The sequence below is a fragment of the Artemia sp. Qi Xiang Cuo genome, chromosome 9 (genome assembly GCF_049724085.1).
Source record: "Artemia sp. Qi Xiang Cuo chromosome 9, ASM4972408v1, whole genome shotgun sequence".
Lineage (NCBI taxonomy): Eukaryota > Metazoa > Arthropoda > Branchiopoda > Anostraca > Artemiidae > Artemia > Artemia sp. Qi Xiang Cuo.
The window spans coordinates 1-144,179 of NC_142802.1; the positions used below are offsets into that span (position 1 = coordinate 1).

At 35.0% G+C, this 144,179-nt stretch overlaps 1 protein-coding gene across 1 annotated transcript; it reads right to left on the minus strand.

Annotated features, from left to right (window-relative positions):
- Positions 1 to 8,093: 8,093 nt before the first annotated feature.
- On the minus strand, positions 8,094 to 80,101 carry LOC148948192 (3-hydroxyanthranilate 3,4-dioxygenase-like). Its single transcript, XM_089094552.1, has 5 exons — positions 79,868 to 80,101; positions 78,553 to 78,730; positions 31,210 to 31,335; positions 29,944 to 30,173; positions 8,094 to 8,344 (listed from the first exon to the last, which is right to left on the minus strand). The coding sequence occupies exons 1-5, from the start codon at positions 80,099 to 80,101 to the stop codon at positions 8,192 to 8,194; spliced, it is 921 nt and encodes a 306-aa protein (XP_088950678.1). The 3' UTR covers positions 8,094 to 8,191.
- Between the last annotated feature and the right edge of the window lie 64,078 nt (positions 80,102 to 144,179).

The following is a 144,179-nucleotide window of genomic DNA, read 5'->3' on the forward strand; positions in this document are numbered from 1 at the left end:
TTTAAAAATTGCGATTTAGTTAAAGGATATTCGTTATTTGAAGTTTTAATGCCGTTAACTAGGTTTCTTTTTGAATTTTCCCATTTATTTAAATCATTTTCCGTTAAAACCTGGATTTGGACTAAACAGGTCCCCTTTTTAATTGTAATTGTATGATTTTCATGGTTATTGGTTACCCAAATAAAACCTTCCCCTTTGTTATAAGATATAATCTGGTCCTCGCATGACAGATTTTCGGGAATTTCAGACGGTGTCGCACACCATATTTCTGATTTGCTAATTGTTGGCTCGATCAGTTATGATATTTGAATTTTTTGCATCGTTTTGGGAGGGACTTTTGTTTTACTTATCGCAAATCCGTAATATTTCTCTTCATTTTTATTGTTTATTAGATTCATGCTGGCGCTATGCTGCGCTGCTGCGGCATCTTGTGGCGTCACGTTGGGTTTTATTATGTTTTTCCACAATTCAACTATTTTCTTAATTTCATTTTATCTGTACTGTCGCTTATCTCCTATTTTCATTTTCGCAGATTCAATACTGTTATTATTTAAATTTACTTCATTTCTGCGATATCTCTCAGGATAATTGAACAAATTTCCAATTATGCCATGTCTTTGCGAGACATGGGGTTCAAAATACTTCGACATTATACCATTAGTAATTTTGTTTACTGTTCTGTTATCTTCGTAACATCTGTAACGATTTCTTATGGTGGAAATTTTTTACCCCACATTAGCTGGTTGGACAATCCTCTCGGGGTCTACGTATAAGAGTATTTTAATATAACTTAGAAAATTTTAACCGCTACGAGCGTCATCGTGGAGATTATTGCATATGATAACAAATGTCTTTACGTGTCTAGTTTATCTGTTTACTTTTAGGAACATTGACCCTTTCGCATTTAATTTATTTCCGGTAACACTTGTTAAATTTTGATTATTAGGGTTCTATTGTCTCCTAATGTGCAGAGGCAACGTGTTAAATACTCAAGAGTTTATGATATTTACTGTAGCTCCACTGTCAACTAAGGCCGTAAAGTAAACGTTTTCTACACAAAAATCATTAAATATAGGTAACTTGTTAATAATATCACTACAAGAAGGCACTAGTATTGTTTTGGACCTATTAAATATCCCTGGCACCCTCGGGGTCCAACTTATGTTTCTGAGGGGCCTGAAGCGTTTCCCTGAGAATTTATTTCATTTCTCGGTGCCTGTAATAGATATTTAGACGTATTAGGCTCCGTAGGCATATTTAAATGATTTATGTCTGCCTGTCTTTGCCATGTATTATTATGGTAAAGTGGATGTCTCGTGTCAGTGCGGTTTGCTGGTGCTGTTTGCCAGTGCTGTTTGCTTGTACGATTTTCATGTCTGTTCGAGAAATTTTCATGATTTTTATAGTGAATTCTCGCATTATATTGGCCTTGGCGAATATTTTGGTTTTCAAACTGGTAATTAATTTGCCTTTTCGGGAAAGGGCTGTATAGATTGGGTTGGTGTGCAGTATAAGGTATTGATTGGCGCGATTCCCCCTTACTCTAGTTTATTGCACGAACGGTGCTAATATTTGTTCTTCTGAACACATGGTTAACGTAATTTTGCATGTTATTGACAGCATTTCTTGGTATGGGATTGGTGACGTAGAGGCACTTTCTTGCTATGTGGCCGACACGATTGCAGTTATAGCACCTTATTATTGTAGGGTTGATGGGCTGAAAACGTACTGTTTTCTGCCTAGCGGGTTCTGGCGTTTTGTTTCTTTGTGCTACTGGGGAGTCATCCCTTGAAAAGAAATTGGGGGATGTCTGATCGCCCTTGAAGATTAGGTTCGCGTGTGAGTCGCCTAGGCTGTTTATTTTTGCATTACTATGATTTGCAACCATTTTATCAACTTCAATTAGTAGTTCTACTTCTTGGACTGCAAGATCCAACGTCTGAAGATTCTTGGATATTACTACTCTATATAGTTTTGGGGGTAGCCCTTGCAGAAAGGTATTTAGCATGACTTTTTTATACAGTTGCCCAGAACCACTTCCGTATTTTGCTTCTACAGAAATGCGTATATTATCCAGATATTCCCTTATATTTTGTGAAAAATCAAAGTTCACTACTCCATGTTTTAATTTATTTCTTGAACTGGTTTCTATAAATCTCTCTTTGAATGCTTTTAACAAGTCATCAACCTTATTTATTGGCAAGTTGGCGTTATTTCCTACGGTATGCTCGACCTGTTTTAGAAAGGTTAAGGCTTGGCCTCTTAATCGTAGAAGCAGCATGTCTTTTAATGCTTCAACGTCTGTTTTTGTTAATTGTACAAACTGGGTCAATTGGATATTAAATTCTTCAATATCTGATTTACATTTTTTGTCGGGTTTTTTTTTCGATTATTATTTTTTTGGGTGGAAACGATTTGGACATTATTTATTAAATTGATTTTCGTTAATATTTTCGTTTTTTTTTTTTTTTGGGCGGTCTTATCAATTTATATTATAATTTTATTTAAATCAATTTTGGTAGGCAATTATATACTTTTTTATATATACGTTGGTTAATAACATATCCTCTTGGGTCTATGCAAAATCAATTTTATTTTATGTAGGTATCTTTCCAAAAATTAAATTTGAATTACAAAGTTAAAACATCCTAACTAGTTCGTAGTTTTCCTCCGATTTCCGACCGCACCATTTGTTATGTAAAGTTTTTAGTAGTAATTAAGGATTATTGAACTATAAGTTTTGACGTCTCAGATCTTTGTTTCCGCGGCGCAATTAGATCTTACTTCAAGAGATACGAATTCTTATAGGCTGGCAGGGGTTAGAAACTCTTTCTAAGCTGTGGCGATGACAACTTTTGATGCTTGTAGGAATGAAAAAGCGTGGCCTCTTCTTCTCGGGCTATCTGGAGATCAGATTCCTTTGGGAGCATTTACCTTGGAGACTGGCGAACTAGTTACCTATTATCGGACTAGACTCAGACATATAAGAGAAACAAACACATATAAGAAGACAATAGATTTATTGAACTTACATGCCTAGTTGTACAGCAACAGGTCACTTCTATGACAATAACGGTGACCAAAATAATTTCGTACTAATCGTATCAAGTCCAATTTCACATTAAAATCAAAAAACACATTTACACCACTCCCAAACACAGTTCTTTCGTCCTGCACTGTAAGGACTGCCTGCCATTGGACCAAGTGACCCGAGGACGCAAATCTTTGTCCAATAATCTCTTTGAGATTTTTCAGATGATTCAGTCGTTCACACAGTTTTTTGCCATTTAAACTTCCTTAGAAATGTTATGCATTGCATTTTTTTTTGCTACGATTTTCTTAGCGAAATTCGAACGACTAGCGCCGTTGTCTGACTGAAGCTAGAAATGCAATTTCTCTCTTTGCTGATTAAGGACTTTTCATTTTTTGCGACTAGATTTAGCTTAATTGTAAGAAATCGGAATTATCTTTAGAAAGGAACTTTATTTTGGTATTTCAAATACATCACATCTTACTCATGGTACAGTAGTAAAAGGTTCTGGAAATTAGGTCTTTGAGGTTGACACCCCCCCCCCACAGCCATCAGAGTAAGGGATGTAAGTTATGCCCTGGGGCATTTAAGGTTCTTATAGAAAGCGTTGTCGTAGAAATTTCAAAAAGGGCTCATTTGATTGGAAATTTTGTTCAACATAGTTGATTAATTATTTTGTTCAACGTAGTAAAAGGTTCTGGAAATGAGGTCTTTGAGGATGACAACTCCCCCCCCCCCTTTACAGCCCTAAGGGCAAGGGTTGTTAGTTATACCCTGGGGAATTTAAGGTTCTTATAGAAAGCGTTGTCGTAGAAACGTCAAAAGAGGGACATTTGATTGGAAATTGAAAGGGCTACTGCCCTTTTTAATAGTTGAAAGTTGCTGGAGGGCAACTAACCCCCTTCTCACTCCCACCATTTCCCCAAACACACCCAATCACTATTTTGAGATAGACATTTTCTTCAACGTAGTTGTAAGTTCTGTAAATTAGGTATTTGAGTATGATAAACTCCCCCCCCCTCAAAAACCCTCAGGGCAAGGGCTGTAAGCTATGCCTGGGGGTATATAAGGGTTTTATAGTAAGTGTTATAGGCACTTGAAAATTTGATTGGAAATTGAAAGGGATATGGAACTTTTAGGTCTTTGAGGATGATCCCCCCCCCCCACAACCCTCAGGGCATGGGTTGTAAGTTATGCCCTGGGGGCATCTAAGATTTTCGTAGAAAGTGTTGTCGTAGAAAATTCAAAAAGGGCTCATTCGATTGGAAATTGAAAAGGACTAGCGCCTTTTTAAACATTCGAAAGTGATGGGTGGGAAACTAAACCCCTTCTCACGCCCACCAATTCCCCGAACACATTCAAGCAAAATTTTTAAAATTTTGTCAAAAGCGATCGGAGGGCGAATGCCCCCCCCCCGCCCACCATTTCCCAAAACACTTGCGATCTACATTTTAATATAGCCATTTTGTTGAATGTAGTTTAAGGGTCTGGAAATTATGTCTTTGAGTATGGAAAACCCCCCAGAGTCCTCAGGGCTAAAGTTTGAAGTGATACCCTGGGGTATATAAGGTTTTTACAGAAAATGTTGTAGTAAAAACTTTCCGCTTGGAAATTGAGTCCCTTTTTAATTGTCGAAAGTAATAAGAGGGAGAATCACCCCTTCCCACATGCCCATAATTTCCCCAAATATTTAGATCAACATTTTGAAATGATCATTTTGTTCAACGTAGTTGAAAGGTCTGGAAATTATGTCCTTGAGCATTACAACCCTCCCCCCATAGCACTCGGGACAAGGGTCGTAAGCTATACCCTTAATGCATATAAGGTTCTTATAGAACGTTTTGTCATAGAAGCTTCAAAAAGGGCTCATTCAATTGGAAATTGAGAGGACTAGTGCCTTTTTTATTAGTCTAAAGTGATCACAGGGCCCTGCCTACCCCCCCCCCCCCATACCCATCATTTCCAAAAACACTTCCAATCAAAATTTGATATAGCCATTTTGTTCAACGTATTTGAAAGGTCTGGATATTACGCCTTTGAGAATAACAAATCTCCTCACTCCTCAGGGCAAGGGTTTCAATTTATGCCCTAAGGGCATATAAGGTTTTTATAGAAAGCATGGTTATATAAACTTCGGAGGGGGCTCATCGCATTTTTAATCAGACGCTCTAGTGATCTTTTTGAGAGTCCAAGTGATCGGAGGGAAGCTATCCCCCCCTCCACACACACACGTCGTATTGTCCCGAAATGCATCTAATAGAAATTTTGAGATAGCCATTCTATTCAAAATAGTATAAATATCATATAGCATTGCCTTTGGGGTTGATAAAATCCCGATATTAGGGGAAAGGGTTGTAAGTTATGCCCAGGGGATATTTAATGTTCTTATGGAAGGGATGGCTGTTTAACTTTAGAAGAGGCTCTGTCTTTTTCTGAAAAAGACTATTTCAATATAAAACGAACAGAAATTAATTTAAAAAACCTTTTCCACAAAATAAGTTTTTTTTTAAAAGTAAAGAACTCCATTAAACCAAAAATTAACAAAAATAGAATCAAATAATCTACCAAGCATACAGCTACCAGAAATAAGTATCACTAAATAAATGAAACCCAAAACAAACAGAAATTAAAACAAATAACAGAGTCAAAATCAAAACGAGCAGAAATTAATATGACTAGGGTTCTAAACCCCTATGCTTTCTAAAAGCCAGAATATAATTTGTACTTTACTGAAAAAAATTTCTTTCAATCGTTTTTATATTTGTAACTTTAAGAAATAAAAAATTAATTAAGGTTTTAAGGAATAAATATCAGCATATGTAAATTAATCTGACAATGCACATTTTTTCAGTAATTAATTTGATTTTTTTCAATTTTTTTCAAGATTCTTCCACACAACATTTTACGGTAAAGCGTATCAACGGCTAACGGTAAAGCTTATTACGGTAAAACTTATCAAAATGTTAAGCGAAGGATGGCTCAAAAACTAACAGTTATTAGCTTTTAGGCATCGACTCAGTTCTCTCTTGCAGCCATCTAAAACCAATGGAACGTTTCAAGCGTTTGTGCCGCTGCATAAATACTCTCTAAAACAGCTCAAAACTTTTGGAGTCTGCATAATTTTATGATGAATGCGTCCTTGTGTAGCGTATGCCCTCCGCAGGTATATCAAAATTTGTCGAAAGCTGTACATCGGAAGGTTTTAGAAAGTTTTAAATTGCCTAACTCAAAAATTTATCCTTGGTTACATATTGGTCCTGTTTGGGTCAACCTTTTGGCTAGCCACACAAGATGGCACAAATCGAAAACTCTTGTGAAAGGATATTTTTGTCATTCAAAAAGTTAATATAATGCTTAGTTCCCCTTAGAATGAACCCCTTTCGACATTGAACGACCACTAGTTCGTTATAGTATTCTCTGGCGGAAAAAACAAACAAGCACATCTTGGAAAAAGTGCGACGTTTCCTGATTTTGCACATCCAAACTTGAAACCTCCGGTATAGGTCTCTTGGATGCGCTGAAATAGACAGCACAATTCTTATCAAAGTCGCGTCTTGTTTTTGTACGCTTTTTAAAAATTATGAAAATACTTTTAAAGGTTATTTTGAAACTAACTGAATGTTGGATTTTTGTGACGCTGTAAAACCAGATTTGTTTTAATTTATGAATGTATGTTAACTTTCCTTACTTAGAATTTTGGTTACTATAAGCCGATGACACTCCTTCGACGGGATTGGTGAAGAAGAATTATTTGATGTATTTAAAATTAAAGGAATATTAGCACAAAATATGTCTTCATGTACAATGTATGTCAACTCTATCAACTATTATTAAATTGTAAAAAAAGAAAGACTAAATTAGGAATAAAAGAATCAAACATGTACATAGCTGGAATATTTTGTTTAAGTTGTAGAAGTTTTACTTTACCGAACAAATTCAAATTGTACTTGCATCAGATCGATATGAGCCAAACACATTGGGAGAAATAGATTTCAAATATGTTCTACAACTTCCGAAAAAGTTGAAACACAGCAAATGCTGGGCTTGGAATATGAAGCAATTCAAGGTACAGTTGAAGGAATCTCATGGATTTAAACCTACGGATATAATTTGACCTCACTGTACGAAACTAATTAGGGTCTATAGGCTTCTTGTTAGTATAGGTAACCACCCTATTAGGCCATCTGAAGCAAAAACTCATCCTTCATCTTACCCTATCTACAGCTTCTGTATTGTCCGTCTTGCGGGAAATCCCAAAGAAAGAAATCCCGATATATATTTACACCTTAGGTATATAGTAAAATTTCAGACATTGTTTCATAGACTTTGTATATTGACCACTCCTCCCAGTATTCATTTGAATTCCTTTTTGTTCAATTTTTAATAATTTTAAATCTGTGGATTCTCTTTTTTCTTAATGATTCTCTCTTCTAAGCTTTGTTACATTTCGATATCTGTTCCTTTTTTCTCTATGATCGTTCACGCCTTTCTCTTTCGTTTTTTTTTTTTAAGTTGAAAGGTTTTTTTTGGTCCCACATAAGGTTGTGTCTGAACTGATAAATCCTCCTTGAGTTGTTTATTTTGCTCCGTACTTTGTTTAGTGCAAAAAATTGATTTATCGATTGAATTACTTTCTATCTGTTCTAGGAGTTTAGTAAACTATGCAACGTTTAAGATAACATAATATTGATTTGACGTTTAAGGTGACGGATTAAACTTGTAAAAACAGCCATCTGCCATGCTCATACACCAGTGTTTAAATGTAGCATACTAAACGCTAAACTTCAAAGGTTGTATATGCTGAGATTGTTTTGGATATTTCCTCTCGCTGGAAACTCTAATATTTTAACTTATTAAGAAGCCATATATTATTAGTAAAACATTTTAATAAGTAGAACTCACCGTTCTAGCTTTGTCAGTTCGATGTTTGCAACCCTTTGTGCTTCTAAGATTGGATTTTAGTTTTTCTAAAATATTTGCACAGGTCCAACGATCTCATATTTATCATATGGTTTTGAGTGTTCCACCCAAAAAAGCTAATTTTTTTCAATACACAAAAAAATTCAAACCATTAGTTTATTTTTCAAGGTTAACTACAATACAAGCACCATAAAACAGTTACAGAAAAAAAGACAATGTTGCATGTCTGCAGTATGTAATTCAGTTTCGCTCATAAGGCATATTTATCTGTAAGACCCTGGCGCCATCTCCTCTGGTGATTTTGTATCGATGACCTTTGCGAATGTACGCTGTATCGTCAGCTTCTAGAACACGAGTCGCTTCTCCAGCAACGTCAAGGATGGATAACCCACACTAGAAATTTCAGAAATATCAGAATTAGAGATTTTACTTCATTCTTATATATTCTCATGCCTAATATTTAATCTAGTTTTAAAAATCTCTATTCCCTGTAAAAAAGGGAAGGAAAGCCTTTCAGGCGTATGCTTTATATATTTAAAAAATGTAAATATTCATATATTTAACTACTAATTCCAAAATTATCACTGGAATAAAATTCTGGCAAAATACCACTAGCGAGCCCCTCCTCTCCCTCCCTCTGTTCCCCCTCCAAAATAACATATGGAAAGAAAACTTTTTAGATGCATATGATATATTATAAATATAAATTTGTATAAATCAAGTACAATTTCTAATATTGTGATTTCAATAAGACTCTAATAAAACATTCTTCCATTTTTGTCTTTACTAAAAAGAAGTCTTCGGTAACCGGGCTGGTGCTCCTTGGGATTTAAAATAACCTCTACCTAAGAGTTAAAGAGTTTTCTAAGAGTTTATAAGAGTCTTTTTTTAAGTTTTTTTAAGAGTTTTTAAAGGGTTATAAGAGTTTGCTAACTCTGGCACACAAAAATACCTATTAACACTTATGAACTATTAACAGTTTCAGGTGATAAACTATAGCAATTTAATTGAATAAGCGAACTTAAATAATTGTTCCAAGTACATGTAATCTTTGAAACCGAAAAAGTCACCCCCATATGTCCACTAAATGCTGATGCATAAACGTAAAAATAGTGCGCAATGCCAAAGTACATTTTAATGAACTGTGAACGACGTAACACATATATTTTACTGGCAAGGGATGGAGGCCGAACTATGGCAGAAGAAAAAAAGAAAATATAAAAGTTTAAGACATATATCACACGTAATAAGTTAAGTATATATTTTACTGAAAAAAGTTGAAATTTCACAAATAGTTTTATTTTGGCATAAATTTGCAACTTCAATTTTTTGCATAACTTTTTACAAATTTACAAAGTGACGGAAATTGCCCAAAAGTTTGGAAAGGGTCATTTCGGAAACCATTTTTTTGGCTAGAGTAAAACGGGTTTCAAACAGTTCGTGGTAACGAACTGTAAGTAAGGAGTGACCCGGCTCAATGGTAACCGAAACTCTAGAAAACGGGTTTTTGATACCAATAGATACATCAAAAGAATCAGATTTGAATGCTGATTTCAAATATATAACTTTCATCAAGTTTAGTGCTACCCATCAAATGTTAAGCGCCTGAGAAAATTTGGCTGATTTTCAAAAATAGGGGGAAAGACCCCCTAAAAGTTATAGAACCTTAATGAAAATCGCACCATTATATTCAGCGTATCAGAAAACCCTACTATAGAGGTTTCAAGCTCCTATCTACAAAAACGTGGAATTTTGCATTTTTTGCCAGAAGAAAGATCACGGATGCGTGTTTATTTGTTTTTTTGTTTTTTTGTTTGTTTGTTTTTTTTTCCTAGGGGTGATCGAATCGACCCAGTGGTCCTAGAATATCGTGGGAGGGCTCATAGGAACGGAAATTTAAAGTTATAGTGTTCATTTAAAGTGACCAAAAAAATGGACGGCAATTAGGCCCCCTCTCACGCTCTTTTTTCCCCAAAGTCATCAGGTCATAATTTTGTGATAGCCATTTTGTTCAACATGGTCGAAAATATGATAACTATATCTTTTAGGATGACTTAATCTCCCAAAGTTCCTGGGGGGAGGGCTAAAAGTTATGAACTTTACTCAATGTCAAAATATAGTATTGGTTATTGGGAAGTATACATACATTTTAAGGAGGTGTTTTTTATTGTAGTGAGGGGGGGGGGGTGGGTTGGGGGTTTGTGTGGTGTTTATTCACCTGAAAGGATTTTTCATGGGGGAAGGGAAATTTCCAGGAAGGGGGCGACGGACTTGCCAGCTTTATTTATTGGTTATTGTGAAGTATACAGCCATTTTCAGGAAGGATTCTTTTGTCTGGAGGATGGGATTGGAGAAGGGGTTACTTGGGAGTCTATCCATGGAGGCATTTCTTTGGCAGAAGGGAAATTTTTATTAAGGAGTTACCGGATTTCCAAGCATTATTTAAAAAATGATAAGAAATTAAATAAAAAAAAAACAAGTTTTTTTTTTCAACTGAAAATAAGAAGCAACATTAGAACTTAAAATGAACAGAAATTAAAACGTATATGAGGGGGTTCTCCCCCAAGTCAATACCTCGCTCTTTACTCTACAGTCTTTTTTTTAGTGCTTTCAAAAGAGCTATCTATTCTAACTAAACGGCCGTTGTGATTCAGGGGTTTGTGAATTAAATTTGTTTTTAACTTTTAACTTAAAGAGCGAGGTATTGACTAAGGGGAGAACCCCCTTATATACTTAATAACATTTACGTAATTAAAAAAAAAACACTAAAAAAAACAAGTGATACGGCTCAATAGTGATCGAAACTTTTAAAAAAGGAATTTTGATGTCAATAAATGTATCAAAAGAATAAGTTTATAATACTGATTCTAAATATATAAATTTTATTAAGTTTACTACTACTAACAACTCATCGCAGCACCAAGCCGCCTGAGGCCAACACAGCTACGCACGCTCCTCCTCCACCCCAATCTATTCAAAGCCTCCCTTTTTACACCCGCCCACGAAGTTCCCATTTCCTTTACATCTTTCTTTATGACGTCCTCCCACCAAAGACGGGGACGACGTGCTTTCCTTTAAGCCCTAGATGGTTGGCCGAAAAGAAAAATCTTCGGAAATCTGTCATCCTTCATCTGCACAACATGCCCTAACCACCTCAACCTTTCTTTCATTATAGACCTAGAAAGCAGTATTGAACCACATTTTTCGTATATCCTATTGTTTGAAATACAGTCAGTCAGCCGGGTACCCAGAACAATCCTTAAGCAATTTCTCTGGAAAACATCTAGCAAATCTTCATCCGCTTTTCGGGGCGTCCATGCTTCAGAGCCATATTTGACCATTGTCATCACTTTAGCTTCTAATGTTCTAACCTTGATTTGTACACATATTTTTCTATTCTTTCAGACTTTTTTTTAGCTGTGAAAAAACACATTGAGTCGTGTATATTATACATTTATTAACTTACATAATCTACCAATGACTACCAATAATATACCAAAGTCAAGCGACGATGCCAACCATATTACTCTGTTCATCACATAGAATAACATATTAATCTTAACTTATTCAAATCCTTACTGACTTGTTCTTCTTAAAATTAATTTTCAAACATATTCTAGCACCCTGAATTCGCAAAACCTCTAAAACTTCATTCATTTTGCTCACACTTTCATCTAGGATGCTTAAATCATCAGCATATCCAAGTCCAGGAGATTTTTTCCTCCCCATTTGATTCCCTGGTATCCCATTGCCTTTCCTGTGCTCCTTAAAACAAAGTCCATCAAATTAATCCATATAAATGGGGATAGAACACAATCCTGCTTAACTCCTTATTTAATACAAAACGAGCTGATAATCTCATTTCCTACCTTAACCGCAGCAGTGTTATTCTCGTACATAGCACTAATCACTTTAATGTATTTGTCTTGCATACCATACAAGGATAAAACCTTTACTAAAGCTCCTCTATCAACAGAATCGAACGCTTGCTCATAATCTAAAAACTGAGGACCAAAGGTGTTTGAAAACTTAGGCACTTCTCAATTATTAACCTAAGAGTGAAAATTTGGTCAACACATCCTCTACCTTTTCTAAAACCACACTGCTCTTCTCTTAAAACTTTGTCTACGGTATCTCTCAGTCTAAAAAGTATCATATTACTAAGCAATTTGCTACCTACAGAGACCAAACTAATGCCTCGATAATTACCACACTCACTTTTGTCACCTTCCTTATAAAGTGGCTTAATTAAGGTTTTCCTAAAATCGTTAGGTACTTCCCCTTTTTCAAAAATCATATTCATAATCTTCAATAACTTATTTCTAACCTCAGAGCCACCATATTTAAGAAACTCATTTACTACCCTATCAGCACCTTATTAAGTTTAGTATTACTCATCAAAGGCTACGAGCCTGAGAAATTTACCCGATTTTTTAAAGAGAGGGGAAACATCCCTTACAAGTGAAAGAATTCTAATGAAAATCACACCGTCAGATTCAGCGTATCAGAAAACCCTATTACATAGGTTTCAAGCTCATATCTGCAAAAATCTGCAACTTTGTATTTTTTGCCAGAAGAAAAATATACGAATATAGAAGTTAGTTACGTAAGTTAATTTGTAAATTACGTCATGACAAAATTTAGAGACATCCATTTAGCAAAATAAAAGTAACATTTTTATTCAGATTTTTTTTACTTATTCAATGACGTTGAGCCAAAATAAAAGCTGCATTAACTAAAAAACGATCAGAAATTAAATAAAAAAAAAAGTTTTTTAAACTGAAAGTAAGGAGCGACATTAAAACTTAAAACGAACAGAAATTATTCCGTATATGAAAGGGCTGTCCCTCCTCAACGCCTCGCTCTTTACGCTAAATTTTGACTTTGTCTCACAACTTTGTTTTTTAAAACAAAAAAAAACTTTAGCGAAAAGAGCGAAGCGTTGAGGAGGGGACACCCCCTTTCATATACGGAATAATTTCTGTTCGTTTTAAGTTTTAATATCGCTCCTTACTTTCAGTTTAAAAAACTTGTTTTTTTTTATTTAATCATAATAAAGACAGAGCCCCAAAGCCTTACTTTTGCCTACGAAGCAGAAGCGTAAAAAAGATGAAGTTTAAAATCAATTTAAGGGTAAAATATTAACTTATTCGTAATTTCCTAGTTTAATAATAATTTGGTTTTTAGGGGCATGGACTAATTGCCAGGAAAATTCTTAAGACAATAACTAGATAGAATCAAACCAGAAGAGACAATGTAAGACTTTCTACAGACAAATGCCTCCAAAAGTATTCGCTTCCCGGCTCTATAGCTGGGTAAACGCTTCAACTTTATCCCCTACAAAAACATTTAATAATGTGTTTTGTAGTAGTTTTTTTTGTATTGTAAATGTCTCCGAGTCCCGAGCTCGAGCCTTCCTTTTCTCTAATAAATCTTCATGAACGGGGAAGTGTTATTTACTTTTTCTTTTTTTGGATTCTTCCTTGCGTACTGAAAATTCGTAACTTAAAATTTTGAAAATTTCTTTGCATGGATTAATTGCAGCTGTAACAGATTGGTTAAAAGCTAAAACTAAATGGCAAAATGGGAGCTGGGTGATCCGTTTGAATTTTGAACAAAAGTTATTTGAAACGTTTGGGGCCATTTAAATTGAAAGACTCCCTTACAATAAATTTTATGTGCTGTAATTTATTTACTGTGAGTAGAAGGGGGGGTACCAGCGCGACGAGTACAATACCCCTTCGAATCCCGATCCGGACACTTTTTTTTAAAACTCCCACGAGTACACCAAATATGGGCATAGCCCCCCTAGGGAGAAAACATGGTTAATGGGGTCAATGACCTCTTTTTTCCAAGGTCTCTTTCTCCAGGTGTGTTTTTGGCACGCTCTCAGCGAATGTTATGATCCAGAAATAGTATTTGTTGTTGTTGCTCGATCCAAATGCTATGAGTTTCCCGGAAACAGTTAGATCACGTGTTTCCTTCTCAGCCAGTCAGCGAGTCGGTTAAATCCCCCTTCTCAGCCAATCAGAGGGCTTTTTACATATGGTTTTCCCCGTTACATAACAATTCGCCCTTGAGATTTCGTATATAACGGACATGTAATGTGATTAAATTATCAGAAACTATTGTGACACAGTGCAAACATCTACAATAGATAGAACAATTAACATACTTGATGAGCTTGAGGCCTTGGCAGCCGCAATTAGCAATGTAAGTGCATTTTTATTTTCAAACGAATTTTCCTTGGACATCCTCCAGTATATTCAGCTAAAACGTAAATATATTCCTTTATCCCCAAACCCCCCCCCCCCAAACCATACAAACATCATTATAATCAATGGAAAACATAAAATATATTCTTTTTACCCTAACCCCCTCCCACACTGTTTTACAATCCCAAATTCTCGCAAAAGAAATATCCTTTCGATAAATTCCTTCCCTCTATATTTCCAGCTAAATCCCCCCCCCAAACCATTGTTTTACAATCAAATTCTCCCAAAAAGAAATACCATTTCGATAAATTCCTTCCCTCTATATTTCCAGCTAAATCCCCCCCCCCCACCATTGTTTTACAATCAAATTCTCTCAAAAAGAAATATACCATTTCGTTAAATTACTTCCTTATATATTTACAGCTAAAGCGATCACTGACTTATGTCAATTTTTAATGAAAATCCCGCTCTGTTTTGACACAAGACTCCAGCACGAGGCCTATAATTAGCTCTGACGCTTTTTAAAGCATTTCCTGCTCGTTAGCAGTTTAGTTTCCCAAGGTTTCATAGATTCAAAAGGACGCGAATAAAAACATGTTTTTATTTATTGGATAACTTAAAAACAACCATAGCTCAGATCACTGCTTCGATGTTTGACTAAATATTCACATTTTCAACATTTAGTATTAGGGGGGATTTTCTTCAAACAAACTCGGCCGGCTTTTGAACGGCTCAGTGAGCCGTAATTCTCAGATTCAAACGGATGCGATATCTTTTGGTGGGGGGAGGGGATATTTTTCCATGTCTTTTCTCAGGGATATTTTCCGTGGGGATTTTTTTCCTCGGGCTGTTTTTTCTGGGGCTGGGGTAAATACCAGCTATCGAAAAAGGATAAGGAAAGATAAAAAAACCGCTAATACTTTAAATGCATCAAACAAGGCATGCTCAATGCAGATTAAAACCAGAAAAGAACAGAAACACCTAAAAATAAGAAATTAGGCCGACTTATATAGGCTGAATTTGAACGGCTCAGTGAGCCGTAATTCTTCTTTCTCAGATTCAAAAGGATGCGACTAGTATATTTCAAGAAATTTTTTACGTTGTGCTTTCTTTGCGATAAATACTTTTCTAAACAAAATTATAGTTAATAATTTTCATTCTTTAAAAAGGGAGAAATTATTTTCCATACTAACTTTTTTCTCTTCTTTAAGGCAAATTATGAAGAATTTGCGGACCCTACATTTATGAGATCTATGACTGGCGCAAATAGCGAAGAATGCTCCTCGCCGCCACCCGCTAAGAAAGCAAGGGCCAATAATGCGCCCCCTGCCATGCAATATGGTCGCTGGCCAAAACCCTCTAGCTCCACGCTGCCTGCCCAAGTGCAGCCTCTCAGAAAACCAAAGAGAGAGTGGGCGAATAGCTTCAATGCCGAAGCCCCACCTACGCAAGCTTTTTCAAGGGCCTCAGAAGCTGCCCCGGTTGCACAGCCATATGATATTGCTGGCCCGGTTGCGAAAGATCATGAGGTTACCCTCCAACATGCACTACCTGGTCCTTCGGGCACCCAAGCCCAGACGGATTATGCAAATGTAAGCATTTTTACCTCTAGTTATAGAAATAAATATCAATTTCTTCCATTGTTTTTTTAGTCTTTTCTTTTTCACTATTTTTCAACACTGTAAAAGTTTGTCTCAGAGATATTCAAAAAAAAATGTTATTTTCTCTATAATCCTACACCCATTGTTTTAAATTTCTCTGCTTCCCCCTCCCTCGGAGATATCTAAATATAATGTAGTTTTATTGCAAAGAAACCGCTCTTTTTCTAATCTTTCCAATTTTCCATTGTAGACATCTTCGCTTTCTCATAATAATATTTTTAGCTAATTTTCTAGTTTACTGTTAGAGAACCTTTTTATCACAAAATGCTATTTTTCCTAGAATATTATAGTTTTAAGTGGCCTAGAAGTAAACCTTTTATTTCATCACAGTAAAATTATGTCAGAGATATTAAAGGACATTGTTCCCCCTTTTAAGTCAGGTCACTGTTATCGCATACATTCAGCAGTCTGCTGAATCGGCTCGTAGTGAAGCCGAAGAGGGATACTATATCCCGGACATAATTTCCTCATAGAAAACTGCCTTTGCGTTATAAACTGCCGTTTTATTTAAACACAATTTTCTATGAGGAGGCTATCAAGTAAAGACCACGGTTTTTTCAAAAGCTGATTAGTTTCTACCCATTTCTTCCATCTTTTCGCTTTTCGCTTTTTTTTCAACACTGTAAAATTAAAATTTCATAGATTTTAAAAGATGTTTTTCCCCCACTCAATTTGTGTTGGACAGAGATTATAGCATTGCAATCTCTTACACATAGGCGTAATTCTAATTTGCGTAACGATTGTCTAGATCAACTTGCCAATATTTTGCATGGAGAGACATTCCTGAATAAGAATTAACGGTTCTCGAATTTAATTGTACTGTTTCCCAGAGAATATGCTTGGAAACAAAACAGACACGAGATTAAAAATAATCTAGGCTCATTTGGAGTCCTAGACAACCTGTACGGGAAGTAGGCGAAACGACTTATGCCGCCTAACAATGCGGTTGTTTGAGACATTATGTAAATGGCCGGGAGCCGCGGAGCCCGGAATGCACCGGTGGGTCCGGGAAGTGCTGTGGGGTAAGGTTAGGGAAGCGCCGGGGGAAGCGCTGATGGCCCGAGAATCGCTGACAGAAGCGCTGTGGGAAAGCGCCGCAAAAAAAAAAAATAAATAAATAAAATTAGTAGGGATGATTTGAACACTTTGAAAATAAGCTATTTTTTTTTTTGAACAAAATCAAACTACAGCATTCCATGTAAAGCGGCATTTTAGATTTTATTTATCTTATATTACATTGGATTTTCTTTCAGTTGAATTAACCAAATGCGACTATGCTCATACTGCTACTACTACTACTACTAAACGCTGACTTTAGATAATAATTCAAATTTTAACAGCAGTAGGGGAGATTTGAACACTTTGAAAATAAGCTCTTTTTCATTTATAGATCGGACGAGCATTGGTCCCCTACTCTCCGTCCAGTGAAGAAGGGGAGGAACCACCAGCAGAGTTTCAGGACAACGAAATCATTAACTCTATTGAAGTACCTTTCGATATTGATGAGTTTTAAGCTGATTTTTTTAATGTAGATCCTAGCACAGTTGAGCAGGTAGACTTGAGCCCAAATACAATACAGGCTTTAAATGATTTCACAGGGAACCCTCCTCCTCCAGCCTCCGATACCCTAACTAATCCACTTCAACCACCTGAAGTTGAGATTACTCCAGTTTCTTTTGAACAAGCTGGGGGTGTGTGTAATATCCAAGAGGGGGAGGGGGGTACAACTTTTCCTGATTTTCAATTGACCAACAGAACTTTAAATGCACTAGTTGTTTTCACTGCAACCTTTGGGGACCCCTTTAATTCACTAATGGGGGGAAATTTTGTTTTTGATCCCGTAGAAATTGTGCATGTCTATGTAGATAAAATTCGTGCACTACTGGAGAATCAAATTCAATTGTGGGGGAGGGAATCAATTAAGGTCTCTATTGTTTTAAAAGTGTTCTATTTAAATGAGGGGAAAAGTGAAGTTTATTATCATTATGTACATTCCAAGATGCGTTTGGTTTATTCGAATTTAGAAAATTTTGGAGGAGCTTTCATGGATTGGGTGGATGAAATTATAACGCATCTTGAGAACTTTAACGAAACCAGGAGTGGATCTTTAGTTCTTTTTGTTGAAAATTTAATCGTAAATATTTGTAAATTTAAGAAAGATTTTATTTTAAGAGGGGGGGCAGGTGGGCCAAGAGCAGTAGTTTTAAAATATAATCCAGATCTGGAAGGTTGTCAAGGTGTCCAGCGGATTTGTTTTGAAACAGGTCAAATATGTTTCAGATATGCTTTCCTCATATCAGCCTTTCAGCCTCTAGCAGATGACGCTACCAAGAAGAATTTAGATCATTGGCCTATACAGGGGAAGGATGGGGCCAATTTCCCAGTTGTAGATTTTTCTTACTTAGAGGGGAAATTCCCAGTAACAGTAAGATCCATTGACATTTTTGAAAGGGCTAATGCCCACTTAAATATCGGCGTTACTGTGGTACAATATGAAACTGAATTTGAAGATGGGGTTCGCTCAAAAAAGAAGGGGGTGGTCTTCCCTATAAGGAGCCCGTCAGTTGATTTTGTTAGACATTGGGTTTGGTTGCTATACACGCCGCCTAGTGAACCAAATGCAATCGGTCATTTTAACCCTATCACTGAAATTAGTAGAGTTCTGGGGGGTGGTAGAGATCTAGGGGTACGTTTCTACTGTCCAACATGCTTGTCACAATTCCGTAGTGATATAAAACTACGGAATCATATGAAGCATTGTAGAAGGCATGGCTATCAGACAGTGGAAACGGTTTCAGGCGATAAGGCTATTCTACGATTCAAAAATTTCCAAAACACACTCCTCCAGTGTAACAAATTATCTATGGACTGTGAAACTAAGCTGATGGGGGTGAGCAACTCCTGATTTCCAAACCAAGTCAAAGAAAATCAGGCTATTGCAGTGTCCTATGCACACGCGTAAAAAGATAGTTCTAACCCCAGGCGGTTGTTAGAAATAGTAGAAACATTGGATGAGGGGCCCGAGTGCATGTTTAAGGCACTGACTAAACTGAGTGGTACGGCTAATGGTGCTATTTCTCATTTAAGAAATACCCATTATCCAATTGTGCTGTCTGCAGAAGATCGTCTCGCAATTAAAAATCAAAAAATATGTTGGGTTTGTAAGGGAGAGTTTGTAGAGGAGGGGGATAAGGGGACTAAAGGGAAAAGAGGGGGAGGGGGAAATTCCGAGATCATAATCATTTGTGGCAGGAAATATCATCTGGGGGTAGTACCTTTAGAGGGGTTGCGCATCAATCGTGTAATTTAAATGTTAGCCAACAGTTTTTTATCCCAGTTTTTATTCACAACTCTAATTATGATTTAAAATTTATTTTACCGGCACTGGCACGTATGCATAGGGAGGGAGGGGGAGTAGATAGTCCATGGGTAAATAATTCATTTACCTATAACATCATTCCCAAATCGGCCGAGAAGTTATTGCTTCTCGAACTGAAATGGCAGGCAGTGGATAATGGGCATACGTGTTGTAATAAAATCAGGTTTTTAGATTCCTTTAGTTTTTTCCCCAAATCCTTAAGTCAACTAATTCAAGTGCAGAAAAGCGACAAGTTTGATAGCTTTCCCTTACTGAAACAGCACTTTCCAGACAGTGAAATGTATGACCTGTTGACCTGCAAAGGTGTATATGCAAATGATTATTACTGTTCTGGCGCACGCTTAAGCGAGGAGAAACTACCTCCAATTGAAGCTTTTCACAATTCACTGACCAACAGTGAATGCACAGCCGAGGAGTATGAGTTTGCCAAGAAGGTGTGGTCCAAGGGGGATTGTAAAAATGGGTGTGATTATTGTAGACTGTACTTGGCCAGTGACGTTCTAACTCTGTTGGATATATTCTGTAAGAACACAGACCAGATCTATTCAGAGTTCGGGATAGATATAGGCTATTATTTTTCCACACCCCATTTAGTGATGGATTTAATTTTAAAAATTAGCAGGGAGGAAATAGGCCTAATCACCGATGTAGATAAACACCTTTTTGTAGAGCGTTCAATGAGGGGAGGGTATGTTTTTCATAGGGACCGCGTCTTATCAACCGATCCGAGCGGACAAAGCGCGGGTGCAAAGTCAAAAGCAGTGTTCTTGGACATGAGCTCGTTATATCCCTGGGCAAGATCCAACTGCTCTTTGCCGTGTGGGAAATATCAATGGTTTGATAATTCTTGTGTGTTCCCCAACATTAATATCGTCGAAGACACCGGGCTACAAGGATGGTTCTTTGATGTTGACAGTCATATTCCGCTGGTCCTTCACGACTCAGTCAAAGATTTTGTCTTTCCCTGTATCAATCGGCCCGTGAGCAGGGACTCGTTGAGCCCCTACAATCGTTCATTGGTTGAGGATATGGGGATGCACTGGACTCCCTCCAAACAGAAACTGATAGCTGATTTGGACCCTAAGGAGAATATCGTTGTTCACCATGTGCTTTTGCACTGGATGGTGAACAATGGCTTCAAAATCACCAAAATAAACAGGGTCCTGCAGTTCAAACAGCGACCGTATTTGAAAACTTTATCGACACCTTTGTCGATAAACGCTCTAGGGCAAATTCAAAGGTGGAGAAGGAAATGTACAAGCTCATTCTAAATTCATCGTTTGGCAAAATGTGTGAAAGCGCTCGTAACAGATGTCGCTGCGACGTCGTGACTGACCCTCTAGAGTCCGCACAAATTATTGCCAACCCCAATTTTACATCATTCACGAGCATAGAGACTGGCATGGTTCTTCTACACAGGCGAAAGCGAAATGTGGTACTGAACAAGAATATTGCAGGCGGCAGTTAAGTACTGGAAATTTCAAAAAAGCTCATGTTGTCGTTTTTTTACAATGTGTGCAAGGTGCAATGGCCCCGGGAGGGGGAGGCTCAAGTTTACTATGGTGATACAGATTCTCTGCTGTTAAAGGTAAATGGGACTGAAGATTTATTGGGTGATTTAGAAAAGGGGGAACACATCAGCTCGCGGATGGATTTCACCAACTGGAATCCATCTCTCTACCCCGAGTTGGTGAAACGCCAAGCCCCCAACCAACTATTAATGTTAAAAACAGAGACGGGGAGTGATTTGATATCCCGGGGGTGTTCCCGGGTCCCAAAGTCTATTGCGTTGAAACTCATAGTGGGGAAGAAAAGAAGGCGTGTAAAGGGGTGCCTACACATTTTGTAAAGAGCAATTTCAACATGAGCGTGTACAGAGACTGTGTAGAAAGTAGCCTAGTGCCGAGAGCACAAGTGCTTGCATTTCACTCTCTACAGTATAGAAATTATACTGTGAGAGTGAAAAGGAATGCAATGTCATGTATATCCGACAAAGTCTATGTGCTCGAAAATGGTGTGAGTGTCCTACCTCATGGTCACTATGGTATTTCAGACCGAGTTGAATGCGTAGACTATCGCAATCAACTTGGTCTGGATAAATTAACCTAACCAACTAACCACCACCACACAACCTGTTCATAAATTAACTAACCCAATCTAACTACCTTAACCACCACCACCACTAACCCATCCACTAACCTGCAGTAGCAGTGACGACAACTATTCTTTTTCCATCGCGGTTCCCGGGGTTTGGGGGACCCTTCCCGTGGCTGCCCAGGGTGGGGGGGGGGGTCCCGCCCGCGGCCGGCCGGCCTTCGGCCCCGCGGTCCCTGGGGGGGGATCTCCCACCTTTAAATTCACTGTAATGTTCAACTGTGCTGCTATTGTTCCAAGTGTTTTTTATGTTGTACAAAAAGTGTTGTACAGAAAAGTGTTGTACAAAGGTGTTGTATAGAAAAGTGTTGTACTGAAAAGTGTTAATGTACAAAAGTGTTGTACAGAAAATTGTTTAAAGACAATAAGTGTTATCATTGTTCATGTTGAACAAATATAGTTTTCATGTTGACCAAGTGTCACGTTGAACAAGTGTTATCATATTGCTGTAATAAATGTTGCCATGAAATATTGTTTTTGTTGTTCTTGAATAGATTCATTGGGAAAACTACTACTTATTCATTGAGCACATATGATTTACAGTTAGTCATAGTCCGACTGTTGTCAACACCAGCATGTATCAATTTAAAACACCCTTCAGATCATTTCTGTGTGGTCCCTCAATGTCGGGGAAAACAACGCTTTTAGCTAGAATAATTCAAAATTGCGATAAAATGTTTTTGGAAAAACCGAAAAAAATATACTATTGCTATAGTATTTGGCAAGAGTCCTATGATAAAATAAAAGCTATTGCCACAACCATAAAAACACAATTCATAAGAGGACTTGATGTTTTCAATAGTATTGAATTGAACTCGTGGCTGATTATTGATGATTTGGCTGAATCCATTGAACAGTTCTCACAGGAAATGCTATAATTGTTCACTGTTCGCTCCCACCATGAACAAATTTCCATAACCCTGGTTCTACACAATCTGTTTCATCAGAGCAAATGTATGCGAACCCTTGCTTTGAATTGCACCGTTTATATTATCTATCGAGTCGTTCGTGATTGTATCTCACTCAAAACACTCAAAAAGCATATATAACCTCGCGCCCCTAAATTTTTATTTTCAGCGTAAAAACAGGCGACAAGCAAGCCCAATGGTTACATTTTGCTGGATCTTTATCAGAGCACGCCCGAGGATCTACGAGTAGTCACCGACATTTTCAACAATGAAATTACAGTATATCTTCCGGTGAACAGTAGAAAAGGCTATTAGTCGCCATTATGACACTGAAGAAACTACACGAACAACGGCATTTATTTTCCGTTTTAAGCACTTTAAAACCTCTGCTTAGGAAGGCTATACTCAAACATGGTGTTGACAGTGATTTCATTAATCTAATATCTGAACTTTGTTTAAATTTAACTGAGGGAAATGTTCAACTGCAAGATGGTTTTAGACAACAGACAAAGCAACATCGTTCCAGTTTCGGCGTCTTTTCTTTAAAAAAAAGGGGAAACAATATTTAAGGAACGCGACTCGTGCAAGCAGGCGGTAGCTTTTTTAAACTTTTACTGACAATTATCTCAGGACTTGTAAAGAGTTTTCTCTAGAGAATGGCAAAGCCACATAAGTTGCCACCAATTGAACTTGTCCTCTCACCCGTGGAGCATTTTGAAGACAATCTAAGCAAATTCATTAGCGATGAGAATATTGCCAATGATAAAAAACTGCTTTTACTTCAAGATGCATTGCGACGTGTGGACAAACATAAACCTTATCGTGAGAGACCCGTCGCCGATCCCTCTAAACAGGAAACATCACCTTAAGATTCTGCAGCAGCGTCAAAGGTGAAGGAATTGAATTCCATTGTATTGAAAATTGGAAACCTATTGCCACTCACCTATCGAGAACAGAGTAAAAGAGTATTATCTTATCTCGTGTTGGAATCTGACGATCAAGTTCAAGTCGAGAGCACAGGGAAACGAATTATCATTCAGAGAAAAAGTTATAATCTAGTTGATTTAATTTGTGATATGGTGTCGAATCGTAAAGGACTCTTATCCTTTGACGATAATCTATACACCTTTCTCTATGTACCAAACTTTCCCAAGAGTCTTATTGGAAATAAGCAAATTCTGAAGAAACTTAGAGAATATAGTCCACCAACACAGAAATTTAAAAAAGAAGAAGCTTCAGTATTGGAAAATACTATCAGCACCGGAGATGATACAACACCTGCGGCTGCTAGTCAAAAGAGAAGACAAATTTATTCACCCTCCAGTTTGCACAAGAGGAGTGGACATTACACTACGTGTTTACATTCAAAATGGATGAAGTTCTGAAAGGTGTCTATGAAAATATTGGTGAAGCGGGAAGTTTAAGTTCCCCCAAAACGCTTTCCAAAGCTGTCTCCGGCACCACATTAAAAAATGCAAAAGATTATCTAGAAAATGAACCGAGTTACACACTACATCGGAATCACATGCTTCGCAGTAAACAATATCGACAAACTAAAGCCTTTTTCCCTCTGCATATAATGCAAACGGATCTTTTAACTTTAGATGCACTTCAACGGCTCACAATGCACCCTACAAATATATTCTAGTGTCAATCAGTGTCTTTAGTCGCTATGCTTATGCCATTCCACTACGATCAAAGAGAGGTGTTGAAGTTGATCGGGCCATTGAAAGTATTCTAGAACAGGATTCGTATAGAAATATTCAATCGGATCGTGGCAGTGAATTTGTTAATCCCCATGTGAAAAAGGTTCTTTTGAAATATAATACAATACTTTATCATAGTCACAGTCCTATTAAGGCTGCGTTAGCCGAACGACTGATAATTACGATTCTGCTTTCAATTTCAGGATATTGTACTCTGAAAATACACTGGCTTTTATTCACGATTTAGATAAAATCAGGTTGATTTATAATAAGCAACCACATTGATATCTGTCCAATTCTATACAAACAGATGCTCATTATAGTGAGAATAAATTTGAGGCTTTTCTAAAGCAATACTCCGATGACACTGAGAAGATAAAGAAGAAGAAATTTAATGTTGGTGATACTGATCGAATTAAAACAAACACCTATATTTTTGTAAAGGGGAATTATTTATGGAGCACCGAACTTTTTAAAGTGTCCAAAATCCTAGACACCATACCCATAACTTATCGACTACGAAACACCAAAGATGATGAGATTCTCGGCGGTTTTTATGAATATGAACTGCAAAAAGTTAGAAACACTAGTGAAAGTTATCAAATTGAAAAGATATTAAAGAGTCGTACTCGTAGGGGCAAGAAACAGTTGCTTGTTCGCTGGCTAGGATACAATTCAGATTTTGATTCTTGGGTCAGTTCTTAAGATATTAACTATGCCCAATGATTTCTATGTGACTTTCATGTCCAATGTTTCTGATCCTCTCTACAATGATCTGAATAGAACAAGTGATTTTTGGACAAAACTCTCCCCCACCATCAAATTCGACGGAAAGTATGAAGTGGCTCTTGTCGATTGTATTCTCAAAAATACTTATGACATCCTGAGAAAAGATCGTAAATATGAAATAAAAATCAGACCATATGATTGGCTGCCACCACCAGGTGATCAAGAACAAATTCAAAAAATCAATTGGTTGGATTATAAATATATTGAATTACCCTACGAGGAACTCACCTGCATGAATGATTTATGTCGTTCTATAAATAAAAGAGTGGCCGACAGTAAAAAGGCGGTATTTCGTTGCAAATCTTCACAGGAGGAAGTTAAGGTCTACAATATTGCACCTAATGTAGATAAATACATTATCCTCACCGATATCCTGAAGGATCTACTTGGTTTTATACTCACTATCATAAGCGGCAGATATGTCGAACGCACTAATTTCATTTTTGCTGACTACCCGCCTGCCTTCTCCACAGACACATGTATATTTCTCTATGCTTCATTTGTGGAAACATCTCGGGTTGGTAATTCAAATGTTCCCCTCCTACGAGTTCTTGAACGAAAAACCAATCAAGAACATATTCATCACTATAATATAAAGCATCTTCAGTATATCCCCGTAAACACTTCCTATTTGGAAATCTGTCAGTTAACACTAAGAACTAAATTGGGTGATCCAATAGCAATTTCAAAGAGTTTGGCTGTGATTACATGCCATTTTCAACACATCGTTCAAATACAAGATGTCTAATAGAAAAGTGGTATTCACTGGTCCTGATATTGACTGCTATGTTAACACTGTTGGCCCCAGACAACAGGGCAATGGAATGGACTATTACAAGGGGCGTACTACTTCTTGTACCGGCTGCGACAGATTTTGCATCCTCTACACTATACGATTGGGGCTCTGGCAAGGATTTTAAAAAAAGTGCTTCGGAAAATCTTAGGTCCAGTGCGCGAACCCTTGGCGAGAAATTAAAACAGAATGGTAAAGGTTTAAAAAGTTCAAGAAACAACGCATCACTCATCAGTCTCTACTCAGGACGGAAACATAAGACGTCCCTCTTGTCAAAGAAAAGAAGGAAAAAGCCGACACGTAGTGTAACCAGAAGCCCCACGAAGAAAATTGCTAGAACGAAACTAGATTTCTTCTCCTAAAATGTCCTACCTACCGCACAAGGATTCTCAACCTTCAATCACCGCCTCATTGAATCTATTCAATGCCGAAAATGTTGATGTGAGTGTCAAGCATGGATACTATGAACAATTTTATCCACTACAACCCCTCTCCGACAATATCCACTTTCAAATTTATTCCAATGAAGACTACTTCATAGATTTATCGTCCACATTTATAGATTTGCAAATGAAAGTCCGGAAATCTGATAATACAATGCCAATTCGGGCCGATGGGATATCCTATGAAAATTGTATACTGCATAATTTATTTCGTCAAATTAGTGTCTTCATCAATGGCACGCTGGTGAGCACAAGCAACAATCTCTTCAACTATGCAAGCTATATGCAATTCATGCTGATGACACCTAAGTCATACAAGGAATTGAGAGGTGCCTCCAATGGATATAAATATATTACTAATGCCGATAGTTCAGATGCACTTAAAAATGCTACAGCTAGGGAGTTATATCAAGTTGGAAAAACATACCATGCCATATTTAATATATCCCAATGGTTGCCACCCAATGTTAAAGTGGATATAAAATTGACGCTTGCACCCTCCAATTTCATATTGAGAAAAGAACTTGCTGGCAATCCCGATGTGAGTCTCTCCCTCACCTCAGCAATACTTCATGTACGCAAACAACAAGTTATGAGTTCTGTCGCTTTGGCCGTGGAAAAACTGAGAGCCAATGGCAACAATATTAAACTACTTGTTCCTCATACAATCACCAATCAACGTCATATTGCAATGGGCTCACGCACCTTCACCGATTCATCCTTTATCAATGGCGAAATCCCCTCGAAATTGGCGTTTGTAAAAAGCGCCAGTGCATTTGGATCATGGACTGAATGTCCACATAAATTCGAGATGTTTGGACTTTCATCTCTTGTGTGCAAAGTAAACAGCATCCCACTCTAGAATCTATCTTTTGATAAATCCTATAGAACATTGTATGAGTTGACCATGCAAACCCTAGATCATGATTTGCAACTATTTGAAAATGGTATAACCAAAGATATGTTTGCTAAAACACATGGTATCATTGTATTGGATTTGTCTGGCACACAGGATATGAGTATAGTACGTACGGGGGGTGTGCGTTTAGAGTGTATATTCACCAATCCATTGGCTAAGAGCATTGCGCTAATCTCTCAAAATAAATATGAAACCTATTAGGAAATCACTCCCGAAGGCAGTGTTCTACTAGACTTGGCGCCATGAACACCAGTCAAATAATCAGTGTATTTAATATGGACCCCTACATGTCCCAGTACAAATCCTATTGTCTACCCTCAGACTATCTAGGAAAAATTCAAAGCGCGAACAATACCTTGATTATTGTTAATAGAAGCCCATCGACTGTGCTGACGGGTCATTGGCTGTGCATCTATCAAACAATGAAGACGATTGAATTTTTTGATCCTCTTGGTCTACCCTATACATTCTACACACCTCACATCAGCAACTATATTGAGAGCAGTGGGAAAACTATTATTCAAAATCGAAAGAGGGTGCAGGATCTAACGACTAAAAGCTGCGGCTTCCATGCACTACTATATTTTGTGTTCCGATGTCGCGGCTATACTTACAAGCAGTTTCTCCACATTTATGTTGACAATCCACGTCTGAATGACTTTCTAGTGGAAAATATCCTCTCAAACCTATATAGTATTGATTTCAGTGCCCTAAGAGTAAAGTGCTTAAAAAATGTTTGTGAATGTGTTTCTTAATAAAATGCACATATATATACAACAATATCTTTAAATTTTCATTTTAGATTTGTTCTTCCTTAGTGTATAGGCAACTATCATGAACAACTAATGTCGGTAAATCATTTGGATTCACTGTATATTGATCTTCATTGACTGCAAAGTCAGGGTCGCATTTTCTACAGTACAATGTAACTTCACTCCTGTCATATCTATTTGTATAGTCAATGATACTATTTACATTCATATTTTGAAATTCACGAGTTTCAATCTGTCTATTTGAAGCAATATCACATACAGTGTTTTCAAATGGTGAATCACAATCGGTAACTGCCAAATAAAAATCACTTGGTTTATAGTCATAGTTGGTGGTGTCGTCACAGCGATGACGTAGAAACCAGATTGTCTTGTTACCCCAACAGTTGAATCGTAGACCAGATTCCTCTTCCCAGAATAATTTAAGTCCACGACGATACCAATCTCGTAGAAATAAACTAAAATCACGTTTAGGATTCTTTCCAATCATAGCGGGGTTAGTATTCTCCCACTGATCACATTTATCATAGTGACAATTGGAGCACAGGTGCCCCCTAGGGTGAGAGTCACACACCTCCTCAAGACATGAATTAAATCCTTTAATTTGCGATGCATAGTCTCTATGTAATTTACATGGATTATATAATTTACACTTTTTACTATAGTCATCAATAATTGTACAATTCTCACACTGAGTCCAACTGCCAAGAGCGTACAAGCACAATGGGCATATATAGAACATTTTTCGGTTTCCGATGTTAACTCACTCACAGCTAAAACGAAACTGATCATCCTTGCTCTATAAATTTAATGAGAGGGAAATGGGGGAGAGGAGTAGCTCTGTGATGTTACCTCTTTCGAATGACGGAGGAGCCATCTACATTGAATCCATTGGCAATGTTTTCAAAAGTATATCTACAATATGATTCTGCTTTGTTCCAATTAATATATCAATAAAATGAGTATAAGCATTTGAATCACATTTTAAAAGTTTCATACAATAGTCCAATGGCGGAAAATCAGTTTTCATTATATTGTCAAGTGTTTCCTGAGAGAATATCCTGCGTTGAAGAGATAACTCGAGAAAATCATCATCCAAAATCAAATGTTTTTCCATAAACAAAAGATTAGATCTAATTCTCTCTTTCTCAAATTTATTCACTTTTCAGTCATTTTACTCTGACTTCTGACTCTAGACTGAGCCTTATTCGTTAACCCTAACCAGAAAAGAAAGGGAAGATTTTCGATTTCGAAACAATTTTATTGAATAATTACAACAACATCAATAATACTATGCATGTACAATTAGCGACACTGTTTATTGTCTTCAATATGTTTCACTAATGCACTTAAAGCACATTGAAGTCTATTCACATGTGCTATATCAACTTTTGCGGCGAAACATAATTGATCTTCTATTTTAAATTTGCTCAAGGATATCACATATCTTGCATATACTGGATCCCATTCCAGACAAAGCCGTGATCCTTTCGTAATTTCAACCGCAATGTTTGGTGCTCTTGTATTATTACCATCAACTCCACTATCAACTTCTAATAGTGTAAACATTCCACTCATTATTACAAATATATATCCAAATGAGTAAAGTCAAAACTGTTCTTCTCACTCCTTTGAATTCTGTTCACAGACTAATAAAACTATAGCAAAAATCCTTTCCTTATATTCCCTCCGCCGCTAATATGTAACAAGCCCTCTGATTGGTTGAGAAGGGAGATGTAACCGACTCGCTGATTGGCTGAGAAGGAAACACGTGATCTAACTATTTCCGGGAAACTCATAGCATATGGCTAGAGCAACAATAACAAATACTATTGCTGGATCATAACATTCGCTGAGAGCGTGCCAAAAACACACCTGGAGAAAGAGACCTTGGAAAAAAAGAGGTCATTGACCCCATTAACCACGTGTTCTCCCTAGGGGGGCTATGCCCATATTTGGTGTACTCGTGGGAGTTTTAAAAAAAAGTGTCCGGATCGGGATTCGAAGGGGTATTGTCCTCGTCGCGCTGGTACCCCCCCTTTTACTACTGTGATTACGAAAAACGTTTTGTTTTAATACTTCATCTATTAATATTGAGAAAAGACCCCAAAATGGACCTAATTGAGACCCCAATGGACGAGATGACTGTTTGTAACTTGTAGTATTTGATGTGTTTTGTAGAGTTTTTTGTTTCCCTTTTTTCGATGGGTTTCTCTCTATATAAAAAAGGATAATAAAACAAAATTAGAACTTACAAGACTCCATATAAAAGTATCTGCGTCTTCGTTGACAACTTCATCCTCACCAGTTCCATATACAATTATATCACTATGGCATTTTCCATTGAACAAATCAAGCTTTCCATTTCTAAGCTTTTGACTGTTGCGCCCTAGCCACTGCTCAAGTGAAAACGGCTCGCCAATACTTACTTTCTCGTCAAGTTTAAAAGGAGCAGCCACTAGCTTAGAGTTAGAAGAAGGAGTGCCTGAAGTAGTAAGAGCTCACATTAATGAATAGTAAGAGTTTTACAATGGTATATACAATAGCACTAATTTGCCTACGAAGATTTAATATGGGGACCTTCTCAAGCTGGAAGGTAACCTTGTTTGAATACAACCACAAATTTGTCAATTTTTTTAATTAAAATCCAACATTTTAATACTTAAGCAGCATAATTTTAAAATTAGGACGCTACCTATCAATTTAAAATTGTTGGGCCTAGACATAGTTTGAAAAACTAACAGAAATTAAATTTAAAAAAAGCTTTGTTTCAACTATAAGTAAGGAGTAGCATTCAAGCTTTAAACAAACAGAAATTACTCAATATAAAAGGGGTCTGCCCCTCCCCAGACTCACACTCGTTACACTAAAAGGCTTTTAGTGCCTTAAAAAGCTTCTTATTCCAGTTCAACGGTGCCTGTGTTTAAGCAGTTCTCTTAAGGGACTGGGACAAAAAGTTAAACTTCAGTGTAAAAAGCATATACGGAACGACCCCCCTCCATATATGGAACAATATCTGTTCATTTTCGTCCTAAGACACGATGTGGGCTACCGGACCCATAGAAAACCGAATTTTTGCTGCTAGATTTTTTATATCAATAATTGTAAATTGTTTGGTAGCGTCCCGCTTTTTCAGTTGTTCTGCTTAAGTATTGAAATGTTGGATTGTAAAAATAAAATACGGAGGAAATTTGAATATTTAGGTAACAATTTTCGATTAGCAGTAGTTTTGTTGAACAAGTTCTTAATAACATTTTTATTAAAATTTTGATAAAATAATAAACTTCCATAGATTTTTTTACGATTATAGCTGTATCATGATGTAATTAATTAGTCCTTCCAAATTTGGCTAAGAGCATTTAAATTTCAAATATGCTGATAATGCCTTTGTAGCCTGTATCTTAATATTAATAGTAAAAGGACCATGGAGCAGGACCACGGTGTTCTTTTTCTGATTTTTTTTTTTTTTTAAGAAGCTCTGTTGCAGATATTTTATTTCAAATGAAAATAAAAGAAAGTACCTGTTTTTGATTCCTCAGCATTATAAAAGTCGTCAATAACCAATTGAATATGCTTTGGTTCTGTATATTTGAACCATCTCTCAAAAAGAACGCCAGAGTTGTCATTTGTATAAAATCTAAAAGATTCTTAAATGTTCTTAGGTTATTGAACATGCTTATGTTATAGACATTGTATTCGTAAATGTTTAAATTTGAAAAAAAAAATATTCACTCAAATGTACTTCTGAATGCATACAGAAAGAAAGAAGACAGAGAAATAGAGGTTGAGGGAGGGGTAGAAATTGGAGGAATGAGGGGGGGGGGGGGTAGAGAGAGAGAGTTGTTTTCAATCAGAGCACTTCAGGGAAAGGTTAAATAGATATCTAGTCTCCATGGCAAAATTTCATGAATTAGAATATGAATTGCTCTCGTATCTTATGTACTTCTTATGTTTAGCCCCGAGAGATTATTTGTTACAAATGATTTAGAAACACATTGGAAGAAAACATTGCTCTGGCTATAATGTCCTTGAAAACCAATTGCCAATTTTGAAACGTTAAATATTTTAAGAATATGTATATGTTTATATTTGTATTTCTTAGAAGAGTTCTTAGCCAATTTTAGATTTAGATTTTCTATAAAAACACACAAGAAATTGGAAACTTTTTTGAACCTACTGCATCAAGCCAAAATTAAGGTAAATTAAAACCAAATTAAATAGTAGGGTAAAAAAAAGAATTTTCATCTTTAAGTCAAGAATATAGAGAGCCACCTTCCTAGACACAACTCCCCATGTTTGCGATAAAGGGATAAAACAAAAGCCTAAAAACAATGAGCATAAACATAAATGAGCCTAATGAGAACTGATCCTAATGATCTTAAGAACTTAGCCTATGAGCCTATTCCACAAATGAGACTAAGAACGTTGTCAACGTTCATTTTATTAAAGTAATGAGATAATTTAAAAAAAGCTATAGTTTTGACGTATTTTTCGCAAAGTCATAAAAAAAATGATTAAATAAGTTGGAAAACTTATATTAAACAAACAAGCTATCAAATGATTTTTAACATATCTGGATATACACTTTTTTGAGAAACGGAGACTTTTTCCCTTTTCGAACTTGATCAGTTAATGAATTATACAGAAATGCAAAACGATTTATTAGCTAGTTATTTTAGTCCTCTCATAACATGTTTTAGTACTTAATATGTTTTTAATATGTTTTAGTACTTAATAGCATACAAAACATGATATGTTTTGTTTCATTATTTGTTTTAGTACTCATTAAATTATTGCATCTTTAATTACAATGTTTTTGCTTTTATTATTTTATTTTAATCTGAATGTTATTTAAGTTGTATTTTTTCTAATGGTCATTATATTATTATATGAAGGGATCCAGCTAACATTAGTACTTTATAAAATAAGAATGGTAAGGTTGTTAATTTTGAAAAAAACTGAAACTTATTCGAAAAAGTTATTTTGAAGTAAAATAAAAAAAAATATAATAAAAAGTTATGCAAAACAAGTAATGAAATGTATAAACAAAAGAAAAAAATAGGAAAAATTAAATAAATTAATGAATATATAATCATATGTTACACGAAACTAATATCTACTTAGTAAGTCACTTATTAATAATCGCTATATAAATAAATTACTATATACATAATATTTCATAAGTTAATATCTTTTTTTAATCTAAAAATATATTATCAAAAAATGGATGAATGAAAAAAGGATGAATATATTTATCTTATAAAGATAATTTTACTACGTTTTATATATTAACAATATTTAATTGTTTCTGTCCGTTCGCTTTTGATGCTTGTGTTGTCTCATCAGAGTCTGAATCTTAATTAAACGTCATTTTTGAATATCAAATCTCGGTTTCTTCATGTTGTCTCTTGAACGAGCAATACATATCCACTCCCGTTTTTGGAAAGCTGGAAAATTTGGCCCTAAAATTGTTTGGGGCTAAAAATTGCCTTGTTTAAGATGCAAGCCCTCTTCCACATGAAATCTAGTGAACGTCATCTAATAGTTGCCTCACGCTTATGCAATACTGCATATCTGTTGGTATTTCTTAGCAAACGGTCTACGATTACTGTTAATTATACTTGTTGCATAGTTATTTCTTGTTCCTTATTAAGCCAAAATCTTTCCGCTCTTAGACAAAAATTTTTATCTTGTCTAATTATAACGAAAATTTCATCCAAAATCGTATTTTTGCTTACCAGCAAAAAATATTTGCTTAGAAATGGTGCAACAAGTAGCCAATCTTTGTAATAGTAACCAAAATTCTACAACAAAGAGTTTTGATGACAATATATTCATCAAAACAATCAACTTTTTAAACCCTCAAAACCCCTATGCCTTCCAAAGCCAGAACATAATTTGCACTTTACTGAAAAAAATATAAATGTTTTTACTTTTATAACTTTAATAAATCAAATAATATTAAGATTTTGATTACTAAATATCAGTATATGTAGATTATACTGACAATGCACATTCATTTGTATTTTTTTTCAGTAAAGTGCAAATTATGTTCTGGCTTTGGGAAGGGATAGAGGTTTTGCACCTAACTTGTGCTAAATTCTCCTCGCTTTGAGTTTTAATCGAATGTTTATTATAATTCTTGTATGATTTGGGTTTAGTTTATTTATAAATCCTGATGTTTCGGAGTTTCCCGCTATGGTGAATGAATGATTTTAGTTTTGCTAACATTGGGTTTATAGAGATACATAATTTTTTATAGAAGCTTATTTTGAGGAAGAAGTTTTTTTAAGTAATTTCTGTTCGGTTTATTCTGGCACAGTCTTTTCAGGGGCAAATAAAGTACTAGCTTAAATCTTTTCGTTTTATTTTAAATTTACATTTATGCCTGCTATTTGTATGCTGGAGAAAAATTTTCAACAATTTTTAAGAACATACACCCTCTGAAAAATCTGGACACAAATAGAAGTGTTTAATTTAGATTCATACCTCGTCTATTTGACCTGAAATGGAAAACTTGATACCATTCGCAAAAAAATCTGTATACTTTCTTTGATAGCTTGGATACACCTACGCTATTTTAATTTTGTCGAATCTTAAGAATAAAAACGGCCTAGAATACTTGAACATAAAACCCTGAATTACTTTTGGGGTATTGCTATGGATTTTTGTCGAGGGTAAGCATCGACGCTGAATATTTTGATTCGATTGTATGGCAACATTGAGCTTTTACACAAAAAGCAAAATGAGCGTTTGGGCGTAAGAGGGGGATTAGTTTTCCTTCAATCACTTTCGACTATTAAAAAGGGCATCAGCCCTTTCTATATTCAATCGAATGAGCCCTTTTCGAAGTTCCTACGACAACTCCTTTGATACAAAGTGCCCTGGTCTAAACAAAAACAACAACAAAAAAATAATACATTATACCCACATCGATCTTTACTATAAAAATGTCAAGCCGTCCAATCACTTTTGACTATTAAAAAGGGCACTAGGACTTTCGATTTCCAATCAAATGAGCCCTTTTTGAGTTTCTACGACAACACTTCCTATATACACCTTATATGCCCCCAGGGCATAAATTACAACTCTTACTCTAAGGACTGTGAGGGTGGTTGTCATCCTCTAAGACCTAATTTCCAGAACTTTCAACTACGTTAAAAAAAATGACTATCTCAAAATTTTGATTGGATGTGTCTGGGAAAATGGTGGGCGTTAGTCTTTCTCCAATCACTTTCAACTATTAAAAAAGGCAATAGCCATTTCAATTTCCAATCAAATGAGCCCTTTTGAAGTTTCTACGACAACGCTTTCAATAAAAACCTTATATCCCCCCAGGGGATAACACAACCCTCGCTGTGAGGGCTGGTGGGACGGGGGGGGGGGTTGTCATCCTAACAGACCTAATTTCCAGAATTTTCTACTACGTTGAACAAAATGGCTATCTGAAAATTTTGATTGGATGTGTTTGGGGAAATGGTGGGCGTGAGAGAGGGGTTAGTTACCGTCCAATTACTTTCAACCATTAAAAAGGGCACTAACCCTCTCAATTTTCAATTGAATGAGCCCCTTTTGAAGTTTTTATCATAGAGTTTCTATCATTAAAAACCTTATTTGCCCCCAGGGCATAACTTACAACCTTCGCCCTGGGCATTCTGGGGGGTTTTTCATCCTTCAACACACAATTTCCAGAACTTTCAAATACGTTCAACAAAATGGCTATCTCTAAAATTTGATTGAATGTGTTTGCAGAAACGGAGGGCGTAAGAGGGGGGGGGGGGTTATTACTCTTCACTCACTTTCGACTATTAAAAAGGGCAATTTCAATTTCCAATCAAATGAGCCCCTTTTGACATTTCTACAACAAATTTCTATATAAACCTTATGTGCCCCCAGGGCATAACTTATAACACTTGCAGTGAAAGCTCTGAAAGGGTTATCATCCTAAAAGACCTAATTTCCAGAACTTTCGAATACGTTGAACAAAATGGATATCACAAAATTTGATTGGATGTGTTTGGGGAAATGGTGGGCGTGAGAGGGCGGTTAGTTGCCCTTCAATCACTTTCGACTATTAAAAGGGCAATATCCCTTTCAATTTTCAATTGAATGAGCCCTTTTGGATGTTTTTACAACATCAATTTCAATAAAAACCTTACATGTTCCCAGGACATAACTTAAAACTCTTCCCCTGAGGGTTGTGGGGGGGGATGGGTTTTCATCATTAAAGACCTAATTTACAAAACTTTCAACTGCGTCGAATAAAATGGATATCAAAATATTTTGACTGGATGCGTATGAGGAAAAGGTGGGCATGAGAAGGGGTCTAGTTGCCCTCAAATCACTTTTGCCTATTAAAAAAGGTACTAGCCCTTTGAATTTTCAATTGGATGAGCCCTTATTCAAGTATCCACGACAAAAATTTCAATAAAAACGTTACATGCCCCCAAGGAATTACTTATAACACTTGCCCTGAAGTCTATTATGGGAGTTTCCTGTTCAAAGATATAATTTCCACGGTTACAAACTTCGCGGAACAAAATGGCTATCTCCAGGTATTTATTGGGCATGTTTGGGGACATGGTCGGCATGGAATGTGGGTTTGACACCCTCCAGTCATTTTCTACTATTAAAAATGGCACTAGCTATTTCAATTTTCAATCGAATGAGCCCTTTTTGAAGCTTCTACAACGACGCGTTCAGTTAAAACCTTATATGCCCCCAGGGCATAACTTACAACTGTACCGGGAGTAAAACACGATATATTTGAAATACCAAAATAAAGTTCCTTCTTTAATTCGGACTCCCATAATTAAGCTAAATCTAGTTTCAAAAATGAAAAAGTCCTTAATCAGCAAAGACAAGAAACTGCAGTTTTTGGATTTCGCTAAGACAGTGAGCAATAAGAAAAGTGCTACGCACAATATTTTTAAGGACGTTTAAACGATAAGAACCGTGTGAACGCCTAAATCATCAAAAATATTTAAGACGTATTATTGGACGAGGGTTCGCGTCCTTGGGGCCCGTGAGCCAATGGCAGGCAGTCCCTAGAGCGCAGGACGAAAGAACTGCGTTTGGGAGTGGGGAAAATGTGTTCTTTAATTTGAATGTTAAGTTGGATCTAAAAGAGTTCGTACCGCAAATAATCTCGGTCACCATTTATTGTCTTTGAAGTGACTCACTGCTGTACAACTAAGCATGTAAGTTTAATAAATCTATTGTCTTTTTATAAGTGTTCTTTTCTCTTGTATGTCTGAGTCTATTCCGATAATAGGTAACTAGTTCGCCAGTCTCCAAGGTAAATGCTCCCAAAGGAATCTGATCTCCAAGTGGCGCTATAGGAGAAGTCCCTATCGCCACGAGAAAACCTTTTCCATTACTACAAACAATCCTTCAATGGTACAAATGGTGCGGTCGGTAGGATTGGAGGAAAACTGCGAACTATCTAGTCTATCTAAACTTTGTAATTCAAGTTTAAATTCTGGAAAGATACCGAAATAAAAGAGAATTGATTATGCCTATAACCGCTAGGCTACTATAGTAAACCCATTTTATATAATTGTATATAATTGCATACCCAAAAATTTTTTAATTAAATTTTATTTAAAATTGATATAAACGCAAAAAAAAAAAAAAGAAAATATTGAGCAAAAAAATTAATTAATAAAAGTGCAAAATTTAGTGGCAAAAAAAATATAAAATTCAAAATATAACCCGGAATAAAATTGTCAATCGGATATTGACGAATTTAATATCCAATTGACCCAGTTTGTACAATTAACAAAAACAGACGTTGGAGCGTTAAAAGACATGCTACTACTACGATTAAGAGGCCAGGCCTTAACCTTTCTAAAACAGGTCGAGCATACCATAGGAAGTAACGCCATCTTGCCAATAAATAAGGTTGATGACTTATTAAAAGCATTCAAAGAGAGATTTATAGAAACCAGTTCAATAAATAAATTAAAACATGGAGTAGTGAACTTTGATTTTTCACAAAATATAATGGAATATCTGTATAATATACTCATTTATGTAGAAGCAAAATAAGGAAGTGGTTCTGGGCAACTGTATGAAAAAGTCATACTAAATACCTATTTGCAAGGGATACCCCCAAAACTATATAGATTAGTAATATCCAAGAATATTCAGACGTTGGATCTTGCAGTCCAAGAGGTAGAACGACTAATCGAAGTTGATAAAATGGTTGCAAATCATAGTAATGCAAAAATAAGCAGCATAGGTGACTCAAACGCGAACCTAATCTTCAAGGGCGATCAGAAATCCCCCAATTTCTTTTCAAGGTATAACTCCCCAGGAGCACAAAGAAACAACACGCCAGAACCCGCTAGGCAGAAAACAGTACGTTTTCAGCCCATTAACCCTACAATAATAAGGTGTTATAACTGCAATCGTGTTGGCCACATAGCAAGAGAGTGCCACTACGTCACCAAGACGATACCAAGAAATACTGTCGGTAATACTCAAAATTACGGTAACCATTTGTTCAGAAGAACAAATTTTAGCACCGGTCATGCAATAGACTATAGCCAGGGGGATTGCGCCAATCAGTACCTTATAATGCGTACCAACCAAATTTGTATAGCCCTTTCCCCAACAGGCAAATTAATTACCGGTTTGAAAACCCAAATACTCGCCAAGGCCAATATAATGCGAGAATGCAATATAAACATCATGATAATTTGCCGATGAGAAATGAAAATTTTACAAGCCAACGGCACTGGCAAAAAGCGCCAGCAAATGGCACTGACACGAGACATCCACGCTACCATAATAATACATGGCAAAGACAGGCAGACGTAAATCATTTAAATATGCCTACGGAACCTAATACGTCTGAATATCTATTACAGGCACCGAGAAATGGAATAAAGTCTCAGTTAAACGAGTCAGGCCACTAATACACATCCGTCGGACAACGAGTGTGACAGGTATATATAAGAGGTCAAGAACACTTCGCTGGAAGTCTGAGATTGATATTACTATCAATTGAAACATTTTTAATGACTTCTGTTTATAACTAATTTAATTTACGGCATAAGTTTACAGTGGAGCTACTGTAAATATCATAAACTCTTGCGTATTTTATACGTTGCCTCTGCACGTTAGGCGACAAAAGAACCCTAATAATCCCAATTTAACAAGTGTTACAGGCCATAAATTAAATGCAAAAGGGTCAATTTGCCTAAACTTAAAAAGAGACAATAGAACATTCATGACAAATTTCATCATATGCGATAATCTCCCATATGAAGCTATTATAGGGGCAAATTTTCTAAGGTCTAATAAAATACTATTAGACGTAGCCAACGAGAAGTTGGTATACCCAGCTAAGGTGGGGGAAAATATTTCTACCTTAAGAAATCGTAACAGAGGTTACGAAGATAACATAACAGTAAACAAAATTTCTAATGGTATAATGTCGAAGTATTTTGAACCTCATGTCTTTCAAAGACAGAGCATAATTGTAAATTTACTCAATTATCCTGAAAGATATCGCAGAAATGAAGTAAATTTAAATAATGACAATATTGAATCTGCGAAAATAGAAGTAGGAGATATGCGACAGTACAGATCAAATGAAATTAAGAAAATAGTGGAATTGTGGAAAAACATAGTAAAACCCAACGTGACGCCACAAGATGCCGCAATGGCGCAGCATAGCGCCAGCATGAACCTAATAAACAAGAAAAATGAAGAAAAATACGACGGATTTGCGATAAGGAAAACAAAAGTCCCTCCCAAAACAATGCAAAAAATCCAAATATCACAAATGATCGAGCCAGTAATTAGCAAATCAGAAATATGGTTTGCTACACCGTCTGAAATACCAAAAAATCTGTTATGCGAGGAACAGAGTATATATTATGACAAAGGAGAAGGTTTTATTTGGGTAACCACTAACCATGAAAATGATACAATTACAATTAAAAAGGGGACTTGTTTAGTCCAAATCGAAGTTTTAACAGAAAATGATTTAAATAAATGGGAAAATTCTAAAAGAAACCTAGTTAACGGCATTAAAACTTCAAATAACGAATATCCCTTGACTAAATCGCAATTTTTAAACAAATTTAAAATGGATCATATTACGTATATGTAAATTAATAAAAAATTATGATAATTATTATGTAATTTTAAGTATTTTTTTTCTGAATCTTAAAATTACATGGGTAGTATCCATTTTTACCAGAAGTAAATTTTAACGACTGGTAATCCTGTAGCAAAACAGCCATATCGCGTGCCATATAAGCACAAAGAGTGGTTAAAAAATAAAATACATGAATTAGAAAGGAACGAGATTATACGCCCAAGTATAAGTCCGTATAGTGCACCAATAATCTTAGTGCCAAAAAAGAATGGAGATTTCAGACTCGTTGTAGATTATAGGGCTCTCAACAAACAAGTAGTTAGAGATAAATTTCCTTTACCAAGAATAAACGAAATTCTTGAATCAATTTCAAGCAAAACTAAATTTTTACTTCATTGTACATTAAACAAGGCTACCACCAAGTGAAAATAGCTGAAAGGGATGTCCATAAAACTGCATTTTCAGCATCCGAATATGTATCTTATGAATACTTGAGAGTACCATTTGGGCTTAAAACAAGTTCAAGCGCGTTATGTAGACCCCTATTGCACCTGTTAAGAGGATTAAAAAATATAATCCATTTTGTTGATGATATTATATGCGTGGGGGAAAACACTGAGCAGCAATTAGCAACTTTAGCTAAGGTGTTCGAGAAGTTCGGACAAGGCAATTTAAAATGCCGGCCCGAGAAAGTAAATTTTTTTCAATCCAAAATAAAATTTTTAGGAGTAGTAGTTAACCATGGAAAGATATCCCCAGACCCTGATAAATTAAAATGTGTTGAAAACCTCAAGCCCCCCAAAACTATTAAAGAATTAAGTGGAATTTTAGGACTTACTGGCTACTTTAGAAAATTCGTACGCAATTATTCCCAAATTGCAAAACCCCTCACGGAATTAACAAAAGGAAACTCCCACAGTGTTACCTGGTCCCAGGAGGCTCAAACGTCCCTAGACCAACTCAACCAGGCGCTATTTTCTGAACAACTTTTGTCACTCCCTGATTTAAAAAACGGAAAATTTATCGTTACCACTGATAATAGCTCAAAGGGGCTTAGCGCTATCCTTTCGAAAATCCTACCAGTAGAAAACCATCACCGTCGACAGTGACAACCTCCACACAGAGAAAAAGTTATATTCTATTCAATTAAAAACTTATCATAAGGATAAGGCATTTAGTCCGAAATAAACTGAGACTTACTATATATTATCTAACACCGGTAAATATATAAACATTATATAATTTGGCTAAAAATTATGCTACGATCAGACATTAAACTCTATAAGTAAATACGCACATATAAAAACCCCACTGGCATTCTAGCTAGATAGATCATGAAGATCAAAGATCTAGATTATGAATTTGAACACTTAAAGGGAAAACAAAATGCAGCTTGCGACTTTTTGAGTAGATATCCAGAAAATAATCCGTCGGAAACTGAAAAAAATGAAGTTAATGCTATCAATGCTAAAAGCAAACATGGATATAAGAAAAACAAAGTCAAAGACGCAGTAAAAGCAAATAAGATTAACTATTGTCCCTTGTCTTTGGAAAATATAAAAAGAAAACAAAAAAAAGACGAAATGTGCGTAGCAATAATTGATTATTTTGTGAACGATGAGGCGTTACCGTATAAATTCAAAACTCTTAGAAAAGAGATAGACAATTTCTACTACGACCTTGATGAAGAAATACTGTGTAGGATTGTGACTGCTGAGAAAAATATAAACCAAACCTCGATAATCCCTGTATTACCACAAAGCTTGATAGGGCCTGCATTTGAATATTTTCATTCGGACACAGGTGGAAATTCAGGAATTATGAAAACGTTCCATAAGTTAAAACAATACTTTTATTTACAATCGGCACTAACAAAACTTAAAGAATTTATAAGTACATGCGAAGCATGTAATATGAGAAAAACCCCCCCAGCTTATCCAAATCCCCCAATGGGAAGGGTCCCGGTAGCAAATTACCACGTCGATATCATCTCATTCGACCTATACGGGACAAATGGAGGCTTACCTGTTTCTAGCAGAGGCCATACGTGTATTCTTTCGGTTGTAGATCATTTTTCCGGATTTACTTTTGCAAAAGCATTAAAAAATCAAGGTGCTTATGCCACAAGTAAGGCATTAGCAAAATTATTTTTACAATTTGGCATTCCTAATGAAATTTTGAGCGACAACGGGAGCAATTTTGTTGCAAAAGTAACAAAAGATTTAATTAGTTTCCTTAATATAGATAAATTGGTGACAGCGCCGTACCATCCACAAGCCATTGTAAAAATAGAAAACAGACATAAAATATTTTCGAACTTTATAAGTATTTATACGAAATACAATAGGAGCGACTGGGATAAATTCTTACCTTATTTAACCAAAGTAATCAACACTGATTATTCCTAAACAACCATAGAAAATAAATTTTTTTTAATTTTTGTTCTATATTTTATAATCCCTTTTGTGGATATTATTTAATATCGTATATATTATCACGACTCATAAGATTATAAACAATAATTCAATAATAGGATGAGGAAAACTTATAGAACAGTTAGGCAAGAATTTGAAAAATGTAAAATAAACCAAGAGCTAAGAAACTAACCCAAAATCAAGGGGGCTACAGATTTCAAAGTAGGAGACTTCGTTTACCTAAAGAACGAGGCAAAAACTGAAGGAAAAAAACTTTCCAACAAATATTCTGGGCCGTACAGAATAGTCAAAAAGTACGATAATGAATATACCTTTAAAATGGAGAACCCCGATAGCGGAAAAACTTACAAGGCGCATGTTAGCCGAATAAAAACAGCCAAAGTTCCAGAGAGATGGGTATCCCATCCCTATTCTACTGATTCGTCAGATTCGGACCATGAGCCTCCTAGGTCAAGACTGGCAGAGCTAAAACCCTTTAATTTCAAACAAGATTATTTTGAAAATGAAAGTGATGAACTAAACTTCGAAGAATTTTTGGCTTTGGAAAATCTAGTTAGTCCAGATAAAAAATCCGTGACACCAGTAAGAATAAGAACGCCAAAAAGCCCAACAAGTTATTCATCGGCAAACGCAGGAGATTTAGATTATACAATATCTCCAAAAACTCAATTTTTTCCCGATAGAATCTCGACCCCATGTCCCCCCAAAAGATTTCCAGACGATATGGTTTCCCCTACAACACCACTAGAAAGGCCCCTGTCATTACAGGAAGAATTAAACAGAGCTGTAGAAACCCCCTGTATTACCGTAAAGAAAACTCCTCTCAAAGAGTTAATTAAAACAAGCCTGCGAGAAGCTATGGATTTAATAAATTTTCCCATAAAAACGAGTCAAAGTACATTGCCCAGGAATAAAACTCCAAAGGATGACCAGCAAGGTCGATATCATGATATAACTGTGTCCAAGGTCAAACCTAAACACGACTGGACGTGGTCTTCACGGAGCGACTCCCTATTGCAAAGAATGCCCCATCCTCCTGAAGACATGGCCTTCAAACAATGGAGGAACACCGCGAAAACTATTGATTCCTCCCAAAGCTCTCAGGAATCTTTCAAATCCCCCGAGTTGAGAACTCAAGGCGAGAACATAGAGAATAAACCTTCTACTTCCAGTGGAGTAGAAATTTACGAAGGACTAGCAGGTGATACTACAAAAAGTGCCACCTCTAAAAGCTCTAATCCGGATTCGACGGCAACCAGTTCTGAAGAGTCTGATGGTGAATCAGACCAAATAGTAGCTAAATAAATAGGGACATCAAAGCCGGCCTCAGCAGCCGCACAGGGTAAAAAATCTAAATTAACAGGGAAATATTTTTTTAAAAAGCAATACAAAAAATTTGACATTATTTCGATAGACAACCCGAAAAAGAAAAAAACACAAGAACCCTAGGAGATAATCACGACACAGTCAGGTAGAACTGTCGAAAAACCTGACAGATGGAAATATCCCTATTTAATGTAAAGACAAATTTCAAAGATAATAAATTTAACACCATAATAAATTTAACAGTGTGCATTTAGAGTTAACCAAGTAAGGATTTGATTAAGTTTGGATGTCTTATTTTTGTTAGTGTTATTTCTATGCCCTTTCAAAGGATAATAGAAAGGTTGGAACAGAAAATAACCAAAGGTAGGAAGCTAGTGGTCTACATAAAACCACAACGCGCGTGGGACCACTTGTTGTGGGACGCCCGGGGCGCAACTCAAGGCCCTTTTTTGTTTTTTTTATTTTTTTTTTTACACGATCGTAGGAAGTTATATGTTTCAGTCCTTAAAGTGTAAAAAATTATTATTTTTATGCCAACCAGGGCCAGACAAGACAATAATTAACGGTTGAATAGAAACTTCTTCGATCTAGTTAAGTTTTCTCTTTTGGTTCTGAACGCCTTGTAGGAGAAACAGAGAGTTTACTTTGTTATATCTCCGAGAAGAGAAAGGTGTTTTAATTTCATTATATTATATCCATGACGTATGCTGTCCTACATCTGTTTTAAACATTACTTTCATATATAAACAAAGGCATTTACTTCTTTAGCTCCTTGTCGAAAAAAAAAAATTTAACTTCATTGTGTTATACATATTACTTATTAAAAAAAAGATAGATCACTGTTCTATAGTTATGTGACAAAAATTTTCTTTAATTTCATTGGTTTATCCATGAAATATATTTTGATATAATTATTGTGGAATATTTTCAAAAGTCAGTCACTTTATATCTTACCTATGCTAACTCAGGTTTCCCTCAGATTTTCTATTAAAAATCGACCCATGTCCTAACCAAGATGGATATTATCAAAAAAAAAAACAATAAATTATCAGTACAGAAGCGTCTAATTATATGAAATATTTTATATTATTGCAGATTATAATTATTTTAGGCCTACCAGTGTAATTATGCGCCGCAAGTTTGCTTATTCATGTGTTTCTTACTCGAGAAATATAATGTTTCTTACTCGAGTAATATATGTACCAATAGCCAAACTATTGGTAACTATAACCAAACAACCTATTGGTACGTTTATATGTAGAATTTCACGGCGGATGTGGAATTATATCTCAAAAATGATATTTAAAATTTTAAAACCATTTAAACAGTTAAGATACACGGATTGAAACCCTGTGAATGTCCAATGGTGACTAAGTAAAACCCACACGGAATTCCCTATTAATGGGAAGGAGTTTTTCGCTTAACGGATTCTAATAAGACTTTAATATATCATATTTATTTATTTAGTGCTGAAGGATTTGCTCAAACAATAGCCTTCTAAAAAAGATATTGATGTCATTTCTTCATTATGCTTATATTCTTTAACAAGCATTAACTGGAATCTACGGAGGCAAGCTTTGAAATCCTGCATCTAATGACCTTATTCGAAAAGCGAATATGAGGTACCAATGTTGACTTGCAATTACGGAAAACTCCTGAGACTAAGAACCTCTGCATTTCAGCCGTTAAACCCGGAACCCCATGAGAACGTCTAAGCCAAGAAATAGGGAAGACATCAGAAAACTAGTGGGTATAGAGGTCTCCACTAGTCCTTGTTATGTGTTAGCCCCTAATCGTATTATCGTTTGCGTAAAACCGTGTGGTTACGACGCTGCAACATGATTTTCTTAAGTATCACGGACGTGCGTAAACAATGCAGGCATGAAAAGTTTCGTAAAAGTAGACCTCAAACTTAATAATGTAGGGTAAATTATTTTTATTTAATATCGATATTTTCGTTATCAAAACAAATTGAAGAAATTTCTCTTTTAGATTTTCATTGTGAGTGCTAACATTAGTGTATTTATTTAATTCTGTCTCATAGCTAAAAAGTTATAACCCAATTAATGAGTGAATTATTGTATGTGTATTTACTTCAAAGAAAATTTGATTCTGCCGCGTTGTCTTTATTACAGGAAAGTAAATGGACATTTTGGTCATCGAGTATTACAAGAAGCTGCCCAGTACAGATACGACCCAGTAACATCTATTTTATCATATCTCAACCAACGAAGAGTACTCACCATAACCCCAGGCAAGTTTCATCCCAACTTCGTCTACGAAAACAACAGTTACCTTCGATCGTCGTTTCTTCGACTATGAACCATATTATGTATCAGGTAACACTATATTTGAACCTCAGTATCAAGTGCTTTAACGAACTATATAATCGCATGAACGCTGAGAAACCCATCGGCCAGTACAAGATATAAATACGTAGATATCGCTGTTGATACTCACTATGGACCCCATAATAATTTGACAGTATAGTGATGATATTTGAAGCTAAACGATATTAAACAATATTTAAAGTTAAACGATACTTAAAGACATTTGAAGATATTTGAAACTGAAGTTAGAAACAATTTGAAGTTTAATTCTGAGAACTCCATCTATCAACACATGATAAACGATATTTGAATTTAAAAGATACTTAAAGACATTGTAAGATATTTGAAGACTAAATTAAAGACAATTTGAAGTTTAATTCTGAGAACCCCATCTATCAGAACAAGATAGACGATGTTTAACGACATTAAAAGTTGAAAGATAATTAAATATATTTGAAGATATTTTAAGCAGAAATTAAAAGACAATTTGAACTTTAACTCTGAGAACACCACCGCGCAGTACAAGATAAACGATATTTAACGATATTCGAAGTTAGATGATAGTTGAAGAGGTTCGAAGTTGAATTTAAAGACAATATATTAAGAGAGTCATTATAATACGACGACAACCCGTTTCAAAAGGCACAAATGAACAATTTTACGCGAGAATACATTCTCTAGGTGCCCCAAAATCCTAAAAATGACATGCTGAGAAGAAAAACACCAACACCAAGAGTAGGAATAATCATGTCCCAGTTGACCATTTAAACGAAATTTAACGGTCATTTCCCAGTTGACTATTAGGAAAAACTTACCATGTAAAGACAACTAGAATCGAACTGTTCCATGAAGAAACCATCACGGAAGCGCTTCGAAATTTTTGCCAGGACAAAAGGAGTGAAAGACCGTAATTTACAACAGAAGGGTGTAGTACACTAAGGACACGAAAGGTGATGAATAGATGTGAAGCTACATGTGTTACTTCCTAACAGCTTTGACAATGCAAAAATCTAAATAGTGAAAGTGTTTTAATGTCATCTGTGAATATGTTGAACCAAATATTGTATGTTATAAATAATTTATGTATGTACAACAAGTATAATTTGTTTTAATAATATTATGTTATTAATTTAACGTTTTTTATATTTTATTTATTAATTAATATAGACAGCAAAAAAAAAAGAGAACTAACTGAAAATTATAGTAGTCCCAACAGTACTGTAAAATTAAAAGTAATAATTGTTAGATATAGAAAAAGAAAAAAAAAAAAAATATTTATTATATTGGATGACATATAACAAAAAATAATATTATTACGGTAGATGAATTTTAGATAGGGATATAGAATAAAATAGTAAAAATAAATTAAAAACTTTAAAAAGCCTGATGGGCAGTAACTAATGACGGGGCGTCATTATTTCATGGGAAGGGTGATATGTACCGGGAGTAAAACACGATATATTTGAAATACCAAAATAAAGTTCCTTCTTTAATTCGGACTCTATAATTAAGCTAAATCTAGTTTCAAAAAGGAAAAAGTCCTTAATCAGCAAAGACAAGAAACTGCAGTCTTTGGATTTCGCTAAGACAGTGAGCAATAAGAAAAGTGCTACGCACAATATTTTTAAGGACGTTTAAACGATAAGAACCGTGTGAACGCCTAAATCATCAAAAATATTTAAGACGTATTATTGGACGAGGGTTCGCGTCCTTGGGGCCCGTGAGCCAATGGCAGGCAGTCCCTAGAGCGCAGGACGAAAGAACTGCGTTTGGGAGTGGTGAAACTGTGTTTTTTAATTTTAATATGAAGTTGGATCTATCAGAGTTGGCTCGGCAAATTATCTCGGTCGCCATTTATTGTCTTTGATGTTACCCTTTTCTGTACAGCTAAGCATGTAAGTCTAATAAACACATTGTCTGTTCATATGTGTTTGTTTCTCTTATATGTCTGAGTCTAGTCCGATAATAGGTAACTAGTTCGCCAGTCTCCTATGTAAATGCTCCCAAAGGAATCTGATCTCCAAGTGGCGCTATAAGAGAAATCCCTATAGCCACGAGCAAGCCCTTTCTATTACCACAAACAATCCTTCAATGGTACACAACCCATGCCCTGAGGGCTGTGGGGGAGTTTCCTCCTCAAAAAAATAATTTCTATCTGGAAATCCACAACACTGAACAAAATGGCTATCTAAAATTTTGATTGGATGTGTTTGAGGAAAAGGTGGGCGAGAGAGATTGGGGCTAGTTGCCCTCAAATCACTTTTGACTATTAAAAAGGGCACTAGACCTTTGAATTTCCAATCGAATGAGCCCTTTTTCAAGTTTCTACGACAAAGATTTCAATAAAAAACTTATATGCCCCCAGGGCATAACTTATAACCCTTGCTCTGAAGTCTGTGATGGGAGTGTCATGCTCAAAGGTATAATTTCCTGAACTTTAACTGTGTGGAACAAAATGGCTATTTCAAAATTTTGATTGGATGTGATTGGGGAAATGTTGGGCATGGAAGGGGTGTTAGTTGCCTCCAATTACTTTTGACTAATAAAAAGGGCACAAGTCATTTCGATTTCTAATCGAATGAAGCCTTTTTGAAGTTTCTACGTCAACGCTCTCTATAAAAACTTTATATGCCCCCAGGGCATAACTTACAATCGTTGTCCTGAGGACTTTGAGGGGTTGTCATCCTCAAAGACCTAATTTCCAGAACTTTAAACTACGTTGAGCAAAATGGCTATCTCAAAATTGTGATTGGAAGTGTTTGGGGAAAAGGTGGGCGTGAGAGGGGGGTTAGTTACCCTCCAATCACTTTCAACTATTAAAAAGGACACTAGCCCTTTGAATTTCCAATCAAATGAGCCTTTTTTGAAGTATCTATGACAACGCCTTCTATAAAAACCTTTTATGCCCCTAGGGCATAGCTGACAACGCTTGCCCCGAGGGTTGTGGGGGAGTGTCCTCCTCAAAAACATAGTTTCTATCTGGAAATTAGCTACGCTGAACGAAATGGCTATCTCAAAATTTTGATTGGATGTGTCTGGGAAAATGGTTAGCGTGGGAGGGGCGTTAGTCTTTCTCCAATCACTTTCAACTATTAAAAAAGGCAATAGCCATTTCAATTTCCAATCAAATGAGCCCTTTTGAAGTTTCTACGACAACGCTTTCAATAAAAACCTTATATGCCCCCAGGGGATAACACAACCCTTGCTGTGAGGGCTGGTGGGAGGGGGGGGGGGTGCTGTCATCCTAACAGACCTAATTTCCAGAACTTTCAACTACGTTGAACAAAATGGCTATCTGAAAATTTTGATTGGATGTGTTTGGGGGAATGGTGGGCGTGAGAGAGGGATTAGTTACCCTCCAATCACTTTCAACTATTAAAAGGGGCACTAGCCATCACAATTTTCAATTGAACGAGCCCCTTTTGAAGTTTTTATCATAGAGTTTCTATCATTAAAAACCTTATATGCCCCCATGGCATAACTTACAACCTTCGCCCTGGGCATTCTGGGGGGTTTTTCATCCTTCGACACACAATTTCCCGAACTTTCAAATACGTTCAACAAAATGGCTATCTCTAAAATTTGATTGAATGTGTTTGCAGAAATGGAGGGCGTAAGAGGGGGGGGGGTTATTACTCTTCACTCACTTTCGACTATTAAAAAGGGCAATTTCAATTTCCAATAAAATGAGCCCTTTTGAAATTTCTACAACAACTTTCTATATAAACCTTATGTGCCCCCAGGGCATTACTTATAACACTTGCAGTGAAAGCTCTGAGGGGGTTATCATCCTAAAAGACCTAATTTCCAGAACTTTCGAATACGTTGAACAAAATGGATATCTCAAAATATTGATTGAATGTGTTTGGGGAAATGGTGGGCGCGAGAGAGGGGTTAGTTGCCCTTCAATCACTTTCGACTATTCAAAGGGGAATATCCCTTTCAATTTTCAATTGAATGAGCCCTTTTGGATGTTTTTACAACATCAATTTCAATAAAAACCTTACATGCTCCCAGGGCATAACTTAAAACCCTTCCCCTGAGGGTTGTGGGGGGGGATGGGTTGTCATCCTTAAAGACCTAATTTCCAGAACTTTCAACTACCTCGAATAAAATGGCTATGATTGGATGTGTTTGGGGAAAAGATGGGCATGAGAGGGGGGTTAGTTGCCCTCAAATCGTTTTTGATTCTAGGAAGGAGCACTATACTAATCAATTTCCACTTGGATGAGCCTGATTCACTCTTTAACGGCAAAAATTTCAACGACAAACCTTATATGCCCCCAGAACATTACTTAAAACTCTTGCCCTAAATACTGTTGGGGGATTGTCTTGCCTAATGATATAAATTCACTAATTTTGAGCTGCGCGATATAATACGGCAATCTCAAAATTGTTATGCTATAATGTCTGGGACCAGATCGGCCTGGACTGGGTGTTAGTTGCCTTCCAATCACTTTTGAATATTAAAAAGGGCACTAGCCATTTCAATTTCCAATTGAAGGAGCCCTCTTTGAAGTTTCAACGACGACGCGTTCAGTTAAAACCTTATATGCCCCCAGGGCATAACTTACAACCCATGCCCTGAGGGCTGTGGGGGAGTTTCCTCCTCAAAAACATAATTTCTATCTAGAAAGCCACAACACTGAACAAAATGGCTATCTAAAATTTTGATTGGATGTGTTTGAGGAAAAGGTGGGCGAGAGAGATTGGGGCTAGTTGCCCTCAAATCACTTTTGACTATTAAAAAGGGCACTAGACCTTTGAATTTCCAATCAAATGAGCCCTTTTTTCAAGTTTCTACGATAAAAATTTCAATAAAAAACGTATATGCCTCCTGGACATAACTTAAAACCCTTGCTCTAAAGTATGTGAAGGGAGTGTCCTGCTCAATGGTATAATTTCCCGAAATTATACTGTGTGGAACAAAATGGCTATTTAAAAATTTTGATTGGATGTGTTTGGGGAAATAGTGGTTGTTAAAGGGCTATTAGTTGCCTTCCAGAAACTTTCGACTATTAAACAGGGCACAATTCATTTCAATTTCAAATCGAATGAGCCCTTTTTGAAGTTTCTACGTCAACGCTCTCTATAAAAACTTTATATGCCCCCAAGGCATAACTTACAATCGTTGTCCTGAGGGCTGTGAGGGGTTGTTATCATCAAAGACATAATTTCCAGAACTTAAGTCTATATTTAGCAAAATTGCTGTCTCAAAATTTAGATTGCATGTGTTCGGGGAAAGGGTGGGCTTGAAAAGGGGATTAGGTGCTCTCCAATTGCTTTCGGCCATTAAAAAGTACACTAGCTCTTTCGATTTTCAATCGAATGAGCCTTTTTTGAAGTCTCTATGACAACGCCTTCTATAAAAACCTTTTATGCCCCTAGGGCATAGCTGACAACGCTTGCCCCGAAGGTTGTGGGGGAGTGTCCTCCTCAAAAACATATTTTCTATCTGGAAATTAGCTACGCTGAACAAAATGGCTATCTCAAAATTTTGATTGGATGTGCTTAGCGAAATGGTGAGCGTGTAAGGGGTGTTAGTTGCCTTCCAATCACTTTCGACTATTAAAAAAGGCACTAACCATTTAAATTTCCAATCGAATGAGACCTTTTAGAAGCTTCTACAACAACGCGTTCAGTAAAAACCTTATATGCCCCCAGGGTATAGCCTACAACCCATGCCCCGAGGATTGTGGGGGAGTGTCCTCCTCAAAAACATAATTTATATATGAAAATCAACAACACTGAACAAAATGGCTATCTAAAATTTTGACTCGATGTGTTTGGGGGAAAAGTGGGCAAGAGAGGTTGGGGCTAGTTGCCCTCAAATCACTTTTGACTATTAAAAAGGGCGCTAGCCCTTTGAATTTCCAAGCAAATGAGCCCTTTTTTCAGGTTTCTACGACGAAGATTTCAATACTAATCTTATATCCCCCAGGGCATAACTTATAACCCTTGCCCTGAAGCTTGTGAGGGGGGTGTCCTTCTCAAAGGTATAATTTCCTGCACTTTAATTGTGTGGAACAAAATGGCTATTTCAAAATTTTGATTGGATGTGTTTGGAGAAATGGTGGGCGTGGAATTGGTGTTAGTTGCCTTCCAATTACTTTTGACTATTAAAAAGGGCACAATTCATTTCAATTTCTAATCGAATGAGGCCTTTTTGAAGTTTCTACGTCAACGCTCTCTATAAAAACCTTATATGCCCCCAGGGCATGACTTACAACCCTGGTCCTGTGGGCTTTGGGGGGTTGTCATCCTCAATGACATAATTTCCAGAATTTTTAACTACGTTCAACAACATGGCTATCCTAAAAATTTTGATTGGATGTGTTTAGTGAAATGGTGGTCGTGAGAAGGGGATTAGTTACCCACCAATCACTTTTAACTATTAAAAAGGGCACTGGCCCTCTCAATTTCCAATCGAATGAGCCCTTTTTGAAGTATCTATGACAACGCCTTCTATAAAAACCTTTTATGCCCCTAGGGCATAGCTGACAACGCTTGCCCCGAGGGCTGTAGGGGAGTGTCCTCCTCAAAAATATATTTTCTATCTGGAAATTAACTACGCTGAACAAAATGACTATCTCAAAATTTTGATTGGATGTGTTTGGGGGAATGATGTGCGTGGGGGGGCTAGTTCCCCTCCAATCACTTTCGACTATTAAAAAGGTCACTAGTCCTTGGAATTTCCAATTGAATGATTCTTTCTTGAAGTTTCTACGACAACGTCTTCTATAAAAACCTTGTATGCCCCCGGGGCATAACTTAAAACCCTTGCCCCGAGGGCTGTAGGAGAGTGTCCTCCTCAAAAACATATTTTCTATCTGGAAATCAACTACGCTGAACAAAATGGCTATCTCAAAATTGTGATTGGCTGTGTTTGGGGGAATGATGGGTGCGGGGGGGGGGCTAGTTGCCCTTCAATCACTTTCGACTATTAAAAAGGGCACTAGCCCTTTGAATTTTCAATCGAATGAGCCTTTTTTGAAATTTCTATGATAACGCCTTCTATAAAAAGCTTATGTGCCCCCAGGGCATAGCCTAAAACCGTCGCCCGGAGGGTTGTAGGGGAGTGTCCTCCTTAAAAATACATTTTCTATCTGGAAATCAACTATGCTGAACAAAATCGCTATCTCAAAATTTTGATTGGAGGTGTGGGGGAGAATGATGGGCGTGGCGGGGGGCTAGTTGCCCTCCAGTCACTTTCTACTATTAAAAAGGCCACTAGTCCTTTGAATTTTCAATCGAATGAGCCTTTCTTGAAGTTTCTACGATAACGCCTTCTATATAAACCTTATATGCCCCAGGGCATAACTTAAAACCCTTGCACCGAGAGTTGTGGGGAATTGTCCTCCTCAAAAGATGTTTTCTATCTAGAAATCAACTACGCTGAACAAAATGGCTATCTCAAAATTTTGATTGGATGTGTTTGGGGAATGATGGGCGTGGGGGGGGGCTAGTTGACCTCCTATCACTTTCGACTATTCAAAAGGGCACTAGCCCTTTTAATTTCCAATCTAATGAGCCTTTTTTTAAGTTTCCACGACAACGCCTTCCATAAAAACCTTATTTGCCCTCATGGCATAACTTAAAACCATGGCATAACTTGGAGTGGCACTACTCACTCCAATTTCCAATCGAATGAGCCCTTTTTGAACTTTCTACGACAACTCCTTCGATACGAAGTGCCCGGGTATGGAAAAAAAACACATTGTGCCCACAACGTTCTTTACTTAGGCAGCGCAAGCGCGCTGCCTATGATTGATTTACCAATTTCACCTAATGCTTTCAATATATATAGTTATGTAATACAGTTATGATTTATTGATATATAGTTAAGTAAATTTCCACTTAACCAATCATATATTATTTTCACTACCCATGGCTCATTAAAGGAAGCGATAAACTTTATGAAAGGATGTAATATTTTTTAATAAAGTGGCATTGAAGAAGACAGTGTATAGTTGTGCTGGTCTCAAACAGTTTGGTGCTGCAGTGAGTCTATTAAAAATAACCTAACTAATGAAATGAGAAAAATGAAAGGCCCAATTTCAAGTAAAAAGAGGCCCAGAAGTCCTTATTTTCTGCACGTTGAACCTGTGGCAGCCAGAAAACAGAAATTCTTTAAGCGGTGGACCGAAGGGTAGTGCTCAGCATGAAATATTTAATGGAAGTGAGAATCATCAAACAGTTCGTGGTAACGAACTACACGTTACCACGTTCGTTACCACGAACTGTTTGATAGTTATGCCCTTATAGGTTATAAGTTATGCCCTGGGGGCATATAAGTTTTTTATTGAAATCTTTGTCGTAGAAACTTGAAAAAGGGCTCATTCGATTGGAGACATTAAAACTCGTCCAAGCTTTTACCAAGGACATTAAATCTAGTCCAGACTTTTACAAAGGACACTAAATCTCGTCTATAAATCTAGTCCAGACTTTTACAAAGGACACTGAATCTCCTTCCCAGGCTTTTATCAAGGACAATAAGTCTCGTCCAGGCTTTTACCAAGGATATTTATTCTCTTTCAGGCTGTTACCAAGGACATTAAATCTCGACCAGACTTTTACCAAGGACATTAAATCACGTCCAAGCTTTTAGTAAGGACATTAAATTTCGTCCAGGCTTTTACCAAGGACATTAAATCTCGTCCTGGCTTTTGCCAAGGACATTAAATCTCGACCAGACTTTTACCAAAGACATTAAATCACGTCCAGGCTTTTACCAAGGAAATTAAATCTAGTCCAGACTTTTACAAAGGACACTAAATCTCGTCCAGCTTTTACCAAGGATTTTAAATTTCGTCAATGCTTGTACCAAGGACATTTAATCTCCTTCCCAGGATTTTACCAAGGACATTAAATCTCGTCCAGACTTTTACCAAGGACATTAAATCTTGTCCAGGCTTTTACCAAGGACATTAAATCTCGTCCAGGCTTTTACCAAGGATATTAATTTAATTTCTTTTAATAATTGGGTACATTTTTGCATATTTAAAAAATAAAGTTGGGTTTCAGTTTTCTGAAATATGAACATCCCAATTTAAAATTCATCAGATTATATTAATAACATTTTCTTAGCTAGGTTCCTTAACCTTTCGTAAATGTATGCTGCATCAAACTCATGATTTGGGATGTATAGTTTGCTATTTTGGACTTTTCAGACCTAGTTTGCCTAGCCATTTGTAAGTTTATGTCTGGTTTTATTAATAATATTTGATTTTCTAATAAAGTTGGGTTTTAAGTTTCAGAAATAACAACATCCATGTTTAAAATACATCTGATTTTATTAAAAAAAATTGATTTCCTTTTAATAACTGGGTACCTTTTTTATTTTTTTTTTTTTTTGATAAAGTTGGGTTTTATTTTTCAGAAATATGAACATCCCAGTTTAAAATACATCTGATATTATTAATAACATTTTCTTATCTAGGTTTCTTAACCTTTCGTAGATGTGTGTTGCATGAAACTCATGATTTGGGATGTTTAGTTTGCTATTTTGGACCTTCCTGTGCTAGATTTCATAATCTTTCGTAGGTGTATGTTTGGTTTTATTAATAGTATTTGATTTTAAAATAAAGTTAGGTTTTAATTTTGAGAAATAAGAACGTCCATGTTTAAAATACATCTGATTTTATTAATAATATTTCATTTCTTTTAATAATTGGGTAAATTTTGCATATTTTTTTAACAAAGTTGAGTTTTAGTTTTCAGAAATAAGAACATCGCAGTTTAAAATCCATCTGATTTTATTAATAACATTTTCTTAGCTAGGTTTCTTAATCTTTCGTAGATGTCTGTTGCATGAAACTCATCATTTAGGATGTATCGCTTGCTATTTTGGACTTTTCTGAGCTAGATTTCCTAGCCTTTCGTAGGTGTATGTCAGATTTTATTACTAATATTTGATTTTCTAATAAAGTTGGGTTTTAATTTTATGAAATAAGAACATCCATGTTTAAAATACATCTGATTTTATTAAAAATTTTTGATTTCCTTTTAATAATTGGGTACCTTTTTTGATTTTTTTTTAATAGAGTTGGGTCTTAGTTTTTAGAAATATGAGCATTCCAGTTTAAAATACATCTGATTTTGCTAATAATGTTTTCTTAGCTAGGTTTCTTAATCTTTCGTAGATGTGTGTTGAATGAAACTCATGATTTGGGATGCATAAATTGCTATTTTGGACCTTCCTGAGCTAGATTTTATAACCTTTCGTAGGTGTATGTTTGGTTTTATTAATAATATTTGAATTTAAAATAAAGCTGGGTTTTAGCTTAAAGAAATAAGAACATCCATGTTTAAAATGCATCTGATTTTATTAATAATATTTAATTTCTTTTAATAATTGGGTAAATTTTTCATATTTTTTAAAATAAAGTTGGGTTTTAGTTTTCAAAAATATGAACATCGCAGTTTAAAATACATCTGATTTTATTAATAACGTTTTCTTAGCTAGGTTTGTTAACCTTTCGTAGGTGTGTGTTGCATGAAACTCATGATTTGGGATGTTTAGATTCCTATTTTGGACTTTTCTGAGCTAGATTTCCTAACTTTTCGTAGGTGTATGTCTGAGTACATTTTTGCATATTTTTTTTTAATAAAGTCGGGTTTTATTTTTCAGGAATATGAACATCTTCCAATTTAAAATACATCTGGTTTTATTTATAAAAATTTCTTAGCTAGGTTTCTTAACCTTACGTAGATGTGTGTTGCATGAAACTCATGATTTGGGATGTCTACTTTGCTATTTTGGACTTTTTTTAGCTAGATTTTTCAACCTTTCGTAGAGGTATGTCTGGTTTTATTAATAATATTTGATTTTATAATGCAGTTGGGTTTTAGTTTTCAGAAATAAGTACATCCATGTTTAAAATACATCTGATTTTATTAATAATATTTGATTTCCTTTTAATAATTGGGTGCATTTTTGCATATTTTTTAAATAAAGTTGTGTTTTAGTTTTCAGAAATATGAACATTCCGGTTTAAAATACTTCTGATTTTATTAATAAAAATTTCTTAGCTAAGTTTTTTCACCTTTCGTAGATGTGTCTTGCATGAAACTCATGATTTGGGATGTGTAGTTTTCTATTTTGGACCTTTCTGAGCTAGATTTCATAACCATTCGTAGGTGTATGTCTGTTTTTTTTTAATAATATCTGCTTCTAATCAAGCTAGGTTTTAATTATCAGAAATAAGAACATCCATGTTTAAAATTTATCTTATTTTATTAATAATATTTGATTTCCTTTAATCATTGGGTACATTTTTGCATAATTTTTTTAATTAAGTCGGGTTTTAGTTTTCAGAAATATGAACATTCCAGTTTAAAATAAATCTGATTTTATTAATAACATTTTCTTAGCTAGGTTTCTTAACCTTTCGTAGATGTGTGTTGCATAAAACTCATGATTTGGGATGTCTAGTTTGCTATTTTGGACTTTTCTGAGCTAGATTTCCTATCCTTTTGTAGGTCTGTGTCTGCTTTTATTAATAATGTTTGATTTTAAAATAAAGTTGGGTTCTAGTTTTCAGAAATAAGAACATCCATGTTTAAAATAGATCTGATTTTATTTATTTTCAGAAATATGAACATCCCAGTTGAAAATACATCTGATTTTATTAATAGCATTTTCTTAGCTAGGCTTCTTAACCTTTCGTAGATGTGTGTTGCATGAAACTCATGATTTGGGATGTATAGTTTGCGATTTTTGACCTTTCTGTGCTAGATCTCATAACATTTCGTAGATGCATGTCTGGATTTTTTAATGCAATCTGATTTTCAAATCAAGCTAGGTTTTAATTTTCAGAAATAAGAAAATCTATGTTTAAAAATTATATTATTTTATTAATAATATTTGATTTCCTTTAATAATTGGGTATATTTTTGCAATTTTTTTTAAATAAAGTCGGGTTTTAGTTTTCAGAAATATGAAAATCCCAGTTTAAAATACATATGATTTTATTAATAACATTTTCTTAGAGAGGTTTCTTAAGCTTTCGTAGATGTGTGTTGCATGAAATTCATGATTTGGGATGTCTAGTTTGCTATTTTGGACTTTTCTGAGCTATATTTCATAACCTTTCGCAGGCGTATGTCTGGTTTCATTAATAACATTTGATTTTATAATAAAGTGGGATTTGAATTTACAGAAATAAGAAAATCCATGTTTAAAATACAATATGCAAAAATATGCAAGATATGCAAAAATGAAACATCTGATTTTATTAATAATTTTTGATTTCCTTTCAATAATTGGGTACCTTTTTTTTAATAAAGTTGGGTTTTGGTTTTCAGAAAAATGAACATCCTAGTTTAAAGTACATCTGATTTTATTAATAACATTTTCTTAGCTAGGTTTTTTAACCTTTCGTAGATGTGTGTTGCATGAAACTCATGATTTGGGGTGTCTAGTTTGCTATTTTGGACTTTTCTGAGCTAGATTTCCTAACCTTTCGTATGTGTATGTATGGGTACATTTTTGCATAGTTTTTTATTAAAGTAGGGTTTTAGTTTTCAGAAATATGACCAACCCAGTTTAAAATACATCAGATTTTATTAATAATATTTTCTTTGCTAGGTTTCCTAGCCTTTCATAGATGTGTGTTGCATGAAACTCATGATATGGGGTGTCTAGTTTGCTATTTTGGACTTTTCTGAGCTAGAAATCCTAACCTTTCGTAGGTGTATTAATAATATTTGATTTTCTAATCAAGTTGGGTTTAATTTTCAGAATTAAGAACATCCATGTTTAAAATACGTCTGATTTTGTAATAATATTTGATTTCTTTGATAATTGGGTACATTTTTCCTATTTTTTTTAATCAAGATGGGTTTTAGTTTTCAGAAATATGAACATCTCAGTTTAAAATACATCTGAACTTATTAATAACATTTTCTTAGCTAGGTTTCCTAAACTTTCGTAGGTGTATGTCGTGTAGCTATATGTCTGGTTTTATTAATATTATTTGATTTTCTAATCAAGCTGGGTTTTAATTTTCAGAAATAATAACATCCATGTTTAACATACATCTGATTTTATTAATAATATTTGATTTCCCTTTAATAATTGGGTGCATTTTCACATATTTTTTTAATAAAGTTGGGCTTTAGTTTTCAGAACTATGAACATCCTATTTTTAAAGTACACCTGATTTTATTAATAATATTTTCTTAGCTAGGTTTCTTAACCTTTCGTAGGTGTGTTGCATGAAACTCATGATTTGGGATGTTTAGTCTGCTATTTTGGACTTTTCTGAGCTAGATTTCCTAACCTTTCGAAAGTGTATGTCTGGTTTTATTAATATTATTTGATCTTCTAATCAAGTTGGGTTTTGATTTTCAGAAATATGAACATCCATGTTTAAGATAATCTGATTTTATTTAATAATATTTAATTTCTCTTTAATAAATGGGTACATTTTTGCATATTTTTGTAAATAAAGTTGGGTTTTAGTTTTAAGAAATATGAACATCCCAGTTTAGAATACATTTGGATTGATTAATAATATTTTCTTAGCTAGGTGTCTGAAGCCTTCGTAGATATGTGTTGCATGTAAGTCATGATTTGGGATGTATAGTTTGCTATTTTGGACCTTCTGAGCTAGTTTTCTTAACCTTTCGTAGGTGTATGTTTGGTTTAATTAATAATATTTGATTTTATAATACATGGGTTTTAATTTTCAGAAATAAGAACACCCATGTTTAAAATACATCTGATTTTATTAAGAATATATGATTTTTTTAATAATTGGGTTCATCTTTGCATATTTTTTTTTAATAAAGTTGGGTTTTAGTTTTCAGAAATATGGACATTCCAGTTTAAAATATATCTGATTTTATTAATAACATTTTCTTAGCTAGGTTTCTTAACCCTTCGTAGGTGTATGTCTGATTTTATTAATATCACTTTCTTAGCTAGGTTTCTTAACCTTTCGTAGGTATATGTCTGGTTTTATTAATATTAGTTGATTTTCTAATCAAGTTGGGTTTTAATTTTCAGAAATAAGAACATCCATGTTTAAAATACATCTGGCTTTATTAACAGTATTTGATTTCCCTTTAAGAATTGTGTACATTTTTAACATTTTTTTTAAATAAAGTTGGGCTTTAGTTTTCAGAAATATGAACATCCCAGTTTAAAGTACATCCGATTTTATTAATAACATTTTCTTAGCTAGGTTTCTTAACCTTTTGTAGGTGTGTATCGCATTAAATGTTTAGTGTGCTAATTTGGACTCTTCTGAGCTAGATTTCCTAACTATTCGTAGGTATATCTGGTTTTATTAATATTATTTGATTTTCTAATCAAGTTGGGTTTTAGTTTTTAAAAATAAGAACATCTGTGTTTAGAATAATCTGATTTTATTAATAATATTTAATTTCTCTTTAATAATTCGGTACATTTTTGGATATTTCTGTAAACAAAGTTGGGTGGTTTTTAGTTTTAAGAGATATGAACATCTCAGTTTAAAATACGTCTGGAATTATTAATAATATTTTCTTAGCTAGGTTTCTGCACCCTTCATAGGTGTATGTTGCATAAGAGTCATGATTTGGGATGTATAGTTTGCTATTTTGGACCTTCCTGAGCTAGATTTCATAACCGTTTGTAGGTGTATGTTTGGTTTTATTATTAATATTTGATTTTAAAATAAAGTTGGGTTTTAACTTTCAGAAATAAGAACAAGCATGTTTAAAATAAATCTGATTTTATTAATAATATTTAATTTCTTTTAATAATTGGGTGAATTTTGCATATTTTCTTACAATAAAGTTGGGTTTTAGTTTTCAAAAATATGAACATCGCAGTTTAAAATACATCTGATTTTATTAATAACATTTTCTTAGCTAGGTTTCTTAACCTTTCGTAGATTTGTAATGCATGAAACTCATGACTTGAGATGTCTAGTTTGCTATTTTGGACTTTTCTGAGCAAGATTTCCTAGCCTTTTGTAGGTGTGTGTCTGGTTTTATTAATAACATTTGCTTTTATAATAAAGTTGGGTTTTAGTTTTCAGAAATAAGAATATCCATGTTTAAAATACATCTGAATTTATTAATAATATTTAATTTCCTTTTAATAATTGGGTGCATTTTTGCATACTTTTTAAGTAGAGTTTGGGTTTTAGTTTTCAGAAATATGAACATTCCAATTTAAAATACTTCTGGTTTTATCAATTACATTTTCTTAGCTAGGTTTCGTAACCTTTCGTAGATATATGTTGCATGAAACTCATGATTTGGGATGTGTAGTTTGCTATTTTGGACCTTTATGAGCAAGATTCCATAGCCATTCATTGGTGTATGTCTGTTTGTTTTTTTAATAATATCTGCTTCTAATCAAGCTAGGTTCTAATTATCAGAAATAAGAACATCCATGTTTAAAATTTATCTGATTTTATCAATAATATTTGATTTCCTTTAATAATTGGGTAAATTATTGCATAATTTTTTTAATTAAGTCAGGTTTTAGTTTTCAGAAATATTAACATTCCAGTTTAAAATAAATCTGATTTTATTAATAACATTTTCTTGGCTAGGTTTCTTAACCTTTCGTAGATGTCTGTCGCATGAAACTCATGATTTGGGATGTCTAGTTTGCTATTTTGGACTTTTCTGAGCAAGATTTCCTAGCCTTTTGTAGGTGTATGTCTGGTTTTATTAATAACGTTTGATTTTCTAGTAAAGTTGGGTTTTAGTTTTCAGAAATAAGAACATCCATGTTTAAAATACATCTGATTTTATTAATAATATTTGACTTCCTTTTAATAATTGGTTACATTTTTGTATATTTTAAAGATAAAGTTGCGTTTTAGTTTTCAGAAATATGAACATCCCAGTTTAAAACACATCTGATTTATTAATAACATTTTTTAGCTAGGTTTGTTAACCTTTTGTAGATGTGTGTTGCATGAAACTCATGATTTGGAATGTATAGTTTGCTATTTTGGACCTTTCTGTGCTAGATCTCATAACATTTCGTAGGTGCATGTCTGGATTTTTTAATACAATCTGATTTTCTAATCAAGCTAGGTTTTAATTTTCAGAAATAAGAAAAACCATGTTTAAAAATTATATTATTTTATTAATAATATTTGATTTCCTTTAATAATTGGGTACATTTTTGCAAATTTTTTTAATAAAGTCGATTTTAGTTTTCAGAAATATGAAAATTCCAGTTTAGAATACATCTGATTTTATTAATAACATTTTCTTAGCTAGGTATCTTAACCTTTCGTAGATGTGTGTTGCATAAAACTCATGATTTGGGATGTCTAGTTTGCTATTTTGGACTTTTCTGAGCTAGATTTCTTAACCTTTCGAGGGTGTATGTCTGGTTTTATTAATAATATTTGATTTTCTAATAAAGTGGGGTTTTAATTTTCAGAAATAAGAACATCTATGTTTAAAATACATCTGATTTTATTAATAATTTTTTATTTCCTTTTAATAATTTGGTACCTTTTTTATTTTTTTTTTAATAAAGTTGGGTTTTAGTTTTCAGAAATATGAACATCCCAGTTTAAAATACATCTGATTTTGATTTTCTAATCAAGTTGGGTTTTAATTTTCAGAAATAAGAACATCCATGTTTAACATACATCTGATTTTATTAATAATATTTGATTTCCCTTTAATAATTGGGTTTCTTAACCTTTCCTAGGTTTCTTAACCTAGATTTTCTCACCTTTCGCAGGTGTATGTCTGGTTTTATTAATAATATTTGATTTTATTATACAGTTGGGTTTTAATTTTCAGAAATAAGAACATCCATGTTTAAAATACACCTGATTTATTAATAATATTTGATTTCCTTTTAATAATTGGGTGCATTTTCGCATATTTTATAAATAAAGTTGGGTTTTAGTTTTCAGAAATATGAACATTCCAGTTTAAAATACATCTGATTTTATTAATAACATTTTCTTAGCTAGGTTTCTTAACCTTTCGTAGATGTGTGTTGCATGAAACTCATAATTTGGGATGTCTAGTTTGCTATTTTGGACTTTTCTCTTCTGAGATAAAATCTGATAATATTTTCTTAGCTAGGTATCTGAACCCTTCGTAGATGTGTGTTACATGAAAGTCATGATTTGGGATGTATAGTTTGCTATTTTGGACCTTCTGACCCAGATTTCTTAACCTTTCGTAGGTGTATGTTTGGTTTTATTAATAATATTTGATTTTAAAACAAAGTTGGGTTTTAATTTTTAGAAATAAGAACATACATGTTTAAAATACATCTGATTTTATTAATAACATTTAATTTCTTTTAATAATTGGGTAACCTTTGCATATTTTTTTAAATAAAGTTTGGATTTATTTTAAAAAAATATGAACATCGCAGTTTAAAATATATCTGATTTTATTATTAACGTTTTCTTAGCTAGGTTTCTTAACCTTTCGTAGATTGTTTTTTCCATGAAACTTGTGATTTGGGATGTCTAGTTTGCTATTTTGGAGCTCTATTTCCAAACTCTATTCTTTTCTTAGCTCTATTTCCAAACTTTTCGTAGGTGTATGTCTGAGCACATTTTTGCATAATTTTTTTTTAATAAAATCGGGTTTTAGTTTTCAGAAATATGAACATCCCCGTTTAAAATACATCCGATTTTATTAATAACTTTTTCTTAGCTAGGTTTCTTACCTTTCGTAGATGTGTGTTGCATAAAACTCACGACTTGAGATGTCTAGTTTGCTATTTTGGACTTTTCTGAGCTAGATTTTCTAACCTTTCGTAGTTTTATGTCTGGTTTTATTAATAATATTTGATTTTATAATACAGTTGGGTTTTAATTTTCAGAAATAAGAACATCTATGTTTAAAATATATCTTATTTTGTTAAAAATAATTGATTTCCTTTTATAAAATGGCACATTTTTTCATTTTTCTTTAATAGATCTGGGCTTTGGTTTTAAGAATCATGAGTACTCTAGTTTGACATGTTTTTGATTTCATTCATAGTATGTACTTAGCAAATTGTTACAACCTGTCTGCATATGTAAGTTTAGTTTTATTCAAAACATTTTCTTAGCCAGCTTTCTTAGCTTTTCATTGGTATATGTCTGGTTTTATTAATAATAGTTGATTTTCTAATCAAGTTGGGTTTTAATTTTCAGAAATAAGAACATCCATGTTTAAAATACATCTGATTTTATTAACAGTATTTGATTTTCCTTTAATAATTGGGTACATTTTTAACATTTTTCTAAATAAAGTTGGGCTTTAGTTTTCAGAAATATGAACATCCCAGTTTAAAGTACATCCGATTTTATTAATAACATTTTCTTAGGTATGTTTCTTAACCTTTTGTAGGGGTTTATTGCATGAAACTCATGATTTGGAATGTTTAGTTTGCTATTTTGGACTATTCTGAGCTAGATTTCCTAATCTTTCGTAGGTGTATATATGGTTCTATTAATATTATTTGATTTTCTAATCAAGTTGGGTTTTAATTTTTAGAAATAAGAACATCCATGCTTAGAATAATTTGATTTTATTAATAATATTTAATTTCTCTTTAATAATTCGGTACATTTTTGGAGTTTTTTGTAAATAGAGTTGGGTTTTAGTTTTAAGAAATATGAACATCCTCGTTTAAAATACATCTGGAATTATTAATGATATTTTCTTAGCTAGGTTTCTGCACCCTTCATAGATGTATGTTGCATGAAAGTCATGATTATGGATGTATAGTTTGCTATTTTTGACCTTCCTGAGCGAGATTTCATTACCTTTTGTAGGTGTTTGTTTCGTTTATTAATAATATTTGATTTTAAAATAATGTTGGGTTTTAATTTTCAGAAATAAGAACATGTATGTTTAAAATAAATCTGATTTTATTAATAATATTTAATTTCTTTTAATAATTGGGTGAATTTTGCACATTTTTTGAATAAAGTTGGGTTTTAGTTTTCAGAAATATGAACATCCCAGTTTAAAATACATCTGATTTTATTAATAATATTTTCTTAGCTAGGTTTCTTAACCTTTCGTAGATGCTTGTTGCATGAAACTCATGATTTGGGATGTCTAGTTTGCTATCTTGGACTTTTCAGAGCTAGATTTCCTAAATTTTCGTAGGTGTATGTCTGAGTACATTTTTACATATTTTTTTAATAAAGTTGGGTTTTAGTTTTCAGAAATATGACCATCCAAGTTTAAAATACATCTGATTTTATTAATAACATTTTCTTAGCTAGGTTTCTTAACCTTTCGTGGATATGTGTTGCATGAAACTCATGATTTGGGATGTCTAGTTTACTATTTTGGACTTTTCTGAGCTAGATTTCCTAACCTTTCGTAGGTGTATGTCTGGTTTTATTAATAATATTTGATTTTATAATACAGTTGGGTTTTAATTTTCAGAAATAAGAACATCCATGTTTAAAATACATCTGATTTTATTAATAACATTTGATTTCCTTTTAATAATTGGGTTCATTTTTGCATATTTTTTTAAATAAAGTTTGGTTTTAGTGTTCAGAAATATGAACATCCCAGTTTAAAATACATCTGATTTTATTAATATCATTTTCTTAGCTAGGTTTCTTAACCTTTCGTAGATGTGTATTCCATGAAACTCATGATTTGGGATGTCTAGTTTGCTATTTTGGACTTTTCTGAGCTAGATTTCCTAAACTTTCGTAGGTGTGTGTCAGATTTTATTAATAATGTTTGATTTTATAATAAAGTTGGGTTCTAATTTGCAGAGAAAAGAACATCCATTTTTAAAATACATCTGACATTATTAATAATGTTTAATTTCCTTTAATAATTGGGTTCATTTTTGCATTTTTTTTAATAAAGTTGGGCTTTATTCATTTTTAAGGTTAATTTAGTAAGGTTAATTTAGGACTTTTCTGATCTAGATGTCCTAACCTTTCGTAGTTGTATGTCTGGTTTTATTAATATTATTTGATTTTCTTATAGAGTTGGGTTTTAATTTTCAGAAATAAAAACATCCATGTTTAAAACACATCTGATTTTATTATTAACATTTAATTTCTCTTTAATAATTGGGTACTTTTTTGCATATTTTTGTAAATAACGCTGGGTTTTAGTTTGAGAAATATGAGCATCCCAGTTTAAAATACATCTGAATTTATTCATAATATTTTCTTAGCTAGGTTTCTTAACCCTTCGTAGATGAGTGTTGCATGAAAGTCATGATTTGGGATGTTTAGTTTGATATTTTGGACTTTTCTGTGCTAGGTTCCCTAGCCTTTCGTAGGTACATGTCTGGTTTTATTAATAATATTTGATTTTCTAATCAAGTTGGGTTTTATTTTCAGAAATAAGAACATCTATTTTTAAAATACATCTGATTTCATTAATAATATTCAATTTTCTTTAATAAGTGGGTTCATTTTTGCCAATTTTTTAATAAAGTTGGGTTTTATTCATTTTTAAGGTTAATTTAGTGTAGATTACGTGCATGCACATAACCAAGTCCAAACTAACTTTAAAAATGAATAAATCCAGCTTTATTAAAAGGAAAATATGCAAAAATGTAGACATCACAAATCATAAATTTTATGCAAATAGTAGGTTTCAAATCAAAATAGTCTGGTTTTATTAATACTGTTTGATTTTCTAATAAAGTTGGTTTTTAATTTACTTGGTATTTTTTAAAGGGATATTTGGCTGAGATTAAAAAGCGGTTTCTCTTTCCCTGTTTAGGAATTTAGACGAAAGTTTGAAACGGAATTTAAACTCAATTAGGTGGAGTTTAATTTATACTGGAAGTATTTTTAGAAGGAGAATAATTTTTTCGTATTTTAAGTACATATTACATGTTATTCACGGTACATATTACCCTTCCCATTATTTAATGACATCCCGCCATTAGGATCTGCTTGACCTTGAGTTTTAAAGTATTTCGAAATTCATTTGCTATTTTTCCTATACAACTTTAATTGATATTGTATTATTTTAAACCTTATTTAAGCTTAACCAGGGGTGCTTAAAAAAAAATTTATGTATAACTTTTGGAATTTTTTTATATATCCTTTTCTAAGGTTACTCTACCGGACTCAGATTATCTATGGTTACAGCCTAGCTACTACACAAAAGATTTTTTTTTGTTTTTTCTACATCTAACACATATAACTCCTACATTTCCAACCTCATAAACATTATCATGGGAAATGTGTTGTGTGGTTGGGACTATTCTACTATTACTATAAGATTTTTTTGAAAGTTCACCTTTTATAAGTTTTTTATCTTACGCTAACTATGGGATAATTATGGATAATAACTATGGATATATATATATATATATATATATATATATATATATATATATATATATATATATATATATATATATATATATATATATATATATATATATATATATATATATATATATATATATATATATATATATATATATATATATATATATATATATATATATATATATATATATATATATATATATATATATATATATATATATATATATATATATATATATATATATATATATATATATATATATATATATATATATATATATATAAAAAAAAAATATATATATGAACGATTTCAAACACACAATATTATGTTCACCACGTTCACTGGTAAACATTAAAACACTTTCACTGGGAATGTTCGTTATGTAATACTAATGATAAGTTATCGAAATTGTTAAGTTATCAAAATTAATAAAATGTGATACATGAAAATTCACACCTATTTCACCACCTTACGTGTCCTTATCGTACTCACTTATTCGGTTTTTGATGTCTTTTGCCCTTTTCGTCTTGTGCAAAATATGTTAAAAACACTTACAATGTAGTTTCTTCACAAAGTGTTCGAACATGGCTCTGTTCATTTTTGACGAAGGTTTTTCTCTAATTTTTCAAACAGGATTTGATACATCCAGGTATTGGTGTGTGGAATATTGATATCAGAGTTCATTCTCACCTGCTGTTTTTGGATAGTTTATTAGGTGCTTTATCGTTAAGGGGCTGAACACTGGGATCGCGTTGGTGATAGATGGGTTGGTTTTCTTCTTAGCATATCATTCTTGGGATATTTTAAAGCACATAGAGAATATGTTTCTCGTATAAAATTGTTCGTTCGAGCACTTAGAGATTATAGTTCTCGTATAAAATTCTTAGTGCATGGCTTGTGTCTATTAGCTTTGGCGGTGATTCCTTGGTTAATCACAGGGGAATTGGTGTTTGGATTTGGAATGGGTTGACATGAAATTTTAGTGTCTTCTTCAGCATATCGTCTTTAACTTGCGGGAGGAGTATATTGTCACTCAGGGATTAGTCACTGGGATTACTTTTGGTTTCTGTAATTCAGTGGTTGGTTTCCAGGTCCATTCTTCAGAAACTATTTCGTAACATTTACGGGATAACAGAGATAGGAACTTTTCGACCATTTGATAGATATGATAGGATGGATCCCGAGAAACGGTCGAAGGGGATTCAACGCATGACTTTGCGACATGTAAATGGATTGGATTCATCAAATATCATAACCATACAGTTATATGGTATATGGGTCCATAAGGATTATAAAGGGTGATATTTATGCATTTGCATCTTATGCTGATCGATGGGGTTCTCAGGATTGTTATGTTTTTATAGTTTTAACATTTTTAACATTTTTCTAAATAAAGTTGGGCTTTAGTTTTCAGAAATATGAACATCCCAGTTTAAAGTACATCCGATTTTATTAATAACATTTTCTTAGGTATGTTTCTTAACCTTTTGTAGGGGTTTATTGCATGAAACTCATGATTTGGAATGTTTAGTTTGCTATTTTGGACTATTCTGAGCTAGATTTCCTAATCTTTCGTAGGTGTATATATGGTTCTATTAATATTATTTGATTTTCTAATCAAGTTGGGTTTTAATTTTTAGAAATAAGAACATCCATGCTTAGAATAATTTGATTTTATTAATAATATTTAATTTCTCTTTAATAATTCGGTACATTTTTGGATTTTTTTGTAAATAGAGTTGGGTTTTAGTTTTAAGAAATATGAACATCCTCGTTTAAAATACATCTGGAATTATTAATGATATTTTCTTAGCTAGGTTTCTGCACCCTTCATAGATGTATGTTGCATGAAAGTCATGATTATGGATGTATAGTTTGCTATTTTTGACCTTCCTGAGCGAGATTTCATAACCTTTTGTAGGTGTTTGTTTCGTTTATTAATAATATTTGATTTTAAAATAATGTTGGGTTTTAATTTTCAGAAATAAGAACATGTATGTTTAAAATAAATCTGATTTTATTAATAATATTTAATTTCTTTTAATAATTGGGTGAATTTTGCATATTTTTTGAATAAAGTTGGGTTTTACTTTTCAGAAATATGAACATCGCAGTTTAAAATACATCTGATTTTATTAATAACATTTTCTTAGCTAGGTTTCTTAATCTTTCGTAGATGTATGTTGCATGAAACTCATGATTTAGGATGTCTAGTTAGATATTTTGGACTTTTCAGAGCTAGATTTCCTAAATTTTCGTAGGTGTATGTCTGAGTACATTTTTACATATTTTTTTTAATAAAGTTGGGTTTTAGTTTTCAGAAATATGACCATCCAAGTTTAAAATACATCTGATTTTATTAATAACTTTTTCTTAGCTGGGTTTCTTAACCTTTCGCAGATGTGTGTTGCATGAAACTCATGATTTGGAATGTATAGTTTGCTATTTTGGACATATCCTAGCTAGATTTTCTAATCTTTCGTAGACGTATGTCTGGTTTTATTCATAATATTTGATTTTCTAATCAAGTTGGGTTTCAATTTTCTGAAAAAAGAACACCCTTGTTTCAAATACACCTGACATTATTAATAATATTTGATTTCCTTTTAATAATTGGGTTCATTATTGTATATTTTTTTAAATAAAGTTGGGGTTTAGTGTTCAGAAATATGAACATTCCAGTTTAAAATAAATCTGATTTTATTAATAGCATTTTCTTAGCTAGGTTTCTTAACCTTTCGTAGATGTGTATTGCATGAAACTCATGATTTGGGATGTCTAGTTTGCTATTTTGGACTTTTCTGAGCTAGATTTCCTAAACTTTCGTAGGTGTGTGTCAGATTTTATTAATAATGTTTGATTTTATAATAAAGTTGGGTTCTAATTTGCAGAGAAAAGAACATCCATTTTTAAAATACATCTGACATTATTAATAATGTTTAATTTCCTTTAATAATTGGGTTCATTTTTGCATTTTTTTTAATAAAGTTGGGCTTTATTCATTTTTAAGGTTAATTTAGTAAGGTTAATTTAGGACTTTTCTGATCTAGATGTCCTAACCTTTCGTAGTTGTATGTCTGGTTTTATTAATATTATTTGATTTTCTTATAGAGTTGGGTTTTAATTTTCAGAAATAAGAACATCCATGTTTAAAACACATCTGATTTTACTAATAATATTTAATTTCTCTTTAATAATTGGGTACTTTTTTGCATATTTTTGTAAATAACGCTGGGTTTTAGTTTGAGAAATATGAGCATCCCAGTTTAAAATACATCTGAATTTATTCATAATATTTTCTTAGCTAGGTTTCTTAACCCTTCGTAGATGAGTGTTGCATGAAAGTCATGATTTGGGATGTTTAGTTTGATATTTTGGACTTTTCTGTGCTAGGTTCCCTAGCCTTTCGTAGGTACATGTCTGGTTTTATTAATAATATTTGATTTTCTAATCAAGTTGGGTTTTATTTTCAGAAATAAGAACATCTATTTTTAAAATACATCTGATTTCATTAATAATATTCAATTTTCTTTAATAAGTGGGTTCATTTTTGCCAATTTTTTAATAAAGTTGGGTTTTATTCATTTTTAAGGTTAATTTAGTGTAGATTACGTGCATGCACATAACCAAGTCCAAACTAACTTTAAAAATGAATAAATCCCAGCTTTATTAAAAGGAAAATATGCAAAAATGTAGACATCACAAATCATAAATTTTATGCAAATAGTAGGTTTCAAATCAAAATAGTCTGGTTTTATTAATACTGTTTGATTTTCTAATAAAGTTGGTTTTTAATTTACTTGGTACTTTTTAAAGGGATATTTGGCTGAGAATAAAATGCGGTTTTTCTTTCTCTGTTTGGGAATTTAGACGAAAGTATGAAACGGAATTTAAGCTCAATTAGGAGGAGTTTAATTTATACCGGAAGTATTTTTAGAAGGAGAATAATTTTTTCGTATTTTAAGTACATATTACATGTTATTCACGGTACATATTACCCTTCCCATTATTTAATGACATCCCGTCATTAGGACTTGCTTGCCCTTGGGTTTTAAAGTATTTCGAAATTCATTTGCTATTTTTCCTATACAACTTTAATTGATATTGTATTATTTTAAACCTTATTTAAGCTTAATCAGGAGTGATTAAAAAAAAATTTATGTATAACTTTTGGAATTTTTTTATATATCCTTTTCTAAGGTTCCTCTACCGGACTCAGACTATCTACGGTTACAGCCTAGCTACTACACAAAAGATTTTTTTTTGTTTTTTCTACATCTAACACATATAACTCCTACATTTCAAACCTCATAAACATTATCATGGGAAATGTGTTGTGTGGTTGGGACTATTCTACTATTACTATAAGATTTTTTTGAAAGTTCACCTTTTATAAGTTTTTTATCTTACGCTAACTATGGGATAATTATGGATAATAACTATGGATATATATATATATATATATATATATATATATATATATATATATATATATATATATATATATATATATATATATATATATATATATATATATATATATATATATATATATAGAACGATTTCAAACACACAATATTATGTTCACCACGTTCACTGGTAAACATTAAAACACTTTCACTGGGAATGTTCGTTATGTAATACTAATGATAAGTTATCGAAATTGTTAAGTTATCAAAATTAATAAAATGTGATACATGCAAATTCACACCTATTTCACCACCTTACGTGTCCTTATCGTACTCACTTATTCTGTTGTTGATGTCTTTCGCTCATTTCATCTTGTGGAAAAAATGTTAAAACACTTACAGTACAGTTTCTTCACAAAGTGTTCGAACATGGCTCTGTTCATTTTGGACGAAGGTTTTTCTCTAATTTCTCAAACGGGATATGATACTTCCAGGTACAGGTGTGTGGAATTTTGATATCAGAGGTCATTCTCACCTGTTGCTTTTGGATAGTTCATAAGGTGCTTTATCGTAAAGGGGCTTAACACTGGGATTGCGTTGGTAATAGATGGGTTGGTTTTCTTCTTAGCATTTCATTCTTGGGATATTTTAAAGCACATAGAGAATATGTTTCTCGTATAAAATTGTTCGTTCGAGCACTTAGAGATTATAGTTCTCGTATAAAATTCTTAGTGCATGGCTTGTATCTATTAGCTTTGGCGGTGATTCCTTGGTTAATCACAGGGGAATTGGTGTTTGGATTTGGAATGGGTTGACATGAAATTTTAGTGTCTTCTTCAGCATATCGTCTTTAACTTGCGGGAGGAGTATATTGTCACTCAGGGATTAGTCACTGGGATTACTTTTGGTTTCTGTAATTCAGTGGTTGGTTTCCAGGTCCATTCTTCAGAAACTATTTCGTAACATTTACGGGATAACAGAGATAGGAACTTTTCGACTATTTTATAGATGTGAAAGGATGGATCCCGAGAAACGGTCGAAGGGGATTCAACGCATGACTTTGCGACATGTAAATGGATTGGATTCATCAAATATCATAACCATACAGTTATATGGTATATGGGTCCATAAGGATTATAAAGGGTGATATTTATGCATTTGCATCTTATGCTGATCGATGGGGTTCTCAGGATTGTTATGTTTTTATAGTTCGGTATTGCACTGGATACTGAGATTTATTAGATAGTGTTACCTGATGCATAATATGGTTTTCGATCGAGGAAACAACGATCAAACGGTAACCGCAATTTTTGTCCTAGCTTCGTTGCCGGGAATTTATGGTGAGAACTCTTCGTTGGTTGAGGGATGATGACGATAGATTCTACTAGGTTGTATATGCACTGGACTACGTATTGTAATGATTGATTTCCAATAGGTCATTCTTTCATTCCAATTCCTGTAATAAAAATAACGAGGCAGAATCATATGTTCTTTAAAACGAGTAGTCATAATACATAATAAGCAATACGATTGGGTACATTTAATGGTGAATGTTACGCTACAAGACAATATTAAACAAATACACTGATATTATTACACACATATTGATTTTAACAAAATGATGTTATTATCATGTTAGTTCAAATATATAAAATTTCCATTGGGAAATCTACAACATAGAAATTTCTTCTAAGCTGTTTTACAAAAACGACGATGTAAGACATTGATTGCTTTAACTTTAATTAAGGTCTCTTATTAAGCTCCTTAGTATACGCCACTACGCACACTTTATTTTAATTTCCTGCAACGCTTATTTGATTCTACATTAGATTTAAAACAATCATTTAACCACAAGTTACGCTAAATCATTAAATTTGAGGTCTTAGTTTACTACATATTTCATGCCTTCATTGTTCACGCATGTCCATGCTGTTTAAGAAACGCATGTTGCAGCTTCGTAACTCCACAGTTTTACGTAAACAACACTTACAATGTGAGGACTAGACATAGCAAGGGCGAGTCAGGACCTCTATACCCACTCGTTTTCTAATGTCTTCCCTCTTTCTTGGCTTAAACGTTTCCATGGGGTTCCGGGTTTAACTTCTGCATTTAAGTCGTTTCCCCGTTTTCTTCCTTTGGGTTTTGCCATTTAGTCTCAAAATCCTTCCATAATTAAAAGTTAGTAAGGTTCTCATAGTCAAGGAAATCGCGAATACGAAACATATGGTCAGTAGTATGTTCCACCAGCAATTGGTTGAGAATAATCCGTATCTATTCTCCACGTACGTTAATCTTTAGTCTTCATTAGTAAATAGGGGAATCTGGGAATCTAATGCTTCTCTTATTTTTGAAAGCGGTAATGTTCCTTTATTCTTTTCTATTTTGGACCGTATTGAGGTTTTCATTTCCTCACTACCTATATTGAGAATAGTGTACGACAGGTTGATTGCCTTAAAACTGGTAATTTTAGGACTTATTATATTTGTGCTTGTGGTTATTAACGGCGTTTGAACCGTCGTCTCTTTAGTTACAAGTCGACATCCTTGTTTTATGGTTATTGTACCTACATCGTTTAATAGCAATTCGGTTCTATAACTTGGATCGATTCTTTCAGTATTATTATAACAAGGCAAAATTTGTTTTGTCTTGTTCTTTTGGAACAGAAAATAACCAAAGATCTTTCCTAAGGTGTATGAATATTTCTCATTTAGTACTTCCTATTAAAGCTTCACAAGAATTAGGGATTTCTTCTTGTTGGGTGTCTTTTAAAAATATATCCAACATACAAGATCCAGATTTGACATTATAAACAGGTAACGTAAGCTGGCATACTAGGTTTTTGAATGATACACTCTTTTAAGTCTTTTGGCTTAGCTAAGGCATATTTTCTTCTGTCTTGATCAATAAGTAAATATTCAGCTTCGGGTTTGATAGTCATAAACGAGTTTGTCTTTTTTATATTAGCGGGGAAGGTAGAAATTTAGTAGAAGTCATACATGGATTGTTGATTTATCAATGGAATCGTAACTACCGCGAATAATTGTTCATTTATTTCCGGGATTTGGACTTTTAATTTTGTATAATAAAGAAATAAATTTGATACTTGTGGCTCTTTGGGTAAATGTAAGCCAAACGTTAGGTGCGTTTTTATTTCGTCTAAGATACTTTTCAGGTTAGAAGGATCTACTAGGTCGTATGACAAAGTTCCTCCAGTGAGGGCAAATAATGTGAATTTGAACTTACTAACATCTATTGCTAGATTTTGTAGTGACATGGTAATTATATCGAGTGGGCTTGCGTCTGTCACCACACGATCCACTTCTTTCCTTAAATAATTTATTACATTTACAGTTTTTGAGATTTTCTTAGATATCATTTCATGGTATTATTCAACTTTTTACATTTTCCCTCAGGATGTTTAATTCTTCCTCTGTTGTTAACCAAAAAAGAAGAGAGGCAAATTCTCAAATGATGGGAATTAGGCTTGTAGACCTTCGGTATTTACTTCTTCCAAAGAATACTTCAAAAATCCTTATAGTACTTTGTTTTAATTTTTGGGTTTCTGTGTTAAATAATTCAAATAAGGCTTGTAATCTTTGTCTGCATAATATTAAGAAGGCTTGATGAGTTGATACTTTCTGGGCGTTTTTCTCATTTAACTCAGGTAATGGTCCAATACCTTCTTTTGTCAGCTCGTTGGCCATGGCTAGTCTAGCGTATGTACGTTTGCCGTCTATTGTCCAACATTTCTTATGTACTTAATTATCTTCTTCCTCTTTTTCAAAATTTTTTTTCTTTTCTTCGGGCTTATGCCATTGTACTTTTATCGTATGTATCTCGGTATGCGTTACTGGGATTCTTGCTCTTTCCTTTATAAAGACTTTGCCCAAAAAATGGGTATGCTTAAATGAGGGCCCTGTTGATCATGTCCATTTTGTAAATGTCGTAGGTTTTAGATAAGTCAATAGTTGAATTTCTAGGTGATTCTCCACTAATCTCGATCAATTCTGACACTGTGTTTGCCGTTGCTTCCGACATCGAAGACTGTATTTCTTTGGCTGGGGTCTCATATTTAGGTGTGATTGTCGTGATATCTTCTTCATTTCATTCTGTGGGATTTGTATATTCATAATCTTGTTGGGTATTTGAGAGCTTGTTTCTTGATTTGTCTTACTCTTATAGGTTGGTATCTTGTATTCTCAGGGATCTGTTGCTATTTTCTTTTCCTAGTGAAGATGATGTCTGTTCAGTGCCATTGTTTTTGGCATGACTCTGCCATAATTCTTTGAGAAAAGTCCATAGGCTTGGTAGTTCGTTCAGCATTGCGTAATTTCCGTCATAGAGTTTTTCTTTTCTTGTAGTCAATAATTTAGGGTTTTCCATGGATTTCATTGCAGTACGTTTCTCGACAAATATTCAATATTATAGGCTGATCTTTTCCTTCTGTCTTCTTTGGTGCTGGTTCCTAGTGCCCTGTCAATTTCTACCATTTTTTTATCAAAGTCATCTATTACGAATTTTGATTTTAGTTTTGGGATAACTGGAATTGGGAACTCTTTATTATCTTTATTGTGCATTATTTTACTAGTCTGTAATCCTTTATCCGATCTTAGGAATTGAAATATCGATTCTTTGAGTTCATTTGTATTTTTCTCAAGTCTTTTTAGTTGTTGGAACAAGGTTTCGAAGGGTTTGGGGTCCAATTTCATAAACATTTTCCATGCATTATGGATGGCTAGCAATGAATTTTCATGCTTAAATATTACTCCATGCTTTACAATATCTTGGGCTGCTGCGTGAACAACGAGGATTATGATGACATTCTTTAGCCTCATCGTTTTGTTTGATTCTAGAATTAATTTATTATCAATTTTACCTATTTTCGCAAAATTCATTTACTTTACTATTTTATTTTTTCAAATTAGTTCGGGCTTTTTAACTTTTAGCTTGGGCTATTTTATTATATTAATTTAATTTTTGAACTGTTTTATGGCATTGGCCAAATAAAACTGAATTGTAAGCGTAATATAGAATTTTTGTTTATGAATTACATCTTAGGGTTAGAATGCTAATGGAAATCTTAGCTTTACTCTGGTTGTGATAAGCCTTTATGAATGGTTGTGACATACCTTAAAGGGTTAGTCAATAATTACTATACTACCTAATTTTATATTATTTTTTTATCAAAAGCGATATATATTTATTTGTTTTTTATTGTAAGCTATTCATTCATTAAGTAAATAATATATAAATACGTTGGTAACCCATTTTTATTATAAACCTTTTAAGAAGATTATTATTGTCATTATAACTAGAATTATTAGGGTTTACACTAAAACAAGATAACTCTTATATATGGGATTAATTTATCCCATAGTTACATATTCCTATTATTTATAACTACCTAACATAGACCTTGTAGAGTTACTACACTTAGCATTGAGGTAAATGCATGCTTCTAACTTTGCGTAAAATATATGCTATTTTACTAATGTTTATTCACTTATTATTAGTATTTTTTGAGAAGGAAAAATTTTGAAAATAGAGGTTATGGTGTTATTTTGTGAATTTATAATTTAGGGCATTACTTTGATAATTTTATTTGTATACCCAATTCTTCCCATGTTCATTTACATTCAATTTTAATATTGACATATCTTTCGGTAGCAACTTGCGTGTTTCTATTAAGTTGATGAACTTCCCATGATGACACATTTATGCTGAGGAGATTCAATTAAAACACTATGTTATTTTTTTTATTCTTATCTGTGTCTAAGTGCATCAAATAGACAAACAGATCGTTCGGGAGGTCTAGGTTTTTTTTACATATTCGTTAAACTTTCTTTTGCACATATTCATGAATTTTTTGCAACATCCTTCAACTACGGAAAGTGAATTATTTATGACTTTTACTACTCTAAAAATAAATTGTATATGTGACGCAATACAATATTTTGTTCACGTACAATAATCTCAAAACCAGGGAATACTTTGGATCCTAAATTTTCATCTTCTTCAAAGAAATCTAATGTAATTTTCTTTATGTCATTATAATCTCACGCGGTAACTTCCAACGTGTTGGATTTTACTTCAGAGTTGAAGCCATCAAAGTTCCAGCAGTTCTTATACAACATTTTAAGGAAATTTCCTCAATTTAGTAGGTTATACCCTCGATCTATTAATAGTGTTAGGAATCTAAGGGACCAAATGGTAGTAGTACCATTTTCATCTTGAGATTGCCATAGGTTTTCTGCGATAAATTCTACAATGAGAGGATTTTTTAACATTGGAATATTTTGTAAGAGAATTCTGAACGCCATGGTAGCTGCTAATCTAGTGGGTTCTACTGTTGTTAACATTGTCCGTGTAATAAGGTTATGATATACTAAGCTTGCTATCATTCTCAAGATTACTCTATCTTTCAGGGGACTTCTAGGTGATTTTAGGATGAAATGTAGCTTGGTGAAATTTAGTTCCTCTACTACTTTCACTAATACATATTCGCTCAATGATTTATTTATGTTATTCATACTATGACCTTTTTTATGCGCAAGAAAACACCTTGGAGAAATAAAACGTAATGTTTCTGATGTTAAATTTGGTTTAGTTAATTGCGGGCAACTGGGGAATTTTATCATTTTTTTTTTGGTTTTTTGTTAATAAATTAATATTCTACCTAGTGGAGTTAGCAACGTTCCATTTAGGTTATCTCTTTCCAATTTTTGGCTTTGCCAGCAATGACTATGCGCGAGAGATCAGTTTGTATCAGCAAATGTGTTATTTTAATTTTAACGAATGATAAATTTTAGTAGAAATTAAGATAACTTGTTATTATCGCGGTTCCTAAGGGGGTTAGAATTTTTGGGGTCTTAGTTTTCATTTCTCTTTTCTTTAGGTTTAGAGTTTTAGAGTCTTCTTTTAATTTTTTTGTTATTAATTTTATAGGCGTCTCTTTTTCTTTGGTGAGTTTTTTTACGCTTCAGAAATAATTTATTACCTAGGGATTTATATTCCTCCGATTCAGGGTCGAATAAAAATTGTTTATAATATTGGATTCCTAATAAAGGGTGATGTATGCCTTCATATTTGACACATCGAGGATTCTTCTCTAGATTATAGCAAATTTTTGGAGAACGACATTTGTCAAGAAGTAAAAGATCTGCTTGAGTGGGTCCCTTAGAGTAAAAATATTTAATATTAAGATTCCTTTGTAAATGTTTTATTGTCAATTGTAAACAACCAAGTTGTTTTGCACTTCTTTTTCTATATTTTGTTCCCCTCTAGCCGAGCGATATTTAGGGGTATTCGCGAGTGCTAGTCCATATTTAAAAGTGTGGGGTGCATACCCTTTAAGATTGTAGGTTAAATTCCATTCTCTTGGATATATCTGATTTCCTTGTTCATCAACCACCAACATAGCCGCCGAGTATATAATGTTTTCCTTCGCGTTCATTATTGTAATAAATTCGGTATCAATTATCGCCTTTTGGATAGGCCTTGATTCTGTTGTCATGATCTGAAAATGATCAGTTTATAGCTACGCAATTTTTGCACAAGCAATTTTTGTAATATTATCTAAGTAAAGGTGTGGGTTAGTGACTCAAAACAGAATCAACGTTATCTTGAGTCAAACTTCACCCAAAACTTGCTACAACATGAGGATTCTTTACTTTAGTTTTGACAAGACCACTCAATAGGGAAGGGGGAAAGGGGGTTTATCGGTCACTCCTGATGAAGTATAGTTGTTTCTCGTAAGGGGGCTACCCGGTTGGAAGAATGTGCCAAATAGAACTTTAAACACCACTTGTCATCATCAGCCGACCACGAGCTTCCTACCTCGGCCTTTCTTATTAGTCACTGACATTTTGATTTCACTTATACCACTATACGTTCACTTATATTGACTTGGTGAATTTACTCTCATGCTTTCGAATTTACTTGTGTATTATTTCTGAAGAATTGTAAGTTGATTTTCGTTAAGGATTTGATACCCACCTCCGTCCAAGAATAATAAAAAAATACTATTCGTTGATGGCTTTGGGCACAATCTCCTTACGACAGGAATACGCAAGTTCCCGTGGCAATAGCATTTTTGATTTTGCATTAACTAGGGGTATTTTCATCTATCAGGCTTTTTAACCATTCTACCCGATTGTGTCGTTACTAGGGTTCTTGCAGTTTTTTCTTTTTATGTTTTGCCAGTGATCAAACTTTTTATATTATTTTTTCAACCATTCTTGAACATTTAATTTTGTTTCTTTCGCATAAGCGGCCGCTGAGGTCGGTTTTGATTTCCCTGTTTCTTTAACTACCATCTGGTCTGGTTCACCGTCAGACTCTTCAGAACTGGTTTCCAATGATTCTGCAATAGACCTCTTGGTAGTGGAACTTTGGGTTTTTGAGATAGAGCCTACCCTTCCTTCGTAAATTTCTTTTCCTCTGGAAGTAGAAGGATTATTCTCCAATTCCTCGTTTTGAGTTTTCAACTCGGGAGACTTGAAAAACTCTTGAGAGCTCTGAGAAGATTCAAAGGTTTTTGCCTCCATTGTTTAAATGTCATTTCTTCAGGGGGATGAGGCATTTTTTGCACTAGTTTTTCCCTCCACGAAGACCATTCTCTGGATTTAACCTTGGATACGGTTATGTCGTGATATTCTCCTTGCTGGGAGTTTGATTCTAAGGCAGTGTACTTTGCCTCGTTTTTATGGATAAATTTATTAAATCCATAGCTTCTTGCAGTTTTATTTTAATCGAATCTTTGGGAGGAGTTTTCTTTATAATATTGCCCAGAGTTTCTCTATTGGGGTTGCTGGGGAAACCATATCGCCTGGAAAACTTTTGGGGGAACAAAGGGTAGATATTCTATCAGGAAAAAATTGAGTTTTCGGGGAAATTGTATAATCTAATTCTCCTACACTCTCCTATGATGAGCTTTTTGGACTTTTTGGTGGTTTTATTCTCGCTTGTAATAAATATTTTCTTTTAGGAATAACTAGGTTTTTCATAGCTATAATTTTTCAAAGTTTTCCTCATCACTATCATTTTCAAAATAATCTTGCTTGAAATTAAAGGGTTTTAGCTCAGCCAACCTTGACCTAGGGGGCTCATCTTCCGCGTCTGACAAATCGGTAGATGAGGGTAGCGATACCCATCTTTTTGGGAATTTGGCTTTTTTTATTCGGCTTATATGTGCCTTATAAGTTCTTCCATTGTCGGGGTTTTCCATTTAAAAAGTAAAATCGTTATCGTAGTTTTTTATTATTCTATAGGGTCCAGAATATTTATTGGAAAGTTTTTTGCCTTCCATCTTTGACTCATTCTTTAGGTAGACGCAATCTCCTATCTTAAAATTTATTTTCCCCTTAACTTTAGGTAGGTTTCTTAGCTCTTGGCTTATTTTACATTTTTCCAACTCTTGCCTAACTATCTTGTAAGTTTTTCTCATTCTATATATGAACTCTTGTTTGTAATCCTCCGTGTTATTACAATATTGTTGGGACTCAACAATATCATCATACAGTATTCTGAAGTCGCGACCGAATAACATATAAAAAGGACTTTCTTTAATTGTCTCTGACAAAGCTGTATTTATTATGATGGTCAAATAGGGTAGGAATTGATCCCAGTCATTCCTGTTGTCTTTTGTATAAATGCTTAAAACATTCGAAAATATTTTATTTCTGTTTTCGATTTTACCATTAGCTTGTGGATGATAAAGAGATGTCATCAAATTCCCTATGTTAAGAAAACTCATTAAATCTTTCGTTACTTTGGAAACAAAATTACTTCCATTATCGCTTTTTATCTTGTTAGGAATGCCAAATTTTAAAAATAATTTCGCTAACGCCTTACATGTAGCGTATTTGCCTTAATTTTTTAAAGCTTTTGCAGAAATAAATCCGGAAAAGTGATCTATAACTGAAAGAATACAAGTATGGCCCCTGTTGGACATAGGTAAGCCTCCACTGGTTCCCTATAAATCAAATGAAGCAATATCGAAGGGTAACTTTGCTACCGGAACTCTGCCCATTGAGGGGTTAGTATAAGCTTGTGGGTTTTTTTTCGTTACAATCTTTGCATACTTACAAAGTCTTTAAGTTTTGTTAACGCCGACGGGACATAAATATTGTTTTAATTTATGGAAGGTTTTAGTTATTCCTAAATGTCCACCTATATCCGAATGAAAGTATTCAAAGCAGGTATTATTAAGTTTTATGGTAATACAGGTATTATTGAGGTTTGGTTTCTATTTGCCTCAGCTGTCATAATTCTGCATAAGATTTCTTCGTCAAGATCATAATAAAAATTATCTATTTTTTTTCTAAGAGTTTTGAATTTATCTGGTAACACATCATCGTTCACAAAATAATGAATAAGTGCTAGACACATTTCGTCCTTATTTTGATTTCTTTTTATATTTTTTAAGGATAAGGGACAATAATTGGTCTTATTTTCTTTTATTCTGTCTTTGACTTTGTTTTTCTTATATTCACTTTTACTCTTAGCATTGATGGCATTAATTTCATTCTGCTTGGCTTCCGACGGGATGTTTTCTGGGAATCTACTCAAGTAATTGCAAGTTGCATTTTGTTTACCTTTTAAATATTCAAATTCGTAATCTAGGTCTTGGATTTTCATAATCCATCTAGCTAGAATTCCAGTGGGGTTTTTGAAAGTACGCAAGTATTGCAGACTTCTGTGGTCTGAACGTAACTTAAATTTACTACCAATTAAATAGTGTCTAAATTTATCCAAGTGGTGGATTATCGATAATGATTCTAAGTTTGTGGTGGAATAACTACTTTCGCCTTTTGATAATGTTCTGCTTGAATAGCATATACCTCTTTCTCTTTTTTTTGATTAGGTGGTCCACCTAGAGGACCAGGGTTTTCTACCAGAATTATTTGAGATAGAATAGCACCAATACCTTTCGAACTGGCATAAATTGTGACCACGAACTGTTTGTGTTCAAAATAAGACAACGATAATATTGGTTCAGAAGTGAGTGCCTTTTTGAGACGGTCTAGAGAAGTTTGAGCTTCATGGGACCAGGTAATATTTTGGGAATTCCCTTTATTAAATTCCATTAGGGGTTTTGCAATTTGGGCGTAATTGCGTACGAATTTTCTAAAGTAACCAGTAAGGCCTAAAATTCCTCTTAATTCTTTCATAGTTCGAGGGGGTTTAAGATTTTCAACACATTTTATCTTGTCAGGGTCTGAAGATATCTGACCTTGAGCCACCACTACTCCTAAAAATTTGATTTTCGGTTGAAATAAGTTTACTTTATCAGGCCGGCATTTTAGATTGCCTTTTCTGAATTTCTCGAGCCTTTTAACTAATGTTGCTAAATGTTGTTCAGTATTTTCACCTAAGCATATAATATGGTCAACAAAGTAAATTATATTCTTGAATCCTCTTAACAGGTGTAACAAGGGTTTACTGAACGCGCTTGAGCTTGTCTTAAGTCCAAAAGGTAATCGTAAGTATTCATAGGAACCGCATTCAGTTGTAAAAAACATAGTTTTATAGACATCTTTCTCAGCTATTTTACTTGGTGATAGCCTTGGGTAAGATCCAGAGAAGTGAAAATTTTGTTTTTACTTGAAATAGAGTCAAGAATTTCGTCTATTCTTGGTAAGGGAAATTTATTACAGACTACTTGCTTGTTAAGGGCTATACAATCTACTACAAGTCTCAAGTCACATTCTTTTTTGGCACTAAGATGACTGGTGCGGAATACGGACTTATACTGGGGCGTACAATATTATTTTTTCTAACTCGTGAATTTATTTTTCAACCACTCCTTATGCTTGTACGGTATATAATATAGCTGTATCGCGACAGGGTTACCGGTCGTTCGAATTGAATATTCATAAGACAGTAGTAGTCCGATGTCATCTTCCGATGCGGAAAACACATCTTTAGAATTCCATAACAATTCGCATAATTTTTCTTGAGTTTCAAGTCAGTAATATGAACCATGTTAAATTTGTTTTAAAAATTGCGATTTAGTTAGGAGGTATTTGTCATTTGAGGTATTAATGCTGTTAACTAGGTTTCTTTAGGAATTTTTCCACTTGTCTAAATCATCCTCCGAGATAACTTGGATTTGAACTAGACATGTCCCCTTTTTTATCGTAATTGTATCATTTTCATGAGCGCTAGTTACCCAAATAAAACCTTCTCCTTTTTCTTAGGATATAATCTGTTCTTCGCATAACAAATTTTCTGGAATTCTATCCGACGGAATCGCAAACCATATTTCGGATTTGTCATTCACGGGTTCAATCATTTGCGATATTTGAATTCTTTGAATCGTTTTGGGGGGGGATTTTTTTCGTATTGCGAACCCATAATATTTTTCTTCATTTTCATTGTCTATTAAATTTAGACTGGCGCTATATTTCTTCATGGCTTCCGCCAATAACGTTGGTTGCGCATGAACCGCGTTGGGGTTTACTACTTTTTTCCATAATTCCACTATTTCCCTGATTTTTTTCGACCTATAACGTCGCATATCTCTTAATTTTATTTTTGCAGATTCAATCCTTTTATTATTTAAATTTACTTCTTTATTCTGGAAGGAAGGCAAATTTATGGCGATTCAATGTCCTCTTGGTGGCGAGAAATGAGGTTCCAAAGATTGTATTCTATTCACTCTTACAACCTCTTCCCTTATTCTACTTCCCTTTTTCACACCAAAGGGTAGGGGAGAAGAATTTGCCGGGTATACAAGCCTTTCGTTCGCTGCGTCTAATAATACTTTATTTAACCAAATAAAACCTTCTCCGTTTTCTTAGGATATAATCTGTTCTTCGCATAACAAATTTTCTGGAATTCTATCCGACGGAATCGCAAACCATATTTCGGATTTGTCATTCACGGGTTCAATCATTTGCGATATTTGAATTCTTTGAATCGTTTTGGGGGGGGGGGATTTTTTTTCGTATTGCGAACCCATAATATTTTTCTTCATTTTCATTGTCTATTAAATTTAGACTGGCGCTATATTTCTTCATGGCTTCCGCCAATAACGTTGGTTGCGCATGAACCGCGTTGGGGTTTACTACTTTTTTCCATAATTCCACTATTTCCCTGATTTTTTTCGACCTATAACGTCGCATATCTCTTAATTTTATTTTTGCAGATTCAATCCTTTTATTATTTAAATTTACTTCTTTATTCTGGAAGGAAGGCAAATTTATGGCGATTCAATGTCCTCTTGGTGGCGAGAAATGAGGTTCCAAAGATTGTATTCTATTCACTCTTACAACCTCTTCCCTTATTCTACTTCCCTTTTTCACACCAAAGGGTAGGGGAGAAGAATTTGCCGGGTATACAAGCCTTTCGTTCGCTGCGTCTAATAATACTTTATTTAACCTTAAAAAATTTTGTGCCTATAATGGCTTCGTACGGAAAATTCTTGCATACTATAAAATTTATCGGGAAAATTCTATTATCCCGTTTCACAGCTATGCGAATTGAACCTTTTTCATCTAATTTATGCCCTGTTACACTAGTTAAATTGGGATTATTAAAATTCTTCCGTCACTTATAATGCAGAGGTAACGTATAATATACGCATGAGTTTATTATGTTAACAGTCGTGCCAAAGTCGACTAGTGCTTTAAAGTAAATATTTGCCACACAAAAATCATTAAATATAGGTAACACATTGTTACTACCACTAAAAGACGGTACTATTATTGGGAGTGAACCAATAAAGGATTTTGACCCCTTCTTGGTCCATTTTATTCTTCTGAGGAGCCTGACGCGTTTCCCTGCGGGTTTATTTCATTTGTTGCACCTGCAACAGAGATTGCATGGGTACTTCACCGGCTAATTGATTTCCATTTCTCTGCCGATGTTGCCATGTATTATTACAGTGGTTCGGAACGGATACAAAAGTGCCAGGAGCCGACGTCGGTGGCATTCGCAACGTCCGTTCATTTCGCGTTCTCGAAAAATTAGTATTTTTCTTCGGCAAATTTTCTGTATTTCAATTAAATCTCGTGGGATATACAATTCTTGCATTATGCTGGTTTTGCCAAGTATTTGAGTTTTGGAACCGATATTTATTTTGTCTGTTTGGGGGAGGGTTTGTGTACATTTGCCGGTCTGGTGTATATAAATTTTGTTGGTACACATTGTGAGGTTCTGGTAGGCGTAATTGTAGCCGTGGAGGATTACTACTATATTCTTCTGCATCCCTGGTATTAAAATTGTTCTCCCGAACAAATAGTTGCCATAATTTTGTGCCGCTGGGAATGAAGAATCAGTTACGGCCCTGATCGTAGAACGGCACTCTCTTGCGATGTGCCCGGGACGATTGTACTTATTATATCTTATTATCATTGAGTTGTCTCCGTAATTAATTGGTTTAGTAGTTTGAAAACGTACTGTTTTCTGCCTGGCGGGTTCTTGTGTTCTACTTTTCTCGTTACTGCTGGATTATTCCTTGCAAAGAAATTGGTGAGTATCCCGCTTGACGGTCTTGCGGTTGTTTTGCCTTTGCTATTTACTCTCGATTTACTGTGGTTTGCCACAATCGTGTCAATTTCAATCATTCGTTCTGTCACCTGAACTGCTAGGTCTAACGTTTGAATACTTTTGGATATTACCATTCTATATAATTTTGGGGTAAGCCCTTGTAAAAAGGCATGTAATATGATTTTTTCATACAATTCTCCTGGACCTTTTCCAAATTTTACTTCAACTGAAACCCTTACATTATGTACAAATTTTCTCACATTCTGTGTTTGGTTAAAGCATACTGTCCCGTTTTTTAATTTATTTGTTGAACTATTTTCAATAAATGTATCTCTGAATGCCGTTAATAATTTGTCTATTGTATTTATTGGTAAATTGTCATAATCCCCCACAGTATTTTCAGTTTGCTTTAGGAAGGTTAAACCCTGCCCTTTTAATCATAGGAGGAGCATACTTATTAATGCTTTTAGCTCTTTTTTTGTTATCTCGGCCAATTGGGACAATTGGATATTAAATTTGTCGACATCTAATTCTCCATCATATTGAGAAATAGATTTTGTTATTTCAACACATTTTATGACCAGTTTTTGCGCAATTAATACTTAATTCTTGTGACATATTTACGGTTTTTTCAAATAATTAAACCAACTTTAAAAAATTACACAATCACAATTAATCGACTTTTTCACTTAACTTATTCGGGGGAGAACTACTTATCTCTTATGAGATACTCTAAGAGGATGTCTCTATTAATAGCTTAGTAGTTCTAGGCTTAGACACTTTTTGTTATAAGTCTGTATCTATCCATTTATTTAAAATTTAAAGAAAAAAAATTCGTAGCATAACTAGTTCCCAAGTTTTCCTCCAAGTTTACAACCGCGCCAACTGTGGTGGATTAGAAATGACCGCGTCACTTGCACCATTAAGTCTGTGCCACTCTCTCCGCTTATAGCCACCTTGAGTCGCTTATGATTATGTTTGTACTTGCGTCGTTTATGACCGCACCACTTTTAATGGGGGCAAATAATGAAATAGGTTAATTGTAATTAGTTAGCAACTCCCTGTTCATCAATCCAGGAGCGTAACCTAAGTGGGGTTCTCAGGATTATTATTTTTCTACAGTTTGGTAATATGCTGGTAACTGAGACTTATTAGGTAGTGTTACCTGATTCAAAATATGGTGTTTGATAGTTTACGGTAACAGCAATAATCGTCTTAGCATTGTTGTCTGGGATTTATCGTAAGTACTCTTCGTTGGTTGAGGAATGGTGAAGATAGATGCTACTGGGTTGTATCTGCACCGGACTACGTATTTTAAAGATTGATTTCCAATCTTTCATTCTAATTCCTGGAATAAAAATAACGAGGCAGAATCACATGTCCTTTAAAACGAGTAAGTCATAATACAAAATAAGCAATACGATTGGGCACATTAATGGTGACTATTATGCTACAATACAAGATTAAACAAATACACTGATTTTGTTACGTATATATTGATTTTGACAATGCGACATTATTATCACACTAATTTTAAATATATAAAATTTGCATTTGGATATCTAAAACAGATAAATTTCTTCTAAATCACTGTTTTAGAAGAACGACGATATTAAGAGATTAATGTACCTTTAACTTTAAGTAAGGTTTTTTATTATACTCTTTAGCATATACTATTGCACACATTTTATTTTAATGTCCTTCAAAGCTTATTCAAGATTTAAAACAATCATTTAAACATAAGTTATGCTACATTATTAAATGTGAGGTCTTAGGTTACTACACATTTCATGCCTTTATTATTTACGCACGTCCGTGCTGTTTAAGAAACGCATGTTGCAGCATCATAACCGCACGGTTTTACGTAGACGATAATTATAATGAGGGGACTAGACATATCAAGGTTCGAGACTGTGGTGGGTTAGAAATGACACCGCCACTTGCACCATTAAGTCTGCGCCACTTTTGCCGCTTACAGCCACATTGTACCGCTTATGATTATTTTTGTACTTGCGCCACTTATGACCGTGCCAATTGTAATGGGGGGGGGGAATAATTATATTGGTTGATTTTAATAAGTTAGGATCTGCCTGTCCATCAGTCCAGGAATGTAACCATAACTCCTCGGGTCAACTCGTTGTCAGGTTCCTCTAAAGTTATAAGGAAATCAAAGTCCTTGAGAGCGTTACCAATGGAATACAGTTGAACTAGTTACCTACTACGATGCGAGATGCAGATATATAATAAAAACAAACTCAAATAGAAAAATAATATGTTTATTAAGACTTACATTTGAGTATACAGCAATGTAAGTATATAAGTAAATTTTCAATTCAAACGTACATATTGAATAGCCATTTCTATATTCTTAATGATCTTCGAATGATTTCTCTATTCTTAGTGATCCCGAAAAGTACTCTTTTACTATCATATAACATGGGTTCCGATTTTGAGCATTAATCACTATTTCACGATTGGCCGAACTCCTGTTGGAGGATTCCCCACTTTATTTTTATAATGAAAAAATAAGATTATTATGCTGACTGACATTGCAATAATTTATTCGCAATATTTTGATCATTAAACATTCATAAGATAACTTCAAACTTTGTATAAAACAATGTCGTATGATTTTTGTTAAGTATTTTCGTGAAATTCAAAACCATCTCATTTGATTAGTAACGCCATTCAACCCGCAGCTTTTTCTGCTTTTTACATCTGTCGAGTCTCTATTGTTCTGTAAACCAAAGAGTCTGGAATTAAATGAAGAATTACAAAGTGTGTTCAAAATCCATAAGGCTGGTAAGTGAATATAATCGTCCTTTTTTACTTGGTACTTTAAAGGGATATTTGGCTGAGAATAAAATGCGATTTTCTTTCTCTCTTAGGAACTCAGACAAAAGTTTGAAACGGGAGTTATACTCAATTAGGGGGAGTTTAATTTATATCGGAAGTATTTTTAGAAGGAAATAAGTTTTATATTTTAAGTACATATTACATATTAGTCACGGCAAACTTTCATTTGAAAAAAACCTTGCTGTTGTTTTGGTTTCTGATCATTTTTCAAGCAATATCGAAAATTGTATCCACTTCCGTGTAAAATTGTCACCACAAAATTTCCCTCTACCCCACGGAAAGTTTCCCATCGAATGATTCCCTTATATTCCCCGATGTCAAATACTATGCATAAAAAAATGGGCAAATGACATAGCTTATGACCCCTTTCACCGATTAAAATTCAACCACGAAAACTCCCCCCAAAACTTCCCGTAGGATATCCCCCCGACCTCCCCCCTCCTTTAAAATCCATATATTTCACAACAACAAATACTATACGGTAAAACTCAGAAAACTGTATAACTTTAAGCCCTTTTCTCAGGGGTTGTTGAGGGTCATGTAATTCCCAGAATTAAAGTTGTTTAATCTTTCAACATTGCTGAACCAAATTGCTAGCTCAAAAATTTTGATCGGTTGTAATTGAGGCAAAAGAGGGCGTGGGAAGGGAACTTGTTCGCATCCATTTTTTCGTGGCTACATGAAAAGGACACTAGAACTTTTAATATTCGTTTGAATTAGTCTTTTTTCCAATCTCTTAGGACCCCTTGTTCTATATAATAATCCCTCAGGAAAACAAAATAAACAAAAAATAAACAGAGCTGATCAAAGGTAAATTCATTAAAATGTTTAGTGCTTTGAATGGGAATAACATTGTTACTGTTAAGCATTCAATTAGGCTAGTAGCTGTTTTAATCAGGAGTTAAGCAGGGTTGTGATTTATCCCAATTTATGTGGATCATTTTGATGGACTTGGTCCAAAAAAGCCCAAGAAAGGTTAAACAACAAAGAGCATGAAATATCAAATTGAAAAATAAAACTTTCCTAGATTTAGATTGTGCTTATGATGTGTTTATCCTAGATGAAAATATTATCAAAATGAATGGTTTTTTGGAGGTTTTGTGAGTCCAGGGTTCAAGAATAGCCTTAAAAATTAGGCTTGGAACAATTAAACGTGAAGAGGTGGTTTTGTGTAACGATCAGATCCATCAAGTCGATAGCCTCACTTAGCTTGGTATTATTATTAGTAAAGATAGCACATGCAGTGAAGATGTTAAAATTAGAATAGTCAAGGCTGAGGTCATTTATCACAGTTGAATAGAATTTTGAACAATAGGAAGATAAGTCCGGCAACCAAGACTAAAATAGCAGAGGCCACAGTGATGACGGTGGTCAAGTATGTTTCTGAGTTTGTTGCTTGTTTTTCACAGGAATTGTCTACGGATCCTTTTGGATGCTCATCTGACTGACTGTTTTTTCAAACAGTAAGCTGTACGAAAAAAGTGATTCTATCCCACTCTCTAGGGCTTTAAGGAGAGAAAGATTGGGATATCCTTTTTGACCAACCATCTAGAGCCAAAAGATAAGCTTGTCATTCCCAAGTGGGGTGGGAAGATATGGTGAGGAAAGACTTAAGGGGAATTGGAACTTCTTGGGATGGCTTAAAGAGGTAGACTCTGAATAGATTATGATGGAATAAGATCATGCCTAGCTATGTTAGCCTCAGGTGATTTGGTGTCGCAGTGAGTTGCTAGAAGTAGTAGGTGTAATAGTTTTACATAGATCCCTAGAGTAAAAAATAGTTTTTTTTAATCAAAACTCAATTCATCAGCGTATTGAGTCAGTCCGTATGTGTGTATGGACTTTGACCAGAAACATGATATGGATTGTTCCATATCCTCAATTACTGTTGACTATCACCATAAATTCAGTAAAAACTGTCCAATCTTGGCTCTGGGCACAGCAAATGCCCGTATAAAAAAATAAAGTGCATGTATTCCTATTCATCTTTATCATCTTGGGGAAGGCAGTACTTATCTTAGGTGCATCAGGTCCTTGTTGAGATTCGTTCTAAACAACACAAAGGTTCTGGTTTTCTTGGGTAGCCTGAATAGGGGGGCAGACGTCTTATTAAATCCAATATTCTGTTCGAAAAAAGTCCTCCTTTCTGCTATGCATGATAGGAACTACTGGCACTATTTGTAGGTCCACGGGGAACAACATGGTAGTTGAATCTTTTTGTATTTCTGGATATCTTAAGAAAATGCTTTAGAAAACTGTTCAAAAAGATCTCTGTGTTTTCTATGCACTTCAGTCGTTTTCTCAGTTGCCTCGTCATTTGTCCAGCATTTCTTGATATTCTTTTTCTCTCATTATATAGTAATTTGATTCCAATACGGAAAACATAATTCTGGCATCCAATTCCCATTCAACGACGATTTATTTAACTCTTCGAAAAAAGTAAAGAAAGCTAAAAGAGAGAAAGGAGATGCAAAACGAAACTATAATTTGAAGATTGAGTCTGCAGTGGCGGACAGTAATATTTTGGGATAATTCCGTTTGTTAGCTCCAAAGTGCTGGAGGGTAAAAGAGCTTAGAGAGAAGGAGGAGGTCTTCGTCCTCTTGCAAAACCAGAGATGATTGGGAGGTGTAATTGAATGAACTAAAACGGATTTTGGAAAAGTCAGGTCATATTGAACATCGTTCAAAGGCAGGGTCCCATAAGTATTTAGCTTTTAGACGTCTCATAGCTGGGCTCAAGCAATCCTCTTAGAAGTCCTTTACTAAGAAGTCTTCTTAGTAAATACTGATCCAGCATTTAGTGTTATTGAAGAAAAAGAAGAAACAAAAAGAACCTTTTGAGACAAATTTCGACTTGTTCATCCAAAATGTTCAAATGATTAAATTAAATATCAACCCCAACTTAATAGCTAAATTGGACACAGATAAGAAGGTTATTACTAAAAAAAATGAAGATATTTTTCAATCACCTTATTGAATTTATTTTTTGTCGTTCAGAGGTGTACCGTGAGTAACATGTGACATATTTAAAATACAAAGATTCTTTCCTTCTAAAGATAATTCCAAATTCCTCTAATTAAGTTTAAATCCCGTTTCCAAGAGGGTAAATTCTAAATCAGCAAAAAGAAAAACTGCCTCTTAGTTTCAGCCAAACCTCGGCGCTAATCGTGGGAGACGGTTTTGAATTTCGCTAAGATAGTTGGTAATAAAAAATATGCTAGACACAATGTTTATCAGGAAGTTTAAATTATAAGAGCAGTGTGAACGTTTAAATCATCGAAATATTTAAAACAAATCATTGGATAGATAGTTCGCATAATGTAGTGAGTTTGCGAACATAATTACAAAATAGCAGCCCCCTCCACAGGACTTGGGCCAATCGCGAGAAAGGTAGTATAACGCAGGAGGGATATTTTTCGATATAGTGAAAAAAAACTGTTTTTCGTTTTAATTATGGATTGTCTCTATTGCCATCAACATTATTTTTGAGAGCCAATTTAATCCTTGCCTTTGTTGTCGTCATTTGAAGTGAAGCACTCTTGTACACCTAAATGTAAGTCTCAATAAAACTATTGCTTTTCTATTTGTGTTTATTTTATTTTATATGTCTGTATCTAGTCAAACGGCAGGTAATTAGTTCGTATGCCTCCAGCGGTAGCACTCCCAGGAATCTGACTTCTACATAACATTAGAGGTAATTGATCTCCAGATAACTCAAGGAAAAGAGGTTACATTTATATAGCTACATATTTTGTTTTCTCGCTTTCAGCGGGTGGCGCGGTCAACCATTAACATTACTCACCATTGCTGTGGCGCAGGTCTCGATGGCACAATCTTTAGCGCTATAAGTGGCGCTATCGAAGAATTTATAAGGTGTAAGTACACAGCTTTAAGGTATAATATTACATTCGACGCGGTCAATCTTTATTACCACAATTAAGGCCAGTCTATAATTTGTATCGCTACAAATGGCACGGTCGGAAATTGGAGGAAAACAGGCGAACTAATTAGGCTATAAACCTTGTAATTTAAATTTAATCATTGGAAAGATACAGAAATATATATAAAAAAAGTGATTAGACCTATTGCTGCTAAGCTACTATAGGAAAACCCTTTAGAATATCTGATAGGAGATAATAGTCTTCCCCAAAATAGGTGAAGTGAAAAAATAAATTTATTTTGAGTTAATTCAAAAGCAAAAATGTCAGAAGAATTAAGGAAACTATTAATGACGGAAAAATTGGTCGCGAAAAATGTAGAAATAGCAAAATCTATTCAATAATACCATGGACAATCAGATATCGATGAATTTAATATCCAATTGGCCCAGTCCGTAGAATTAACAAAAACAGAGCTAGAAACGTTAGACGGTATACTCCTATTAAGAGTAAAAGGCCAGGCTATAACCTTTCTAAAGCAAATTGAACATACTATAGGTGATGACGCCAGCCTGCCAATAAATACGGTGGACAAATTATTAACGGAATTTAAAGATAGATTTATCTAAACTAGTTCCATAAATAAGCTAAAATACGGAATGGTATGCTTTGGCCATTCACAAAACGTAAGAGAATATTTTGATGACATACGGATTTCAGTAGAAGCAAAATACGGAAAAGGTTCAGGAGAACTGTATGAAAAAGTCATACTAAATACCTTTTTGCAAGGGCTACCCCCAAAACTATACAGTATGGTAATATCCAAAAATATTCAGACGTTGGATCTTGCAGTTCAGGAGGTAGGACGATTGATCAAAGTCGATACGATGGTGGCAAATCACAGTAAAACGAAAATAAACAGCCTATGCGAAACATACGCAAGCCTGACCTTCAAAGGCGATCAGGCGTCTCCCAATTTATTTTCAAGGAATAACTCCCCAGTGCCACAAAGAAATAAAACGCAAGAACCCGCTCGGCAGAAAACATTACGTTTTCAGCCTGTCAAATAATTTAGTCATGAAAATAACCCGACAATAATAAGATGCTATATTTGTAATCAACCTGGGCACAACGCGAGAGAGTGCCGTTATGTCCCCAATCGCACACCAAGAATTGCTGTCGGTAGTACGCAAAATTATGGCAACCATTTGTTCGGAAGAACAAATTTTAGTGCCAGTGGTGCACTAGGCTATAGCCAGCGAAGATTGCAGCGATTAGTACCTTACAACGCGTACCAACCAAATTTGTACAATCCTCCCCCCAATAGACAAATTAATTACCGATTTGAAAACCCAAAGCCAAAGCCAATATAATCTGAGAATGGTATATAGACATCCCGAAAATTTGCCGACGGGAAATACAAATTTTTCAAGCCGACGGCAAATAGTTAATTGACCGACGGGAAATGAAAATTTTTCAAGAAGACGGCATTGGCAGTCAGTGCCAGCCGACACTGACGCAAGAAATCCAAACTATCGTAATAATACATGGCGAAGGCAGACAAATGTAAATCAATTAGATATGCCTACGGAATCTCATATGTTTGAATATCTATTGCAGGCACCGACGCATGAAACAAATCTGCAGGGAAACGTTTCAGGCCCCTCAGAAAAATAAATTGGACCCAGAGGGCGCCTAAAATGTTTTATAGGTCCAAACCGATAGTAGTACCGTCTTGTAGTGATAATAGTAATAATAAGTTACCTATATTTAATGGTTTTTGTGTAGCAAATATTTACTTTAAGGCTTTAATTGACTTTGGTGCTACCGCGAACATCATAAATTCATGCGTATTTAAAATTTTGCCTCCGCATATTAGGCAGCAAAGAAATTTTAATAATCCCAATTTAACTAACACGACAGAGCTTAAATTGGATGCAAAAGGTTCAATTCGCCTAAACGTAAAAAGAGATAATACAATCTTTCCGACAAATTCTATAATATGCGATAACTTTCCGTATGAAGCCATTATCGGCGCAAATTTTTTAAGGTCTAATAGAGTACTATTAGACGTGGTAAACGAAAGGCTTGTCTACCCGGCTAAGGTAAGGGAAAGAGTTTCTACCTTAAGAAGTCGTAACAGAAGTTGCGAAGACAACGCAACAGTAAACAAAATCTCTGACGGTATAATGTCGCAATCTTTTGAACCTCATGTCTCGCACGGAGGACATGGCATAATCAGAAATTTGTTCAATTATTCTGAGAGACATTGCAGAAATGAAGTAAATTTAAACGATAAGCGTATTGAATCTGCAAAAATAAAATAGGAGATATGCCATAGTATAGGCCAAACGAAATCAAGAAAATAACAGAATTATGGAAAAACATAGTAAAACCCAATCTGACGCCTTAAGATGCCGCAATGACGCAGCATAGCGCCAGTATGAATCTAATAGACAATAATAGTAAAGAGAAATTGTACGGGTTCGCGATACGGGAAACAAAGATCCCCCCTAAACGATGCAAAGAATTCAAATATCACAGATGATTGGACCAGTAGATAGCAAATCTGAAATATGGTTTTCAATTCCATCACATGAAATTCCCGAAAATCTGCTATGCGAAGAACAGATTATAGCTTACGACAAAGGAGAAGGTTTTATTTGGGTAACAAATAACCACGAAAATGATACAATTACAATAAAAATGGGGACTTGTTTAGTGCAAATCCAAGTTATCTCGGAAAATGATTTAAATAGATGGGAGAATTCCAAAAGAAACCATGTTAATGGCAATAAAACCTCAATTAACAAATACCCTTTAACCAAATCGCTATTCTTAAACAAATTTAATATGGATCATATTACGGACTTGGAACTTAAGAAAAAATTGTGCGAATTATTATGAAATTTTAAAGTTGTATTTTCCGCATCTGAAGATGACATCGGACTGATACCATTTTCTGAACATTCAATTTTAACGACTGGTCATCCTGTAGCAAAACAGCCATATCGTGTGCCGTATAAGCACAAAGAATTGTTAAAAAATCAAATTCATGAATTAGAAAAAAATGAAATTATACGCCCCAGTATAAGTCCGTATTCTGCACCAGTGGTATTGGTACCAGTAAAGACTGGTGATCTTAGACTTGTTGTAGATTACAGAGCCCTTAACAAACAAGTAGTTAGCGATAAATTTCCTTTACCAAGAATAGATGAAATTCTTGACTCTATTTCAAGCAAAAACAAAATTTTTACTTCTTAGGACCTCACCCAAGGCTACCATCAAGTGAAAATAGCCGAAAAAGATGTCTATAAAACTGCATTTCTACGACCGAATGTGGTTCATATGAATATTTAAGAGTATCTTTTGGACTTAAGACAAGTTCAAGCGCGCCATGTAAACCCTTATTACACCTGTTAAGAAGATTAAAGAATATCATTCATTTTGTTGATGATGTCATATGCGTTGGAGAAAACGCTGAACAACACTTAGCAACATTAGCTAAGGTGTTCGAGAAGTTCAGACAGGGCAATTTAAAATGCCGGCCTGAAAAAATAAATTTATTTCAACCTAAAATTCAATTGTTAGGAGTAGTCGTGACGCAAGAAGAGATATCTCCAGACCCTGACAAAATAAAATGTGTTGAAAACCTCAAACCCCCAAGAACTATGAAAGAATTAAGAGGAATTTTAGGTCTTACTGGCTACTTTAGAAAATTCGTGCGCAATTATGCCCAAATTGCAAAACCCCTCACACAATTAACTAAAGGGAACTACCAAAATGTTACCTTGTCCCAGGAAGCTCAAACTTCCCTAGACCGTCTCAAAAAGGCACTCACTTCTGAACCAATATTATCACTGCCTGATTTCGAAAACGGACAATTTGTGGTCACAACCGATGCTAGTTCAAAGGGCATTGGCACTATTCTTTCCCAAATAATCCCGGTAGAAAACTTTAATCCTCTAGAGGAAACGCGTAAACAAACTCATATATAAAAAGTTATATGCTATTCGAGTAGAACCTTGTCAAAAGGCAAAAGTAGTTATTCCGTCACAAACTTAGAAATATTATCTATAATCCACCACTTGGACAAATTTAGACACTATTTAATTGGTAGAAAATTTATACTACGATCAGACCATAAAAGCTTGCAGTACCTGAGCACATTTAAAAACCCCATGGGAATTCTAGCTAGATGGATTATGAAAATCCGATACCTAGATTACGAATTTGAATATTTAAAAGGTAAATAAAATGCAGCTTGTGACTTTTTGAGTAGATACCCAGAAAATATTCCGTCGGAAACTGAGGTAAATGAAGTTAACGCTATCCATACTAAGAGCGAACATAAATGTAAGAAAAACAAAGACAATGACACAGTAAAAGAAAATAAGGTTAATTATTGTCCATTGTCTTTAGAAAATATAAAAATAAATAAAAAAAAGGACGAAATATGTGTAGGACTTACTAATTATTTTTTGAATGATGATACGTTACCAGATAAATTCAAAACTCTAAGAAAAGAGATAGATAATTTTTAATTTGATCTTGATGAAGAAATACTAGGTAGAATCGTGACCGCTGAGGCAAATAGAAACCAAGTATCAATAATACGTGTATTACCCGAAAACTTAATAACACCTGCATTCGAATATTTTCATTCAAATATAGGTGGACATTTAGGAGTAGCGAACACTTTCCATAAATTAAAACAATATTTTTACGTGCCGTCGGCAGTAAAAAAAACTTAAGGAATTTGTAAGTACATGCAAAGCGTATAACTTAAGAAAAACCCCAAGCATATCCTAATCCTTCTATGGGAAGAGTCCCGGTAGCGAGATTTCCCTTCGATATTGTCTCATTTCATTTATATGAAACCAGTGGAGGCTTACCTGTTTCCAATAGAGACCACACTTGTATTCTTTCAGTTATAGATCATTTTTCCGGATTTACTTTTGCAAAAGCATTAAAAAATTAAGGTGCTTACGCCACGAGTAAGGCGTTAGCGAAATTATTTTTAAATTTGGAATCCCAAATAAGGTTTTAAGTGACAACAGAAACAATTTTGTTTCAAAAGTAACAAAAGACTAAATGAGTTTTCATAACAAAGAGAAACTGGTGACTTCTCCATATCACCCACAAGCTAATGGTAAAATAGAAAATAGGCATAAAATATTTTCGAATGTATTAAGCATTTTTACAAAAGACAGCAGGAACGATTGGGATCAATTCTTACCTTATTTAACTAACATAATCCATACTGCTTATTCAGAAACAGCCAAAGACAACCCTTTTTATTTTTTGGTTGCGATTTTAGAATCCCCTATGACGATATTATTGAATCCCAGCAATATTACAATAGCTCGGAGGATTACAAACAAGAATTCATAAATAAAATGAGCAAATCTTAAAAGATAGTTTGGCAAGAGTTGGAAAAATGTAATGTAAACCAAGAGCTAAGAAACCAACCCAAAGTCAAGGAGAACATAGATTTTAAGATAGGAGATTGTGTCTACCTAAAAAATGAGGCAAAAGCGGAAGGCAAGAAACTGTCTAACAAATATTCTAGACCGTACAGAATAGTCAAAAAGTACAATAACCATTATACTTTAAAATGGAGAACCCCGATAGTGGAAGAACTTACATGGCACATGTTAGCCGAATAAAAAAAGCAAAATTTCCAGAAAGATGGGTATCGCGTCCCTCGTCTACCGATTCGTAGGACGCGGAAAATGAGCCCCCTAAATCAAGATTGGCAGAGCTAAGACCCTTTAATTTTAAACAAGATTATTTTGTAAATGAGAGTAATGAGGAAAACTTTGAAGAATTTTTAGCAATGAAAAATCTAGTTATTCCCAAGAGAAAATACCTAATACCAGTAAGAATAAAAATGCCAAAATATCCAAAAAGTTATTCATCGGAGAGCGCAGGAGAACTAGATTATCCCCGAAAAACCAATCTCTCCCTGATAGAATTTCGACCCCTTCTCCCCCCAAAAGATTTCCAGACGATATGGTTTTCCTGCAACACCAATAGAGAGACCCCTGTCATTGCAGGAAGAATTGAACAGAGCTGTAGAAACTCCAGGTATTATAAAACTCCTATAAAGATACGGTAAAATATACTCTAAAGAAAACTCCTCCCAAAGATTCAACTAAAAAAAATCTGTGAGAAGCTATGGATTTAATAAATTTCCCAATAAAAACGTGTCAAAGTACATTGCCTAAGAATAAAACTCCCGAGGATGTCCGGCAAGGACAATATCATGATATAACTGTGTCCAAGGTCAAGCCTAATCGATGGACTTCATGGAGGGAAACACTAGTGCAAAGAATAACCCATCCCCCTGAAGACGTGTTATTTAAAAAGTGGAGGAACCCCGCAAAAACTTTGGATTCCTCTCAAAGCTCTCAAGAATCCTTCAAATCTCCCGAGTTGAAAACTCAAAGCGAGGATTTAGAGAATAAACCTTCTACTTCCAGAGGAGTAGAAATTTACGAAGGAAGGGGAGGTGATACCTAAAAATGCGAGGTGCAACTTCTAAAACTTATAATACAGAATCATAGGAAACCAGTTCCGGAGAGTCTGACCGCGAATCAGACCATATAGTAGTTAAAGAAATAGGGAAACCAAAACCGACTTCAGCAGCCACACACGCAAAAAAAACAAAATTAAAAGGGCAAGAATTTTTGAAAAAAACAATGCAAAACGTTTATTTTATTTCGCTAGCAGAACCGAAAAGAAAAAACCACAAGAAACAGAAGAAAAAGTAACGACATAGTCAGGTAGAGCGGTTAAAACACCCGATAGATGGAATTCCACTTAATCAGTATAGGATTAAGAGATTTTAATGAATAGGCGTCATAAAGGAATGATAATTGAAAAAAAAAATTTCTAGCTCACAAGTAAAAATCATACAACTATAAAAATGCTGTAGAAAAATTTTGTTCAACATATATCAAGGCTTCGCATGAATCAAAACCGTCTGATACCGTCTTTTCAACATATATCAGTTCTCGAAAACAAATTCTAATTAAAATGTCACATTGCACATAGTTAATTCGAATAATTTCATTTAATATAAAAAGTCTACCCGCACCATTCCAGTACGATTTATCAAGTCCAACTGAAAGAAGCCGTGACAGGAAGTACTAAGCGAGAAATATTCATACACCTTAGAAATGATCTTTGGTTATTTTCTGTTCCAAGAGAAACTGTTGGAACTTTGTCTTGTTAAAATAATACAGAAAGAATAGACCCGAGTTACAAAACAGAATTACTGTTACAAGATGTGGGTACGATAACCATAAAACAAGGGTGTCGACTTTTAACTAAAGAGTCAACTGTTCGAACGCCGTTAATTACCACGAGCACAAAGATAATAAGTCCCAAAATAACCAACTTCAAGGCAATTAACCTGTCGTACACTATTCCCAATATAGAAAACAAGAAAATGAAAGCCTCGATATGGTCCAAAATAGAAAAGAATAAAGGGACAATAAGGCTTACAAAAATAAGAGAAGCATTAGATTCCCCGATCCCCCTATTTACAAATGAGACCAGAGATTAACGTACGTGGATAATAGATATGGATTGTTCTCAACCAATTTCTGGTGGAACATACTACTGACCGTATGTTTCGTATTCGCGACTTCCCTGACCATAAGAAACTTATTGACTTTTAATTATGGAAAAATCCTGAGACTAAGAAGGCGAAAACGTTGAGAAGAACACGAGGAAACAGCTGAAATGCAGAAGTTAAACCCGGAACCCATGAGAACGTCTAAGCCAAGAAAAAGGGAAGATATTAGAAAACGAGTGGGTATAGAGGTCTCCACTCATCCTTACTATGTCTTGTTCCCTCATTGTAAGTGTCGTTTACGTAAAACCGTGTGGCTATGACGCTGCAACATGCGTTTCTTAAACAGCACGGACGTGCCTGAACAATGGAGGCATGAAGTATGTTGTAAAATTAGACCTCAAACTTAATAATGAGCGTAACTTATATTTAAATGGTTATTTTAAATCTAATATAGAATTAAATGACTGTTGAGAAGATTAAGTTATATTGTGTGTAATAAAGTATACCGAGGAAAATAATAAGGGACATTACTTAAAGTTAAGAGAAGTAATATAGAGTTCATAGAGTTAACAGCTAAATAAGTTTCAATTCAGTCGGATAAAACACATGCTTAAAGTATCAACAGCTTAGCTTGCGTAACTAATAAGTTTGATCACTACTGTGTATTAGTGAATTGTTATAGCTGTGACGTCAAAATCTTTTAATTAGAGACATAGCGATCTATCATTCAACGAGTGAACTTAATTGACTAGTTATACCGGTCTTAGACTCTGTCATTTGGATACTGCTTGGATACTTGCCAGTAAGTCTGTATTTAATAAAATTCTAAATGAAAACATAAATCTCACCTGAGAGCGGATTTTATAGCTAAAGAAATATGTCGTCAGTCAGCCAGAAAACTTTTGATGATGGAATGAAGGCACTGGGAAAGAAACTAGATCTCATAATTAACCAACAAAAAAAGTTTGCTGTTACACTGTCCTCGATTTTGGATGAGGTTCAGACTTTGAAAAATGAATCGAAGTCTCGTGATGCGAAGATTGCTAGTCTAGAAAGCCAGCTTGAGGAGCAAAAGTCAAAGTTTGATACAATCGAAACGAAACTGCTGGAAATCGAAGTAAAAGACCGAAAGCTCAAGTTAATCATCTTCGGATTACCGAAAGAGAAAAACCAACAGTCAGTTCTCACGAATGTGTCTACGTTACTGACATCAAAAATGGAAATGACGGATAAAATCCAATTATCACAGTGCTACCGAGTGCCTCAGAAGTCAAATGTGTCTAGCCGTAAGCCGATCACCCCTCCAGTTTTCGTAACAGTGTCAACAGAAAAAGATATTCTATCAATCTTCAGTTCAATATTAAAGCTGAAAGGAACTGGGGTCCGGATTTGCACGGACTTGCCACCCAAATTAAACTCTATTAGAAACGAGTTACTGACTAAGGGTAAGGAAATGCGTGAGAATGGATCCGCTCAACTCACACGAGTGAAACAAAAAGGGGCTAAACTCTGGCTAGAGCATAAATCGGATTCTGATTCGCAGTGGGCAAAAGCATTAGAAATATTAAAGGCGACTAGTGTATGATGTTAGATCAATCCCGCTCTAGATTGATAATTGTTTCGTTTTTGTGTTTGAGATATGTTGATTTTTTATGTTGATTTGTTATTTAGGCTAGCTCGGTTCAAGTTTATTTTGATTATTTCTTCCCCAGTTATTTCTGTTCTACTTATACCTTCTCAACTTGGGTCTTCTCGAAGGATGATAAGCATGGTTGGTTTTCATGACTCGGCAGTGGTACGGGCTCCTTATCACGGGAGCTTACTGGCGCGGGGTGGGATCTTTCGTTTATTAATTAGTTGACTTTAAAGTTTGCGGGTGCGGGGGGACCGATAGACTGGTGGCTTTGGAGGGGAAACCCCTTAACCTATCTTTATTTTCTGAAACTTTTCATGTATTTGGTCAAAGAGAAAACAACACTTTTTCTAAAATAAAACCGTCATCGTACGTTTCTCCTGATGACATAAACAAACTTGAAGATAATTCATTGCGAATGGGGTTTGTGAATGTACAAGGACTCATGAGTTCTATTGATGAACTAACAAATTTATTGCCAGCAAATCAAATTGACATTTTGGGGGATTTGTGAAACATTTATTAATGATAAGACACATTATAATGTGAAAATCCCGGGATATAAATTCGTTGATAAGAATCGACTAGTCCATGAAAAAAGTTGGTCTTGGGCTATTTTTGAATGATGGAGCGCAGTTTGAGTGACTGCCAGAACTGGAAAAATATAATGTTGAAAAAGTGTGTGAAATACTGGCGGTTGAATGTCGGCTTGGGACTAAAAAAATTCATGTTTGTGTTGTGTATAAGCCCCCGTCGGCCCCAATACCGCTTGTTTTGCAATCTCTGGAGTCTTTACTAGCATCTTTGGTTAATAAGGATGTTGTGGTTATGGGGGATTTTAATATAAATTTACTAGAATTTAATGAAAATACCCATACAACTGAATTTATTACATTAATGTCATCGAATTCCCTAATTCCTTCGTGTACAATTCCAACGCGTGTTGCATCGACTAGTGCAACTCTGATTGACAACATATTTTTAACAACACCAGCCACGTCTTCACAGGTTGTTCTGACGGATTTCTCTGATCATTTTTTTTAATTTCTGATGTGAGATACCAGATTCATAAAATAAAATCACCAGAAACAGCAACCCGGATTATTATTAAAAAAAATCTAGTATGTTTAAAGGATAAACTGAATTTAACTGATTGATCTCCTGTATTTGATGCTGATGAAATAAACTCTGCGACGGATTATTTTTTAGAGGGATTTCATGCTGCACTTGATGAGTCGTGCCCAAGGGTAAAAAAAAGAAAACGGAAACATAATCAACCCATTCAACCATGAATATTGCCAGCCCTTTTGACGTAAATAAAACATAAAAACAATCTCTATAAAACTTTAATATCTATCGAAATTGAAGAGAATAGAAGAACCTTGCAAAATTATAAAAACCTACTTTCAAAAATAATAAGCAATTCTTAAATGAAATTTTATTTTGATTCTTTTAATGAAGTAAGTAAGTCCCCAAAGAAAACTTGGGAACTAATCAACTCATGTTTAAATCGATCGCGGACGTCTTCTTCACCATCAAAAATGCGGGATGCCCATGGTAATACAATTGAAAGGGAACTAGAAATGGCAAATTACATAAATTTTCATTTCGTGTCAATCGGACAGTCAATAGCTAATTAGCTCCAACATAATATGTCCCATGGGCAATGTAATTATCCTACGTACCTAGGAAGTCCTTCTGAGAATTCTATGTTTTTAACTCCGGTAACACAAGAAGAGCTTGCTAAGGTTGTTAAGCTTTTAAATAATGGAACTTCCCCGGGGATTGATGAGTCGTCGACCAATATTGTTAAAACCATTTTTCCTAGTATTAATAAAGTTATGTGTCATTTAATAAATCTGTCATTTAGATCTGGAACTTTTCCAGATTCTTTTAAAAAAGCGAAAGTGTTACCACTATATAAAAGTGGTGACCGGACTAATTGCTCAAATTATAGACCCATTTCTATTCTTTCGGGTTTTTCTAAATTAATGGAGCGTTGTTTTTATAATCGAATGTATAATTTTCTCCGTTCAAAAGATTATTTCTCTAAAACTCAATATGGATTTAGAAAAGAGCATAGTACGCAGGATGCTATACTAACTATGGTACAATTTATTCACGAGTGTCTGGACAAAAAATGGATCCCGGTGAGTATATTTTTGGACCTTGAGAAGGCCTTCGATTCGTTAAGCCATGAAATATTGTTGTATAAATTAAACCCCGGTGGAATACGAGGACCAGCGCACGATTTTATCGCATCTTACCTAAGTCGTCGCTCCCAAGTGACTATGATCAACGACACAGTTTCGGATCCATGTCTGTTGTCAAATATTGGTGTCCCGCAAGGTTCAATCCTGGGACCACTGCTTTTTATAATATACATAAATGACCTTCCATCAGCGACAGAAAACCTTGGTCTGAATGTTCTTTTCGCTGATGATACCGGATCATCACTTACTGGATATTCGGAAGAGGATCTCAATGAGAAGCTGCAAATCGTTTTTTCACAACTTCTTGTATGGCTAAAAGCTAATCGTTTGTCACTAAATGCATCAAAAACCAAATTTATCATTTATAGTAGAATTGGGCAGAACGCTCAAGGAATTTCTACTATATTTGATCATGCTACAAATATTCAAATTCAAAGGGTAACTTCGTTCCGGTATCTGTGTATTATTATTGATGAAAATCTGTCATATAAAGAACATTGTAATAGATTACGGGTTAAAGTTGCTCAGGGGGTTGGTATAATGCGAAGATTTCAGCATTTTTTTCCATATGAAATCCTACGTCTAATTTATTTTGCGTTGGTTCATTCCCATCTTATGTATTGTCCTCTGATATATTTGGCAACATTCAGATGTCATGTGAAACCGAGACAAATTCTTCAAAACCGGGCTCTTCTAATTTTAAAGAAATATTTACCATCACCGTCTTCGTATCCTAATAAGAGTGAAACTGAAACTCTATATCTTCTAACTAATATTTTGCCTGTTTCACAGATATTCACCCTCAGTTCTTTTTTATTTAAGGTAAAATATGACCGGTCAGAACTACCTACGTACTTTCGTTCGAATAATTTTTTCCCTGTGCATCATGCCCATTCTTATGAAACCCGACATAAATGGAACATTCAGCACCTAAAATTAAGCACGGTTTTAAATTAAGCATGAGAGATCACGGTTCTCAGCCTTATTTTCAATTACGAGTTCATGGTGTCTTCATTTACCATTTATTGATTGCAGCAAATCTCTTCCAAATATAAAAAAGCAACTTCATTCTATCCTTATAAATAATTTTAAGAATTAATAATATTTTGAAAATCTGGGTGCATTTGATATTATTGTTTTGTTGGGTGTTTTGCCCTGTGAGATGCCGGTTATCGGTTACCCTTATTCGCCCGTTAGTATTTTTTTTATTGGTATTTTCGGTGGATCTTTGCCCGGTGTCGGTGGGTTTGTGGGGTGGGTGTCCGTCTATTGGTGAGTCATGGAATAACTCTTACTTATTATTTTGTTGTTAAACAGGTTTATTCCGATTAATGTATCGGGTTTTTGTCATTCGACCTTGTGTCTCCGGTGTTTACCCTTTATTTATGTCTATTTTTTACAGATATTTTAAAATTGAACCTTGAACCAAACCTTGAACCTTGAACCTAATCTCTTATAAGAGAAATAATAATGCCAGTTTGTTAAAAACAATATATGCATATTAACATTGGCATATGCTTTATATTACCCTGTAGTATAACGTTAACCATTTATTGTAACCAATCATATTGCTTATCATGTGTTATGACTATTTGTTTTAAAGAACGTGTGATTCTACCTCGTTATTTTTATTACAGGAAGTGGATCGACATATTGGAAATCGATCATTACAATGCATAAACCAGTGCAGGTACAACCTAGTAGCATCTATTTTCATCATACCTCAACCAACGAAGAGTACTCACCATAGACTCCCGACAAATTTCATCTCAGATTGTTTACGAAAATTATAGTTACCTTTGATCGTTGTTTCCTCGACCACGAACCATATTGTGTATCAGGTAACACTATATTTGAATCTCAGTATCCAGTGCATTATCGAACTATATAATCACTTAAATCCTGAGAGCCCCATCGACCAGTACAAGAAGTAAGTACATAAATATCACCCTTGATAATCATTATGGACCCATGTACCATACGACTGTATAGATATGACATTTGATGACCCCAAATATCATTTATGTGTCGCAGATTCACGTGTCAAATTTCTTTCGACCATTTCTTGGAATCCATCCTATCACCTCTATCAAATGCGAAAAGTTAATATCTCTGTTATCCCATAAATGTTAAGAGATAATTTCTGAAAAATAGACCTGGAAACCAACCATTGAATTACAGAAACCAAAATTAACCCCAGTGACTAACCCCTCAGTGATAATATACCCCTCCCACAAGTTAAAGACAATATGTTGAAGGAGTTACTATAGTTTCATTTCGACATGTTCCAAATCCAAACATCAATTCCCCTGTGATTAACCTTGGAATCACCGCAAAAGTTAATAGACACAAACCAGGCACGAACAATTTTATAAGAGAACTATAATCTCTGAGTGCATGAATGAACAATTTTATACGAGAATTACGTTCTCTATGTGCTTTAAAATATCCCAAGAATGATATGCTGAGAAGAAAATGAACGCAGTCCCAGTGTTCAACCCCTTAATGATAAGGCACCCTATGACCTATCCAAAAACAGCAGGTGAGAATGAACTCTGATATCCAAATTCCACACACCTGTATCTGGGCGCATCATTTCCCGTTTGAAAATTGGAGAAGCAAGATGAACATAACCATGCTTGAACTGTTGGGTGAAGAAACTATATCGTAAGTGTTTTAAAAATTTTGCCAAGACGAAAGGAGTGAAGGACCAGAATTTACAACAGAAGGATTGAGTACGCTAAAAAGACATGAATGGTGATGGAATATGGTGATGATGAGAATTTACATATGTTACATTTTAATAACTTCGATAACTCAAAAATTCCAATATCCTATCAGTAATGTTACATAGCAAACATTCCCAGTGAAAGTGTTCTAATGTTCACCAGTGAACGTGGTAAACATAACATTGTGTGTTTTAAATCGTTCTTATATGGAGTGTTACATGTTCAGATAGAGTTATGTGTAGCGTTGTCGTACTATTCAGTTAATGTAGCGTAGATAGGAAGCAGTGTGCCCTATAGTCAGCAAAATCAAAACAAAAAACTTGTAAAAGGTGAATTCTCAAAAAAAAGCTTATGTAAAGGTAGAATAGCCCCAACCTTGTTGGAAATGTAAAATCCATCAGTGTTAGATGTAGAAAAAGAAAAAAAAATCTTTAGCATAGTAGCTAGGCTAGAACCATAAATAATCTTAGTCAGGTGGATGAACGTTAGTTAGGGATGTATAATAAAAATAAGAAAAGTAATAGAGAAAATTTTTAGCACTCCTGATTAAGCTTATATAAAAGTATAAAATAATACAATGTCAATTAAAATTACGTAGGACCAATATTAAATAAATCGCGAATATTTCAAAAACCCAAGGGCTAGCAAGTCCTAATGACGGGACGTCATTAAATAATTGGAAGGGTAATATGTACCGTAAGTATCATGTGACATATTTAAAATACAAAGATTCTTTCCTTCTAAAGATAATTCCGAATTCCCCTAATTAAGTTTAAATCCCGTTTCCAAGAGTCTAAATTCTTAATCAGCAAAAAGAAAAACTGCCTCTTAGTTTCAGCCAAACCTCGGCGCTAATCACGGGAGACGGTTTTGAATTTCGCTAAGATAGTTGGTAATAAAAAATATGCTAGATACAATTTTTCTCAGGCAGTTTAAATTATAAGAGCAGTGTGAACGTTTAAATAATCTAAATATTTAAAACAAATCATTGGATAGAGAGTCCCCATATTGTAGTGAGTTTGCGAACACAATTACAAAATAGCGACCCCCTCCACAGGACTTGGGCAAATCGTGAAAAAGCTGGTAGAACGCAGGAGCGATATTGTTGTGATATAGTGAAAAAAACTGTTTTTCTTGTTTCAATTATGGATTGTCTCTAATGCCATCAACATTATTTTTGAGAGCCAATTTAATCCTTGCCTTTGTTGTCGTCATTTGAAGTGAAGCACTGTTGTAGACCTAAATGTAAGTCTCAATAAAACTATTGCTTTTCTATTTGTGTTTATTTTGTTTTTATGTCTGTATCTAGTCGCACGGCAGGTAAGTAGTTCGTATGCCTCCAGCGGTAGCGCTCGCAGGAATCTGACTTCTACATAACTTTAGAGGTAATTGATTTCCAGATAACTCAAGAAAAAGAGGTTACATTTATATAGCTACATATTTTGTTTTCTCGCTTTCAGCGGTTGGCGCGGTCAACAATTAACACTACTCCCCATTGCCGTGGTGCAGGTCTTAATGGCACGATCTTTAGCGCTATAAGTGGCGCTATAGGAGAACTTATAAGGTGTAAGTTCACAGTTTTAAGGTATAATATTACATTCGACGCGGTCAATCTTTATTACCACAATTAACGGCCGGTCTATTTTTATTATCGCTACAGAGGTATCTCATCGTGTAGTAACATAAGACGAGGCGGGGGGTCTACCCCCTGCTTCTGTGCCGTTTCTGCTCTATTTAGCCCCTGAAAAAGCATACATTTCAGTTTAAATACGGTTTTGCGTTTCACCAATTCATTAAATAGGCATTTACAGTGAAATTAGTGCTACTCTTTATTTTTTTTATTTAATCCACAATAGGAAACTCTCCATACTGAGTACTTATTATAATGATAACGTTAATCCGAGATATTGAGAATGGCACAATGAAATGTATCATAATAAATCCTATCCTGTTGGCTGTTGAGAGTTTTCGCTGAATGTGATGGGATTTTTGTTCTATTTTCGTATAAAAACCTAATGTGTAAGAATTAGTAACAGTCCAAGTTTTGCATGGGTCTTTTATTATCATTTATATAAAGTAAAATGTCTTTGACGCATAAATTGAAATGGGTATATAAAATTGATAGCTCCATTACGCAAGTAACTTTGACAAATATCTGAATATATTATAAACAAAAACCTCAATAAATAATACAACAAAACTTGTTCGTTCCCGTGAATAGTTAACAAGAGCGCTATTTAGAACTAACCACACAAAAGGTATTTTACAACGTGAAGCCCGCTAACCACGAAAATTCCCCTGTCTGGCTCAACTCTGGTCAAGATGGCGCAGACAGTGGTGCCAGTTGGACATTTGTCGTTGAAAGTTGTATATGTGCCATGTGTGTTACCCTTTCCTTCAGTCATGGTGATTCCGCTTGTGCAGTCAAACGTTCTACACAGTGCTTGCATGTAAATGGCAGTTGATCCGTTATTTTCTATGACTGTACAATTGTAGGACCCTCACCAGTCACCCAATTAGCCTTCCTTGGAGCATGGACAGTTTGCAAGTAGACTAGAGCTAGTATATTCACACTTTAAGCAAATTGAATTCACTGATGTACCGTGAGTAATATTTGGTAAATTTAAAATTAAAAAAAAATGAATTGTTTCTAAGGATACTTCCGATATAAATGCCACGTAGCACTCCAGACGTTTTGTAGTGTGGAAAAGCCACCGGTCGAAATACGGCACTAATCAAGGAAGACGGTTTTGAATTTCGCGAAAGTACTTGGCAATAAAACATCACGAGATACAAAGTTCACAGGGTTTTAAGTTATCATAGGAATATGAATGTCTAATCATCACAATATTGAAAATAAATTATTGGGCAATCAGTTAGCATAATGAGTTTAGTTGGTAGACATAATGAAAAGGTAGCGGCCCCTCCACAGGAGTTGGGCCAATCATGAAATGGCTCTTAGCGCGCATAATCAAGATTAGTGCTTTATAGTGTTAGAAAATTCTTTTGTGGGGCATTATGATTACAGACATTATGTTTCTACCATTCTGTGAGCAATTATGAATTTAGTATTCTGACTGAAGTGAAGCCTTGCTCATATACATACATTGTTGTACACCTGAAATGTAAGTCTCAATAAAACCCTTACTTTTCTATTTGTATTGTTTTACTTATAGGCCTGTATCTTACCGCAAAGTAGATAACTAGTTCAATTTTCTCCGTTGGAACACTCCTATCGGACATCATGAACCTATGAAGTTTGACTATAATCCTGGACTCACGGCTCCCAAGTCTAATTAATCGGCTCCAAAGGAAATTCAAACATATAAGTTTGATCCATTTTTTATTTTCTTCCATAGGAAGTGGTGCGGTCACCCATTCATCTTACTCCCCATTACAAGTAGTGTAATCTTTAGCAGCACAAGGTAATCATAGCGGCACAAGTTTAAAATATTAACGGCGTGGTAAAATCTAAGCGGCACAAGTGGAGCAATTCTATTACGGCGCAGTTGGCGCGATCCTTAATAATACAGCTTAAATTCTTAATGTCACAAGTGACACGGTCATAAGGGGTTCAGAACCGATAACCAATGAAAATCACCAACCAATAAAATTCCCCCGCCAGAACTGGCGCGGTCGGAAAACTTGGAGAAAAACATACGAAATAGTTATGCTACAAACTTCTTAATTTAAATTTAAACCATTGGAAAGATACAGATTTATAAGAAAAAGTGTATACGCCTATAACCGCTAACCTATAATAAGAAACCCTTTTAGAATAACTCTTAGGAGATAGAAGTCTTCCCCAAATAGGTTAAGTAAAAAAATAAATTCATTTTGAGTTATTCAAACGCAAAAATGTCAGAAAAATTAAGTGAACTATTAATTGCACACAAGTTGGTCGCAAAAAATGTATAAATAACACAATCTATTCCGCAATATGAAAGACAAACAGATGTCGACGAATTCAATGTCCAATTGGCCCAATTTGTAGAATTAACAAACACAGTGCTAGAAACGTTAGTCGGTATGCTCCTCCTAAGATTAAGACGGCAGGCCTTAACATTCCTAAAGAAAACTGAAAATGCTTTAGGAGATGATGACACTTTGCCAATAAATACGATAGAAAAATTGTTAACGGCATTTAAAGATAGATTTATCAAAACTAGTTCAACAAATAAATTAAAACACGGAATGGTATGCTTAGACCATACACAGAATGTAAGAGAATATCTTCAAAATATACGGATTTCAATAAAAGCGAAGTTGGAAAAGGTTCAGGAGAATTGTATGAAAAAATCATACTACAAGCCTTTTTGCAAGGGCTTCACCGAAAATTATATAGAATGGTAATATCCAAAAATATTCAGACATTGGATCTTATATTTTAGGTGGGACGAATGATCAAAATGGATAAGATTGTGGCAAATCATAGTAAAACAAAAATAAATAGCCTAGGCGAATCGACCGCAAGACTAGCCTCACTTGAAGGTCAGGCTTCTCCAAATTTCTTTTCAAGGGATAAGACCCCAGTGCCACAAAGATATAGAATGCAGGAACCCACTGGGCAGAAAACAGTAAGTCTTCAGCACATTAAACCAATCAATTAGGGAAATAGTTCCACAATTGTAAGATGCTATAACTGTAATCGACCTGGGCATATCGCGAGAGAGTGCCACTTTAGGTTTAGAGACATAACACCACCAAGGAATGCCGTCGCTAATACGCCAAGTTATGGCAACCATTTGTTCGGGACAACAAGGTTATAGGCAGGGAAGATTGCAAACACCAGTACCTGACAATGCGTACCAACAGAATTTGTATAACCCTCCCCCCCTATAGACTAAATAATTATCGACTCGAAAACCCAAATACTCGTCAAAACCAATGTGGTGCAAGGATGGTATATAGAAATCCCGAAAATTTGCCGACCGGAAATGCAAATATTTCAAGCCGACAGCATTTGCAGTCGACGCCAGCACCCAACACCGTCGCAAGACATCCAAACTACCGTAATAATACATGGCAAAATCGGCAAACAAATATAATTCAATTAGCTAGAGATTCCATGGGCATATCTGAATCTCTATTGCAGACACCGACGTATGAAGTAAATCCACAAGGAAACGTGTCAGGCCCCTCAGAAGAATAAATTGGACCCAGAAGGGGCATAGAATATTTTATAGATCCAACCCAATAATATTACCGTTCTTTAGTGAGATTAATAATAAGTTACCTATATTTAATGATTTTAGTGTGGCAAATTTTACTTTAAGGCACTAATTGACTCTGGTGCCACGGTTCATATCATAAACTCATGCGTATTTAGTATGTTGCCTCCGCATAACAGGCGACAGAGGAATTTTAATAATCCCAACTTAAATAGCGTAACAGGGCATAAATTGGATGCAAAAGGCTTAATCCCCCTAAACATAAAAAAGGATAATAGAATTCTTCCGAAAAACATTATAATATGAAACAATTTTTCATATGAAGCCATCATCAGCGCAAATTTTTAAAGGTCTAATAGAGTATTATTAGACTTAGCGAACGAAAAGCTTATGTACCCGGCAAATACCCCTTCCCCTACCTTAAGAAATTGTAACAGAGGTTACGAAGAGGATATAACAGTAAATAAAATTTCTGGCGGTGTAATGTCGCAATCTTTTGAATCTCTTATTTAGGTACAAAAAGGATGTGGAATAATCAGAAATTTGTTTACTTATTCCCGGAGACATTGCAAAAATGAAGTAAATTTAAATAATAAGTGGATTGAATGTGCAAAAATAAAAATAGGAGATATGCGACGATATAGGTCGAATGAAATCAAGGAAATAGTGGAATTAAGGAAAAAAGTAGGGAACCCCAATGCGGTTCAGGCGCAGCCAATGTTATTGGCGGATAGCGCCAGTCTAAATTTAATAGACAATGAAAATAAAGAAAAATATTATGGATTCGCAATACAGAAAACAAAAGTCCCTCCCAAAACGATGCAAAGAATTCAAATATCACAGATGATTGAACCAGTGGATAGCGAATCCGAAATATGGCTCGCGATCCCTTCGAATGAAATTCCTGAAAATCTGTCATGCGAAGAACAGATTATATCTTACGACAAAGGAGAAGGTTTTATTTGGATAATTAATAACCACGAAAATGATACAATTACAATAAAAAAGGGAACATGTCTAGTTCAAATCCAAGTTATCTCAAAGAATGTTTTAGATAGATGGAAAAATTCCAAGAGAAACCTAGTAAACGGTATTAATCTCAATTAACAAATACCCTCTAACTAAATCATTCTCCGAGATAACTTGGATTTGAACTAGACATGTTTCCTTTTTCTTGGCTTAGATGTCTTCGCGTGGTTCCTGGTTTAACTTCTGCATTTCAGCCGTTTCCCCGTGTTCTTCCTTTGGATTTTACCTTCTTAGTCTCAAAATTCTTCCATAATTGAAAGTTAGTAAGGTTCTCATAGTCAAGGAAATCGCGAATACGAAACATACGGTCAGTAGTATGTTTCACCAGAAATTGGTTGAGAATAATCCGTATCTATTATTCACGTGCGTTAATCTTTGGTCCTCATTAGTAAATAGGGGTATCTGGGACTCTAGTGCTTTTCTTATTTTTGTAGGTGGTAATGTCCCTTTATTCTTTTCTATTTTGGACCATCTGGAGGTTTTCATATCCTCCCTTTCTATATTCGGAATAGTGTACGACAGGCTGATTGCCTTAAAGTTGGTTATTTTAGGACTTATTATATTTATGCGCGTTGTTATTAACGGCGTTTGAACTGTTGACTCTTTAGTTACAAGTCGACATCCTTGTTACATTGTTATCGTACCCACCTCTTGTAATAGTAATTCGGTCCTGTATCTTGGATCGATTCTTTCAGTATAATTATAACAAAACAAAGTTCCAATAGTTTGTTTTGGAACAGAAAATAACCAAAGATCATATCTAAGGTGTATGAATATTTTTGGTTTAGTTCTTCCTATCAAAGCTTCGCAAGAATCATGTATTTCTTCCTGTTGTGTGTCTTTCAAAAAATATATCCAACATACAAGATCCAGATTTGACGTTGTAAATAGATAACGTAAGCTGGCTTACTAGGTTTTTGAATGATACGCACTCTTTTAAGTCTTGTGGATTAGCTAGGGCATATTTTCTTCTATCTTGGTCAACAAGTAAATGCTCTGTTTCAGGTATTATAGTCATAAACGAATTTGTCTTCTTTATATTAGCAGGGAAGGTCGAAATTTTGTACAAGTCTCATATGGATTGTTGGTTTATCAATGGAATTGTTACTACTGCGAATAATTGTTCATTTATTTCCGTGATGTGGACTTTTAATTTTGTGTAATAAAGGAATAAATTTGATACTTCTGGATCTATGGGTAAATGTAGACCAAACGTTGGGTGCGTTTTTATTTCGTCTAAAATACTTTTTAGGTTCGAAGGGTCTACTAGGTCGTAAGACAAGGTTCCCTCCCGTGAGGGCAAATAATGCAAATTCAAACTTACTAACATCTTTCGCTAGATTTAGTAATGACATGGTAATTATATCGAGTGATACCATGGTAAGGCTTATGTCTGTCACCAAGCGATCCACTTCGTTCCTTAAATAATTCATTACGTTTACAGTTATTGATATTTTCTTAGATATCATTTCAACTTTATCTCTCTGGTAATTTGCTATACTGGCTTGTATCTTCTGGACGTGTAACGTTACGTTCATGGCATTATTCAACTTTTTTACATTTTCCCTTGGATGTTAAAGTTTTCCTCCGTTGTCAAACCAAAAAGGCGGGAGGTGAGTTCTCCGATGATATGAATTAGGCTTGTAGATCTAAGGTATTTATTTCTTCGAAAAATACTTCAAAAATCTTCGTGGTACATTGTTTTAATTTTTGTATTTCCGTATTAAATAGTTCAAATAAGGCTTGTAGTCTTTGTCTGTATATTATTAAGAAGGCTTGTGAGTTGACACTTTTTGGGCGTTTTTCTCATTTAGATTAGGTAATGTTTCGATACCTTCTTTTGTTGGCTCGTCGGCCATGGCTAGTCTAGCACAAGTACGTTTACCGTCCATTTTCAAACATTTCTTATGCACGTAATTGTCTTCTTCCTCTTTTTTATAATTATTTTTCTTTTCTTCTGGCTTAAGCCCTTGTACTCTTATCGTTTGTATTTCGGTATATGTTATCGGGATTCTTGCCCTTGCGTTTATAAGGAAGTTGCCAATAGGCTAGGTGTGCGTAAACGTGGGCCCTGTTGACCAAATACATTTTGTAAATGTCGTGGGTTTCAGATAAGTTAATATAGTTAAATTTCCAGGTTTCTCTTTGCCTCAGCATTCACAATTCTGCATAATATTTCCTCATCAAGATCATAGTAAAAATTATCTATTTCTTTTCTAAGAATTTTGAATTTATCTGATAACGCATCATCATTCACAAAATAATTAATAAATGCTATGCACATTTTGTCCTTTTTTTGATTTCTTTTAACATTTTCAAAAGACAAGGGACAATAGTTATCCTTATTTTCTCTTACTGTGTCATTGACTTTGTTTTTCTTACATTTATGTTTATTCTTAGTATTGATAGCGTTAATTTCGTTCTCCTCGGCTTCCGACGGCATATTTTCTGGGAATCTACTCAAAAAATCACAAGCTGCATTTTGTTTACCTTTTAAATATTCTAATTCGTAATATAGGTCTTGGATTTTCATAATCTATCTAACTAGAATTCCCGTGGGGTTTTTGAAAGTGCGCAGGTACTGCAAGCTTTTATGGTCTGATCGTGGTATAAATTTTCTACCAATTAAATAGTGTCTAAATTTGTCCAAGTGGTGGATTATGGATAATAATTTTAAGTTTGTGGCGCAATAACTACTTTTGCCTTTTGATAAAGTTCTACTCGAATAGCATATAACTCTTTCTATTATTTTTTGTTTAGGCGGTCCCTCTAGAGAATTAGGGTTTTCTACCTGGAATTATTTGTGAGAGAAAAGCACCAATGCCTTCCGAACTAGCATCGGTTGTGACCAAAATTGTCCTTTTTCAAAATCAGGCAGTGATAATATTGGTTCCAAAGTGAGTGCTTTTTTGAGACCGCATAGGGATGTTTGAGCTTCCTGGGACCAGGGTAACATTTTGGGAGTTCCCTTTAGGTAACTCCGTGATGGGGTTTCGCAATTTGGGCGTCACTGCGCACGAGTTTTCTAAAGTAGCCAGTAAGACCTAGAATTCATCTTAATTCTTTCATAGTTCTAGGGGGTTTGAGGTTCTCAACACATTTTATTTTGTCTGGGTCTGGGGATATCTCTCCTTGCGTCACCACTACTCCTAAAAATTTAATTTTCGGTTGAAATAGATTTACTTTTTCAGGCCGGCATTTTAAATTGCCCTCTCTGAATTTCTCGAACACTTTAGCTAGTGTTGCTAAGTGTTGTTCAGCGTTTTCAGCAAAATTCCACACACCTCTAGTTGTAAGTATCATTTCCCGTTTCATAATTAGAGAAAGCACTTCGTCCAAGATGAACCCAACCTTGTTCAAACTATTCTGTGAAGAAACTATATTTTAAGTGTTTTTAAATTTTTTGCCAAAACTAAAAGACTGAAAGACCATAATTTACAACAGAAGGAGTGAGTATGCTAAGAGACACGCAGGGTGGTGAAGTAGGTGTGAATTTGCATATGTTATACTTTAAAAGTTTTGACAAATTAACAATTTTGATATCGTATCTTTAATATTACATAAAGAACAGACCAAGTGAAAGTATTTTGAAATTTACCAGTGAAAGTGGTGACATAGTATTTATATTTTAAATCATTCATATATATAAATTGCTAATTGCGTAGATAAAGTTATATGTAGTATTGCAGTATTACTCTATTAATTTACCGTAGATAGAAAGTATAATAATCCCAAAAATAGCATTAGATAAAAACTTGCAGTTTTCAATTAATGTGATTATTACCACGTTACAAATATACTAAACTACTAGTAATATAGTCCCAACCCCATACATTATTTTCCACGATATTGTTTAAAAAGGTTGAAGTTGTAGAAGCTATGAGTGTTAGATGTAGAAAAAAAATCTTTAGCATAGTAGCTAGGCTGTAACCATAGGTAATCTTATTCCGGTGGAGGAACTTCAGAAAAGGATATATAATAAAATAAAAAAAGTAACAAGGAAATTTTTTTTTAGCACTCCTGATTAAGCTTAAATAAAAGTATAAATAATACAATGTCAATTAAAATTACGTAGGACAAATAGTAAATAAATCGCGAATATTTAAAAAACCCAAGGGCAAGCAAATCCTAATGACGGGACGTCATTAAATGATGGAAAGGGTAATATGTACCGTGAATAATATGTGATATATTTAAAATACAAAAAAATTGTTTACTTCTATGGATACTTCCGATATAAATGCCTCGTAGCATTCCAGACGTTTTGAAGTGTGGAAAAGCTACCGGTCGAATTACGGCATTAGTCAAGGAAGACGGATTTGAATTTCACGAAAGTACTTGGCAATAAAAAATCACGAGATACAAAGTTCACAGCAAGTTTTAGGTTATCATAAGAATATGAATGTCTAATCATCAGAATATTGAAAATAAATTATTGGGCAATCAGTTAGCATAATGAGTTTAGTTTGTAAACATAATGACAAGGTAGCGGGTCCTCCACAGGAGTTGGGCCAATCGTGAAATAGCTCTTAGCGCGCATAATAAAGACTAGTGTTTTATAATGTTAGAAAAGTGTTTTTCGGGGCATTATGATTACAGACATTATGTTCTTACCATTTGGCGAACAATTATGAAATTATTATTCTGACTGAAGTGAAACCTTGCTCATATACATACATTGTTGTACACCTGAAATGTAAGTCTCAATAAAACCATTACTTTTCTATTTGTGTAGTTTTACTTATATGCCTGTTATGTTATCGCAAAGTAGATACCTAGTTCAAATGTCTCCATTGGAAACGCTCCTAAGGGATCTGATGATCCTACAAAGTTTGATTACGCTCCTGGATTGACGGCTCCCCAGCCTAATTAATCACCTCACGAGGAAATTCAAATGTAGTACTTAAATCCATTTTTTATTTTCTTCCATAGGAAGTGGCGCGGTCACCCGTTTATCTTACTCCCCATTACAAGTGGTGTAATCTTTAGCGGCACAAGGTAATCATAGCGGCACAAGTTTAAAATAGTAACGGCGTGGTAAAATCTAAGCGGCACAAGTGGAGCAGTTCCATAACGGCGCAGTTGGCCCGATCCTTAATAATACAGCTTAAATCCTTAATGGCATAAGTGTCACGGTCATAAGTGGTACATGGCCAACAACCATTGAAAATCACGAACCAATAAAATTCCCCCGGCAGACTGATTTTTCATCTGCAACATTCAGAAGTTCAACCTGGAAACATGAAGAATAATTAAAGGATTACTAGAAAAGGATTGGATAGAAATTAAAATGTAAGCTAAAACATTTGATTTTTTGTACTTTGATTTTAAGCTAACCAAACTGTTCGTGATAGCAAAATTTAAGAAAAAAGTGACCCTTGCCAATAGTAACAAAAACTCTAGAAAACAGAATTTTAATCCATAAATTGCGTTTGCCTTTTATTGGTGATTTGGAATACCAAATTATCGGTCATTAGTATGTGGCGGAAGAAACTTTGCATAATTCTAGAAAATGGGGATAGACTCCTCCGAAAAGAGGAGTGTGTGATTTTACAGGCCATTGGCTACCACCTCAGGGTGGTGTATCTCTAATCATCGTGTATGGTCCTTACAAAATGAGTGGTTATGATAACGAACGTGTATGAAATGCTACTAAAAAATAAACAGGATCATATATCTAAACATCAAATATTGGGGGTAGGAAGGTCAGATGATCTTGTTGATAGCTCCCCTAATATTCCAAAAAATAATTTCAGCATAAAAAAAGGATCGCACGCATGTTTTTACCTATAGAAAGGCAGAAGAAATTTGGGGCATCACCCCAGGAGTGATATATTTTTCCAACGGGCCCCAATATCCCCTTGAAAAATTGATATCATAAGCTAAGTAGTAATTTTTACTCAGAACCTCCCCCCACCATAAAAAAAGAAAAAAAAGCCTACGCCAAAATTAGGATTGACTACCATCGTTATGATAATTCAAACTTTATCGTAAAGAGTGGGGCACTAAGGTCCCTCCCAATCAAAACCTCTCTCTATTTATTATTCCCGATTCTCCCTTATAACTTAATTATCATCTTTGTGTTCAGCATACAAAGTTGCAATATAATAATCATTATAATTTTATTTTTGCCCACTCATACCAAAAAAGTAAAAATCGGAGTAATACAAAAAAAGAATAGGAAAAACAAGAAAACTCTGCATGAAAGAACAAAATTAAGTAGTAACTTCTTCATTCGCACTCGTAGATCAGATGTAGAGACAAAAACTCGAACAATGTTTCCAAAGCCTTTTTTTCTGCACTTGTTTCAGTAGACGGCACAACGACAATTGGGTCTACCATATTTTGAGATCTTAGAACGAATATGTTTCTTTCGTAGAGCGGGTATCGAAGCAAAAACTTAAGGTATTTGCTGTATTCAGACCGGAGTTTTAGTCTGTCAGTTTACGGGAACCAACCTCATAGCAGAGATAAATGAAGCAGGTGAGGGAGAGCAAACCCCTGTGTAAAGCTTTGCAAGAATATTCCTGTCTAAGCTAAATTTCAGAGAGACAGGCTTTCCGTAGCTTGAATAAATACTCTTTGTAATTTTCTCGATTATCAGCAAACGAGAACTTCTGACATCATGGCTTAGTTTATTCTCAGGTATTTTATGGTTTTTCCAGCGATATTTTTCATTTGCTCAACCATCACATAAGTAGGGCCACTGCTTCGCTGCTTGCTTGCCAAGGGACAAAATTCCACAAACACCGTCTTTAGTGCGTTAACCCTTAGACCGGTGCTTTTGTAACCACTTATCAGGCTGTCAGTGTTGTCTTGTAGAGAAGTAAGTTTGCAGCTTCGCATCAGCAGGTCGTCAGCACACTAAAACAGGTTGACGTCACATAGATTGATGCTGAGTTCTCCAGCAACGTTTTTCGTTATTCCTGATGTCAGGGTATTAAACAGGATGGGGCCTAATACAGATCCTTGTTGAACACATCGAACAAGTCTCATAGATCTGCTCAGGTGATTCTTCGTCAGTCTATCTTTCATAAAAATGACTGAGTACCAGAAAGATAAAGGTGCCACGACCTGAGTATTCACACCATATTCGAGTAATTTCAGGAACACCTGAGACTACTACTACTACTAACAACTCATCGCAGCACCAAGCCGCCTAAGGCCAACACAGCTACGCACGCTCCTCCTCCACCCCAATCTATTCAAAGCCTCCCTTTTTACACCCGCCCACGAAGTTCCCATTTCCTTTAAATCTTTCTTTATGACGTCCTCCCAACCCAGACGGGGACGACCTGCTTTCCGTTTAGCCCTTGATGGTTGGCCGAAAAGAACAATCTTTGGTAATATGTCATCCTTCATCCGAAGAACGTGCTCTAGCCATCTCAACCTTTCTCTCTTTATAGCCCTAGAAAGCGGGATTGAACCACACTTTTCGTACAGCATACTGTTCGAAATACGGCCAGTCAGCCGGGTACCCAAAACAATCCTTAAGCAATTTCTCTGGAAAACATCCAGCAAATCTTCATCCGCTCTTCGGAGCGGAGCGTCCATGCTTCAGAGCCATATTTGACCACTGTCATCACTGTAGCTTCTGAGATTCTAATCTTGGTTTGCAGACTTATCTTCCTATTCTTCCAGACTTTTTTTAACGTAAAAAAACACCCTGAGCTTTGTCTATTCTATTTTTAACATCTTCACTGCTCCCACCATCTTTACTAATAATACTACCAAGGTAAGTGAAACTGCCCACCTGATCAATCTTTTCATTACCCAACGTCACTTTTTCATCTTCACTTATTTCTAGCCTTAGTGACTTGGTCTTCCTAACATTAATTTTCAAACCAATACTAGCACCCTGAACTCGCAAAACCTCTAAAACTTCATTCATTTTGCTCACACTTTCATCTAGGATGCTTAAATCATCAGCATAATCCAAGTCCAGGAGACTTTTTCCTCCCCATTTGATTCCGTGGTCTCCCATTGCCTTTCCTGTGCTCCTTAAAACAAAGTCCATCAAAATAATCCATATAAAGGGGGATAGAACACAACCCTGCTTAACTCCTGATTTAATACAAAACCAGCTGCTAACCTCATTTCCTACCTTAACCGCAGCAGTGTTATTCTCGTACATAGCACTAATCACTTTAATGTATTTTTCTGGCATACCATACAAGGATAAAACCTTTACTAAAGCTCCTCTATCAACAGAATCGAACGCTTGCTCATAATCTATAAAACTGAGGACCAAAGGTGTTTGAGAACTTAGGCACTTCTCAATTATTAGCCTAAGAGTGAAAATTTGGTCAACACATCCTCTACCTTTTCTAAAGCCGCACTGCTCTTCTCTTAAAACTTTGTCTACGGCATCTCTCAGTTTAAAAAGTATCATTTTACTAAGCAATTTGCTACCTACAGAGACCAGACTAATGCCTTGATAATTACCTCACTCACTTTTATCACCTTTCTTATAAAGTGGCTTAATTAAGGTTTTCCTAAAATCGTTAGGTACTTCCCCTTTTTCAAAAATCATATTCATAATCTCCAATAACTTATTTCTAACCTCAGAGCCACCATATTTAAAAAACTCATTTACTACCCTATCAGCACCTGGAGCCTTATTATTCTTTAATCCTTTTAGTACTGTTTTTAATTCCTCCTCACAAAACAAATCTTCCTTCACATCCAAGGTATCGCAAACTTTTTCATTTTCCTCTATATTTTTTCCTGCAACTCTATCTCGGTTAAGCAAATTCTCAAAATGTTCGGCCCATCTCGCTTTAGCTTTTGTCTTATCGCTAATTGCCACCCCATTCCTATCTTTAATTGGGACTAGTCCGGATTGACTACTACCTCTCAATTTGTTAACGTGCCAGTACAATATTTTACTATTATGCCGTCTAGCTGCATCTTCTAAATCCTCGGCAATTTTATCCATGGCCTCCACTTCACACCTCCTTAGTTCATATTTCAATGCTTTCTCCACTTTCTTTACATTTCTTTTGTTTTCATGTGATCTATCACTCAGATAATTCTTGTACAAGTCCTTTCTCCTTTCTATTGAACATAAAGCTTTTTCACTAATATTCTTAGCTGCAGTTCTAGCTTTCTTCCCTAATACACCTTCAGCAACTTCACAAATAATTTTTCTAAAATAATTCCAACCATCTTCCACATTATCAAATTTTAAACTCTCAAAATTAGTATTCAACTGTTCCAGGAAAGTTTCTCTCAAACTCTCATCCTGGAGTCTACTAACATCATAACTTCCCGGGAGGTAATTACCCTTCCGATATTTCAGCTTTAAATTAACCCTTGACACTACTAGATGGTGATCTTTACTTTTAACATCGATAACAGCACTCCTATATACCCTAGTATCTTGTATTGATCCTGCCATTCTTCGAGTTACTATAACATAATCAATAAGGTTTGCTGTCTTACCATCACGTGAATACCATGTTAGCTTATGAGCCATTTTATGACCAAACACCGTATTGGTTATAACTAGATTGTTATACCTACAAAATTGCAAAAGTCTGTATCCATTACTGTTTTCTTTTCCTACACCAAATTTACCTAAGCTGGGATACCATCTATCCTTATTTCTACCAACCTGGGCGTTAAAATCTCCCAGTAATAACATCATATTTCTACCTGGGACCTTGTCTATTTGCTCCTGTAACTGTAAGTAGAATTCATCTGAGTCACTAGTATCTCCATCAGTCGGTTCTACAGGGGCATATACTACTCTAACTGATACCTTGAGCTTTCTAGTCATAAAATGAGCAATTAGTATTCTATTATTAATACCTTCCCAGCCTAAACAAGACTTAGCCGCTTCCTTATTCATCATGAGCCCTACTCCCTGTCTATGTAACCCATCCTTCCTGCCTGAGTAAACAAATTCTATATCACCTAATTTCATACTTCCTACCCCTGGGATATGAGTTTCTGAAACTCCTAATAAATCCAGTTCGAATCGTCTGAATTCGTCAGTTAAAATGTCGATACGATAGTCATTTTTTAATGTCGTAACATTCCAAGTTCCAATTTTCATGATCTTTAAATCATTGAAATTATTTCCGCCTCAGGAAAAGCAATGATCCCGGATACCAGGCAGGAAGGAGATCATATATCTTCTCAAGTCTACACCGAAGTGCTTAAGCCGGCTTAGAACCGGACAGCAAGAAGTCCCTGGGACCTCCTTGAATGGAGGCTTTGTGCAATCCTGGGCCCATCTTGGTCACAACATGGTTTTCAGCGCTTGGCGATGCTCTTCTATCAACAAGAGTCAAAATCCTGCACAGACAATCTCAAGCCTATTACCTCCGACTCATTATATATTCATGCCTACAAATATTATGCTACTACGGGGAGGCAACCCGTAATAGATAAATTGGCTAGGAAGAGGTTTTTCAGCCCAAAGACGCCCATCAAATCATACCAAGCCCAGAAGAATTGTCCATTAGTCAGAATCCCGTGCGAATGCTTTGTCGTTTACTAGGCTATAATTTGCTCGAGGGTCACCACTCTTCAAGAGGGAATAGAGTTGACCACAACGATACCAGTCTTCCTAGTACCCCGAATAGGATAAGGCAGCCCTTTGTAGAGGCCGTTGTCCATAGATCTGGATCTTCCGCCCTGACGGAGTTGTCTTCCAATAGAGGATCCTCCCGCGATGGTGTTCTGCATCACCATGCAATTTAACCCATTGCTGGGAGAAGGTTTGCGACTCTTGGACCTTGTGGATAAACAAGTGGGCCCTTTTGAGTGTACATTTGAGTGGCCTTCTTCCTCCTCCGCCTGTATTTATGACCCCGGGCAAGGGTACCCCAGATTCTATTATGGACCCCCAGGGACAAGGTTCCCCCTTAGTCCATGCCTCCTATGGAGGTAAACTACATATCTGTAGAGCGTTCCCCTATCGCCACCTGGGGACATGCTGAATGGCCTGGGGGAGGCCAGACAAACATATTACTTTTGTTTTGCAAAGGCAATAACTCAGTGACATATTTAACCTACTACTTATAAATATACATAACTCACTGACTAGGCCTACATAAGTTATATACAGAAATATATAACTCAGTGACATATTTAGCCTACTACTTAAAATATGTGTAACTCACTGACTAGGCCTATATAAGTTATATACAGAAATATATAACTCAGTGACACATTAAACCTACTACTTATTAATATCTAGCCTAATTTAATGATTCACTTCAACTAATATCTAATATCTTCAACTAATAAACTAATATCTAGCCTACTTTATTGATTTACTTCAACATTAGCTTGCAAAACTAATGTAAAACAAATATATAGCCTAATTTAATGATTCACTTCAACTAATATCTAATATCTTAAAATAATAAACTAATATCTAGCCTTGATTCACTTCAACATTAGCTTGCAAAACTAATGTAAAACAAATATCTAGCCTAATTTAATGATTCACTTCAACTAATATATAATATCTTCAAATAATAAAATAATATATAGCCTAATTTATTGATTCACTTCAACATTAGCTTGCAAAACTAATGTAAAACTAATATCTAGGCTAATGTAATGATTCACTTCAACCTTAGCTTGCAAAACTAATGTAAAACTAATATCTAGGCTAATTTATTCATTTACTTCAACATTAGCTTGCAAAACTAATGTAAAACTAATATCTAGGCTAATTTATTCATTTACTTCAACATTAGTTTGCAAAACTAATGTAAAACCAATATCTAGCCTAATTTAATGATTCACTTCAACTAATATCTAAAATCTTCAACTAATAAACTAATATCTAGCCTAATTTATTGATTTACTTCAACATGAGCCTGCAAAACTAATGTAAAACAAATATCTAGCCTAATTTAATGATTCACTTCAACTAATATCTAATATATTCAACTAATAAACTAATATCTAGCCTAATTTATTGATTAACTTCAACATTAGCTTGCAAAACTAATGTAAAACCAATATCTAGCCTAATTTAATGATTCACTTCAACTAATATCTAATATCTTCAACTAATAAACTAATATCTAGCCTAAATTATTGATTCATTTCAACATTAGCTTGCATAACTAATGTAAAACTGATATCTAGTCTAACTTAATGATTCACTTCAACTAATATCTAATATCTTCAACTAATATCTAGCCTAATTTATTGATTCACTTCAACATTAGCTTGCAGAACTAATGTAAAACTAATATCTAGGCTAATTTATTCATTTACTTCAACATTAGCTTGCAAAACTAATGTAAAACCTATATCTAGCCTAATTTAATGATTCACTTCATCTATTATCTAAGATCTTCAACTAATAAACTAATATCTAGCCTAAATTATTGATACACTTCAACATTATCTTGCAAAACTAATGTAAAACTAAAATCTAGGCTAATTTAATCATTAACTTAAACTAATATATAATATATTAAACTAATAAACTAATATCCTCCAGTCTCTTGGTGTTAGGGATATCTTGTAGGCCAGCCATGCACTTTATGACATGCCTCTGAACTCCCTCAATTAGGCTAATCTTCTTTTACAACTGGAGAATCTAAAATATAGTTATTCATATTTTTAAACATATTTTTAAACCTGAAGACTGCACAACTGAAACGAATGCAGCTGAGATGTCTACGCTGCGCATAAAGAGGGAGAATCCCATTCTGTAGGCTTTGTCAAATTGGTCTGCTCAGCTTATCCCCTATCAGTCTAACTTTCACAAAACTGTCTGAGTACCAGAAAAATAAAAGTGCCATGACATGAGCATTCAAACCATATCTGAGTAATTTCAGGAACACCTGCGACTGCGCAACTGCATCGAATGCAGCTGAGATGCCTACGCTTCACATAAAGATCCCGTTCTGTGGACTTTGTCAATAGCTTTCCTTATAGGCCTATTTAAAAACGCACAATTCAGGTTTTGGTGGACTTCGAATTGACGATAGTCTAATCTACACTTCCCCAAAATTTTCGAAGGACAAGTAGCTCGAAGACTTTACTGAGAACATTTGAAACGGTAATTGATTATATCCTGTACACTGATTTTAATTTTTCTCTTTTTTGGGGACATTTGACACAACACCAGCACAAAATGAGCTAGGTACCCTACCGCAATCGACACACCTCTGGAACAGAAGAGTGATATGCTAAAACAAGAGGTCAGTTCCATGCCTTAAGTTATCCCGACAAATACCATCAACACCAGGTGCCTTTCTGCGTTTTAATTTACAAACTGTTTTAGCTAGAGCCAATTTTGATATCGCAAAGGTATTTTGCAATTTTAGTAAGGTTTTGAGCTTTTTTGTTTAAGCATTTATTACAACCCCGTTCAAGCTTGGGGTTTTTTGAACGAAACATTGTAGAGTAATATCTTAACCACTTCTCTTTCCGGAATGTCAGATGAGCACGTTTTTCCACTGGTCTTGGATCTCTTGAAGAACTTCCACGTCACTTTCGGGTTTTTTGACGCTTGCTCTGAAACCTTATCAGCTTCTTCAATTTCAGTCTTTCCGCTAGTTTTACGTAGTCCTTCTTTGTGCTCCAAAACAGTTGGAAGATCACTCCAGATCAGGACTTGACGGATTCCTTCCAGATATTGTGCCCCAATTTAGCACTTGTTTTGCTTGTTTGACCAATGGACCCTTGTCCCAACCTGTTTTTGAGAACCAGAATGGACCTTACGACAGGAGACGACTAATTTTTCTGCGGTTTTTATGGCGTGGCAAATTTTCTCACAATAGATGTTTGAAGCAACCGAATCTTGGACACTTGTGCTCAGGATTTCGTCACAGGTGTGTTAATACAGCACCGTGTCAATTATTTCCCACTCAGTTTTTACAGTGTTCTATGGTTGCGTGGTTGGCAGTAGATTGAAAAGGGACACTCAAAAATAGACCTAAATCGTCACTACAGGTATGGTCGGAGTCAACACTTATATTTTTCATGAGCGGAAACTTTGTTATCACATGGTCGATATTACTCGTAGAGCCGCTATTTTGTATAAATGTAAACTGCTGATCTTTGTCACAAAAGTATATCACATCCGGGAGTGCTAATAGAAGGATGTCTTTTAGTTTACCAGGTAAGGAGGGGTTGCACTGGAAGTCTCCGCAAATCAAAAAACATCTGTTGCCGACTCTACACAAGAATCTGCTTAAACGGCTACGCGCTTCGGCATAGCGTTTCTCACAACAATCGTTATTCAGGTTGGTTGTAAAATATACATTAATGAGGAAAAGCTAGTTTGCCTTAAACATTCTACAGAAGTGTAGAAGTCATAAGACTCGTACAGCCTACAGGGGATCTGGTCATCGATTATAACAGCAGTGTCACTGCTAGGTCCTTCGCGCGTAAATTGTTGTTTGGCTTCGGGTCTGAAAACCGATTTGCGCGGAAAGGACTGGAACCGAGCAAAATTGTCCTTGGTAAGTAGGTGCTCTTGCACACAAATTACTTTAAAATCGTAGCAAATTCTGCTCAGATAGCCTATTTTCACAGCGTTGTGTCCGTATATTTTTCGGCAAAATACCTTTAAATTGTTCATTTTCGGGTTTGAACCGCTTTGTTCATGGCTTTTTTAACGGCTGGGCAGATCAGGCTATAGCTTGGTTTATCGTTCTTCTCCTTGGGAAAAAGTACACTCTTGACACTGTTTGATTGACATGATGTTTCTCTTGTCGATTCATGGGGCCCTGCATAACGGGGCAGCAGGGCTGATTGCTGCAGTCTCGAGCCAGATGTTCAAAAGACTTGCAACTGAAGCACCTTTTTGGAATTTCTTTGAACGTCGTTACTTTGAAGTGAGTTTACTCAATATGGATACCTTTCCATATAGCCCAATCACGTGATGATGCATCTGTAAAACAAGTCGAACTGTCTGTGAAGTGCCATATCTTTTAGCTTCCGTGACATAGGGGTTACCTGCTATTATCTCTTCGGGGTTAGTACCTGGCGGGAAAAACTTTGCAACAGCCATGAACTGTTTTCTCTGGTATATCACTTTAATGTCAGGTATTCGAGGGGGTGTGGCGCTGGTACCACTTATTGGACGTTTAACGTGCGGGGGTCACCACTTTTCCAACAGTTCCGTATATACTAACGTGATCGGATGGTCTATGGCCACATTTAAAGCCAAAGTTTACCGATAAGGTTTTCTAACTATTTCTTTAGTTTCGACCTAAGCTGAAAAGTTAAAAAAGTACATAAAAAAACCTTACTGTATTCACAACACGTTGTATATAAGAACTCAAAACGGAACTAAAGGTAAAAATATTACAATAGATAGATAGATAGGTAGTTTATTTTAGCCCACCAATAACAAAAACATGGCGGAGTAAGGGAAAAACAAAAAAAAACATTACTTCAAAAATAAACCATTAGATTATATACACTATATACATTCACAGCTCGTACATGACGTGCAACAGAAGGAAATCGTAAAGGTGCTCCAGTGCATCTTTTCTAGCATTGGTTTCCTGCATTACCACAACTTCACGAGGCTCTGGAATAAAATACTTGTCCAAGAGAAATGTATTTCTCTCGAACAGCGGTACTCGTAACAGAAATTTTAAATATTTGCAGAACGCAGATCTAGCCTTTAGTCACTCTGTTTCCCTAAACCATTCCCATACAGGGGACAGGTAAAGAATATGTGGGAGTGCCACCGCTCTATATAGCCTCGCCAGAATTTGCCGATTGTATGAATACTTCAGGGGGGCCAGTTTAGCATAGCTAATTCGTAGGTTTGACATAAGGGTGTCAAGGCAAAGAATTCTAGTTGCTTTCTTATCTCGACCGTATAGAAGACCTAAGTATTTAAGCAACGAAGACGGTGCAATAGTAGCGCTATCTACTGAAACAGTTGGTTCTGGTGAATCCCGTTTCGTTGAGTTGAAAACCAGAAATTCAGTTTTCTTACCATTAACTTGCAGACCAATAGCTCTATAGCCAGATACAAGCTTATCTAAATTATCCTGCAATAGACTCAGAGAAAAACTCAACATAAGTAAATCATCGGCATAGCTTATTAGACTCAGATCACAAAGATCAAGGTTATGCCCACCAGAGATTTGTTTTGTAACCTTAGAAGTCAAAGTGTTAAATAATATCGGACTTAGAACTGAGCCTTGTCGAAGTCCTCAATTAAGTTTAACTGGCGCACTAAGTCTGTCAAGTCCAAGTTTCACTTTTATATAGCTGTTAGAATACCAATATGATAACACAGCTACTATATGGGTATTCACACCACCATCTAGCAGGGTCTGGAAGACGGTGGACTGGATGACTGAGTCAAATGCAGCAGAAATATCGACACTACATACATGCACGGACAACCCGAGTAGTTCAGCCTTAGCAAGAATATGCTTTAGAAGTCTATGGGCAAAAGCACAGCTGAGATATTTTCGAAATCCAAACTGTCTGTGGTCTATAACACATTTCGATGCAATTTCGCTAAGAACCAATCTTTCCAACACTTTGCTCAGCGTACTTGAGACAGTAATAGGCCTATAGCCTCCACACTCATTCACATTTTTTCCTTTCTTGAGGATATCTGTAACAACCCCAGTACAGAACGAGTTAGGAACGGTTGCACTATCTATACACATCTGAAAGAGTAGTTGCAGATACTGAAGCAAAAGCGGGGAACCATTTCGTAGATGATTACCACTAACACTATCAAGACCAGGAGCTTTGTTACCCTTTAACTGGCTAACAGCCCTTGAAACATTATTTTTAGAAACAACAAAATAATTTCTCTGTTTCAGAAGCGAATCAAGACGTAATTTTAACGATTCCTCATATTCTTTTTCCAAAGGAATATTTTTTGACCCGAAAATGTTCGAATAGTGTTCTAACTACTGTTCTTCAGGTACTGTGGCACAACGCTTTGGCTACACTCTATTACTTGACAACTTTTTCCACATATTTTGCGGGTCGTGGATAGCCTCTTTCGAAGCAGTTTCTGCTTCCTCCACTTTAAGCTCATCCACACATGCTTTGTATTCTCTTTTTGTTTTACGAAAGAGATTGAAAACAGTACGTGACCTAGGCTTGCCGGATTTGTGCCAAACTAAGTACTACATCTTAGACCTCCTTTTAGCATGATTCACGTAAGGATGGTCGCTCCATCCCCTTTTCCTAGTACCTTTCTTAATAACTGCACTAGGTACAGATGCAGACTCAGCAACTTTAAGCGCATGGGTGATTTCAGCACAATATGTGTTGAGTGCGATTTTGTCACCTAACCCATTGACCAGAAGCTGAAATGGAACTTTTATTTTGCCCAAAATTTCGTCACACGTCGACTGATACAGATCAATATTAATCTTTTTCCACTCGCGTCTTTCTATGTAACCTAGATTTCTTGATTTCACTGCGCGACTAAAAGGAACACGGAACTTGAGACCGAGATGGTCACTTGCTGTATGCTCTGAATCCACCTGTATAGGCGAGGGGATAGTGAAGTTTGAAAAGACGTGATCAATATTGCTTGTGCTTCCTGAGTTTTGAATGAACGTAAAGTTTTGATCTTTAGTGTAAAGAGTACATTCACTCGGAATACATGTCATAAGAACGTCTTGTAACTTTCCTTTCAAGAGAAGGTCACACTGGAAGTCACCGCAGACTAAAATCCGTGAATTCTCCAGTTGCGGAGCAGTCTTCCGAGTCGACCGCAAGCCTTGGCATACTGTTTTTCACTGATATCCGTGTTCATGTTAGTTGGTAGGTAGACATTGACCAGCGTGAAAGTACTGGGGCCAGGGAACTCGACTGCTAGGTAGAAATCGCACGACTCAAGTTTACGACAGTCGATACTTGCGTCAACGAATATCGCAAGTCCGCCACTAGGGCGACCCCTTGCACTGGAGCGCTTAGCATAATGAATGTGCACAGATTTATCAGGAATTGACTGAATAAGCCCAAAGTTATCGCTAGTTAACAAGTGTTCTTGGACACAGACAATGTTATGTGCTATGCACAAGTTCTTGACATAGTCCAGTTTGGCAGCATTATGGCCGTAAACATTGCGGAAAATATAGATAGTTCGTTCATTTTCGGGTTTGAGGATAAGCTTTCTGTATTGCTCGTCGGACTGCTGGGCACTGCAAACTGAAGCTAGGGTGACCATTATTAGGCTCCGGGCACAAAGCGCATTTCACTGTTTGAGAACGGCAGGAGCTGTCTCTACTGTTCTCATGGGATCCAGCACATCTGGAACAACGCATGGTACTGGTGCAGTCTTTAGCATGATGATCAAATGACTGACACTTGAAACACCGCTTGGAAATTTGTCTGAATGGCAAGACTTTGATGTGAGTATAACCAATGAATAACCCAAATTTGATTGCTGCATTTCAGGAGTCGGCGTCACTGAAGGTAAGTTTGACTGTCTCAGATTGTCCAAACCGCTTTGCACTGACTAGCTTGGGGTTAACAGAGACAACATCATCTTCTGTTGTGGCAAGAGGCACGAACTTAGCGATCGCAAAGAACTTTTCCTCACGAAAAGAAGCACTTATGTCAGGGAAGAACTTCAGGGAGTTGGCGAGAGAAGCTGCCAACTTGGGGCTTTTCATGTAAGCAAGCAGACCGGACTTGGTCTGTTGTATATGATCTATGCCTCCATCACTATCATGTCTTTCAATAAACAGCTTCTGCTTAGAACAGGAGTCAATTTCTGTGGTGGGAACATTGGTGATGAAAACCCGATGTAAAGCTTTCGCAGGCTGTGGGAGGGGGGGGGGGCCAAACACCCTGAGATGGAAGCACAAATTTGCACTGTTCCATAACACTGTCAATCTTATCCGTGCATTCGTTAACTTTCACACACAAGGTTGTAAAAGTGTCTTGTGGAATTTTCAGTACTTCGGATAATTTCCAAATGGTGAACCGTGTCTTAAACTCAGTTACAGAGCTCAATAGTTTCACAGTATCATGCATATCACTGGCTAGCGTTTTTCTCGAAGATTGACTACGCCTTTCTTTCACATACTGCTCAACAAAACTGTCTGCTATCTCGTTCAGTTTTCCATGGTTTTCTCGAAGAATCTCCCTCGTAAAAAATTTCACAGCTGTAATCACGGCTGCATCTTTCGTTACGCTATCTTGATATCGCAACGCCGTTTCTATAAAGTTCAATACCGGCACATAAACATAACTGTATTCAGCCATGCTGACGTGCCGTAACTATTCCACAATCAGTTCTTCAGCATGCACAAGTCGTTATCCTTAGGGCAGGTTTAGATATTCAACATAAATAAAGTTAAATTTATAAAAAGGTATTTTTCTGAAACAAAAGGGGCCAAAGGTCCCAACATCAGGCATCTTAGATAACGACTCGTTTAGGGCTTAGGCAGCAGCGTTCTTTTTGAAATAAGCCGCTAGGCTAGACTTCGTCTGCTAAATCTTCTGCACATGCTCAGGGGTTATAAACTCCTTGATAAACTGTTTCTGATTCGAACAAGACTCAGTCTTTTCTGGGGCTAGACCACTAATGAATACGCGATTGAGCGGTTTTACAAGGTAATGGGAGGGGGCATTTGGAATTCTATGTTAGAGCAGCTCTGCATTGGTCAATCATTATTTTTAACTTTTCGACTCACTCATTTACGTGGAACGTCATAGATCTGATCACATCCTGTTGGGTACGGGAGATTTCAGAGATTCTCCATATCGTGAACCTGATTTTGCAATCACTCTTAGTGAGTAGAGTCTTCATCATATCAACATATCGCTGAACAGCACATTGCTGCCAATTTGAGACCTTCTTTCTTTCGACAGATTTTCATTATATGTATTCACAATATTATTCAGCTCATCATGGGCTTCACGAATTTCTTCATGAGTATAAACAACTTGACGTCAGTGCTAATTACTAAATCTTTCATAATATCCTGATGGCTCAAGCATGTTGCAACGAAGTTTAGTACCGGTGAATGAATGTACCGATAAATTGCCATCACACACAAATCACGCAAGTAAATCAGAAATCACCAAAGAACAAGGGAAGTACGTGAACCCCCTTACCTATTCCCTGCAATTTCCGAGTAGCTGAATACAGGTGGGTACGGTACGGCGTTAATGGGGGGTTCATTCCCCTCTTCTGCTTGTTCCCAGTAAACTCAGATGCACCTTAATGATATGGCAACAAAGATGGTTCTATATTAAATTGGCGAAATAGATGGCGTGCCAATCTATATTATAAAACCGTAATAATCAATGAAGCTTGATTTTATTTTGAAAACCTAAAAATTCACATCGAAGAATCATTATTAAAACAATAAAGTCGAGAGTGTTTCCGTATCTGATTTAAATTTAGCTCCTTTATAAACACAAAGTAAATTTTGATAGATAAATGTCAGATAGTGGCAGATATTGGGATATTGGGATGTTGAACTGATTTTTCAAAAACTAAAACAGTGAATATAGCTATAGACAAGGTATTTGTATAGATGGGGGAGGTGAATTTTCTTCAAGGCTGCTACCCTCTCCCCCTACCAATGAAAACAGGATTCTTGGGATTTTTTTCGTATAATTGACCTATTATTTTAGTTTTCTGTCAGCATTAATTTTATGCCCTCTAAATGAATATGGAGGCATCACTGCAATTGGATATCTGGACTACATTCGTCTGGCTTGCTTTGAGACTTTCTATCATTGGCAGAGCCTCATGCAACGCTGGCACTTAAGCCAATTTAGTTTTTGTCAAAACAAAGAGAAAAAAGAGGAATACTTCCATTGTTTAACTTCAAAATTCTATGTTGTACATCTTTGTATACAAGTAAGAAAAGAAATAAGATTGATTTTTTTAATATTTTCTAGATTATTTTTCATTTTCTTATATTACATTCAATTGCTCAAGCTTGATTCATCTTAATCAAACAGAATCTTATCAAAAAAGAGCCTTCGCAAGCATTGTATTTGAACTTGTTCATCAAGAAATACAGTGAACATTCTATGTCATAAGATTAACCAGAAAAAACAGCATGGTTATAGTAACAGCTGCAACCTAGTAAAGAGCTAACCATATCCCACGGTCAGCAAAAGTTTAAAAACAAAATAGCTATAAAAGAGTTACCTTTAGCGCTAATATAGGAGGGGTAACTGTTTTTTCGATTAGTCTAGATAGCAAACATTTATTGCGAAAACAAATTTATGGGAATTTCAAAAAAGAGTCTAAAATCTCCCAGAATGGCGTTGGACCGTAACGTATAGTGTGCTATTTGAATTATTCTGATCAAAGACCTATTTCAAAAGAATTATAGCCCCTCTCCCTGTAGAACTAGGATTTTCTTATAAAAGAGGCACTTATGTGTCTCCTTTCATCCCCCTTTTCCTCTTCATCAGTGGTCACAAAATGATGGGAAAGTTCTCATTTGAAAGGAAAGTACCATACCAAGAGCCCCTATTATGTAAAAAAAAAAACAGATTGTGGCATACCAAGGTGGAGTTTTCTGCCGCTTTTTGCTACCAAACATCAATGTTAACCCAGACAAGGTAAGAATACAAAAGTATGGAAAATAAAAAATAACCAATCAATTTTCCCGGTCTAAAGCCACAAACAGAAGGTTTTGACTACCCCAACTTGACAACCATCGCAGAGTTGTATTTTCTGTTATTTTCTGCCCCAAAACCTCAATTTTCACCCAAAAACAGTCAATATGATAAAGAATGTGAATTTTAAAATAATTCATTAGTATTTCATCGACTAAAACACCAAATGGAGGTTTATGACAAACAACATAAATGTGACATTTTATGTCAAAAAATCTCAGTTTATACCAAAAGAGGGTCAAAATACAGAGAAAGGTTAATTCAAATAGAGCCCTTCCATTTTGCATGGTCTAAAACCAAATTTAGGAGATTTTTAGCCCTTCATTCTGAAAATCAAGGAAATAGATGTTTTTTTTCACTGTAAGCTGTTACCATCAGTTTGAAATTAGAGACCCATGTTTGGGTGAAATTATGAAAACACATGACATGGGGTATTTTTGCTAATAGGTTTAGGTAATTAACTGTAAGTAGGAAACAGTGCTTTGTATAATTGTTTGGTAGCATTATATAGTTTGTTAGGTTCTAGCAGGATACTTCTACTAGAACTAGCAGGATACCACGAGATCACAGAGGGTCAATTAGTGGCTTAAGGACTTCTACTAAAAACGGACCTTCCTTGAATTTGTAAAGAAAATTGTAACTGTATACTAATAAATAGGATTATCAAAGGCCATTGAAAACTATTGAGAGCCTTATAAATTAATCTTTGGTTTGTGCAGGCTTACATCCTAGTTTTCAAAGCGTCGGTTTTGTGTTTTCAGTAAAGTGCTAGTTTTTAACATTTTAAAAATATTAGAAAACATCATGACTCAGCTCAACTGATGAAGCTCTGTAAATATAGCTTGCGTGATCGGCAAAGCAATAATTTTGCTTTTATTTAAGGTTCAACTTTGTTCTTTACTTTCGCAAGAAAAGCATTCTGTTTTATATTAATTACAGTATATGCAGAGCAATAGCACTTTTCAACACGCCTAATTTCTACGGTTACATGTCTTGAGTTCGACAACAATTGTTTGAAAGCAATTGAAAGCAATCGTTTGAGATCAATTGACAGTAATTGTTTGAATTTTTTGAATCCGAGATTAGCCTGGACGACGCATTAAATTACAAAATATTAGGTTGTTCCAAAGGATTTGTCCGATTTTATGGGTTTTCTTCAGATTGTAATATCTCACTGATTACTTATTTAATCTAATCGGAGTAAGCGTCTCCTGGTTAAGGGCAATTTTTCGAATGTAACGCAAGTCGATTAATCCCTTCGGCACAGAAATGCTCTGGATTTGATAAATGTGACAAAAGCGTTTTTGTCTCATCCAGATTGGCGAAAGAAATACTTGAAAAGGTTGTACTCGGTTGGCGAGAATTCTAGGGAGTATAATGGCTAAGGCGGAAGTTCGAAAAGTGGATCCTTTACATAGTGGTTGGACATCGATGAGCCATCAGTGGCGGATCCAGGGGGGTAAAAGGCGTATGCGCCCCTTTTACCCTCCTACCGCACCTCATGGGTTGGAAAACACCAACATTTTGCAGATTTGCCTTTTCCTGCAGTAATAGTAGTAAAAAATCGTATTCAATCTCGAAAATCGCTGCTGTTTTCCGCAAAATACAGCTTAAGGAATGAGCTACAGATATTGCATGCCCTGAGCCGAATACCAGTTGTTTCAAATCAAACATATTGCCAAAAAATGCCAGAACGCTAAGCATACTCAATCTGGAATGCCTTGAGATATTGGCTAAACCCTAGATAGGTTCACTCAGGCCCAACATTTTGGAGGGTGTAGATTATTTTCCCTGAGAGTTTGGGGACGTGTGTTTTCAGGCTACTGTTTTTTAATTTTTCCAGGGGTCATTTTGATTAATCTAGGGGGAGGGTGGAGTAACCACCCACTTCCTATGAAAATGTGATCCAGGGTATAGACTAAACAAAAATCGGTGTATGGATTACTCAGACACTTTGCATACTTTATTAGGTTCAAGTTGAGCGCACACTGACATATTTGTAAAATAAATAATATTATTTCCTCTGTAATTTAATTTTCTTGGAGTAGAAAAGGCGCAAGATCAAGGGATAGTGATCGATCATACGAAAACAAAAGGAATGTAAAGAAAGTAGAGAAAGCATTAAAATATGAACTAAGGAGGAGTGAATTGGAGGCCATGGATAAAATTGCCGAGGATCTGGAAGATGCAGCTGGACGGCATAATAGTAAAATATTGTACTGGCATGTTAACAACTTGAGGGAGAGTAGTCAATGCGGACTTGGCCAAGTTAAAGATAGGAACGGGATCGCAATTAGCGATAAGGAAAAAACTAAAGAGAGATGGGCCGAACATTTTGAGAATTTGCTTAACCGAGATAGAGTTGAAGGAAGATATATAGAGGAAAATGAAAAAGCTTATGATACTTTGGATGTCAAGGAAGATTTGTTTTGTGAGGAGGAATTAGCGACAGTACTAAAAGGACTAAAAAATAATAATGCTCCAGGTGCTGATAGGGTGGTAAATGAGTTTCTTAAATATGATGGCTCTGAGGTTAGACATAAGTCACTGAAGATTATGAATATGATTTTTGAAAAAGGGGAAAACCTTAAAGGGGAAATTAAAACTCATATTGAGTTTAAACCATATCTTATGCTGGTGGTACTGTTTTCTTTGCTATAGATTTTGATTGAGTTCAAACTGCTGTAAATGTTCTCCAATCTAGTCTTTCTGACATAGGCCTTTCCTTTAGGAGCATAGGGACATATTGCCTTGAAATGCTCTAGTTTTATGCCCTGAGATGTCGAATCAGCAATTTTAATTGAATTAAAAAATTCTGGTGAGAATTCAATCCCTCCTTCCTGATAATGCATCAAACAATCATCTGTTTTATAGGATCTGTTTTCTCTTGGGAGTTGTTGGGATCTTAACAGTTACTTTTCGTCTAAACGCAGACTTCATTTACGATTTGATCATCCCTGCCACATATATTCTAACCACTGATTTCTTTATCCATTATTTTCATTTGTGATTCATTGTGATGCTTGTTATCTCATGTCTTCTAGCCACAGATCTTGTTGCGATTCATTTTTGTGCATTATTACCTCAAAATTGCTGTTCTGATTACCTTTGCTGTTCTGATTCATTCAAATGCATGTTTAATTTTACGTGACGTCATAGATACCAATAAACTTTCTTCAGTCTTTAAATCTTTGTCATATCTAAATAACGCATTGGCATAAATCATGGCTTTATTACTTTGTTTCAAGTCATAGGGTGGTAAATCAGTACCCCCCTCTCAAGCGTGGAGGCAAGGGTTTTAAGTTATTCCATGATGTATAATCGGTTTTTATGGAAGGGGTGGACCTATAAACATTGGAGGAGGTTAATTTGATTGAAAACAGAAAGTTCTAGTTCTCTTTTAAGATTCAAAAGTGACTGGAGGGCAATCAGACCCCCTTACACCTTTTTCCCTAAATGGACCGGTAGAAATATTGAGGTAGCCATTTTGTTCAACATATTTGCCATCCCTAACATTCTAGTTTAGTTTATTAATAAAAAATAAAACATTACAAAATACATGCCTATATATACATAATACATGAAAAAAAAAGCAAGTCTTTCATCTAAATCTTTTAGCCTGCCCATGAACTTGCAAAGTAAGTTGTCCTAGGGGCGTACCCGGAATAGAAAAATAGAGAAAATTTTAGTACTAATTTATAGCACAAATTAAGTATACCAGAAGTACTGATAGTAAAAAAAAACAATATATATGTATATGTGTATAAATAAAATACATAATTCCTTGCTGAGTTACTACTGGAGTCACCGTAACGACAAAAAAAAGAAAGAAAAACTATCCAAATAATCCACTATACTCCTTCATACACCTCAAATAACAAAAGAAAAAGAAGAAAAAAAAATAATAAACGAATATTAGCTTAGGACTCATTAATAGAGCATATTTTTTCCTTGACTTTATTTTAAAATTTTTCGAACCATTTTATATCACTAATAATCATATTATTACTAGTCCATAAATTTATAAATAAAATACAAATATAAATAACAAATAATAATTTAAAACTCATAATTAGAATACATTTTGTCCTTGACTTTATTTCTAAATTCTTCAAAGCTTGTTGTGTCATTAATTTTCTTATCATTACTATTCCATAATTTTATTCCTCGATAAATAAAGGAGAACTTAGACCTTGTAGTAATGGCAATTGGAGCAGACAGTGCCTTGCTTGTTCGAGTACTACAATTGTGGTAATCAGACCGTACCTTAAACATCCCTGAGAAGCCTAAAGGTAGATTATTATTATTATTATACTTGAACATAAATAACTGGTGATAAAAAATCCCGTAAGCCAGCAGCTGGTAAAATTTTTTATCTTCTATATTCCAATCTCGCAGGATCACTATAAGATTTATTACAAAGTAAACAGATCGCATTATTTTCGATATAAAGTGAACTTGTAGTTTATTTACGCGCATCGAAGTTGAAACTTTTTCTAACAATTGTTTACTTAATTCAAGAAATCCCTTCTCAGTTCTTGCGAGACAAACAAGCGACATGTCATCAGCAAACATCGGTACAGTCACTTCTTGTGGATCATTGAATAATTCACTGAAATTGTTTTTTATATTAGGCATGATTTGAGTTAGGTCATTTACAAAAATTAAGAATAATAGCAGTCCAAGAACAGAGTCCTGTGAAACTCCACATGTAATAGGAAATCTTGATGAGCGCTTCGAGTCAACCTGAACATACTGCAGCTGTCCTGCTAAAAATACACGTAGAAAATTAGACCCAGGACTTCTTATGCCATACAATTCACATTTTAGAAGTAGGAGATGATGATCTACTGTTTCGAAAGCTTTAATTATATCTAAAAATATTTCTAAGACCCTGTAAACTTTGTCCAACCCCTGGTTGACTACGCTGCTTAGATAACCAACCGCTTGTTGAGTTATGTAGCCATGCCGAAATCGGAATTGGGTAGGACTCAGCACATTGCGATGCTCTAAATATACATAAAGACAGGGAGCAAAGCACCTCTCTAAAACACGCGATAGTACAGGAAGAACAGAAATCGGCCTAAAATTTTCTAAATTATTTGTCTCACCACCCTTATGAACAGTAGTAACACGAGCTACTTTAAAACAAGACCGGAAGAAACCCTCTTTTAATACAATTTTAACTAGGGACAAAAGTGGCTTCTGGATTAGTGGCAGAATAAATTTAACCACTCTTAATGATATGGCATCACTAGCAGAAGCATTACTTTTCATTTTGTAGAGGATCTGTTTCATCTCACTAATGATACAGGTGCTAAATATATTGAAACTTCAGATTCAAAATGACCAAGGTAGTCAAAAATACTGAGATCATGTAAGATTGGACATATTCAGTAACAGGCTTTCTTACTACTCAGAAATAATTCTCGAATACCTTTCAAACAGCACCAGCAATTTTTGGCATTGCACCTTCTGGGTTAACCATTTCAAGTGGGATCATTTTTGTTGGCTGCTGGAGTACTTCTTCAATCATCCGCCATGTTTTTGCCGGACATCCCAATACTTCCTCGAATTTCCTTGAGTAAAATTCTCTTTTTGTTTTTCCTAATAATCGATTCAGAGCATTCCAATAATTATTATATCCTTTATCGTTTAAATCGCATTTGTGATCAATCTTTTTCCTTTTGTAAAGTTGGATGTATTCGTGACCCTCGTAGGTATGTTGATTGAGGGAAGTAATCCAAATGAGACGAAAATATCCAATAGTCGGCTGTTCTTTGCATTTATTTCAATCAGAAGATTCACAGGCATCTTATCAAGTTGCTCCTCCAAAAGATCAAAGAATTCATTATATGAGGAAGTCGGTGGGCGGTAGAGCACTATTAAGTAGCAAGAATAATTACCTAAACAAAGATGAAGCACGAGTGACTCAAACACCATCTCCCTCTAAATAGTTAAATTGCTCCGAATGGTCACTTCAATATCCGATTTAATATATACGGAAAGGCTCCCATATTGAAGTAATTGCCTATTTTTTGTGAAAAAATTAAATCCCTCTAGACCAAGCAACTCTTAATTATGATCATTAAGCCATGTCTGAGTTAAAGCTATCACCTCAAAAACAGAAATATTAGCTAAATCTTCCATAAAGCTATAACTTGAATTTAACCCTTGGCAATTCACATGAAAAATATAGAAAAAATTGCCAGTTTTACGGTAAAACATAGTTCGAATCTTCGAGCCGCAAGCGAGTACCGCAACCAAGGTCCAAAATTCCACTTGAAACATCATTATATCTACACGCAAAATCTATTTTATTACTCTCTAATTCGTTTAGTTTCTGAGGTGCTGAAGGAGATTGAAATATATTATCCATAACTAAGAGTTACAAGCCCTATCTTGCGGTGACTCAATCTTTGACACAGATAAACACTGAGGATAAATACATATATCAATCGTCTAACCACTTCATGAATTAAGAAACAGAAACTCAAACTTAAGTTTGCTATTATTAACAGAACAATACCTTGCTTATGGTTTAGTCGCTTAGTGCACACGACCTTTCAAACCATGCTAAACCTTCCGTATCCCTTTCGTTTCCTAAAGGTGCGCAAATAAAAATGCCTAGAGACATTATTGTATGATCTTTGCACTATAAACAAAATTGCTACCTCAAAATTTCGATCGGATACATTTTGGGAAAAGAAGGCGTAGGGGGACTAGGTGCCCTCCGATTACTTTTGGGCGTTAAAAAAGTGAACTAGAACTTTCCATTTTCAATCAAACGAGGCTCCTCCAGAGTCTATACGATATACGACCACCTGTTCCGTAAAGCCTTATATACCCCAGGTTGTAACTTACAGCCCTCACCTCCAGGTTCTGAGGGGTTATGTCAACCCTGAAGGCATTTTATATGATATTTGGACATGTTTAATAAGATGGCTATCTAAAAAATTTGTATATGATGCACTTCGAGAAAAGAGGGCATGGGATGGGATTAGTTTCCCTCCGAACACTTTTTGCATTTAAAAAGGAACAAGAACTTTCAATTTTCAATCAAATTAGCCTCCACAAAGGATTCAAGTTTATATAGACACCCCTTCCATAGACACCTTATTTGTCCCCAGAACAAAACTTACAATCCTTACCCAGGAATCTGGAGGGTTGTGTCCCCTCCAATCCTAGAGGCATTGCTATATGATCTTAGGACTATTTTGAACAAGTCACTATCTCAAAATTTCGATCAGATACATTTGGGGAAAGACAGTGTGGGGGCTAGGTGCCCTTTGGTCACTTTGGACTCTTAAAGAGGGAACTAGAACTTTCGATTTCCAATCAAATTAGCCTCTTCGAAAGTTTATTGGACCACCCACTCTATAAAATTTTATATGCCCCGGGGCATAACTTACAATACTAGTCCCCAGGCTCGAGGAGGGGAGGGGGTTGCGTTGACTCCAGATTTTTATCCTATCTTTGGGCTATTTTGATCAAAATGGCTATTAAAAATTTTGATTGGATGCTATTCCTTCTCCAACGCTACCACTGGCGGTGCCTGTATTGTACATTAACGTGATCCAGTGGTCCCAAGTATTTTTATATTTAAAATGTCAACCCCAATGTCACTATCTGAATCCTAAGCAGAAACTCTACAGACGAACTCTGAGCACAAACTTGAACTAACTTAAATATCCATATGTACACATAAAAAGTGAGGTTGCCTCAGTAGAGTAAGGGGTTATAATTTGCCCACTTTGTGTTCCATCCTTTGTATTTCCACCACTTTACGTTCCCTGACACCTTTCCATGGCAGATTACCAGACTAGTTATTAGGCAGTGTATAATGTGGTCAAGCATGTTTTGAGAGTTTGGTCGTAATAATATAATGTAGTCAAACAGGTTTTTTTTTGTCAATTGCACAATGAATGTACGTCATGAGATCACGTGTACATTCTTAAAAAACTGATATGATATAAAGTAGTCAAACATGTTTAGGGGGCATGCATGAAATTATATAACTCAACCGAACTGGTTTTTTAAGGCAACATCCGTTTTTTTTTAGGAACCAATCAGAGAGTGGAGGTAACTCCATATACGATTACTTGATTGATAGTGGGGATTTGAATAAAAGGAATGTTTTTCTCTACATTACATATTAGTAAGAGACTTGAATTCAAAGAGAATAGTTTATTTGAGAAGATTCTAGTAGAGAAAAAATTAGTGGTGCATTTACATTATTGGAGATTAATGATGGAGGCGGACAGCAGCAGCAATGAGATACAAGTATCCACTGTGTTTGTGAAAATAACAACTGGTTTCAGAATATTCATCAACTGTAACATTTTGTATTTCAGAAATACGATACCCTATAGCATATTTAAACGCAAAGAGCAACTTTACTTTGCTGGAACATTGAATATTCTCCATATAAATACACTTTGGTCAGGATTAGATGACCTCTCGAAATATATTGATGAGAACAAAATTCATCTGTTAATATTATTATTGTAATTATGTTCAATAAAATTTTTTCTAAATCAATGGTATTTTTTTTTCTATAGTAGACTAGTGTGTTTTTTTTAGAGTAGAAAAAAAATTCTGGTTAGTCTGTAGTTGGTGGTGAGAGAGTTAGGACTCTAAAAAATGGATAGATTCAAGAAAGAGCGAATCATGAGGAATCTAGTTCTTATGAAAAACGTTCGATTCTAGATGAAAATTTTTTAGAGCTGTCTATTCAAAGGAAGATATTTTCTCGGGGAATGCTTGTTGATATAATGAAAACAGATTCTCCATCATTAGACTATTGCATGAAGATTCTACGTCGTGGTCCAAATGCATTTACACAATTTATTGATATATTGTTCACAACACGGCAAAATGATAGTGTGGATATGCTTTTAAACATTAGTTTAGAAATTTAGGACTTTTTTTCATGAGAAAGATGGTGCTCAAGGATGATTTACTCCTCTCTCTCTCTCTCTCATAAAATTCTTGTTGTTGCTAGCTCAGTTTCATTGCGGCAGTGAGAGTGACAACACATGACAAAATGTTTCATACATGTCCGTTATGTATGTACACACAGGGCAGCTGGTCATCATGTGAGAATTGCACAATGATTGATGAGTATGATGAAAAGTGTGGATTATGCAACCCGTGTAAATTGCATAGAGGATATGCTGTACAAATTAAAGGTTGTAATTCCTGTCTTGAAGAGGTGCGTGACTCTCATCCTAGACGTCACCTATGCTCCAATTGTCATTATGATAAATGTAATCAGTGGGAGAATACATATCCCAGTATGATTGGAAAGAATCCTAACCGTGATTTTAGTTTATTGCTACGAGATTGGTATCGCCGTGGTTTTAGATTGTTCTTGGAGGAGGAACTGGGTCAGCGATTCAACTGCTGGAACAAAAGAAGAATATGGTTTCTACGTCATCGTTTTGAAGACAATGGGTGTT

Coding starts and splice junctions, on each gene's coding strand:
- LOC148948192 (XM_089094552.1), bottom strand. CDS start 80,101: ATGGAGGCAAAAACCTTTGAATCTTCTCAGAGCTCTCAAGAGTTTTTC. Junction 78,731..79,867: donor ACGGTGAACCAGACCAGATG/GTAGTTAAAGAA, acceptor TTTTACTCTAAG/GGACCCACTCAAGCAGATCT. Junction 31,336..78,552: donor GGAGGAATATAAATCCCTAG/GTAATAAATTAT, acceptor AGAACATTTAAG/AATCTTTTAGATTTTATACA.